Below are 144179 nucleotides of genomic sequence, written 5' to 3'. Positions count from 1 at the left end.
AAATTAAAAATTTGCCTAAACGTTGGGAAGTCATTGTAAATAATGAAGGAAAATATATTATTGATTAATAAATATTTTAAAGATCTTTTTTATTGATTTTAAAACCACCTTTAAAAAACGCTCGAGCTTATGGACTTCATCAATTTTATCATCGAAATAAGGCGATAAAAGTGCACAGCACATTTTACTTCGCGTTCAATATTTCGCACTTAAGTGTACATTTTTAACTCACAAGAAAAATCAACTATTTTCTGAATTTTATTCTCAGCTGATCGCACGCTGCGTATTGTAACACTTCGCTGGTCGTCAACTCATCACCCACACCCAGTGGATATCTTCATCACTATAGAGTACAGCTATGTGGAATGATAAGAAAAAAATGTATGTGTACACATAAAAACATACAAATGTACATAGATAAATAAATTCATAAATCTCACAGCGTCACACGTAAGTTTCACAACTGATCGCAATTTCTTTTTATCATATCATTCGTTACTTTCTTAAGCTGCCACTCTACACTCCTACAACCACATGCTCGTATTTACATGAATACATACATACATACATATGGGTAGAACAAAACCACTTATAGCCGCACATATACACACAAACATAGCTATCCGCGCATCTACAACAGATCGCTTACGACAATAAGTTGAACGAATTAATTTTGAAGGCTCAGCTTACAAAGTGTGTGGCTGGTTGGTTGGCTTAGCTTTGCGGCGGCGGCACAGCATTAGTCTTTGGGGTTGGTATACATACACACACATATATATATATATATATGTATATGTATATATGTAGTGGCATAGTTGCAGGGTGAGGGTAGTTGTGACTGCCTGTCGGGCACTTAAGCAATTGAATTAAAAATAAAATAAAAGCTGTGAAACATTTGTATGCTTACACTACCTATGTATGATATTTAGTATGTATGTATGTATGTATGTAGAAATGCACATAAGTACTTATGTATATGTATATAGTTATTTGGTGATTGATACTGCCGTTTGCGACATTTTTAGTCTGAATTGAAAAGAATCAGTAGCAGTTAAGTTAGTCGTTGAGCGCGGCTTAGTTGTGACGGTGAATTTAATTTGGTGAACTTGTGGCGATCGCGAAGCAAATGAATACCTACTAAATACAAATGTGGATTGCATTTATTGCATTGAAATTAAAAATAAAGAAAGAAAAATTACTATTAAAGGAGAGAGAAGTTCGTGGAAAAATTGAAATAATAAACTGTGAAATAATCAAACGAAAAATGTAGAGTACGAAATTTACAAAATTTTAAAAAATTTCATTACAAGTATTTAATGTGAAAATAAGAATAATTCAATTAACAATTTAAAAAGTGTATACTTAAAGAGCGCAACTGCAAATAATGATGAATGCCAGAAGAAGAAACAATTAAAGGGTGGTTAAGTTTCAAGGGCCGGTGTTGATTTTGAATAAAATACAATTTTTTTAGGAAATTATTATCATTTCTCCTTATTATGATAATACTGGTATAGCTCAATTACGTATGGAACAAAATATCTGCCAAATGGTCACCGCAGCCTCGGCGGCACACCTCCATCCGATGGTCCAAATTTTCAATGACGCTGAGGCATAATTGAGGTTCTATGCCATTAATGTACCGAATTATCTCATTATTTAGCTCTTGAATTAGTGCTGGCTTATCGACGTACACCTTTCCTCTTCAATTGACATCACCGCAACAAAAGATTATTCGGCCATCAAATTTTTCGCGCAAAAGAGCCATTGTTTCGTTAGCTGTGTGACAAGTGGCACCGTCCTGTTGAAACTACATATCGTCCACATTCATATCTTCCAATTCGGGCCATAAAAAGTTCGTTATCATCTCACGATAGCGAACACTATTCACAGTAACTGCCTTGCCGGCCTCATGCATTGGAAAAAATACGGCCCAATGATGCCGCCGGCCCATAAATCGCACCTAACAGTCACTCTTTGTGGGTGCATTGGTTTTTCGGCAATTACTCTTGGATTATCATTCGCCCAAATGCGGCAATTCTGCTTATTGACGAATCCACTGAGGTGAAAATGTTCCTCATCACTGAAGATGATTTTCTTCGAAAATTGGTCATTCACTGTTGCCATTTCCTGCCACCATTCTGACAATTGCTCGATTGTGTATCTTTCTATGGTTCAAATTGAATTAGTGTGAAATTGAAAAATGTCGAATGAAATGCAGAAAAAACTTGAATTTTAGGTGTGGTTTACATTCAAAATAGGCCCTTAAAATTTAACCACCCTTCATAAAATAAAAGTGATAAAAAATTCTTGATAACTCAATAATTAATAAGAAAAGCAAGATTTAACCCCCATTGCAGCAGCTGTGGGGAACTTTCAAAGAAGGCGACGATTGAGTACTTTCTCTGTTGATGTCCGAGCTTGGCAGTCAGACGATTTAGGTCACCGGCTGCTCCTTTCTTCGACAGCCTGGGGCAGTGCGCCAACCCAAATTTCCATCAATCTTCTCCATTACATCAACAGCTCTGGCGGGCTGTAGATATCTGCCTGTTGCAGTTCTCAAAACGGTATCAAAACGGCGCTTTAGTGCTACTTGGGGAGTGCCAGAGTGCTACTTTAACCAATTCACCTGCCTACCTACCTAAATAGTCCTGAAATATTTAGCATAAATGATTATGAGAATTGCTTTTTTTTTTCAAAACATAACTATGAATGGCTAAAAAATTATTCCAAGAGCATAAAATTATTATAAAAAAATTTTAAATGCTTAATGCCGAAACTTTTACAAAGCCATGACATTTTTGACTAGTAACTCATTTATTTCTTAATATAAATATTTTTTCATAAAAATATAGTTCGCTCTATAACAAAGTCCATAACACTCCAAGTTTCAAACACAGCATTTATAACAAAAAAGAAAAAAAAAATTGTATCAGAATTAAAAAAAAAAAAATGTTGGTATGCAGTTTTAAGTCGCTAAAAATTTTCGGTGGTTTCTGATAATGTTTTCCTTTGGCCTCCCGGCGTTGCATATTTTCTCCATACACTGAATGCATTACACTTTTTTTATGCGTAGAAGAGGCGAAACATCATAAGAGTAAAAATTATCCAAAATCTATGAAAATCTTTCAGCGACTTTTGCTGCGTTATTCAGTATCTGTCCAGTGCAAAACTGTCTTTATTCAAACTTCAATTCAAGTGATACCGTAAGGAGTAACAGTTGCACTTTATTATGTTACGTTCCCACGACAGTCCGTTCTACGTAACCGGAGCGACCCGGACTTATGTCCGGCCAAGGACTGTCACTTCAGCAGCATTCCTCGTATATGCATGGTGAATTTGTATGCTGATACAGCAACAACAACAACTTTATTGTGTTACAATTTGGCCAATTTGCAAAAAATACAACGAGTTTCGCAGAAAACTAAAACAAGAATATTCAACTCATGCGTAAAATCCACACTTTTATATGGCATTGAAACGTGGCTGGTGTCGAAAAGCAATAAGAAGCTACTACAAAACTTCACAAATTAATGTCTTGAGACAATGTGTAAAGTTTTTTTGCCCAAACACTTTCCGAAATACGGACTTGTGGCAGATCACCGAGCAAGATCTAATCCAAAAGGTGATAAGTGGTCATAAACACATGTATATACCTATGAAATGAGATTTTTTTTCATTTTCAAACGTTTATTAACAAAAACTGATTACAAATTTAATCTTCAAAATAATAGCCATCGCTAGCGACACATTTTTCCCATCTCTCTCATTTGTGAATGCCGCGCCAAAGAAATTGACCGTCTTTGGCCGCAAAGCAATCATCAGCCATTTTTTGGCTTCTTCGTGAGAATTGAAGCGCTGCTCGGAAAGTGCGTGGCCCATCGTTGCAAACAAATGATAATCGGAAGGCGCCAAGTCTGGTGAGTAAGCCGCATGCATCAGCGGTTCCCAATCGTACGTCTCCACCAATTCCCGGGTCGCTTTTGTTCGATGTGGCGGTGCATTGTCATCAATAGAAATTACTTTGTGACGCTGATCGGCAAATTCTGGGCGTTTTCGGTGTATAGCGCTGTTCAAATCGGCCAATTGTCGTTGGTAGCGTGCACTGTCAACTGGTTCACCTGGTTTTAATAGCTCGTACCAAATCCTACCACGCTGATCCCAGAAAACACACAGCATTGTCTTGCGGCCGAAGCGATTTGGTTTGGCCGTTGTTTTTGGCTTGTGGCCGGGCGGACCATACGATCGTTTACGCTTGGGATTGGAGAAATACACTCATTTTTCATCACCCGTAACGATTCTATGCAAAAAAGGCTTTCTTTTGAACCGGGAGAGCAGCATTTCACAAGTGGTTTTTCGGTTCTCTTGCTGCCTTTCAGTCAGTTCATGCGGCACCCACCTTCCGACCTTTAAAACCATGCCCATGTCTTTCAAACGTTTGGAAATGGGTTTTTTGGGTCACTCCCATCTGCTCTGCCATCATTTCTTGCGTTTAACCGTCATCTTCATCCAACAATGCTTGCGTTTCGGCGTCCTCAAACTTTTTCGGTGGCCGGCCACAGTCCTCGTTCTCCACGCTAAAATCACCCCTTCGGAATTTTTCAAACCACTTGAAGCACTGTGCTCGACTTAGAGCATGTCCACCATAAGCTTCTAGTTATAAGCATTTGATGAGCTTGAGAAGCGTTTTTCTTTAATTGATAACAGAAAATCAACGATGTCCGCAAATCGTAGTTTGAAATTCGAAATTCGACATTTTTAAGAGCGACAAAAATGCATTGTTGTATGAAATGTAACAAACAATGAACTGAATATTGTTGATAGATGACGGACGAAAAAAACAAGACATTTGGGAAGGTTTAAAAATACTCCTAGCGGCATCTATGGACTAATAGCTGAAAGTATCATTTTTACCAAACGTTTTTATGTTAATAATTTAAACAAATAAATAAATAAATAAATGGTAATTGAAAATTCAGACAGTAAATACAACAAATTCTTTTACAACACACATACATACATTCACACACATGAGCGCGTATTTTTAGTGCTATCTTAAATAACGATGCCAGTTCTTTAGTTGCAAAAGCTTACTTACGAGTATGTCCGACGCCTGCATACATACCTACACATGCACACACACATATAATTAAATAGAGTAGAGTATAAGAACGCTTAATCAACGAATAAACAACCGCATACCTTTACCCGGATATTATAATCAACTAAATAAAAAGACTTTTATATAAACGCAAGAAATACTGGCTGTACGAATATATAAATGGAAATATGTATGTACATATAAGTGTACGTTTCTGTATGTTTGTGTATTTAGAAGTAATTGCTAGAATTTTATAATTAAAGCAGCTATTGCATAAGTTTTTTTTTTGTAGTAATATGCACGTGTTTAAGTGCATTTTCCTATGTATGTGGATACATCAAAGTTTTCTTTAGTACCTCAAAAAAGTCTAGGGAGATTTATATTACTAGCAACTGAAAAAAAATTACTCATACGTCCTGTCGGCTTGGCTTCTTTAGAGCGACTCTCAAGTAAAATGAGAAGTGTAAATTAACCAATTGAAGCAACGGTACTAATCTTAAAATGGTGAGAAATCTCTTGTTTACTCATTTGTACTTTTTTTTGTAAAGAATGAAAGCAACTGGTGCTGTGGAAAATATGGCTGAAGTCAATAAAAGTGGGTGTGAGACATATTCGGCTGTTTTTTTTTTTGAGCGTCAAAATGTGGTGGTAGAATTATGAATCAAAAGCTAAATTAAAAAAAAAATTACTAACGAAAAACCTTTATTTCAATAACTTCTGCGAAGAAGACAAGTGCGAATTTTAATGTATTTTTTTTAATTATTTCCTCTCAATGTTGATCGTAAATTTAAAACAAAATAGTAATGAAAAAAATTGTTTTCAATAACTTCTGCAAAAAAACAAGCACGGTTTTTTTTTTAAATTATTTCCTCTAAATGTTGATCGAAAACTAAAAAAAAAATTACTAACTTCTGCGAAGAAAATAAGTGCCGATTTTATTTTTCAAAAATTACTTCCTATAAATTTTGATCGTAAATTAAAAAAAAAAATTCAAATGAAACAAATTATTTTCTATAACTTCCACATAGAAGACAAGTGCGAATTTTATTTTTTTTTAATTATTTCTTCTAAATATTGATCGTCAATTAAAAAAAAAATCATAACGAAGTTTATTGCAAAAATGAAAAAAAAAATTATTTCAATAACTTCCACAAAGAAAATAAGTGCCAGTGTTTTTTAAATTATTTCCTCTAAATGTAGGTTGTAAATTAAAAAAAAAATACTAATGAAAAAAATTTATTTTCATATTTCTGCGAAGAAGACAAGTGCGGATTTTATTTTATTTTTTAAATAATTTCCTTTAAATATTGATCGTAAATTTAAAAAAAATTACTACCGAAAAAAAATGTTTTCAATAACTTCCCCAAAGAAAACAAGTGTCGCTTTTATTTTTTTTTAATTATTTCCTTTCAATTTTGATCGTAAATAAAAAAAAAAATACTAACTAAAAAAGTTTATTTCGATAACTTCTGCGAAGAAAACAAGTGCGGATTTTATTGTGTTTTTTTTTTTTAATTATTTCCTCTCAATTTTGATCGTAAATTTAAAAAAAATTAGTAACAAGAGACTTGTTTTCAATAATTTTAATAACTGCAAAAAAACAAGTACCGTTTTTTTTTAATTATTTCCTCTAAATGTTGATCGAAAACTAAAAAAACTAAATAAAATTAGTAACGAAAAAAGAAGTGCGAATTTTATTTTTGTTTTTAAGTTTTTTTTCCTTGTTCACTCCTCTCGGGAGCAGAGGAGCTCGACAAGACTCAGTCTTGCTGTGGTTTCGTTAATCTATTTCGATTTCCGATAGGGTAGCTGATTAGTCCGCCGCTACAAGTCCGAAATAGTCGGAATGCCCACCTGTCGTTGCTTAGTAACAACGCCTTCTTGCTGCTTGGAGCGCCATCTGTGTTTCACATTTTTCTGGCAGAAGGATCGCACAGATGGTTGCGGACTTCGCTAAGTTTAGTGTGTCTGCGCTATTACCGCGATTGCCCGCTTTCTCTTGCTGGCGTCACTGATGCAATATGTAACTGTGCCGTTTTTCTTTGTTTTTTGCTTGTTTTAGCAACCACAATGCAAGTAATGCGCTCACTTTTTGTGCGAGAATAAGGAGTGGAAGGATAAGGTTGTTGGGGATGAGGAATTATTTTTTTTTTTTTTATAGAAACTAGGAAAGTAGGTCAGTTTAGAAAAGTGCGAGGACCGTGCTTTACGTGGGATTTGAACCTACAACCTCTGGGATGACAGGGTAGTGCACTTACACTAGACTACCCTAAATGATGATCGTAAATTAAAAAAAAGTGCGGATTTTTTTTTTTATTATTTCCTCTACATTTCAATCGTTGCGTCGGATATACTCTCGGAATTTTTCCTCCGCCCTCCGAAACGCGCTGGAGCTGTGCCATTAACCTAGCAATATTATCTTTTACCTTGCAATATTTTCTTTTAATTATTTCTCTAGTGCTGAGATGGGGATGTTGGGTTTGTTTCATAGATTTTACGTTTGACGTATACCGCAGAGAAAAAAGTTCATAGGCGTAAGAGCAGGCGACTTGCCTGGACAGGATACGTCACCAAAAGGGCTTAAGGGGACAGTTACCTGTAAACGGCCATATTTTCTTTGATTTTCAATAAAATGATGTAAAAAAAATTGAAAACTTGTAAATTCACATAGAAAGTATGATACTATCATAAAAAAGATGTGTGCAAAATTCCAGGGAGATCGGTCAATAACCTTTCGAGTTATTGTGTACGCCAATTCGAAAAATATAGTTTTGAGAAAAACGCGTCTAAAGTTTGAATACATGAAAATTCCTCTTCCAGCGCTCGAACGCAAAGAATAGAGTCGTCACGGTTGACGATCTATAATATAAGAAATACTTAAATTTACGTTCCAAACATTTTTTGACATATTTTTAAAGGATTATATTAACATTTTATGAAAAAAAAATTGTTTTTCGAAAATTTACAGATATCTGTCCCCTTAAATATTTTCTCCGCTTAAAGTTTTAAAAGTTTCGGGAGGATAGTTTAGGTAGTGGAACAAGACGTGATCAACCTCTGCTTCCCTCTCCGTGCAAATTGTTATAAGTTATTTTTTTATTGTAAAATGTTAACTGAGCATGGAACATAATTTCATTCAAATAACTTCCGCGGCTCACACTTTTTAATCAGAAACTTTAAACTAAATTTCGAGTATGAATTTTATGAAATTTGACAATAGGCCACCAAATTTCCTGATGAAAAATATTTTTTTTCTTTCGCTAACTGGGTCTTTTCCCGAATTTTTTCCTTCAGCTGGTCTAAAAAGTTACACTAAAAGGCAGAATTTATTATTTTACCACTTTGCGAGTAATCCACAAACAAAACTCCTTCCGCATACCAAAAAACTGAATGCCCAATACTTTAGTCAAAATATTACTTATACTGCTCAATGAGATGCCTAGAGCTTTTACTAAATCTAACTCTTTCAATCACTCGGCGATTTTTCAATATGATTTCCTGTATTTTCGCTACGATTTTTGGGGTTGTTACTGTTTTTGGGCGTACCTGACGTGTTTCGTTTTCAAGGTTACAGCGACCACATTCAAATTCAGCAACTCATCTTTCTACTGTACCACTCGTACTACAATATAACTATAAAAGTATAGGAAAGTGTCAGTTTGGAGTCGGTCAAAAGTCGCGTTGATATTTGACATTTTTTTTTCATACGCATTTCAAAATTATCTTCCATATATGTATGTAAAGCTGAAAATGATCAGCGCCTCAGCGAAAAAATATTATCAAGAATCAGAGAAAATTTTAAGCCAGTGAGCTCTTTATTATCGCAAAACTCAATGAGAAGTTTGAAAGTTTCTTAAAAGTTCTAAAATTGGACATTTGGATGAATTTTTTTGAAATTTGTTACATTTTCTGGGAGTTTATACAAATCTTGTACCTTGAATTATATAGTTTTTGTAAAATAAAATAAAAATTACATACACAGGTGTATGGAAAAGTACAAAGCTGAAATTATTTTTTGAATAATTAGTCTCATCGCTAACTCGAACTACGTTTTTCCTCAAACTAATTTCAACAGGGAACCAAAGGTACTATTAGAAAACGACGAATGGTGGAAGGGACAACTTTCAACGCGCTACACATTCTACAAATACAAAAAGGTTGCGAAATGGGAGAGGCTATTGGAGCCTTAATATTCTGTTCGGAATTAAGCTATGAATAGTCGTACGAATTACCGAGTTACTGAAGTGTATTCCAAACTGAGATCTAGCCATAGAGAACACTTTTTCGAACTCTAAAATAAACTTTTAAATTGACAGCCAAGCAGCCATCAAAGCCAAAACAGGACAATGCCGGAAGAGGATGGATGAGCTAAGAACTGAGAAACAAGTCACCATCCACTGGGTTCTATAACACAAGAGAATTGAAGGCCACGAGAAAGTGGATATATTGGCTTGGCAACTAAGTAATTGCGGATTTCACTCATAGATGGCTTCAGTTGAATTTTTAGGTTTGCAGACGTAGTGGAAATGGAAAGTACATTTTGTTATTTGATAGCTGGCAAATTAAGCTGTCAATCAGTAAAAAAAGTTTTTTGCGTAGTTTTCGTTTGGCGTTCGTTGAAAAATGGCAAATCAAAAGGAACATTTTCGTCATATTTAGCTTTTTTAGTTCCGCAAAGGGAAAACCGCATCGCAAGCTCATAAAAAGTTATTTGCTGTTTATGGTGACGAAGCCTTAAAAGAACGGCAGTGGCAAAATTGGTTTGCCAAATTTCGCTCTGGTGATTTTTCACTCAAAGCTGAAAAACGCTCTGGTCGTCCGGTTGAAGTTGATGACGCCCTAATCAAAGCAATAATCGATTCGGATCGTGTCACAGTACAACACGCAGAGAAGCTTCATCTATCACATACTCGTACATGCATTGAATATCACTTGAAGCAACTTGGCTATGTTCAAAAACTCGATACATGGGTTCCTCACGAACTGAAAGAAACGCATTAACAACTGCGATTTGCTAAAGAAACATAATGAAAATTATCCATTTTTAAAACGACTGATAACTGGCGATAAAAAATGGGTTGTTTACAACAAAATCAAGCGGACAAGATCGAGGAACAGGCCAGGTGAACCAACTCAAACAACACCAAAAGCTGATATTCTTTAAAAGAAGCTTTTGTTATCAGTTTGGTGGGATTACATAGGAATTGTCTACTTTGAACTCTTACCATTCAACCGAACAATCAATTCTGATGTATACATGGAACAACTTACGAAATTAAGCAATGCTGTTGAGGAAAAGCGGCCCGTATTGACAAATCGATAAAGTATTGCATTCCATCATGACAATGCAAGGCCACACACATCTTTGGCCACACGGCAAAAATTATTGGAGATTGGCCTGACCTTGCACCATCTGATCACTTTTTGTTTCGATCTTTACAAAACTCCTTGAAGGGTAAAAATTTCAATAATTATGATGATGTCAAATTGCGCCTGATTCAGTTTTTTGCTAATAAAAACCGGGAGTTTTATGACTTCGTGTGGGAGTTCTATGACTACGTGGGGTTATGATGCTGCCTGATAGATTGTAAAAGGTCATTGATCAAAATGGGCAATACATTGCAGAATAAAGTTATTTAGTTCCATGAAAAAATTGTCTTTGATTTTCTAAAAAAAATCTGCAATTACTTACTTGCAAACCCAATATTAGCCGCTTTGGCGCTATTATTCCTGTGGCTATCATGGCCAGTATGCAACCAGCTCTCTGGATACAACCAATGACTGGACACAAATGCAGCATTGATTCGAGAAGCGAACTCAAGATGGGAAAGAACAACGCAAGCACAACGTCAGGTCTATATTTCATCTCTTCCCAGGAAAGAGTGTAAACTTGCAGTAGGGATACTGACGAGACATCGACTCACTTCATCGTAGACGGCCAAACTGAAGCAAGTGCCGAACGAAACTTGCGCAATATGTAACGAAGTTAACGCGAGAGGAGCTCTGGAACATCTACTCTGCCACTGCACTGCATTTAGCAAAACACGAATAAACTGCTTAGGTTCTGCATCATTTTCAACCTAAGAAAGTATGGGAGTTCAAAAACTTAGCAGTCTATCTAAGTTATCAAAACTATGTGCGAGTATTAAAGACAAAACATCAAGTTCTTAAAGTTCTTAATATGAAGTTCTCTTCATACAAACACTTAATAACACTTAGGATCCATTTCTGGCCCATGTGCGATCTACAGGATTAACCAGGTGCAACCTAACCTAGTCTCAAGCTAGTCTGATGCCGCATTTCGCACTGAAACAGTGACATTATTATTTTTACTTAGGCAGTTGCATTCATTTTGATGTGAGACAAAGGCCTTGATAAGAGTTGTTGATTTTAGGCACAACAAATAAATAGTTTGCCAATCACTAAGCTTTTGGACTCTATAGAAAGTATTAGTTTATTGTATTATTCTATAGCTGTGCACAATTATCTCTTTCGCAAACATCATTTGAGATTTATTTGACTACGGTTGATAGCAGACATCGACTCCTGCTGCGCACTGTCTGAAAGCAAACTATTAAAAATAGGCCCTGTAGCCAAAGCTTGCGACCATTTGTTTACTAGCTAATATTTAGTTGGCACGCAGTTCATTATATTTGTTATATTTTATGAGCTATTGCGAAATCGTGCTAAAAATTCAATACGAAAGCGAAATTTGACAAGTGCCACCAGAGCACTGTTCATGCTTTTATGTCCCATATTTCAAACAACTCATATTTGCGCCAGCTTACCACTGTATAAGAACAATAAATTTGTATAATTTTTCTAGGTGAAGCATTCATATCCACATCAATCATATCCTCACTAAAAACAAAAACAAATTTAGCACGTAAGTGAAAAAGTGAGATGTAAGTTTGTATTAAAAACTACCAAACTTTACGATAGAAATATCGAAGTACAGCTCATCACACGCAGTATTGCAAAGCCGCAAAATACAGAAGGTAGTCCTCGTAGGCCAAGAAGTTATGTATACTTAAGATTATGCTCAAGTATGATACATCTATCTTGCATCTATCCTGTATCTCTATTCTTTCCACTGTAATGTATCCAGGGGTAATGCAAAGGTCTTCCTGACTGCGTGCTTGGGCTTGTCCAACCCTCCACTCTAATCAATCTAATCTAATTTAACTCTAATACTAAAATTTCTTTCGAAAGTAGGTTTAAGGGGTCCCGGTGGTCTATAGCTCGAAAATTTAGGGAATTTTCAGGAATTTTTTTACAATAAAAAAAATTAAAAACGATGTTTCAAATTTTTAGGCTTTCCATCTAACTTCTTTTACATACAAAAACGAACAAAAAAAAATTTTTTAATTTTAATAAATTTAAAAAGTGGCGCTAAAGTTGACCCTCCCGAAAAATTGGACCTGAACGGTGTTGTAGATTTCGGCTCTGTTATTTATCTGAAATACAAAACCCAAAAAATTATTAATCTGTATGACTGTAACTATGTCCCCAACTAAAATAAAAAAATGTAGCGTAGTACACATAACAGTAGTGAAACTTTCAAGGCAGTCAAAGAAAGAGGGAGAGACCCGAGAGAGAATGAGAGAGAATGAGAGAGAGAGAGAGTGAATATATATCTAAATAAATTCACAACATTTGCAGAGAATAAAAATAGACAAAATTTACAAAAAACGGAGAAGGGTCGACCGGTGTAGGTAAACGCCGGACACAAACCGTGGCAACAACGCGCACTGCTCCGAGCGTTTATCACTCGCACAAATGCAGCGATTCCAGGACCGCAGCAACGGCACAAATTACCGCAAGGCAATACCAATAAATCCGACGCTGGAATGGATAGCACTTTAAGTACGCACAAGCACTAGCCAGGAAACGGAAATAAGCGCTAAAACGTACCCACGAAAAAAATTGGGACCAAAAAACGCCCCAAACAGTTGGTACCATGGAAATACAGCGCCAAAAAGTAGGCACCAAATATATATTTTCTACAAGTTTGCACCAACAAGCGCCAAAAAGTAGGCAGTGTTTTTCTCACTAGAAATTAGCAACCACAAGGAAAAACTCAGGAAAAATAGCATAAAGTGTATCTAAGATATATATAAAGTATAGCTCTCTCTCGCCTTTTCCTCTACGTTATATCTTTTTTCTGTCTCGCGGAACGAAAATGCCCAAAACGTTGCATGGCCTTGAAATTTTACTCTCCATTCTCGCTAGCCCATCGACGCCTAAAATGTTTCACTTCAAAAATTGGACAAAAGGGCGCGGTTTTCAATTTGACACTCTAAACATCGCTTCTTTCAGTTTTTTTAATAAAAAAAATTAAATTAAATAATTGAAATATTAATTCTGGTTCTAGTACGGGCGATAGCCATTAATGTTAAAATTTCAGACGTGTTCTTGTTTTGACAACACCCGACCGAAAAAAGTCGTTTCGAGATAAATGAGTTTAAAGTTTGAGGTACAGGAGCGCGCCGTCCGTTCTCTACCTAGTTAATGGGCTGTAGGAATGAAAATTTCACAGTATATTCTTAAGTCCCTATACTTTCGAAGTATCGAAAAAACAAAAAAGCGATTTTCGAAATTTCTAGACCACCGGGTCCCTTTAAAGGGTAATCTTTAAATCTCTGAAGATGGTGCAATAGATCATAAAAGCCACTGCGCTTCATAGCCTTATAATATCTAATAATAATAATATAACTGCACAGCCCTGTGCAAGAGCATGTTGCGGTATCTGTGCTCGTTTTTCCACCGATCTAAAATAGATGGGAGGTATTAACTTGAATGACATTCATCCATGACACTGGAGGGGACGCATGAATACAACTTAGCTTTAAAAATTGGCCCTTTACCTAATTGTACTGGCTGCCACTCCAGCCAACGTATTCACCTTCCTCCTCTTTATTAAAAAAGTATTACATTAAAAATGAAGGCAACCTTTCCCATTGGGTCTGCTCTGCACTTCGAAAATGCTCAATCATTTCTATTGCCCTTTCATAAGAGATAACTCATAAATTATTCACGGATTAAACTTTAGGAATATTTAAATCATGTAAAGCACTAAACGCGGTACAAGTTTAACAAACAACAACAGCATTGTAAAGCCAACTGAACGACAACTAAACGTCAAGATTACACACGCCTACATACCCATTTACGCGCAATTGTTGTAATACGCGCGCCAGCATACAAACATACGCCTTCGCTTCCATATGTGCTAAAGATAATATTTGAAACAAATACGCAAACTTCAGATAGGCAAATGACAATTTGACGGTCTACATATTTGTCGGCTGTTGATCGCACAATCAGCGTCATCTCAAGCACAAATACCTGGTAGTTAGCAGCTACTGCTAGATGGTTCATTACTTTGACGCTCTTGGTTTGCTGTTTGCCTGCATGGATGTTACTGACAGTTTTCCTACGGACACAGCGATCGTTGCGAGCGATATCAGCAACTTCGTTGAGTTTATAAAATAGCAACCGCATCTGTAGTTTATCGCCTATTCACAGTGCAGCCGCCGTGGTGCTTACGACAACGCAGTGGAAAAGTGTGAAAATAGAACGCGCCACGACAGGTCTCTAAAAAATCCTGCGTAACTATTTGCTCAAAAAGTTACTGTGTGCTACTTTAGTGCTAAATGTGTGTGTGTGAGATCGGAAAGTTATTCATTTACTAGTTGTTTTAGTATATTAGTTTAAGAAGACAAGTGAAAATAAGTAATCGATTGCAATCATGGTTGAGATCGATGATCAGCGCACAAATCATGAACATGAACGTGATAAGGATGCGCAGGATAGTCATGAGACCATTGATCGGGATAACGATGTTGAGTCGCGTCTTCTCGACAACGGCAATGTGAAGTCCAGTGAAAAGTCAAATGGTGCGAAAAATAATGAAAAATCACATCATGATCAATCAATGACAGATGAAATCAATCAAATATTAAGGGATATGCCGTTAACGGATGATATGACGTGCGGATTTTGGATATTCAAGGGACGTTTCTTTCAAAGGTGAGTGAAGAAATTAATGAAGAAAACTATGTTTAATTTAAAGTGAAGTTTATGAGTGCAGTGCAGTTTTTCATCCCAAGAGTTTTAAAGCTCATCAGCGGGAGTATTTGACCTAATTATCAAATTTAATCGAATTTTCGTTGGGTTTTTCAATAGAATAACGACCCTGAAGGGGTTAGGGGTAGTCAGAGGAATAAACGATGATTTTCAATAATTTTTTTGTTAGTCAGTGGCTTTATTTTACAAAAATAAAAACGTAGCATTAATAAATCGTGTTTCGACTTGACTTTAGCAAAATTAAAAAAAAAATTAATAATTGTAAAAGTTATCACTGTTTGTGTGGAGCCCATTTCTCCAGAAGTCCCTTGCGGTGATCATCACAAGTCCTTGGAGATTCAGTTAAGAGAAAATGAGACAAGAGAAATTTGTTTTATTAATAGATAATCTTGTGCCTGGCCGAAGCTTTTTGTTTCAAAATTAACAATATGATGGCCTCAGGAAATATTTTTCAGGTTTTCGAAAAAAAAACCGACAATTAATTGTTTAAAAAACATCGAAATTTTGAAAAAAAATCCTTTGATCAGGCACAAGGTTTTTATGTTTTTTAAAAGTAGTATAAATTTTATTGAAATCTACCAAGGGGTTTTTAAGTTACAGTGATCATCAGTTCAAAAAACATATTTTTGGGAAAAATGCATTTAAAGTTTTGCTATCGAGCTCTGGAGTTCCCCAGCGCCCTTTGTTAATCGTTGAATAACTCGAAAAGTATTTGTCGAATTTACTTCAAATTTTCACACAATATTTTTAAGATATTATACTTTGGGAAAATGCAAAATAAGAGTTCCTTTTTTTGAAAATTCTAACTACCCCTAACCCTTGCAGTGAAAATCTGGAAGGGGGTTCAAAATAGACTTCCACAGCTATTGATACCTCATCATTTGATGAAAAACGCTTTCCACGCCTGAAATTTTTTTAGGTCCGGTGAATACGGTGGATGCTCTAACAATTCGAACTTGAATTCATGGGTTCTAGCCATTGTCAAAGTGGTCTTGTGACACGGTGCATTGTCTTGATGAAAAATATTATTTTTTCTTTCGCAAAATAGGTATTTTTTCAAAAATTTTTTCCTTAAGCTGACCTGAAAGGTTACCCTAAAATTCAGAGTTTATTCTTTTACCAATTTGCAAGTAATCCGCAAACAAAATTACTTTCGCATTCCAAAAACTGATGCTAACTGATGATGTTTCGTGGCCGATTTCTGGGCACGAACTCTTTTCGGACCCCAATAGCGAGGTTCACACCACTCTTAAGCCTCCTATTTTAATTTAGGATCATGGTGATAGACCCAGGTCTCACACATAGTAATGAATCGACGCACAAAATTCACATTATCCTTTCGAAAATGCTGTAAATGTTGCCGAGAAAGTCACACTCGAATATGTTTTTGTTCCAATGTTTAATGAATGCGGCACTCTTTTTGCACACAGCTTCCTGAAACCCAATACTTAGTCAAAATATTGCTTACACTGCCCAGTGAGATGCGTAGGGCTTCTATTAAATCCGTCTCTTTCAGTCACTCTATGATTTTCGAGTTCGATATCCGGTGGTTTTCCTACGATTTCTGGTGTTGTTGCTGTTTTTGGAGGTTCTAGACGTGGGTCGTCATCAAGGCTTGTGCGACCCAATTTAAATTCAACAATTCATCTTTCTACTGTACTAATTGATGGCGAAGTGTGCTTATATACTTTCAACGCTCGTTCATTAATTTCCTTTGTTTTTAAGCCTTCCAAAAATGAAAATTCAATCACTGCTGGAATTTGCTTCAAATTTTACCCAAGATAATATTTTTTACTTCGATTGAGCAGTAGTCGCCTTTGTTGGTACAAATTGCATCCCAAAGTAGGCAAGGCTTGTAAAAAATTAGAAAAATCAAAAAATTTTTATTCAAAATAGTGACTGGATTTTTTTATCCTTAAATGGTTTTATCCTATCCTGGTTTTGTTTTACAATTTAATAGATAGATAGGGTATTGGATGTAGCCAATCGGAAAGGCACTGCAACCTAAAATCACTTTTGTATGCCACAATGCCATATCACAATGCACCTACGAAAGGTCTAAGTGTGTCATTGCGACAGCCACTTCATCTTTGAATGCCACTAAGTGGCATCTGGTCTTAGTTGTCCAACAGAACATCAGCTAAAAGGTCCTCGATAGAAGAATTTCTTGCGTTGAGGTGCTTCACTATACAAGAGTTTGAAGTGTTTCAATCTCTGTCAGCCAAGACCAAAATGAAATATAAAATACAAAAGAAATAAATCAAATATGCTTGTGTGTTCCCCATTTTCAAGTCAAACTTAGAAATCTATGTGATTAGACAGACAACCATGCCTGTGGTATTGCAAGCGATTATAAACACATAAGTAAATAGTAATCAAACTGATGTTCAGTCCTCACTAACAACTTAAGGTCCTTTCGACTCAACGGATACCAAACAGCATCTGCCTGTCGTTCGCTAGTATTATAGGGCATCGCTCAGAGTTTTTTCCCAAATGTAATTTTAAATCTGAAAGATGGACAGTTAAGGTCACAAACTTCGTTGAACCCTGTAAAGACGTTGAGGAGGTGGAACCCAGATATACCAGCTTAACAGAACTTTGCTTTTCGCTGCTAGTAGTTGGAAGTTCTCGTACCACCATGTCTAGTTGGAGACCACCTCGATGGTCGCTTCCCTATTAAAAGAAAAATAACTTTATATGAGCCAGTGAAACCTTCACCAATATTTCTGCTAGCGTGGGCTACTTTAAACTATTTGTCAAAGCAGAAATCCAACATCTTTGAAAATAACAGTAACAATATGGAAATGCAATACAATTGAGAAGGAAATATGAGAATTAACTAAGGCTCTAAAATCTGTCTTGTCTGAAATGTGACGCTCGTAATCTCCAATATGTCAGGCACTCTCTGACTCCATAAGTAAATGAATAAATAAATAAAATAAAATAATTAAGGTAAAAAGAAACTTCATTGCCGCATTCCTAACAGCGATACTATAGGTATTTACATTTCTTGCAAAAAAAGGCCTATAGATAGATAGTCGACTTCCAGTGTCGGTAGTTAGACCCATTAAGTGAAGATGCGAACATTGTCGATTATACTAAAGGGTGATTTTTTAAGAGCTATAGGAAAGTTGTTCAAAAAAACACACGTAAAATTCAGAAACATGCAAGAAGTTTTTATTTAAATCGATAGTACAGTCCATATAATTTAATGTTTGAAAATTATTTCATGGAAATGTTGACCGCGACTGCGCTTCAAATGGTCCACCCGCTTACTCTTCACAATGTTTCGGCCGGAATTTCACATGTAAATGCTTTAATGTCTTCCAATACGTTAATTGAAGCAGGCTTGCCTGAATAGACATGAGCTTTAACATAGCCCCACAAAAAATAATCTAAAGGCGTTATATAGTACGATCAGGTGGCCAGTTGACAGGTCCCGAAAGTGAAATAAATTGTTCACCGAACTCGCCTCTCAACAAGTCCATTGTTACGGGTGCTGTGTGGCATGTGGCACCGTCTTGCGGAAACCACATGTCATGCAAGTCAAGCTCTTGCCTTTTGGGCAAAAAAAAGTTGTATATCATTTCACGGTTGGTGAGCGCTACTTTCACAGTTACGTTACGATTCGCAGCATCTTTGAAGAAGTACGGTCCAATGATACCTCCAGCCCATAAACCGCACCAAACTGTGACTTTTTCTGGATACATTGGTAGCTCTTGCAATTCTTCTGGCTGATCTTCACTCCAAAATCGAAAATTCTGCTTATTTACGTACCCATTGATCCAAAAATGAGCTTCGTCGCTGAACACAGTTTTTCGACTTTAAACTTTCTTATTTTTATAATAAAATTCAATGATTTGCAAGCGTTGTTCGTTGTTCGTTTGTAAGACGATTCATGGATAAATTATAGACCAGACTGAAGATGTTTGACATTGAAACAAAACACGAAACGTGCGTCAGCTGTTTAAACCAACTGTATAAAAGGTAATAGCTAAAAAATCACTCTTTATATATATACAAGTGGCACAAAAATTAGTTTCACAAAACTTTTTTGCCTTATATTTTATCGAAAAGATGTAAACTTGCATAATTTGACCCCCTGAACATGAAAATTAAGACCATTTTCAAATACACTGTTACACTTTTCCGAAAATTGCGAAAAACTAACGTCATCATAGGGTAACCCTGGGTAGCTTAGAGCACAGGTTTCTTTTGAAAGAAAAAATAATTTTTGGGAATGCTTTTTCTAAAAAATTTCACAAAAAAACCTATTTTAAAATATTTTTATTGAAATTGTAACCAAGGAAAAAATTTGTCAATGGAAAACATAGAAGGAGATATTATTTGATCGAAAATAAATCCTGGTTTGGTAGGGTAATTGGCAAAACACTTTACGCAAGGTCCTACGTTGCATTTTGTTAGGTCGGGGAATAAGTTCGTAGCGGTTTTACCGAAGACTTTTATTTAAACAAAGAACAATAATTATATTATATGTATAAGTTAATCAATTATACATATATTCGCCGTTGCTGTTCACAACCTCTCCCCCCCTCTCGAAGAAGTCGTTGAGTCTTTGTTATCGAAGATAACGCTCTTCGTTCATATGGTTTGACAGGGAGCGGAAAGATGGTAAACGGTCGGTGCAAGTTCCGGAAAATACGGCGAAGGCTGAAGGACTTCCCATTCGAGCTCTTGGAGGGATGCTTTGACGATTTAACATGGGGTCTGGCGTTTTCGTAAAGGAGTATGGAGTATACCACGTCGATCAGGTATTTTCAGTCGAATAGCCTCATTCACGCGGTGAAGCTGGGCAATGTTGAGCTCCTTGTTGATCGTGGCACTATTTTCAAGCATTTCCTAGTGTACCATGCCCTCCCAGTCCCACCATGATCTTCTTTCGGTAAAGATCCGGCTTGACTCTCGGCTTTGGCGTATCTTGTGAAGCCACCCACTACTTTTTTTGCTTCATATTGATGTATAGGCACCATTTCTCATCTCCCGTGACGATTCGGCTGTTTATGACTGCGTGTTGCTCGATGTCGGGCGAGAAGAAGTAATTTGAAGGCGACTTTCTATGTGTTCTTCGTTGAGCTCGTGAGGCACCAAGGCTCCCAATTTTTCGGTAAATCCCATTGAATGAATGGGATTGAGAATCGTTTTATGATCGCAGTTAATTTTGTTCACTAATTCACGACTGATTCGGCGATTATTTTCATTCAAAAGTGATTTGAGGCGTTCTTGCACGAATCCAGAAGGACTTCCGCTGCGGGACGTGGCATCGACGTGAGAGTGGACATTTTTGAACTTTGCAAACTCTTTTCTTGCTGTAGACTCGCCTATGACACCTTCTCCATACACGTTGCAAATGTCCCGGACTGCTTCAGCAGCTTTTTGACATAGATGAAAAGCAAAGAAGAGCTTTGTCTCCTGGGTATTCCATTTCTTACAATTAACTAGTTTTGTAGAGCAGAAAGAGTTCTACGGAATGAATACTTACTTACCCTTTGCCAAACAGCAAACAAATCGTTGTAAAATAAAAGAAAATATAAAAACGCTATGAACTTATTCTCCAACCCAATATATACAAACAATCTTTTTTCGAGCATACTCAACTGGGATACACCCTTCCTACTCAAGGTTTACTTGTATAATTAATAATTGATAATAATTAATAATAAATGATAGTGTAATTTCTAGGAACTTTACAAAATTTACTGCTCGCATTTTTTTCTATGTTAGTAATGTAAACAAATACATATACACGTGTACATATGTGTGCATGCTTGTCTTTTTGCAGATTCGCGAATCAAACAGCCTATGTCCTACTCTACGGCATGGTAGGTTGTGTGTTCTCAATGACCTACGCCTACTTCAATGGCACGATCACAACTATAGAGAAGCGATTCAAAATACCATCGAAGAATACCGGCATTATATCAGTGGGCAATGATATCAGTCAAATGATGGTCTCAGCGGTATTGAGTTACTATGCGGGTAAAGGACATCGACCGCGTTGGATTGGTTTTGGTAATTTGGCAACACTTGAAGTGTTTTTTTTAATTTTTGATGTTCTAACGAAATATACCAATTCCATAATTTCCAGGTCTATTAACAATTGTGATTTTCTGCTTAATGACGGTATTGCCACATCTTCTGTATGGGCCTGGTGATGATGCATTGGCGTTAACAGCTGAATTTGGCGCACAACCCGATGAAAATGCTACTATGGAGGCAATCGAAAAGCAAGGTTCGAAAACGTTGTGCCGACTAAATGGAGGTGGTGCGGAGTGTGAGGTGGGCGAAGGCAATTTGGCGCCGCAACTGGTGCTATTCGTGGCACAATTTATCTCGGGCATTGGCGGTTCGCTATACTACACGCTGGGCGTTTCGTATATGGATGATAATACGAAAAAGTCTCGAACACCGGCATTGCTAAGTGAGTAACAGCCAAAGTTTTGTATGTTAAACGAAGGAGTTCAAATATAAAATGTTCGATTAGGTGCAACGATTAAAATTTCAAATTTTGTACAAGATTCATGAAAATTTGATAAATTTTCATCAAAACTTCTGTCGACTTTTTAGTCACCAATAAAATTTTTAATTTGACAAGTTTTCATCAAAACTTCTATCGACTTTTTAGTCACCAATAAACTTTTTAATTTGATAAATTTTCATCAAAACTTCTATCGACTTTTTAGTCACCAATAAAATTTTTAATTTGAGAAATTTTCATAAAAATTTTTAGTAACTTTTTAATTCAAGAAATTTTCTTCAAAACGTCTATGGACTTTTTAATCACGAATACACTTTTTAATTTGAGAATTTTTTATAAAAACTTCTATCGATAAAAAGCCCCCAACAAACTTTTTAATTTGAGAAATATTCATAAAAGCTTATATCGACTTTTTAATCATCAATAAACCTCTTAATTTGAGAAGTTTTCAACAACTTTTTAACCACCAATAAACTTTTTAGTTTGAGAAATTTTCATCAAAACTTCAAACTTTGTAATCACAAGCAAATTTTAGTGTAATAAAGTGCAAGTTTGAAGCAGCTAAATATTCTCATAGATTTTAGATAAATTTTCCACTGAATGGCATTATGCAGTTAATAAAAAACAGTGCAGTCGGTATTACATGGAAAAAATGTTCAAGACCGTCAGCAAGACAAAAAGAAAATATTTTCAAAAATAAACGAGAACTTGATGCATTAACAAATTTGAAATTTTTTATTTCTATATAATTTTTTTTAGACTTTCAGCCTCTTAAAACTTGCACTTTCTTAAGGGGTTACATACGTTCAGCAGCGCCAAAAATGCGCTAAAAGAAAAACTATTTTTAGAAGGGATAACAATTGAAATAAATATTAAAAAAATTTATACATTTTTTATTAGTACTTAGACTTTATAAAAACAAATATTTTAATTTTTTTTACAATACAAAAATTAGGTGACCCAAAGTACAGACAGTATGAGTTGACATGCAGATCATGCCGGAAAAGTAGTTTCGAGAAAAACAAGTTTAAAGTTTGAGGTACAGGAGCGCGCGGATTATTCTCAACTTAGTTAATGGGCTCTAGAACCTATAATATTGGGAATTTCCGCATAAAAAGATACTATACTTTCGAAATATCGAAAAAAAACAAATCAATTTTTGGAAAATTCTGGACGTATGTAATCCCTTAAACAAAAACTTACTTACTTAGGTGGCCATAACAACCCGTTACCGAGTTACGGCCGACCTCACTAGCTCTCTCCAGGCGCCTCTGCTCCGCGCGCGCCTTCTCCAATTCTGTACACCAAGCAAGCATAGGGTTACCTCCACCTGGTCTTTCCACCAGAGCAATGGTCTTCCTCTGCGTCGGCTCCCATGGACTTCGGCCTCCAACACCTTCTTTGCTGGAGCTTCTTCATCCATACGCACGACATGCCCTAGTCAACGCAAGCGTTGGATAGCGATGCGTTGAACTACGTCAGTGTCGGCGTAGAGCTCATACAGCTCGTGGTTCATTCTTGAACGGTAGTCTTCGCCAACGCGCACAGGACTGAAGATCCTACGAAGAACTTTTCTCTCGAACACCCCAAGAGCGGCTGCATCGCTTTGTGACACTACCCATGCCTCTGCGCCATAAAGCAACACGGGTATAATGAGCGTCTTGTAAAGTTTCAGTTTGGTTATGCGAGAGAGGGATCGACTACTCAATTGCTTACTTAGCCCAAGTAACACCTATTAGCAAGAGTGATTCTCCGTTTGATCTCCAGGCTGATATCGTTTTTGCTGTTAACGGCGTTGCCAAGATAAATAAATTCTGACACAACTTCGAAGGTATAGTTGTCCGCAATGACGTGCGTTCCTACACGCCGTGTGTTCCGCGTTGTAGACAACATATACTTCGTTTTACCCTCGTTCACCGCCAGACCCACTCGTGATGATTCCTTTTCGATAGCAGAAAACGGAGCGGTGACATCTCGCTTACAGCGGCCGATAATGTCAATGTCATCGGCGTACGCAAGGAGCTGGACACATTTGTAGAAAATAGTGCCATTACGATGAACACCTGCTTTTCGGAGCACCCTTCCATCACGAAGTTGAAGAGGTTGCATGACAATGGATCGCCTTGTCTGAAACCTCGAACGGTATTGAATGGCTCGGAGAGGTTATTTCCTACCTTTACGGAGCTGGTTGTGTTGTTCAACGTCGTTCTGCAAAGCCGTATGAGCTTCGCTGGTATACCGAACTCAGACATGGTGGCGTACAGGCAATCCCTTATCGAGCTATCGAGCGCAGCTTTATAGTCGACAAAGAGATGATGGGTGCCGACTTGCTTTTCATGGGTCTTTTCCAGGATTTGGCGTAATGTGAACATCTGGGCGATGGTGGACTTACCACGTCTGAAGCCGCACTGACAGGGCCCGATCAGTGTGTTGGCAAACGGCTTAAGTCTTCCACATAGGACGCTAGACAGGACCTTGTAAGCGATGGTTAGAAGACTGATGCCCCGGTAGTTGGTGCAGATCGTCGGGTCACCCTTCTTTAGTACAGGACAAAGAACACTGAGATTCCAATCGTCGGGCATGCTTTCTGCTAGCCATATTTTGCAGATGTGCTGATGCATGCTCCCTATCAGCACATCGCCGCCAGTCTTGAACAATTCAGCGGGCAAGCCGTCAGCACCAGCCGCTTTGTTATTCTTGAGCCGCTGAATGGCAACTCTGACTTCAACATGACTAGATGGTGGAACGTCCAAATTATCGTCGATTGGTGGTATCGGGTCATCTTCTACTGGGGCGGAATTAAGTGCGTCATCACCAGCAAGTAAATTGCAGAAGTGTTCCCTCCATATGCCCAGTGTGGACTGTGTATCCATAACCAGATTTCCGTTTTTATCTCTGCAGGCTGATGCTCCGGTCTTGAAACCTTGTGTCAGACGCTTGACTTGTTGATAGAATTTTCGAGCATCATTCCTGCCCCTGTACTCCTCTAGCAGCTCACGCTTCTCCTGTTCTCGTTTCTTGCGTTTGACAGAAACTTAGTGTCATATAAAACTGTTTACCAACATTTTATACTGTTTAAAAGGTTTGAAATTTTTACAAAAATTGTCGAAAGTATTTTGAAACTTTGAATCATATAATATTTTTTGCAGTATGAACTATATTTTTATAAAAAAAAATCTTAAAACTAAAAGCACTAAAGAAAAGCAGTCCCAACTGGTTAAAATATCGCGTATACATCATTTTAATCATTAGTGTGCAGCTGTATGTATATTTTATTTCCATTTATTTTTTATACACCTATGTAGTTAAATATGTATGTATTTAAAAAAAAAAATTATCTTTCAACTACATTCGTATCTTAAATTAAAGATATCAATTTCAGATGCCTCCTTATCACCTTATCTTTAGTTCGAGGATGTAGATTTTTCTACTGCCTGTGTAGCTAAAATTATAGCTGTAAATAAAGAGCACCGTTTTGGTATTAAGTTTTTAGATAAATTCAGTATATTGTGCGATTAGTAGCGGTGCAAGTTTTAGCAAAAAACACAAAAACCGGGGAGTGGCGTACATTTACACATCGCCTTAAAAATCTGCTTCGATAATCTTTATTGCCTTCCTATTTGTTCAAGTAAATTTAGAGCGAAGGTGTTAGATGAAATATTTACTATGAGGTCATAAAACAAAATGTACATAGTTTTCTAAAACGTTGAAAATATCATAATAATAAATATTGCACAAATAAGCGGTAGCCTGTCTGAACTTTTATTGAAGTTATTCAAATGCAACCAATGCAGTGGCACCTTACATGCGAGGTGTGATTGTTAATTGGGGAAACTGTTGATGTAAAGCATTTCAAATCGTTTTTATATATGTATATAGGGACGAGCATAACTGAGTGCATGGTGATTTTTTTTAAGATTTACAATGCTTTAGGAATTACAATTATTATTATATTTTTTAGTTTTTCAACACTGTTGATGCTTCAGTCAAAACCATATAAATCAAGCTTTCAAACTTTATGCAAAATTTATAAAAATTCAACAAATTTTGTTTGAAATAATTTAAATTAATTTATTTAAACTAAGAATTTAAATTATTTTATTTAAACTAAGAATTTAAATTATTTTCAAATTTTTTTTATTTGTTTATTTTACTATGATTACAAGAGCCTTACAGACCAGATACATATATTTACTTAAATTTATTTCGAGCCTTGAAGTACAAAATATTCTTACAGACTAACATTAATCTAAATGCAAATCAATTAATCTTAAAATTAGGGCAAATATAAAATACCTGAGATAAGTTGAAATACTAGTGAGTTGGCGCAGAGAAGAAAATTCGTAAATATTTAACTGGAGAAGGTCTTGATTGCGTAAAATCAAATTTTAAAGCCTCGAAGACTAAGTTTAGTTCAGTACAAGTTCTTGATATGGAGCGTTGACACCGTAACTACTTCTAGAAAAAGCAATTCTAAAGAATTGCGAATGACGAAGAATTCTGGAGGGAAAATTAAAAGCGATATTTTCTAAAAGAGAGGCCAGTTATGAGGTTTATGACAAATCAGCATGCTAAAAATCCCAATATGGAAATTTCAGGTGCAACTGGGCATAGTCTCAGCTTCTTCTTCTTAATTGGCGCGATAACCGCTTACGCGATTTTGGCCGAGCTTCATAAAGCGCGCCAGTCGTTTCTTTCTCGTGCTAACCGGCGCCAATTGGATACACCAAGTGAAGTCAAGTCCTTCTCCACCTGATCTTTCCAACGCAGAGGAGGCCTTCCTCTTCCTCTGCTACCACCAGCTGGTACCGCATCGAATACTTTCAAAGCCAAGCTCAGCTACTTGCTAATAAAAAAATGCGAAACAATCTGAATTTTTTCAAAATTGACAAAAAAAATATATCATTAAAAATTAAAAAAAAAAATTCTGCTATTTCTTAAGGGGTCAGGGGTAGTCAGAGACCCGAAAAAAAGATGAATTTCAATAATTTTTGTTTGCTAGTGAATTGCTTTATTTTACAAAAAAAAACATAGCATTAATACATCATAGTTTGACTTGACTTTAGCAAAATTTCAAAACAAAAATTAATAACACAGACCAACAACCAAAAAACTTTTTCGATAATTTTAACTAAGGTTTTAAGGTTTTTTTATGCTGAAAACGAATATGACCTTGAAAATGCTCCAGCACGTCAGGATTTTTGGCAATTTGAGGTTAAAAAGTCAAAAAATGCAGATTTTGGCCATTTTTGATAATTTTTTTTGGGATAGAAAAATTTTTTTTTCAATTTTCGACGAAAAGGTCGCATAGTACAACTCTTTAGCTTTAAAACCCATTTTTTTAAATTATTGTACGATGTTTTAAAAAGAAGTTATGACATTTTGAAATTAACAGTTTCAGTTACGCCAATAGACGTTATACCCAACGTATACGTAACTGAAACTGTTAATTTCAAAATGTCATAACTTTTTTTCACATGTATTTTGCGCAAAGATCTTGGTCTACATGAACAGATCAACACTAAACACCCCTTAAAAAATATCCGATTCGGCTCCACAAAAGTTATTTTATGAAAACCACATCACTCTTACAAAGCGAAACACATACTACATGCATACATATATACATACATACATCTACATCTATATACAAATACAAATCACTTACATTTACGTAATTCAAATATCCAAACTTTTTCAGGTTTATCCTACTTTTTACGCATGCTGGGTCCAGCATTCGGTTATGCGCTCGCTTCCTTCTGCCTGCGCGTTTATATAGCACCAAATTTGCATCCAGTCATCAATAATCAGGATCCACGCTGGTTGGGTGCTTGGTGGATAGGTTGGTTGGTGATCGGCGGTATGATCTTCTTCTCGGGCATCTTCCTTACGATGTTCCCGAAAGTTTTGCCACGCGCTGCAGCAAGGCGCATGGTCGAAGAGGAGCGCCGTAAGCGTATTTCGTTGAAAGAGCGACAAGAGAATGGCAACAAGGAACCGACAGAGAAAGATCGGTTAGCCGCTGAGATGGAGGAGAAGCCAAAAGAGGAGACCAAAGCTTCATTCAAGGATATGTTGGCAACATTCAAGCGACTCACCACGAATAAAACGTTAATGTGCAATAATTTCTCCTCGGTTTTCTATCTCTTCGGCTATACGCCGTATTGGATATTCACGCCCAAATACATCGAAATACAATACCGACAATCAGCAGCGACTTCTAGGTGAGTGAAATAGGGAGCAAATGTCTTTGTTTATATCAAAAACAAAAAATTGTATATAATCTACACTCATTCTAAAATTCATAAAGTTAGCAATCGAGGTGGGGCAATTAAGTTGCGGGTCAAGGACCGTAAAGAAACAACTCGCGTGCTTTGAGAAACTCATCTAAACTCGCGCAAGTTCCAAAAATAATTTATCGATAAAACTCAAGAAAATTAAGTTACGAGCAAATTATCTTATCGACTAGCACTATCTTCTTCTTCTTCTTAATTGGCGCTATAACCGCTTACGCGATTTTGGCCGAGTTTAACAAAGCGCGCCAGTCGTTTCTTTCTCGTGCTAACCGGCGCCAGTTGGACACACCAAGTCCTTCTCCACCTGATCTTTCCAACGCAGAGGAGGCCGCCCTCTTCCTCTGCTACCACCAACTGGTACCGCATCGAATACTTTCAAAGCCGGAGCGTTTGTATCCATTCGGACGACATGACCCAGCCAACGTAGCCGCTGGATCTTTATTCGCTGCGCTATGTCTATGTCGTCGTAAAGCTCATACAGCTCATCGTTCCATCGTCTGCGATATTCGCTGTTGCCAATGTGCAAAGGTCCAAAAATCTTACGCAGAATCTTTCTCTCGAACTAGCACTATAGTCTCGCACAATGCGTCCCTCCATTGAAATCACCCTTGATCATCTTCCGAAGTTAACCTCTTCAGTATAGCGGCTACAACTTATTTAACCTTCTTAATGACATGAAGAGTTCACTTAAGATGCGACTGCATCTTGGTAAATAAGCTAAAGTGGCAGGAAACAAGATATGGCCGGTGCGTTATCGTGCGGGGAATCCAGCCAACCAAACGAAAAATGCGTACCCGCAACATCTCCGTTACACCAGCATGGAAGTGTCCGGCAGGAACACATTGAAGATGAATAATGACGCGGATATAGAGATAAAAATACCAACTTTACCTTTAGTCGTCGCGGCTGGGACATCCTCGCTTTAGTTGGCCGCTTCCCACCCTTTTCTGCTAACTGCTGACTTCGTTTTCTCCGCTGTAATGGATAAACCAACACTATTCAGCCAATTTGTTACTATTGCAATAACAGTATTTGCCTTGAACTCAATATCGCTCACCATTTTGGCTACGATTACCAGAGCTAAATTATCCGTAAAGCCAAAGATATGTAGAACGAGTGCTAAAGAAACATATTCAAGTGAGGGTTGTCCTGAGAAGTCTACTTAGTAGGAACAACAAGCTTACCAGAGTGAGAAATCATGAATCAGGCTCAGAAGATCTTGTTAGCAAGATTGAAGCCGATTCTTGTTCTCCTCTCAGACTGGAGGATATTTTCTCAGATGTACCAAAGAATCTGAGAAGTTCTCACAGATCTAGCTACCTTTATTTGTCTCTTCTATCCCATTTTTTTCCTTCTGTAACTTCTCTCCTATCCTCTTTGACTATCTGCTTTTGCTTTTACTTTCTAGAGCTTTAAATATGATACAATGGAGTGTTTTAGGAGTTACCAAATCTCGCAGTGATTCTTGGCTCGACTTTTGAAATTTCAATTTGAACCAATAGTACAACGCGTATGGCGAAAAGGAGGCGCGTATTTTTCTCTTCCTTGTTCACTCCTCTCGGGATCATAGTATACGATTCTGTGCTGTTGTTTTTGCACCGTCCCATGAGATGTCGGCATCTGCTAGTTCGCGCAGATGTTTTTTGGTCGACCGCGACCTCTGCTCCCTTGGTGGTTTTCTCAATGTGTGACCTATCCACCGCCACTTGTTGACGAAAGATTGTAGCTTCTGTGTGATGGTGTCAGATGCCAGCATTGTTTCGCTTCGGTACAACACTACGGACTTCACGCATAAGCCGAATATTCGTAGTTTAGTGCGTCTGGAGATTAGCGCACTCCCCCATACTGTATACATTCGCCCGAATGCCGCCCTTGATTTTTTTAGTCTGCAGCTGACATCTTTATCTGCTCCACCATCTGCCGTGTTGATGCGGCCTATTTAGAAGCATTTAAATTTTGCTTATAATCGAACTCTAAGTTTGAATTTTGCCGGTCACGTTTTTATTAGACAGACTGTAAATATTAGAATAAAAATGCACAAAATCAAAAATAAAATACAACCATTCGCCTAGAAAAGACTACAAATTTGTTTAAGAGAAGTCATTGATAATTTCATGTTAGGAAAACAACAATAAAAGTTCATAAACGTTTGCACGACTCCCGAGGTTGACTTGAAATTATTCATATAAAGTTCACTTATCAAAATCTTTTTTGGGTGCCGTTAAATGAATGCTAAAAAAATAGTCTAAAACGTTCCCATAAATGTGCATTGAAGCGCGACACTCCAAAAGCTTTCGAAAAAGGTACGTTTTTGAAGCGTACGAAAAAAAACAACCAGCCGAGCTAAAAAATAAGATCCCTTTCGGAGCTTTGCTTAAGGATGCTCTCTATTTGGTTAGCCGTAAAGGGAAGTACCTTCATTTCGGACTCTTAAAGGCGCTCACTGTGAATGTAAAGGCTCCGAAATTGGACTTAGTAAAGACTCTATTATGATCCCAAATATTTGCTGGGACCTATCGATTATTCTCGGCGCTTAGTTGCCACACTTCTTCCATACTTTTTGATTATTGAAGATAAGGAAGTTTTTTGCTTTCCACTAAACTTAAATAGTTTAAAAATAGTTGCTTAATTTTAGTAGTTTAATTTTAAATGAAATTTCTTAAATCTTTTTCAATAGCATGGTCACCGGTACTGTCGCCTTGGCCTTTTCTGCCGCCGGTGTATTACTCTCAGGCTTTGTGATATCGCGCTATAAGCCACGCGCTCGCTACATGGCTGCTTGGAATGTTATAGTTGGTTTCCTGGCCGTGGGTGGCATCTTGGCATATGCGTTTATCGGTTGTCCGGGCAATGAGCAATCGGTAATTGTCAACATACATGACAGGTAAGTGACATATGTACGAGTACGAAAGTGTCTTCACTACTGGCAACCTTCTTGCATACGAGTATTTATACGTATTGCACTAAATATAACTTTTTATTGTATATCTGGCATATTTTTCCAAACAGTAGTGCCGTAAACAGCACACCCACCTGCAACTCGGATTGCCACTGCGATTATGTGCGCTACTCACCGGTTTGCGGCGAAAACAATATGACTTACATCTCCCCTTGCCATGCAGGCTGCAAGAAGCAACACAAAACTGCAAGTGGGCGCAAGGTAATAAATAACTCAGTTTTTTTTGTATGCTCTTCCATTGCAATGGCGATACAGCGGGTTATATGTGCATAATCTAATCTTAAATCACTTTGCAGATTTACTTTGACTGCTCTTGCATACCTAACAACAGCTTTAATCAGAGTTCGAAACCCCTATTTAAACGTCTCACTGTGATGGATCTGACATCGGAGAATTATGATGGCGATGACGTTAATGCAAGTACCACAATAATGTCAGAGTTGCCAACCACAACATTGGGTACAACTTTACCAACCTCACTGAGCACGGCGTATCCAGATGTGAGTTGAAAATACATTTTTTCTGAGTAAGGGTGGAGAAAATGGTAGACAAGGGTGCCCGCTGGCAGAATTAGGAATTAAAAGCTACATTAAAAAATAATTGCGAATAATAAAAAGTCGCCTCCGGACGCGAGTAGTTTTTACGAGTATACATTTCGTGACAGAAATACACTCGCTGGTTTGCCATTGCCTGCCAAAAGGACGACCGCTATTAAAAAAACTGTATCTAATGCCACTTTATCGCCTCCTTCCAGACGTTGTTAAACTATATTTCTTTACCACTCATAAAAATTGTTTGCGTACTTCGTCTGACATAGCTCTGGAAGCGCTAAGAACTCGGAATGCGCACAGACAATATACTCTATGATCTGAAAGTTCCGGGAATGTTTAAAGAAAACCAAACAGAGTTAAATTTCAGGCAAATTTAATTTATCTCCTTCAAAATATGACCCATCTGAAGCGACACATATGAGCCAACATTTAACCCAATCCTCCATGCACCCCTGGTAGACCGACGAAGGGATGGTCTTCAGCTCCTTCGTCGCATTCTCTTTGATCTCCTCTATTGATTGAAATCTCCTTCCACGAAGTGGTAACTACAACTTTGAAAACAAAAAGGAGTCACACGGGACCATATCAGGTGAATACGGTGCTTGCACGATGGTATTTACTTGGTGTTTGGTCCAAGAACTGTTTGCCCCCCCATTTCCGGCCGTCCAGGCAGACACTAATGATCCGATGGCGCTAAAAAGTGACAGATGTGGGTCTTACAGTCCTACCAGCATAAGAAACAATTAAACATTCCCGGTACTTGCTGATCATAGGTGTAGTGTAAAAATACACCCATAATGTATTAGAAAGCTCACTAAAGACCCCCTTGCACACATTAGGGCAGAGTCAGTTCAGCATCAACATCAATCGGTATCGATCAGTGCTACCACCTTCAGTTTCCTGCTCTTCAAATTACAGTCCCAAACAGTTTAGTTTATAGATGGCTGATGCTGTCATCTCTCCGCAAATATTTATTAGATGCTTTACTGTTGTCACAATCGCGATATCATCTGTGCAACCTATTGTGCTCGTGCCTTCAGACTTTTTGTATACTTACAACTGCATTTAATTATACTTACAGCGACCGGCACTCGAAGTGTATCCAATTAAAAAGGCCATAAATTTACTTTTATTCAAATCAAAAAAAAAAAAAAAAAAAAAAGTCTAAAAATGAAAAAAAATTAAGAATCAATTTACTTTTGCTCGATATGATGACCACCTTTTGCCTAGACTATGGCCTCGAGGTGGTCCAGAAACGCATCGGAAGCTGCCCGAATGTGACTTGCAGGTATTTTGGCCCACTCGCGGTCAATGGCTTTTTTCAGCGCCCCGAGACTGATGAATCGTTTAGTACGGACTCTGCTCTCCAAAATGGCCCAGAGAGAATAATACATCGGCTTCGCGTCCGGTGAATTTGAGAGTCATTTTATGGACGTTATGAAGTTCCGCTCATTGTTTTTTAATCATTCTTGGTTCACTCGAGCTTTGTGAGACCGCGCCGAGTCCTGTTGAAATGTCCATGGTTTGCCACTGAAATGTTTGTCTGCCCACGGCTTCTAAGTAAACTCCAGAATACTTTTCCGAAAATATTTCGCATTTACCTTGACGCCAGGCTCGATGAAAACGATTGGAGAGCGCACATCTGCGCTTACAGCGGCCCAAACGATTACCTTCGCTGCCGGCGGGTGCTGCCTCCTGATTGCCAATCGATGACTCAAATTCTCGTATGAACGTTCGGTCAAATGAACCCTTTCGTTTTGGAAGTTTACGAATTGCTCAATTTGAAAAATTTTCTCTCCAGAAAACACAATGTTCGGACATTGGCCGCTTTCGCTCTCTCAAGTCTGACTTGTTGCTGCTTTGGTGCTTGTAAGGCTTGACTTTGAGTTCATTTTTCAGTATGCGGCGGATGCTACGGTCAGATATTTCCATTTTCAGTTCCTTCGCTATTTGATTGACACTTCGTCGGGGGTCGGGGATTTTGCTCATGTCGCTTCTTCACTTTTTGAACCATTTCACGTGACGTTGCAGTCTTTTGATGACCATCTCCATTACGTATCGCGATGCTACCAGTATCATTTTAACAAGTAATGGTGCGATAAACAAAAACTTTATTTACTTTAAGATGATCGAGCTCACGAACAATTGCTGGTTGTGATTTTCTAGCCAAATATAATGCAATCCCACTATTAGGTTTGAAATCCATTATTGATTTTCTTTTTTCGCGTTTACTCTCGGCAAAATACTTCGGCGTGCTTGTAAGCAATACTCTGGACTGTCATTTAGCCAACTAACAGACAGCTGATGCCCGTGTATCGAACGGTCTGAAGTTGGTTACATTTCGAGTGCCCGACTCTGTATATATGATATTCCTCAGGAGAGACACGAGAACTACTCCTTGTGGCCTTGCTGGCGTCGGAGGTGAAAAAGTATGTGACTGAACAAAGAATAGAAGTTCAATAGTTTATTATTATTTATAAAGATTATAAAGGGCCAAAAAAAGTATCGATGTCCATTCATTCGTTTGAAGCAAAGATTTGATTAAGCCAAATATTAAAACTACCCAAATTTCAAACTAAATCCATTTTAGCTTTTACAAACATTGTCTAAATCTGTTAGAATGAAGATACCCAGGTAGGTAGGTATAGTGGTTGTCAATTGACACACCTGGGCCTGCTATAGGCCCATTGTGATACCACCAGGGCTGCCCCCTCTCCTCACTCTACATTGTTCTCATTGAACCAACCTGTGGCTTTGATATATCTAACAAGGCTTGTTAGTTTTATATTGGCTACTTCTGCCAAGTTATTTGTGGAACTTTTTCCTAAAATATTGAACCTTCTTCTATCCAGAGCCATGCACCCGCATAGCAAGTGTTCTATAGTCTCTTCTTCTTCGATGTCGATACAGCTTCTGCAATAGTCGTTATAGGGTGCTCCCAGTCTGCTGGCATGCTTGCCAATAAGACAGTGCTCTGTTAGGACCCCAAGAAGATTTCTTATGAAAATACCCAAGAAACAATATTTTCAGATATACCTACACACATTTCTAACAAGTTTTATAAATATTAAAAAAAATCTCTTTAATGTTTTACTTTTTTCCTTTTCTCCTTTTCTATAAACCATTAGGCGCTGCTCGGTGGTCAGGCGATAACCGGCGCCTGCCCGGTAAATTGTTTTGCCCAGTTCGTCACTTTCTTGTCGGTGATGTGTTGCCTTAAGTTTGTCGGCGCTACGGGACGCGCCTCGAATTTCTTGGTATCCGTACGTTGCGTACCCGAAAAGGATAAAACGGCTGCAATGGGTTTCGGTATGATGATGATGTCTATGCTAGCATTTATACCAAGTCCAATTTTCTTCGGCTGGGTGCTGGATCGCCTTTGCCTCGTGTGGGGTAAAACGTGCACCAATAAAGGAAATTGTTGGCTTTACGATCCGGAATCACTGAGGTGTGTAAATTAAATATGTAATGGCAAAATTAAATTGGATACAAAATCTCATTTCCTTCCACTTTCAGATATACACTCAATATAACCGCCTCAGTATTTGTCGCTATTGGTGCCTTATTCGATTGGGGTGTCTGGTATTACGTGAAAGATCTAAAAATCTTCGATGAGGAGGTGAAAGAGGTTGAAATGAAAATTGTGCAGCATGAAGAGGAAGTGAGTTCCATTAAGGATTTGGAAGCATAAGAGTTGAAAATCTTAAAAATAAAAAAAAATAGTAAATGACTATAGTTTTTCGTGTGCTTTACCTTAAATATGCGAGGTTGTACTCGTATGCGTGTGTTTTAGTGTGTATGATTTGTGTATTTTAGGGTCTGCACATGCAAGTTTCCAGTAAATTCAAATATGTGTAAATACATACATACATACATATGTACATAAGCTAATGTTTATTGTAAAAATATACAGTTATTGGTTTGCTAAAATAGTTTAATAGTTCATTTGTAAATACAAGCAATTGATTCTACGCTAATTTACCAAAGCCTTAGCCAACCTTTTTACATGCATATGACGGCTCAGTTTATACATACATATGTACATATAAACTTATTATATGTGAACAAATTTGTTGTGCTTTATTATCATTTTTTGATAGAAAACGAAGATCCATAATTTAATATTTGTATATAGCGGATTAAGAACAAAGTATTATTAGCTAAGTTTTGAGTATTCACACATCGACTAATATAAAGTTTAATTATTGTACATACATGCATACAAAAAAAATGTGGAACATTCAGAATAAAGTAAGGTTTCTAAAATGATAAGCACGCATTTTATTTCGTTGAAATAGAAATAGATAAGGAACTATTTGCATTTGGTGGACTTTGGAGGTGTGCCGCCGAGGCCACGGCAGCCATTTGGCCGATATTTTGTTTCATATGTAATTGAGCCATACCAGTATTATCATAATAAAGAGAAATGACAATAATTTCCTCAAAAAAATGTATTTTATTCAAAATCAACACCGGGCCTTGAAACTTAACCACCCTTTATTTAAGATTCCACTTCTGAATTTATTTCACACACTCGGAGTGTACCAGTAAACCAATAACGTGCGTTATTGTTATTTGTGCCTGCTCTCGTGCCTAAATTTGTAAAGGCATGCCTTGAAGCATTGAATAAGAAGTGAGATAGAGTCACAAGCTCTCATTTTTTGGTATGAATAGATGAAGCAAATGAATATACATATCGCACCCTAAATACAAAAGGGTCACAACTTAAAATTTTCCACACTCGAGATTGACTTGTTTACAGTAGCACAGAAAACAAACTATGTGACATATCACGCTGAAATTTGCCATGTAAGCTTATAACAGTCCTACCAAAAAACAAAAAATTTATTTTCGCCATATGTCATCCGCGGACCGTTTTATTGATAACGTCTCGTTCATATTTGAGCAGAAGGGACATTTTGAGTTGTGACCCTTTTGTATTCAGGGTGCGATATGTATAGTATGTCGGCAACGCGAGAAGAGAAGTGCCCTATATTACGTGTGCTGGTAAGGCTTTGCGGCGTAATGAGCTCTAGCCATACTCGCTAACGGCGAATCTTACTCGATTACTTTGTTGTTGCTTTCGCATGCAAATTTTTTGTCAAGTTAATCGGGCTTGGAGATAGCGAGCGGAGAAATGGCGACTAGAAGAGGCCTACTGATGCAGTCGGGAGGGTGAGAAGAAAAGGAAGGGAAAATATCGTGAAGAGTTATAATTGGCGAGAGCGATGTCTTTGTTTGTATACCCAAAAAGGATTGCGACACGAAACGAGTGCCTTGTCGATTTGCATAAGCAAGCACTGAGCAAGCGTACGGTAAACGTACATGCAGATGTACACAAGTATGATAGAAACAAGATTGCGCCCTTCAGAGAGTGCGTGACTTCACATAAGCTGAGTTGTGTAGTGTTGATAACCATTTGCTCTTCGCAATAAATTTAGTGCTCTTTTATACACAAAGTGCTAAAGTTGTTGTTGTTTTTTCCCCATTAGTTTAAACGTCATGGCGGTGGTCATCAAACGACTGCAAAGTCACGTGAAATCGTTCAAAAAGTGAAGAAGCGACTTGAGCGAAATCCCCGACCCCCGACGAAGTGCCAATCAAATGGCGAAAGAACTGAAAGTGGAAACATCTGACCGTAGCATCCGCCGCATACTGAAAAATGATCTCAAAATCAAGCCTTACAAGATCCAAAAGGAGTATAATCTCACACCAAAGCAGCAACATGGCAGACTTGAGGGAGCGAAGGAGTTGCTTCGCTTAACCGAAAGCGGTCAATTTCCGAACATTGTGTTTTCTGGCGAGAAAATTTTTCAAACTGAGCAATTCATAAACTCCCAAAACGATAGAGTTTATTTAATCCACCGTTCATACGAGAATTTGAGTCATCGATTGGCCACCAGGAGGAAGCACCCGCCACAGGTTTGGGCCGCTGTAACCGCAGATGCGCGCTCTCCAATCGTTTTCATCGAGCCTGGCGTCAAGATAAATGCGAAATATTTTCGGAAAAGCATTCTGGAGTTTGCTTTGAAGCCGTGGTTGCACCGTCTCACAAAGCTCGAGTAAACCAAGAATAGCTAAAAACAACGTTCCGAACTTCATAACGTCCATACAATGGCTCTCAAATTCAACGCACGCGAATCCGATGGGTTATTCTCTTTGTGACATTCTGAAGAGCAAGGACCGAACTAAAAGATTCACCATTCTGTAGGCGCTGAAAAAAGCCATTGACCGCGAGTGGGTCAAAATACCTGCAAGTCACATTCGGGCAGCTTGCGATTCCTTTCTGGAACATCTCAGGGCCATAGTCAAAGCAAAAGGGGGGCATATCGAGCAAAAGCTAATTTATTTTTAATTTTGTATTATTTTCACACATTTTTTACATTAAATTGAATAAAAGTAATTTCCCAAACTAAATGTATGGCTTTTTTAATTGGTTACACTTCGAGTGCCGGACCCTGTACTTGTTATTGATTCATACCAGGCTACTGTGGGGCTGTTTTGAGCTGTTTGCAGCGTTTTTCAAGAGCCAAAGCTTAACGATCTCTGTGTGTGTCTGTAACTGTGTGTTTTTGGAGGTTAGCTTGTTGGAACCAACACTTTTTTGGTAGTCTAAGTTATTCGGCGCTCTGCTTCAAATTCCCTTTTAAAATTTTCACATAATTGTCGATTCAATAAATTCTTACTGACCCACACCACTTGCCGCCATGCATCTCCACACCACAACTCCTCCATCATTGTACCAACAAGATTTTGTTTCTCAAGAGTAGTACCTGATTTGCGCCAGACAATTTGACGACTTCTTATTCCAAAAATACAAAATTTACTTTCGTCTCAAGAAATGACTTGTTTCCTAAGCTCTGGAGGCTTGTTTATATAATTATTAGAAAATTCAATGGCTTTCGTCTGTTCACAAGTGAAATGAACGGCTTTCTTCTAGCGACTCCGCCATGGTATTTAGTTCTATGTAAAACTTTTCTAGTAGTTTCCGCACAAATACTTTTTTTAAATGCTTGATTTGCGTTTTCTACAATTTTTGATGATGTAATTCGGGGGCATGTAAACCCTTTGTCCTGTAGACTATGTTGCGCACTTTTCGGACCGATAGTGTTGTTGAACGCCTAGACTCGCACTTAGATGTTGGCTTACGATCCCGGTTTGATTGTAATTGTTTACTAGGCGTTCAACAGAGGAATGTGTTTTCCCAATAGTTTCGCCAATATTTCGGAAGTTATTTCTATCTTTCTACAATTTTATAGTTATTTGTTTTTCTGACACACTAATATCTTTCCCTTCGGTTTTCATCTCTTCAAACTATTATCGCTTTTAAATAAAATAACTAAGTGCGCTAACCGATTAATAATAATAGCAAAGAACGAAAAGTTGCTACTCTATTCTTCGACTTCTTATTCTTCTTCTTGATTGGCGCAATAATCGCTCAAGCAATCTTGGTCGGATTGAACAAAGTTCGTTAGTCGTTTCTTTCTCGTTCTAACAGGCGCCAGTTGGACACACTGCAAGATAAGCCAAGTTCCTCTCCATCACAGAGGAGCACCAGCTTGTACCGCATCGGATACTTTCAGAGCCGGAGCATTTGTACCCATTCGGATGATATAAACTATGTAGTCAGCGAAGCCGCTGCATCTTTATTAACTGCGCTATGTCTACGTCCCATCGTCATCACCAACGTGCAAAGGTCCAAAAATCTTGCGCAGAATTTTTCTCTCAAATACTCCACTCGGATATTGTCATCGTCCAAGCTTCTGCGCCATACTACAGGACAGGCATGATGAGAGACTTATTAAGTGTTAATCTTGTTCGTCGAGAGTGGGCACTTGTTGGCAAGGGAGCTTCTTCACTGAATTTCAAGGTGGACGTTAGTATCGGTTTTAATACTGGTTCCTAAACAAACGAAGTCTCTTACAACTTCAACATCATAAATGCCAAGAGTGTCGAAGGTCCCGATACGCAAGTGCGACTGTTTTTTGACTCCGACTGTTTTTTGATGACAGGACGTACTTCGTTTTGCCCTCATTTACCACCAGACCAATTCTACAATGTTACCAAAATGATATTGCATACGCCCACGTTTTCAGCTGAAAATCGTGAAAGTGTTTTTCTAATTATTAAAAAGTTACTTTACGATTTCCTCTGCTGGATTTACTAAGCATCACAATGATTTTCGCTCTAACCTCTTTTAGCAACTCTTTGCTTTCTTCAGGCAACACGTCGTTCTCCCTTCTCAACTCCTATAGCGCAGTAAGTAGCATATTTTTCTTTCTGCTCTAGCGTGGCATTTCTCGTCGTACCAGTTGTGGGTCACGATTGTTCCTGCGCAGAGGAATATGCGTATTCACTGAGCAGAGAAGGTCTAACATTTTTGTGGAAGAGTCACTTTTTCACCAGAGATAAACTGGTTACACTTGCCCTTGAAGCTCACAGCACTCTCTATGGGCTGAAATAAGGGATTCTTCACACGCGACCTCTCAAACTATTTGAAAAACGAGTCGATTCTCATAAAGGTAAATGAAAAACTTAGTAAAATCAAATATTTAGGATAGAGAGTTTTGATTTTTTTCTAATAAAAGATCTGAAAATTGTATGAATACTTCTTCGAAAAACAAATATTTATTTGAGAAACATTTTTAAAGCAGGAATGTGAACGGAGGTTTGTCATAGTCGAATCTATTAAAGGTGGCGTTGGTAAATCAGCTGATTTGTTTTTTTCTTTCGCCGTGTCCATGTGGCTGTCAGCTCAGAATGAAACAAGGTGAATTAATTATTTGTTTTCTATTTTCCTAATACTTTGCTCCTTCGTACGGAACATTTTTGTTGGTCTATTGCCACCACCTATAACGAATGCGCCTTGGCCAAAGTTTAGTAATTTTCTATGCTTCATGAAATTTGTGAATTTTCAGATTGACCTACAGCTTTCAGGGCAAAAATTCAATGGTGTTCGATAAGTTTGATACAAATGAGAAAATTAAAAAAAATATGAACAACAAAATAAAAAAATAAGAAATAATTAAAAGACATTGTGCTCCTATTCCGAGTGAGCCCAGCATAAGGCAATGCATTTTCAACTGAAAAGCGCAATTAATTTAAGATAATGCACCAGTATAAAATGCAAATAAAGATATCGCAAAATGCAATAAATGATAACTAAATTTCATATGAAAAGGAAGCACTGGGATTTTCAACGGACAGTGGGAACCAGTAGTTGCACATAGACATACTAAACTCACTTGTCCGTTAAGCCTTCAAGAAACTTACAGAAAATGCCAAAATGGTACAACTCGAAGTAGATACTTTGAAGTCAGATGCACAAAATGACAGTGATGTGGAATCAAAATTATTACCAGAAACAAAGTTAGAAGCGTCGTCACTCGAAGAGCAGACGTCGAAAAATTCAAAAAAGGGAGAGGAGAGCGACACCAAAAGGCAGATCGATGCGGTTCTGCGGGATATGCCGTTAACCGAAGATGTGAGCTGTGGTTTTTGGATATTTAAAGGCCTGGGCCTTCAAAGGCAAGTGAAATAAAAAAAATTGATATTGGAAACATAAAAAATGGTTTGTATATATAAACAACAAGGTGGCGCAAAATTAAGCAAACAATTTCTTTTTAATAACTTTTTTACTATATTAAATAAAAAAAAGTGCGTGTAGCGTAGTACACATAACAGAAGTGACACTTTCAAGGCAGACAAAGAAACAGGGAGTCACCCGAGAGAGAATGAGAGAGAGAGAGAGAGAAAGAATATATATCTAAATAAATTTACAACATTTGCAGAGAATACAAATAGACAAAATTTACAAAAAAACGGAGAAGGGTCGACCAGTGTAGGTAAACGCCGGACACAAATCGTGGCAAAAAACGCGCACTACTCCGAGCGTTTATCACTCGCACAAACGCAGCGATTCCAGAACCGCAGCAACGGCACAAATTACCGCAAGGTAATACCAATAAATCCGACGCCGGAATGGATAGCACTTTATAGTACGCACAAGCACTAGCCAGGAAACAGAAATAAGCACCAAAAAGGAGGCACAAAAAAAACGCTAAAAAACTTGGGGCCAAAAAACGCCCCAAACAGTAGGCAAAAAGGAAATGTAACGCTAAAAAGTAGGCACCAAAAATATATTTCCTACAACTTTGCACCATCAAACAAGCGCCAAAAAGTAGGCAGTGTTATTTCTCACTAGAAATTAGCAACCACAATGAAAAACTCAGGAAAAATAGCCTAAAGTGTATCTAAGATATATATAAGGTGTAGCTCTCTCTCTCCTTTTCCTCGAAGTTATATCCTTTTTCTCTCTCGCGGAACGAAAATGCCCAAACCGTTGCATGGCCTTGAAATTTTACTGTCCATTCTCGCTCGTCCATCGACGCCTAAGAAGTTTCACTTCACAAATAAAATGATTCTGAGTAGTGGAAATATTTATTTTGAATATTATTTTGATTATTGCTTGTCGGTTTGTATAATGCAGCTGTCTACTTTACAAATGTCAAATATTACTGACCTACAACGCAATTTGCAAAAATTGTAAATCTTCCGATAGGGTGTTTAATTTTGCGCCACCTTGTATCTACATATACATATAAATTGAGTAACATAGTGATAAGTTTTGACATTTTTTTCACATAAATTTGAATTTTTTTTTATGAAAATATATTTCATTTTATAGCAAAAAATTTAAGTTTCAAACTTTGTGTAAAATATTTAAACATTCATCCAAATTCCATGAAAATTTATCAATTTTCACAGAACACATACTTTTATGCAACAAACGAACGACATTTTTAATATCCTATGATCAAAAAGTACCGGAAATGTTAAATTTAAACGAACCGCGCACGTGGGAACCGGTCAATATTTTTTTCTTATGTTGGTAGGACAGACAGTCAATAAAGAATATTATTTATCCATTTTGAAGCGTTTGAAAGATGCTGTACGTAGCAAACGACCGGAAATGTGCGCAAGCAGTTCTTGGATTTTGCATGATGATAACGCGCCATCGCACTGAGTTCAAATTGTGCTAGATTATCGGACCAAACACCAAGTAAATACCATCGTGCAAGCACCGTATACACCTGATATGTCCTCGTGCGACTTCTTTTTGTTTCCCAAGTTGAAGTTACCACTTCGTGGAATAAGATTTCAGTCGATAGAGGAGATCAAAGAGAAGCGATGAAGGAGCTGAAGGCCATCTCTTCGTCGGCCTACCAGGGGTGTATGGAGGACTGGGTTAAACGTTGGTACATGTGTGTTGCCTCAGACGGGTCATATTTCGAAGAAGATAAAATAAATTTGCCTGAAATTTAACTCTGTTTTGTTTTATCTAAACATTCCCCGTACTTTCTGATCATAGGGTATAAGAAAAAGCGCAACACCATCAGCGAAAAAAATTGTCAAAAATCAACGAGGAATTCGAGCGCTTCAAATTGGTCCTTTATTGGATTACAATTTGACTTGCTTTAAATTTTCGTATCCGCATTCTTTTTGTGAATTCTGATTAAAAAAATGCATACTTTGTGAACATTTTTAGAATGTTTATAAATCTTATGCAAAGTTTTAATTATTGATTTATATGATATTTGTTATAGAATTAACTATATTTTTATAAAAAAATATAATTGAATTAAAAGAAAAATAGTTGAGACTTGTCAATATGTGGCACTTTCGTAGTTTTGTCTGCATCTTTATATGTGTGTGTATGTCTGCTCTTTCCAATTTAAAGATTCGCCAATCAAACCACCTACGTACTGCTCTATGGCCTAGTAGGATGTGTGTTCTCCATGACGTTTGCCTACTTCAATGGCACACTGACGACCATCGAGAAACGCTTTAAGATACCTTCAAAGAATACTGGGGTAATAGTGATTGGCAATAATATTAGTCAAATGCTGGCCTCGGCTGTACTCAGCTACTATGCGGGCAAAGGACATCGACCGCGTTGGATTGGATTTGGTGAGCAAATGCAAATTCAAAACAAAACAAAAAAATACTTGGGAGATTCTACTTCTAATGTATACTATAGTTAACCCTTCTAAAACACGATAGATAGGTTCCTAAAAAATTCCGTGTTGTGTGAAACCCTGTTATATGAGACCCAGATCCAGTAAGGCAGGGGGTTACATTCTAAAAACTTATTAAAAACAATTTTTAATTCTAAATAATTGGAACAACGAAGTAGTGTTAGGTTGTAGGAGCAGTATTTTGACGTTGGGATGATTTAGTTACCCTTTAAATGCACGATGATTTAAAGATCTTTACACTAGAAAAGGTTTTGTCATAAAGTCCCACGATGCATTACTGCACAAAAGAAGCGTTAGACGGTCTTTAGATACCTGAAATCCGGGTACGGTTTTTTTTTCTTTTTCCGATGTATATACCTATGAAGTGAGACTTTCAGCTATTAGTCCATAGATGTCGCTAGGAGTATTTCTAAATCTTCCCAAATGTCTTGTTTTTTTCGTCTGTCATCTGTCAACAATATTCAGTTCATTGTTTGTTACGTTTCATACAACAATGCATTTTTGTGGCTCTTAAAAATGTCGAATTTCGTACCTTCTAACTACGATTTGCGGAAATCGTTGATTTTCTGTTATCAATTGAAGAAAAACGCTTCTCAAGCTCATCAAATGCTTATAGAAGCTTATGGTGGGTATGCTCTAAGTAGAGCACAGTGCTTCAGGTGGTGTGAAAAATTCCGAAGTGGTGATTTTAGCGTGGAGAACGAAGGCCGTGGCCGGCCACCGAAAAAGTTTGAGGACGCCGAAACGCAAGCATTGTTGGATGAAGATGACGGTTAAACGCAAGAAATGATGGCAGAGCAGTTGGGAGTGACCCAAAAAACCCATTTCCAAACGTTTGAAAGACATGAGCATGATTTTAAAGGTCGGAAGATGGGTGCCGCATGAACTGACTGAAAGGCAGCAAGAGAACCGAAAAACCACTTGGGAAATGCTTCGCTCCCGGTTCGAAAGAAAGTCTTTTTTGCATCGAATCGTTACGGATGATGAAAAATGGGTGTATTTCTCCAATCCCAAGCATAAACGATCGTATGGTCCGGCCGGCCACAAGGCAAAAACAACGGCCAAACCAAATAACTTCGACCGCAAGGCAATGCTGTGTGTTTTCTGGGATCAGCGTGGTATGATTTGGTACGAGCTATTAAAACCAGGTGAAACAGTTGACGGTGCACGCTACCAAAACGCACACCGAAAACACCCAGAATATGCCGATCGGCGTCACAAAGTAATTTTTCTTGATGGAAATGCACCGCCACATCGAACAAGAGCGACCCGAGAATTGGTGGAGACGTACGATTGGGAACCGCTGGTGCATACGGCTTATTCACCAGACTTGGCGCCTTCCGATTATCGTTTGTTTACATCGATGGGCCACGCACTTTTCGAGCAGCGCTTCAATGCTCACGAAGAAGCCAAAAAATGCCTCGATGATTGGTTTGCGGCCAAAGGCGATCAATTTCTTTGGCGCGGCATCCACAAATGAGAGAGATGGGAAAAATGTGTCACTAGCGCTGGCTATTATTTTGACGATTAAATTTGTAACCATTTTTTGTTAATAAACGTTTGAAATTGAAAAAAAGTCTCATTTCATAGGTACATTTTTTTCCACCAAAGCCCAGTTTCGTCGGCATTGAAAACCTGATCTGCTGTGTATCCTTGCTTTTCTATAATGTTTTTAAAATTTTCTGGACACGTCCTAGCGGCTTCGTGATCAGCAGATTCTCCTTGGAGTCGTATGCTACGAATAGCAAAAGCCTTTTTTAATTTTTCGAACCAACCTTTACTTGCCACAAAATTTGGATTCACAGAGGATTCTCCTTGTTTTTTAAGATGCTTGTAAATTTTTAGTGCTTTTTGTTTGATGATATTGCCACCTAAAGGATTTTTTTCTTGACAACAATCATCGATCCAAATACCTTTTCCTTTTTCTCAATTATTGACGCCCAGGGGCGAGCTCTCCGTTTTGCGGATGTCCATGACCCTGCAGCAACTGCAACTGTTTGCTTCATTCAAATTAAGGCTTTTTCCAATGCGAGATGCTTTTCTCCCTTCAAAAGACGATCCCAGATTTGTATCTTTACTTCTAAAGAAATTAATTTCCTCTTGAACGTTGTTTTTTATCTTTCCCGGACATGGCTTGGCACAGAAACTTGGTGTTAGAAAGTTATTCTTTAACACACCGGTGCTCGAAGCAGTCTGCCGACCAGCAGCGTGAGACAATTTTTCAGACCACGGAGATTAAAAGAAATAACCTTCCCAGCACTCACTGAGATAGAAATGTGTAAATCTCTGTGGCAACAGTGTATCTTTAGGATGGCAAGCCTCGCCCCGGCTATATATAAGTATAATACTTTACAAAGGTTTTTGCAATTTTCTCATCGTTTTATAGCGAAACCGTGTTATAAGATGCCGTGTTGAAGAAGGGCTACCTGTACTTTATTTACTAAACTTTATACTTCTACTCCGCATTCTCTCTCCCAGGCATCATGACAATTGTCGCCTTCTGCATACTAACCGCAACGCCACACTTTCTTTATGGGCCCGGCGAAGATGCACTCGCCCTAACTACCGATTTTGGTGGCATCGCCGATGAGAATGCAACATTGGAGACTTTGAATCGTCACCGCACAATGACATTGTGCCGTGACCGCAGCAATGAGACCGCTTGCGTGGTAGAGGAGAGTAATTTGGCACCACAGGTGGTGCTCTTCCTCGCAGAAATCGTGTCTGGCATAGGTGGTGCGCTTTACTACACACTCGGCATAGCCTACATGGATGATAATACGAAGAAGTCCAAAACCCCAGCATTATTGAGTGAGTACACAAGAGGTTTCCGCTCGGGTTGTTGGTGTTGTTATCGCATCAATTGCGCCAATTACGAGTGAGTGATGATTTCGCAAGAAATGCGCTACGTGTATTTAATATCAGCTTAAGGTTATATATAATATTTTAAGATTATATGGAACTTTATGGTTGCGCGATAGTGCAAACGGCAATAATACATGAATTGAGAGCACCCGTTGGCCCCTCAACGGTGTGCAGTTTACACTTTTGAAATAATGCATAATTAAAAAAATTATTTATTTTTATCTCATTTCACCACTCACACACTTTAGGTTTCTCCTATTTTATCCACATGCTGGGCCCCGCAATAGGCTACGCCTTGGCCTCATTTTGTTTGCGTATCTACATCGCACCAGAATTGCATCCAGTCATCAACAACAACGATCCACGTTGGTTGGGCGCCTGGTGGCTGGGGTGGCTGTTGCTGGGTTCTGTGCTCTTCATTTGTGGCACACTTTTTGCTATGCTACCGAAAGAGTTGCCACGTGCGAAGGCGCGCAGACTTGTAGAAGAACGTAAACGTAGGGCGGGTAATGCGTTGCAAGCTGATGCGTCTGTTGAGACGGAGGTGCAGGAAACCTCTTTGCGGGACATGTTTGTTACTTTCAAGCGCATCGTGAAGAATAAGACGTTGATGTGCAATAATATTTCTTCGATATTCTATTACTTCGGCTATATGCCCTACTGGATTTTTACACCCAAATACATAGAGATACAATATCGACAATCGGCAGCTACTTCCAGGTGAGCGCACAGGAAATATTTCAATTCTTGCTATAGAGTACAGTAACTGGGTATTGAATTATGATCGATGCTGAAAAATAAAAAAAACTTGAAACGGTTGATGAGAATTAAAGTAATTGTGATTATTGGAATATGTGTGCGCCTGAATATTTTTTTTTTGTGGTGGATGAGGTAGGGTTCAAAATGCCTTCGCGCTTACAGCGACCGTCGTCTACTGCGTCGTGTGGCGTGGCCACTAAAACGATCCCTCCTCTCCTTCTGGAAGACACCCTTCCCTAAACTGCTTTCTATATTACTTCGGGAGGGTCCAGAACAGTATTCAATTCTATCCACCAAGGTCTGGGTCCACCATATTTGTAGCAATACATAGGCTGCTATAGGCTCGTCTTCTTGTGTCTTTATCTGTGCGTATTCGCTTTGTTGCACAGTTTCGAGGTCAATTTTTTTTCCGTAGTACTTTCTCGATGTATTTCTTTACCGTGTTCCAGCTGTCTTCGCGTTCGAGCATTTTGCTGACTATGTTGCTCGGCGCGATGTCACCAATCTGCGCCCTATGAGCATTTCTTTCCCTAGCAGGTCGGGGGAAAGAATACATCCACGGTAAGGCATGCCTGTGTAAGAGGCGACTAAAATCCGGCAGGAGAGGAAGGGCCTCGGCTCGAAAGGCCTCATATACCCCAAGTACCTCCAGCGGCAGGGCTGTAAAGCTCATCAGGATCGAAACCAGTAAGATCCTGATTACGGTAAACTGGAAAATATTCTTAGATTAGGAAGTCTATGGGCTGGTGCAAGTAGTAATCTATCATCTCAGTACAGGAGGGTGACACCTCACCGAAATGGCTGATAGGCTAATGCTAACCGCCCCGTTAAAACTTTGTCAAGCCTGCGAGTACGTTTCTTACGCGTCACAATTAAGTTCGTGGTGCAGGCTTAGTTGAGAAATCCTGAATAGTTCCTGTGCTGGCTCTCAACTCTATTGCCCATGAAGCGTAGAGTCAACCCTCGCATGGCCTCCCTGCTCGCATAGATAACCATGGGGACACTTAGGTAAACTGCACTATCCTTACAGCGGCCTGAAGTCGGGACTCAAAGAATTTACTATGAAAAAAAACCAAGACATCATCACACGAGAACAGTCGCTAGTCGCTAATTATGAATATTTCAGCAACAACAACAACAATATAATACGAGCAGGTTAATACAAGGTTGTCTTTTTAGCGCCGGGAAATTTAAGTATCAAAATTTTTGGCTTCGGTACTTAAAATAACATCCGTGATGTATCGGAAATTTTGTTTATGGTTAAACATTTTCAAAATGGGTCGTTGAGAAATTTTATGTAAAAACGTTCGAAAATCGAATAGCTAGTCGAAGCCATAATGTCCATTGGCCGCCTAGAAGCTAGGGTTAGGTTAGGTTAGATTAAGTTGAAGCGGTTGTCCTGTGGGACACACTCAGGCTGATAGCCCATTGTGATGCCGCGTGGGGAGCTTGTCCCTATCTCTCCTAAAACCAGTGTGTTCTCTTCAAAAACTTTAGACTAACTCTGATTTCTGTAGAACTGAGATCTTCCAACTCATTAAAAAATTGTTTACCCAGAATAGTAAACCTGTGTCTGGATAGAGCAGAACAGTGGCACAGTAGGTGCGAGATTGTCTCCTAGCTTATATGTTTGTCATTTTCTATGTACTCATCCGTCAGCTTAGTGCCGAGTCCCGCAGTCCATCGGCTCTACAGTTGGCCAGGAACCCATGTTACCTTTAGGTGAAATGACTCAGCCATCTCGTTAAGAGATGTGCGGCATTTCATGGCTACCTTGGAGGTTGTCAACTGTTTTGAGAGGGATTTAATCGCCACTTGGCTATCAGTGAAAATGTAGATATCATTTCCGGATATCGCACCACACTGTACCAGTGTCGCGGCTTTTATTATTGCCATCAGTTCTGCTTGAAAGACACTACAGTAGTCGGGGAGCCGAAAACTGAAGGAGATCCCCAGATGTCGAGCTTTAAGAAATCTGTGTATACATGGATGGACTCGCCCTGTCTCACATCGTTCCGTTCGCACTCTTCCCTTGAGGGTAGGAGGATCGTAAAGCTGGGGTTTGACTTCAGACACTTTTTTTGTTGGCCGATCATTACCTGTTACCTGTCACCCTTCAGCAGCGACTCAAAAGATGTAGTCATCGATCATAATTTAGTGACCAGGAACTGTATAACCAAATTACCAAATTTTATATATTTTCTCAGCATGGTGACGGGAACAGTAGCTTTGGCCTTCTCCGCGCTTGGCGTATTAATTTCCGGCTTAGTTATATCCAAATTTAAGCCCAGAGCTCGCTATATGGCGGCTTGGAATGTGCTGGTTGGTCTTCTTACTGTGGTTGGCTGTGTTGCATATGCATTTATCGGCTGCCCAGCTAATGAGCAATCGATGATTGTCAATATACCAGAGAGGTAACGGTTTTGAAATTCCTTAAAGTTTACCATATTTAAAATTTTATTACTTTCAGTGGGCCAGACCTCATTGCTACTTGCAATTCCGCCTGTTATTGTGATTATGTGCAATTTTCACCGGTTTGTGGTGAAAACAATATGACTTATATATCACCGTGTCACGCCGGGTGCAAGGAGGAAGTACTCGAGGCGGGTGGTAAGAAGGTGAGTTATTGGTGTGGCTAAAGAAGTAGAAGCGTATTGTACTGCAGATAACCGGGTAGTATGCACAGACTCTGATTTTTACTTAACACTTTCGAAATTTATATAGCGATAGATTTTGGAGTTATTCGAGGCCTTAAAAGTAAATATCACGAATTTTGGTTATATTTGAGGTTATGTAACATTACTAGATATTCTTTCAAAACGTCGTAATACTCAAAATACCTCAAGGCACTCAAGAAAACAGCACATCTTTGAGCTAAATCTATTTAATTTGCAGCGTTTGGTCAATTCGAAAGAGCAGAATATAAGCCAAAATACGGTAAATTAAACTCATGATACTCCAAGACAAAAAAAAACTTTACATGCACAAGCCAACACTCTTCGCATCATAGTAGAATAATCTGAAAATCAAGAAATCATTCGACACAATCCAACGAGGAGTTGAGCAGCCTCGTCCGCCTCATCGCAGCCCTTTACGAGAACTCCGAACTGGCAGTGCTTCACAACGGCAACATCAGCGGCCCATTCACCACCAACACAGGCGCACGGCGGTCTTAAAGCCTTCTGTAAGCCGCCGAACTTTCTGGTAGAATTTTCGGGCCTTGTTCCTATTGGCCAGCATCTCAAGCTCCAAGCTGAGCAACTGACGTATTTCGGCCCCTCATTTTTTCTGTCTGATTATACGTCTCTCTTTTTTTTTAACTCTCGGTATCGATCCCACATGGCTCGGGTTGTGTCCGATCGCAGCGTGGCTCTATAAGCAGCATCTTTTCTTTCTGAGGCAGCACGAAATTCCTCGTCATACCAGCTGTTTTTTCGGGCTTGCCGGAATCCGACTTCTTCTTCCGTGGCGTACGTAGAGAACGGGAAATGTTGCTCCATTGCTCGTGCATGCCATATTGTTGGGCAGTACTCTCTGAGAGCAGGAGAGAGAGTCGAGTGGTGAATCTTCTGGCTGTCTGTTGTGATTGCTTCTTTGTGTACTTAGATGTACGTGCTGCACCAAGGCGTGTACGCAGTTTGGCTGCAACAAGGTAATGATCCGAGTCGATGTTGGGTCCTCGGATCGTACGTACATCTAATACACTAGAAGCGTGTCTTCCATCTATCACAACATGATCAATCTGGTTTCGTGTTTTCCGATCAGCAGACAACCAGGTAACTTGGTGTATCTTCTTATGCGGGAATCTGGTTCTGCAGCCTACCATGATTCGGGTTCCGGGGAAGTCGATCACCCTCTGCCCGTTACCGGATGTTTCGTTGTGCAGGCTGAATTTTTCGACTGTTGGACCAAAAATTCCCTCCTTTCCCACCCTGGCGTTAAAGTCACCAAACACGATTTTTATGTCGTGACGGGGGCAGCGCTCATAGGAACGTTTCAGGCGCTCATAGAAGGAATCTTTGGTCGCATCGTTCTTCTCTTCCGTCGTGGCGTGGGCACAAATGAGGGATATGTTGAAGAATTGCGCTTTGATGCGGAGTATTGCGGACGCTCGTCCACCAGAGTGAACGACAGTACTTGGCGACGAAGTCCCTCTCCCACAACAAATCCAACACCGAATTTGCGCTTCTTTACATGGCAGCTTCTTGCCTAGCCCCGTCCATCGCATCTCTTGAATGGCAGTGATGTCAGCCTTTACTCGCACGAGGACATCGAACAACCGGATAGAAGCATCTTCCCCATTAAGGGACCGCACATTCCAGGTGCATGCCCTCAAATCGCAGGAAGTTCTCATCCGAGGCTGTTTTCATTGAGGGCAATTTTTAAGTGACATGTCCCCAACCCAGCGCACAACCAGCTATCCTGGGATGCTTCGCCTGCTCATGTTGGCTCGCTCACGAACGAGTGTTTGGAAGCTACCCAGAGGATACTTGGTCTAATCCCGGGAGTTGTGGGCTGCTTGAACCATATGTAGAAGAATCATCCTGGCCACTCCAATCACTTTTTCGAAAAAAAATTCTTCGGCAATCAATTCTAAAGTGCGTACGCTTCTGATCACTCGTCCTGTTAATTTAAATTTGTATGCAAAATATAGGTTTTTCCAATAACAGGTGTTATTTAAATATATAAAAGGCTATCCAGAGATGATTAACGATTTTTTATGTCCGGAATTGGATGGTATTGATCTGCACAACGTTTATTTTCAACAAGACGGCGCTACGTACCCCAGAAGCAACGAACCCATTGATCTTTTACGGGAAAAGTTTCCGGACCATGTTATCTCTCGAAGAGGTGATCACAATTGGCCACCGAGATTTTGTGATTTAACACCTTGTGACTTTTTTCTTTGGGGCCAACAACCCCGAGTCGATTCAAGACAAGATGGAATTCGTGAGGCTATCGAGGACATAGGGCAGCCACTTTGCAATTCGGTTATGGAAAAGTTCATGAAAAGGATATTGTCCTGTAAGCGTGGTCGTGATGGTCATTTGACTATTAACGGCATACCTTCCTCTTTATAATGAAATAAACATCCGATCGATTATATTAAAAAATAGAATTTTTCCTTGAATATCAAAATAACACCTCTTATTTGAAAACCCTTTATATGGAATTTTAGCTTTACAACGATTGCAGTTGCATTCCTAAGCACCAGAAGCTGAGACGCGAAGAGCGGGAATTGTCAGAATTCCTAAATATAACAGAAACTACTTCACACAGCTTGAATGGGACAACGCTTGAAGCAACAACAACAAGCCCCTCCTTCGGGGCCAGTACATTTGCAAGCATTTCGACGCCCATCGCAGCACCCAGCAACTTAGCACAACTATTTACAACACCAGCAACCAAACAATCAATTGTAAGAATCATTTAATTTCACTCACTCATATTTTTCAAATTTTGTTTTTTTGCGCTCCGTATAAAGTCATCAATAGGGGGCCAAGCCACACCTGGCGCCTGTCCAGTTGACTGCTTCACCCAATTTGTTATTTTTTTGTCAGTTATGTGTGGTTTGAAATTCATCGGCGCCACTGGACGTACCTCGAATTTCTTGGTTACGGTGCGTTGTGTGCCGGAGAAGGATAAAACTGTGGCTATGGGTTTTGGAATGATGATGGCCTGTATGCTAACCTTCATACCAAGTCCGATTTTCTTCGGTTGGCTATTGGATCGCATGTGCCTGGTGTGGGGCAAGACATGCACCAATAAGGGCAACTGTTGGCTCTACGACCCATACGCATTGAGGTTAGTTTTTTTGTGTGTTATTAATAATAATAATAATAATTTTGTTTTTGTATAATTTTAGGTACATACTAAATTTCACAGCTGCGGCTTTCATATTCGTTGGCACTGTTTTTGATTGCGGTGTTTGGTACCTGGTAAAGAATCTGAAAATTTTCGATGATGAAATACAGGAAAATGATAAAGAAACTAAGCAAGAAGAAGAGTTGAAAATTTTCGAGCGAAAAGCTTGAATGAAAAAATAGTACACGTACATACATACATACTTACCTACTTACGAGAATGTGTTTAGATTTTTATATATATTTTTTAATATTTAACATAATAAATTTCTATGTTAAAAAGGAGAAATAAATTAATCATACAAGAAATGGGTGTAGATCCTTTTTCTTGAAGAAGTAAATTTATTAATTTTTCGCTAATAGGCAAATTTTTCCCACAGGTAACCACATACTGAGCTACAGTTGCGCCGTGCAAAATTGTAATGAGGTTAAAATGGATCTCATTAGCACCCACTTTTCAGGCGTTAGCAATACCGATCGAGCCAGGTTGACAGTGGGATTCACTAAAACAGACGCAATTACCCACGAAAGGCTGGATTGGGCAATCAATTCATTTGGACTTTCAGCAGTGTTGATAAGAAATTGTCCGGCCTTGCTATATCCCCTGAAAGTTTATGCAACAAATCTTTATCGTTGGAAAGTTTCATTGACGCCTGGAAGCTCTCTACTCTTTTTCTCTCTCTCTCTCTCTCTCTCTATCCCGTTACGCCCTCTTTAAAAGGGACAACGACTAGAACGACTATTTCCATCCCGACTTCTCTCTATCCCGTTACGCCCTCTTTAAAAGGGACAACGACTGGAACGACTATTTCCAAAATTTTGGATTTCGCAGTCAATACAAAACTGAGCTTTGCGATTAAATCTTTAATTTACTCAAATCAGCATGGGTTTGTTGCCAACAAATCTGCAGTATCAAAAGTGGCTATTTTTAGGGAATACTGCATTCATTCATTCGGCTTCACTTTCAGGTCGACTGTATTTACACTGACTTCTCGAAAGCCTTTCACAAAGTTTCTCATCTTCTTCTTTCTTAATTAAAAAAATAGCTTGTTTGGCTTTCGTTCTGCTTTTCTGAAATGGACAAACTCTTATTTGTGCAATAGACTTTGTGTTCTAACAATTGATGGTAGCCCTCGCCACACGAAACCCGTACTCAATTTTATAAAGAGATACAAGGTTATCTTCCCGTCTAGGGAAGAGTAAAGTAGAGAGACATTCAAGTCAAAAGTCCTAATAGAGTGTAACGATGCACTCAACAAACTGGCCACTCATAATCAGGTCTCACTGATTTGGGTACCAGGACATGAGGGACATAAAGGAAACGAGAAGGCAGGCTTTTATTATTGGGCCAACCACATTTTTCAGCTTTAACAAAAATAATATAAAACTGGAAACCAAAAAATGGATCCAAACTAAAATCAGGGACCACTGGAACAGCACAAGCGTCCTTAATCATTCCAAAAAGTTTTTGAACTTCAATGCGAAGAGAGCAAAATCTGCTCTAACCCTAGATAAAAAGGGCCTCAGACTACTGTGTGGAGCACTTACAGGTCACTCTGCCTATAATAAACACAATAGGGTTATCTAGTACAAGATCGTGTAGGTTCTGCTGTGATGACGAGGAGTCCATGAAGCAGTTAATCACCAACTGTGGCGCATTAGGCTACAGGAGACACAGAATCCTGGGCTCATACCTACTAGAGGAGGAAGAGGAGATCTACAATTGCTCCCTCCTAAGAAGCTGGTTCGATTCCTCGGCATACTAAATAATTATAATTAAGTAATTAGGGGCGTACAATAGATCAATTTGGTTGCAGTGCATAAAGGCCTTAGCCTAACCCGTGCAACCATTACCATCTTATAGGTCTCTTATTTTATTTGAATTTAAAAGTGGTGAGGTGACCGTCGAGGTAATTTTCGAGTTGCTAGATTAGGATTAAAACAAGTATGATTAAAATTTTAACTTTTTCCAATGAAAACTGTGTATTTCTATGTCTTAAAGCAAACACTGCTACAGTTAAATTTTTTTTTTGTTTTGCAAAAATCCACAGACTTAGTAATAAACATAAAATATTAAATAATCCAAATCGAATGTTCGTGTTGTCGAATTATTACTGTAATGGTGCACAGTTTGAAGTCCACTGTAAATATAGTCGAGTTGATGCACTTTAAAATTTGCGGTTTGTGTCTTTACTAAAAAAAATAGACGCTGTGTGGGAACAGTCAGTTAGCAATGTTTGCTGCCTAGAAGAGTGCAAGCACGTCTGAGACCAGTATTGAGAGTTTCTATTCTTAAGTTCTTTGTTGTTGCACAGAATGGCAGTAGAAAAGCTGCAATTATTTTTAGAGCTAATGGCATTCTATATTTCGTGACTACTACTGAACTGCATAAAGTGGGTGCAGAGTTCGGGGGTATCAAATAAAATCTTTTTTTTTTACAGCGAAGCGCTTCGGCAAGCAGGAAATATTCAATATTAGATCGAGTGTGGTTTGTTCCAGTTAGAAAATGAATATTTTTTTTCTTTTTTTGTTGCTTTATTTTTAAATAGCAATGCTTAATTTTTTTTTTTTTCATTTAGTTTAAGAATAAATCAAATATTGAAATATGCAATTTCTACAAATAAATCATGCAAATCGAAAGAATTTAATGCAAGGAAACATTTTGTGTAATACAAAAATAAAAATATTTTTAAAACTTTCATTTGCAATTCTTTTCACTTTTTCAACTCATTCCAAAACGGCGAATTTCGTCACAAATTCAGCTAGAATTTTTTGTATACTCTGATTAACTGGTATTGCCGATGTATTGACTGCCATTTGACATTCCGCAGAGCATTAAAAAAAATAGAAGACGAGCTGGTTGAGCTGCAAAGCAAACTGGAAAGTAAAGTCGTTGGTCTAACTGCTTGGATGCGAATAACTGCATTTATTTTTTGAATATTTCTTCTTCACCCTCTTAAGCAAATCAGCAAAACAGGAGTGCAATTGTGCCAATATATATTTTAAATCACGCCTTATAGATTATTTCACTAAGTTAGGTGAGAGCAAACGTCTCACTAATACAGAAAATATTGATAAAAATTCGATCGAATAGCATTTTTTTGTGGAATTTTTCGCGGCAGCTATGGCATCTTTCTGTTTTTGGGTTAAAGTAATTCATTTTTATATTTATTTTTGATTAAAACTTAGGCTGTTTGCTATTTTATTATTTTTTTTTTTTTTTTGGTTTTTCATTGGGAAAAATTTTATTTTTTTTATTTATTTATTTTAATTATTTCATTTATTTTTTTATAAATTTATTTTTACTCTTTTCAAAACTGATAAGTCCATTTTTGATATTATTATTTTTATGAAAAAATAGCTCTGCTATGTGAAAAATTTTTGTTAAAATTTTATGAGGAAAATAACATTTTTGTAGGGTTGTAATTAATTTTTTATTAAAAAAACTTATTTTCTATTAAAAATAACTTTTCTATTAAATATATTTAATTATATTATATTTAATATATATTAGAACAATTTTGTTTCTTTCTAGATAAATTTCTATTAAAAATTCATTTGCTATGAAAAATTAAAAAACAGTTTTTATTTCTAGATCGAGATTTAGATTTAGATATTTCTAGATTAAATACATACATATTAATTCTAGATAGATTTATAAAAAATATTAAAAAGTATTTATATTTTTAGATAGATTTCTATTAAAAATTAAATTTCTATTAAACAAAAAAACATTCTTTATTTTTAGATAGATTTAACAAATATTTTTTAATATAAAGTATTACCTTTTAATAGAAATTAGATGTTTTCCTATAAAAATGTGATTTTTCTCATAAAAAATTTAATAAAGATTTTTCACATTTAATATTTTTTATTAGGTGCGCAACTAAGTCCCCGCTGTTTATCAACAGATGTCGCCAGCAGTGTGTGCTAGTCGATTCTAACATAACCTAAACATCTTAAACCAAGCTTAGACATATGGTAAACAAACTGCTTCGATACACTTTGGTGTCATATATAGGGTTATTCAATAGGTGCGCTTCAACTTTTTTCCGATAGGGACGGCGAACGACGCAATATTTTTTATTTTTCGCTTGTCATTTGTAAACTTCATTAGTATACATTTCATCATGGAACGCTACACACTTGAGCAACGATTGCAAATCGTGCAAATTTTTTATGAAAATAATCGTTCTGTTGCTGCTACTTTAAGAGCATTACGGCCATTTTACGGTCCATTTAACAAGCCGTCCCGTTTTGGGGTTATGTGAAGTCATTGGTCTACAGTAACAAGCCGGCGACGATTTGTAATCTCAGAGCCAATATTGAACGCGAAATTGCTGGAATTTCGGCCGATTTATGCAAAAGAGTGGTCGAAAATTGGGTTCAACGATTGGACTTCGTAAAACGTGCACGCGGTGGTCATGCAAAAGAAATCGAATTTCATACTTAAATGTATTGTATATGTTCAAACTTGATAATAAAAAAAAAACTAGTTAAAAAAGTCAAACCGTTTGTGTTTTATTCAAAAAAGTTCAAAAGTTGAAGCGCTCTTACTGAAAACCCCTATACTTTTGGTTTTGAGAAAATGTCTGGTTTTGTGCCTAATAATCGTCATTTGCGGGAAGTGTTGATTTCCCCTTTCATTCGAAAAAAACGGCGGCTGAAGCGCATGGAGATGCTGCTTTAAGTGGAGAAAATTGTGTCGAAATTGGTTCCGACACTTCAAAGACGGTGATTTTAATGTTGACGGCCGTCCGCGTGAAGGAAGGCCAAAAACCTTCGAAGACGCTGAATTGGAGGCTGGAGGCATTGCTCAATGAGGATCCGTGTCAAACGCAAGAAGAGCTTACTTCAGTATTCGGAGTTACCCGCCAATCCATTTCCAAGCGATTGCATGCTTTGAGAATGATTCAGACACAGGGGACTTGGCTTCCTTATGAGTTAAAACCAAGGGATGTTGAACGTCGTTTTTTCGACTCTTCGCCTGTGAACAACTGCTTCAGCGGCAAAAAAGGAAGGGTTTTCTTCATCGCATCGTAACGGGTGATGAAAAGTGGATTCATTACAGCAATCCAAAGAAAAGAAAGTCATAGGGTCTGCCCGGTCTTGCTTCTACGGCGTCGCCTCGGTCGAACATTCACGCTGCGAAGGTTATGATATGTATTGGGTAAGACCAAGCTGGTGTTATTTATTATGAACTGTTAAAACCAAGCGAAACCATCACTGGGATCGGTATCGACTTCAATTGATGCGATTGAGCAGAGCACTGCGTGAGAAGCGGCTGCAGCGGCGGAGAGACATGAAAATGTGATTCTACAGCATGACAACGCTCGGCCTCACGTTGCCAAACCCGTTAAAACCTACTTGGAAACACTGAAATGGGAAATCCTACCCCACCCGCCCTATTTTCCAGATATTGCGCCGTCCGATTATCACCTGTTCCGATCGATGGCACCTGGTCTAGCTGACCAGCAGTTCCATTCATATGAAGACACCAAAAAATGGCTTGATCCGGATAGCCTCAAAAGATGAACAGTTTTACCGCGACGGTATACAAGATCTACCAGAAAGATGGGAAAAAGTAGTAGCCAGCGATGGGCAATACTTTCAATAATTCACTTGTAACCATTTTTTTTTTTTTCAGAATAAAATCGTATTTTCATTAAAAAACAGCGAGAACTTTGTTGCACACCTAATAATTTTTTTATTAATATAATTTACACAAAGTCTGAAACTTGGGTGTCTGTGGGTCTTTTAAAGGTTATTTCAAAAGCGGCGCCTAGATATTGTTTTAGAATAAAACATGTAAAAATTTAGATTCTTTCAGGTTTCACTAATTTTTTACAAAATACGGCGCTTCACATTTATTTATATGTGAAATATTATATTACATCCTTCAAATATCCACCACACGCACGTCTACAGGCTGTCATACGGTAATTACAAATTTCAGACACTCGTTCACACCTTATCGCAAGGAGTTCAGCAATCCCGATCCGAATGTTGCGTTTAAGCTCTGGAATCGTTGTTGGCTTATTCACATAGGCTTTGCTCTTCAAAAAACACCAGCCAGGTTCGCAATCCTTTTTCTATCCTCTTCAAAAAACATCAGCCAGGTTCGCAATCCTTTTTCTATCCTCGACAGAAGGAGTTTCTTGAATTTTTTTCACCAACCTTTTAATTGTCGAAAAAATAAATAAACAAAAGAAAAGTAGCTAAAAGTGGTCAAAATGTTGCTGGCAAATTAGTTAGTCGGGCACATGGCTCGCTTGCCATTAGCTACCGATTCACAACAAAAAAAATGTTATTGAAAAAATATTTTTCGACCGCAAAAATTACACGATTATAAATCAATTATTTGCCTGTATTTATTTGCATAAAATATTAAAAAGTGACGCCAGTAGATAAAAGCAGAAAGAAAGGTTTTGACAGACGAGCATTTACGAGCAGATGTGTACATTGGGTGCCCTATGATTGGGCTATAAAGGTGTAGCCGGCGCTTTGAAGTGTTTTATTTTATGAGTATAAACAGATACATTTGTATGTATGTATGTACGTGAATACACATTGTAAGAAACATTAGACATCATAATTTGGGAGAGTTCTGCGGAGCTACCCGCCTTTAATGATAACAAAACACATCTACGCAAATAGAGAAATAAAAGTGCGAATAAAGCCTTTTAAACCCAATGCATGCGGCTCTCATAGTCGAGCAGGTTTGTGCTCGTTGATTGTTGCTCGCTGAAAAATGAACTACAGAGTACATCCTGTCAAAAAAGTACCGGGAATTGTTCAATAAAATGCAAAACAATTGTTTAATCATCAAAATTTATTTTTTCGCTTTCAAAATAGGCTCCATTCGAGGCAATACGCATATACCAACGATTTGTCGAGTCATCAAAGCACCTTTTAAACGCGTTTGAAGAGATCTTCTTCAGCTCCTTCAGCCAACTCTCCTTAAGGGCCTCTATATGGTGCTCAAAGCGTCGTCCGCGGAGTGACAATTTAAGTTTCGGGAAAAGGAAAAAAGTCACAGGTGGCTAAATCCGGTGAATACAGTGGTTGTTCGACGATATTTGTCGAGTTTTTGGTCAAAAAATTGTTCGCAATATGAGCCTTGTGAGATGGTGAGTCATCATGTTGCAAGATCCATGAGTTTTCTTTCCCCAAATTGGGCCGTTCCCTACGGACATTCTCTACCTCTCTCTCTCTCAAACGTCGCATAACTTCCAAGTAATATTCTTTATTTACCGTAGAACCATTTGAAACGAATTCCGAGTGCACAACGCCATGATAATCAAAGAAAACAAGTAGCAGGACTTTCACTTTTGATCGACTTTTACGTGGTTTTTTGGGTTTCGGCTCATGTGGATAGCGCCATTCAGCCGCCTGTTGAATGGTTGACTGGTTTGCATGTCAAACTCATATACCCATGTCTCATCACCTGTTATGATGCGCTGGATAAACGTTGGGTCCGAATTCACTTGCTCAAGAATGTATTCAGCCACCTTCTTCCCATGAATTTTTCAAAGAAATTCAACTCTCTTGACACGAGTCGAGTAGCCACGCGTTTCATGCCCAATTTATGGTGTAAAATATTGGGAATAGATTCGTAAGACACGCTAAGGTCATGAGCTACCTCCCTCAAACTTAAATGATGGTTTTCCAGCACCATTTCTTGGACTATGTCGACGTTTTTATCCGTTGGAGACGTTGATGTGCGACCTGATCGGGCATAGGCAAATCTTCCACAACTTCTCGGCCCTCTGCAAATGCCTTATACCGCTCGTAGACCCGTGTTTTTGATAAAGCCCACTCGCCATAGGCTTTCTGCAACATTTTCAACGTTTCGGCACACGAAATCCCGTTCAAAATACAAAATTTAAGACAAATTCTTTGTTTGATATTTTGATCCATAGTGAAAATCGCAGAGCACACCTGCGGTTAACTGATATAAGTAAATGCCAAAAACAGGCTAATTGACAGATCGCGCTCAAACTCTGCGACACTATAGAGGACAGTTGTGCCAACATTCCAGCAAAAAAAAAATGTAGACATATGTGTAATGCGCGCTTTTTAAAGGAACAATTTGGTTTTTGCGATACCATATCGAGTTCATTAGTTATGCGTTTTGAAATAGTCCACCCGCGTGGTGACGGTTTCTATTGCGAATTTAATGAGGCGTTTCTAACCCACTGCTGAGATATCTTCCAATCCATCAAACCATGTGATGACCCCTGATATTTCAAGCGTGTTTTGAATAACGCTGGACATCCGCAAAGGAGATGCTCTACAGTTTTCCTTCGAGCCGTGCTGCCTACATTTTCTGCATACCTCGCTATTCGAGATTCCTATCTTAAAGGCATACGCTTCTACTGGGTTATGTCCCGTCAGCAAGCTCAACATAGTTTTACAATCTCTTCGTGCTAGTGATAGTATAAATCGACTACAACTGCGATTGTCATGTTTACACGAAATCTTTGCATTTCTGCAAATGAACAGACTCTCCCATCTTGTCCTGAATTTCCTGATCATATTTTCGTCTGGTTCGTTGTTCAATATTCGCATGGCCTTTGGTATTTCATTCACAACATCCACAGATAGCGAGACGCCATTTTCCGCAATATCGTCTACTATCTCATCCCATTCAATGTCTTTATGACCTGGAACCCAATAGAAATGTAGCTTACAATTTGGTGCCAACCTTTCTACTGCCTCCCTGCCCTGAAGCACGATCTTGGACGTTATGCTAAATGGTGTAATTGCTTTAGTGGCTGCCTGACTGTCTATAGAAAGGTTAACCGGGAAGTTGTTACCGGTAGTATCACAAGCAGCAGGTTTACAACAGCCTCAGCCTGGAATACATTGCAGTGATCTGGAAGCTTATACGACTTCCTTAGATCTAACTTTGGACAGTATATTCCACTACTCATTTGAGAACCGTCCGTATGAAAGTTAAGTGCATTGAGCTTGGCACTAAAGTCCTTAGCTCATCCTTCATTTTCGATAGTAATTTTTAACGTTTTTTCCTCTTTAAAAACCGAAGCCATATTGGCTATATCGATACGGTGTATTGAGCTATGCCGTAGGCCCTGTATGAGAGTTGTTTAAGGCCTTTAGTCTTCCAGCTGAATCGGTGGAAGGTTTTCTGTAAAAAGATCTATCGGTGGTAAGTCAAAGTGCTTTAAAAATTAGTTCAAGCAAATTCAAAAGTGTATTGATCATCATGCAGAATATTTTGAAAAACAATAAATAGCAAACCTCGTATTTCACACCCTACGTGTATATGACCAGTTAAATATTTTTTAAATGTCGTTTCCTCAGAATTCTTGTATTGAATGTGCATCTGTGTTCACACAAGACTATTTCTTAATTTTTTTAATTTTTTGTTTTTATAAAAATATACTTCATACTACAACGAAACTTCCAGTTCTTTGAGAAAAATTTTAATAAACCGCAAAAAAATTTCATATAAATTGTATACTTTTTGATAAGGGTTTTTTGAACAATGTCGTTTTGTAGCCCACTCAATTTTCATATAATATTGCGCCAGTTTAAACTGACCCAAAATTAACGTTGGTTTTTGATAATTTTTTTTTTGTTGACGATTCTGTGCATTTTTTTCTACATAACAAATGCACGAAAAAATGTGTATATGGTAGAAATGCAAAAGACCCCCACCAAAACAAGCAAAAGCGTGTTAGAGAATTATCGCGATTTTTGAGCCACTTCAAACTTGAACTTTATTCTCGCAAAATTCAGTGGGCTCTAAAACTGCATACTTGAAATTTTGCTAAAAATTCTGACTATAAGATTGCAATTTTGATGAAAATTTAAAGATTTTTTTCTCAATTTTTGTAGAATATTTGAAACTTTGATGCACGAGGTTTTTTTATACAGAATGAACTGTATATGCATGAAAAATTAGCGGATATTTTTTTATTTTTTTAACTTTTTCTATATATTTTTTATATTTTTTTTTAATTTTTTTTTAACTTTTTTTTTAATATTTATTTGTATTTGTTCCATAAAATATTACACCCGTCGTTAGACATTAAGTCGTTTAATTTACAACGAGATGGAATGAGAGTGATATTGAAGGGCAAATTCCCTCAATCTCATTTAGAAGAAATATACACGAGTTAAATATTTTTTAAATATCGTTTCCTCAGAATTCTTGTATTGAATGTGCATCTGTGTTCACACAAGACTATTTCTTAATTTTTTTAATTTTTTTGTTTTTATAAAAATATACTTCATACTATAACGAAACTTATAATAAAATGAACAAAATTTTAAGAAACCGCAAAAAAATTTCATATAAATTGTATACTTTTTGATAAGGGTTTTTTGAACAATGTCGTTTTGTAGCCCACTCAATTTTCATATAATATAGCGCCAGTTTAAACTGACCCAAAATTAGCGTTGGTTTTTGATATTTTTTTTTTTTTGTTGACGATTCTGTGCATTTTTTTCTACATAAAAATGCACGAAAAAATGTGTATATGGAGGAAATGCTAAAGACCCCTACCAAAACAAGCAAAAGCGTGTTAGATAATTATCGCGATTTTTGAGCCACTTCAAACTTGAACTTTATTCTCGCAAAATTCAGTGGGCTCTAAAACTGCATACTTGAAATTTTGCTAAAAATTCTGACTAAAAGATTGCAATTTTTATGAAAATTTAAAGATTTTTTTCTTAATTTTTGTAGAATATTTGAAACTTTGATGCACGAGGTTTTTTTATACAGAATGAACTGTATATGCATGAAAAACTAGCGGACATTTTTTTATTTTTTTAACTTTTTCTATATATTTTTTATATTTTTTTTTTAATTTTTTTTTAACTTTTTTTTTAATTTTTATTTGTAGGAGATGGAATGAGATGGAGAGTGATATTGAAGGGCAAATTCCCTCAATCTCATTTAGAAGAAATATACACAGGATTTAAAACGAGTGATTAACAAGCAATGAATGAGAGCGCAAAGCGGAGGCAAAGCGAATACGACCGATATAGAACACCCAACAGATGCGCCGCTCAAAGAAGGCATTATGAAACAGTTCTCCTGTGGAGGGAGCTGCATTCACGAACAGACGACAAGCACGAACACGTGAGGTAAAGCTTCAAGGCGAACTCATCAAACAGACGACATCACGAGCGCGTGAGGTAAATTTCAAGACGAACCCCAACAGACGACAAGTCGATATTGAGTAACGATATTGTAATTTTCCGATGCCCCATTGGTCAATGGAGACTATCGATAGCGTATAACGCTGTTAAGAGAGGAACCAATACTCACTTAAGAGAGGAGCCTGGATGCTGTTGAGAGAGGAACCTGGACGCAATTAAGAGAGGAACCTGGACGCAAGTACGTGGTCTGTCTAAAATGCCTAAACACGGCTCCACCTTGATAAAATGCTTTTAGCAGTTCTAGGATGGAGTCAATCAGCCGAGAGGGGAGGAATGTTATAGGGTTAGTGGGAGCATGCCTCACATACCACTGGTGTGACGGCACCTGTGATGATGTTTCTGACATTTTCGATTTTAACTTCCTCTGCAAAAAACAAAAAAATACGATTAGTTGGCAATTAACTACATAGATTTTGGAAGATCTGTTGGTGTTTGACGGCTATGCCGACTTTGGGTAGATTTCTCTTCATTTGGGAGCCTTCTCATCACAGAATTTGTGTGCGTCAACAGTCTGCTTATCTTCTGCCTTCTGCTAGCGGCTTGCATTGTCTGGTCAATAGTGTCGATGTCAAGGTCGCGATGAATATCTGCGTTAGATACGTACCAAGGTGCCTCAGCTATGTCCCTAAGTATTTTAAAGTGGACTCGTTGATTAGATTACTCTTTGTAGCAGTGCCCCAAACCGGAATTCCGTATTTCCAGATCGGTGCAATTGCCGTTCGATACATAAGTATTTTATTTTGCTATGATATTTCGGACTGAGGTTCCAGCAGGTACAATTTAGTATGTAAAATATTGTGATTATTGTAATATGCTAAAGTGGCTTCATTATGTGAGCAGAAGTGTATATGAGAACAAGCATACAAATTTATTAATTACTTCAGAAGTGATTGTAATTTTTTTTAATTTGCTAATTTTTGCAAGTTTCCTTTCCGCATTATTACTACTCTTACCAATAAAAAAAAATGTATCAGCCTTTGTGGGTATTTTGTTTATTTAATGGCAAGCTGCGCTATTTTTAATGAATGAGTCAAAAATTATATAGCCATTCTACAGCGTTTGCCGGTAGCTTAGACTACAGGTAAAGTTCGTAATAATAGAGAAATATGAGTGGTGAACCTGACTTCGCTTCAATCGCCTCGCCTACAGGTCCTTCACAGATTTATGTATCTACGAGGCAAAAATCTGCGGAAGAGAGCTGTTGTATTGGGAGCAGTACCTGACCAGGCTGTAACAGTACTTAACCAATGAAAAGATGTACAAAGCCTCAGAAGAGAACTTTCTACACTGATGACGACAGCTGCAACCGAACTAAGTACTACGATTTGGGGACATGCACCTGAAACGTCCGGTCCCTTAATGGGGAAGATGTCTCTGACCGGCTGGTTGATGCCCTCGTGAGAGTAAAAGCTCACATGACAAGACAAGACCTTATGACGTCTACTACAGTGGCCATGCAAAGGAGCACCAATTTGGTGTCGGCTTTGTTGTGGGCGAGGGACTTCGTCGCTAAGTACTGTCGTTCACTCCGGTGGACGAGCGCCTCGCAATACTCCGCATCAAAGCCCGTTTTTTCAACATCTCGCTCATTTGCGCCCACGCCACGACCGAAGAGAAAGACGGTGCGACCAAAGATTCCTTCTGTGAGCGCCTGAAACGTTCCTATGAGCGCTTCCTCCGCCATGACATAAAAATCGTACTTGGCGACTTCAACGCCACGGTGGGCAAGGAGGGAATTTTTGGTCCCACACTCGGAAAATTCAGCCTGCACAACGAAACATCCGGTAACGGACAGAGGCTGATCGCCTTTGCCGCGGCCCGAAACATGGTAGTCTGCAACACCAGATTCCAGCATAAGAAGATCCACCAAGCTACCTGGCTGTCCCTTGATCGAAAAACGCGAAACGAGATCGATCATGCTGTGGTAGATGGAAGACACGCTTTTAGTGTATTAGATGTACGTACGATCCGAGGACCAAACATCGACTCGGATCATTACCTTGTTGCAGCCAAACTGCTCGCACGCCTCGGTGCAGCAAAAAACCTACATATGTACATCTACCTAGGCAAAGAATGTTCAACATTGAAAAGCTGCAATCACAACAGACAGCCAGAAGATTCGCCACTCGACCCTCACTCCTGCTCTCAGAGAGCACTGCCCAACAAACCGGCATGCACGAGCAATGGAGCAACATTTCTCGTTCTCTACGCACCGCCGCCGAACAGTTGATACGACGAGGAATGTCATGCTGCCGCAGAAAAAAAAGATGCTGCCTATAGAGCCACGCTGCTATCGGGCGCAATGCGACCCATGTGGGATCGCTACCGGGAACTAAAAAAGAAACTCGTGAATCCGAAAATTCTACCAGAAAGTTCCGCGGCATACGGAAGGTTTAAGGACCGAGGCGTTTTCCTGTAAGAACCAAGACGGTGATCTGGTGACTGGCATCCAGGGCATACTTAAATTATGGAGAAAGCACTTCTCGAACCTGTTAAACAGTGACAGCTGCGCATGTCACAGATAATGTGAAGATCCCGATACCCCAATCGTCGACGACGGAATTGACGTTCCGCTACCCGACCATGACGAGGTAAGAATAGCGATAATGCGGCTAGAGAACAACAAAGCTGCCGGCTGAGCTATTCAAACATGGGGGCAAGGGGCTGGTAAGGTGCATGCATCAGCTCCTATGCAAAGCATGCCTGCCGATTGGAATTTAAGTGTGCTCTGCCCAATCCATAAGAAGGGTGATCCTGCAATTTGTGCCAATTACCGCGGGATTAGTCTTCTAAATATCGCCCTAAAGGGTCTAGCGAGCGTTTTGTGTGAAAGGCTGAAGCCCACCATTAACCAACCGATTGGGCCTTATCAGTGTGGCTTTAGAACTGGAAAGTCTACCATCGACCAGATATTCACAATACGCCAAATCTTGGAAAATACCCATGAAAGGAAAGTCGATATGGGTCGAAGAAATATCCACTAATAAATAATATAAAATAATAAAAAATAAAATTAGAAATTTCCAAGATAACATAAGGGAAGTGAAAATAAATTCATCAATCAAAAGGCAGCACTGCTTGCAAGTGATAACTTTTGACGCGAATAAAAGCTCAAACCGAATAGCATTTTTTTTTAAATTTCGCTGAATGCCAAGCGCAAACTATGTTGGAACATCTACATACCTATTAGTCGCACTACATTAAGCTGAATTTAAGCAGCGATTTGTTACATCATTTCAGGTTACATCATTTGCGTTACATCAGAAAACTGAATCACAAAAATATCCTCGACCATTTAGACACTGGGTATAAAAACAATTGAACTTCAGCAACTTTAATTGGCAATCGTAAAACACGAATTATTAAAGGAGTAGGGCCGCTCAGATCTGTTTGGCATCGGCAAATATGTACATAGTTACCTACGGTCATATAAATTTATGTAGATGTAATCAGTTCAAGTATTCAAACTGCCACACCTACTCGTTGTGATAAGATTTCAGCGCTGCAGAATGTACAACCTGTAATAATCGAAAGTCAACCCCACATAAAAATTTTTACCAAAAATCAATCAATTCAAACGAAGTGCTACTAATTAGATTTGATTTTTCGTTTATTAGCAAATGAGGAATATGATGGCGATAACGGTTTTTAAAGTTGATAAGTGACTATTATTTAAATTGTGTTTAGGATAATAGAGACATTCTCCTATTCGGCTGAAATAGCTCAGCGAAATAAATAATAAAAGAGATTTTTTTAGAAATCAAAATACATATTTCATTTTTTTTGTTTTTTTTTTTTTGAAATTCTAATGTACATTAGAAAGCAAGCAAATGACAAGGCTTTGAGGACAATTTCATACAAATTCGTTTTATATTTCAAAGTTGGGGCATGTGAATTGCTGCATTACCTTGCTGAAATATCCACTTTTCTCCCCAAAACCTTTCCCTAAATTTGATTAAAATATTATCAAGAAGCGCTGTGAACATTTAGGAGTTCATACGATTTGAAATAAAACAAATAGATGGCTTCCCATCATGTCCAAACTATAAGGGAGACACCGGCAAAATTTCGAGCATAGTAAATAGAGAATTTTTTCTCAAACACTCCACTCGGATATTGTCATCGTCCAAGCTTCTGCGCCATACGTTAGGAAGGGCATGATGAGAGTCTTGTAGAGTGTTAGTTTTGTTCGTCGAGAAAAGACTGTACTACTCAGTTGTATAAAGTAGCACTTGTTGGCAAGAGAGCTTCCCTGTTCGATTTCAAGGCGGACATTGTCATCACTGTTAACGCTGGTTCCTAAATAAACGAAGTCTTTTACAACCTCGAAATCATAGCTGTCGACAGTGACGTGGGTGCCGATACGCGAGTACGCCGACTGTTTGTTTGAAGACAGGAGGTACTTCGTCTTGTCCTCGTTCACCACCAGGCCCATTCGTTTTGCCTCTTTATCCAGTTTGGAGAAGGCTGAGAGAAAAGCGCAGTTGTTAAGGCCGATGATGTCAATATCGTTGGCATACGCCAACAGCTGTATGCTCTTATAAAAAATTGTGCCTGAGCGATTAAGTTCTGCGGCTCGTACGATCTCTTCCAGCATCAGGTTGAAGAAGTTACACGACCGCGAGTCACCCTGTCCGAAACCTCGTTTGGTAGCAAATGCCTCGGAGACGTCCTTCCCCATTCTGATGGTGCTGTTGATATTGAGCAACCTCATTTTGCATAGCCGTATTTGTTTTGCGGGGATACCAAATTCAGACATCGCGGCACACAAGTAACTCCTTTTCGTACTGTCGCATGCAGCTTTGAAATCTACGAAAAGAGGGTGTGTGTCGATTTTTCTTTCATGGGTCTTTTCCTAGATTTAACGTATTGTGAATATTTGGTCGATGGTAGACTTTCCAGGTCTAAAGCCACATTGATAAGGTCCAATCAGTTGGTTGACGGTGGGCTTCAACCTTTCGCACAAAACGCTCGCTAGAACCTTATAGGCGATATTTAGTAGATTAATCCCGCGGTAATTGGCACTGATGCAGTATAACCCTTCTTATGGATTGGGCAGAGCACCCTAAAATTCCAATCGGCAGACATGCTTTCATCCGACCTTATTTTGTACAGGAGCCGCTGCATGCACCTTACCAGCTTAAATTAGAAATACTGGAATTAATAGAATCAAAGGAGCAACTAAGATACAATTAGGCATCACATGGATAGACTTCAATATCGCCAGGAAGGTTATTTATATATAATGCAAATAATAGAGGCCAAGCACAAAACCTTGCGGCAGACCTTTACTTAAGAACATAAGAAAGGACAACTGGACGAAGGATTATTAACGCAGACAGTCTGTGAACGCTCACAAATATGCGACTTGATTAGATTTAAGACTGAAGACGAGAAATCAAAATTTTTGTTCAACTTTAAAGATACTAAGTCATTTTTAGCCACGCCAAATGATTTAAAATTCTTAGGAAGAGTCTTTTCTACAAAATTTAAATCCAGCTTAAGTCTAGAGGGGAGAGTGCAAAGGACTGCTTGTAGAACTTGTCCCAGTGCTGCCCTGAATCTCGTTTTGCCCTTACTTTTCATCGTTTTCACCGTATTTCCATCGCTACTCAAAGTGCCATTAGGTTAATGGATGTTGACTTCTGGAGGCAATCTCGCAAGGGACATGATAGCATTTTTGGGGAGTTATTTCTCTGAACTTCGTGCAGATCTCTCTATTCGCAAACAGGAGTTTGAGGGTAGTGCCAGGCCAATCCTGCCTAGTTGAGGATTCGAATGATGGAAAAATCTGTACCGAGGCTGTTTGTTACCTCTGCCTTCACGGATACCTCCAAGATGGTATCTGGGGTCAGAGCAGGGGTTTTTTCTAAATCAGCCAATTTAGGTGTTTCCTTAAAACTGCCGAATACTGCTAGTGTTTTTGAGGCAGAAGTCTTTGCGATCCTCCTGGCATGCATAATGCTTAGGGAGCGCAGGAGCGAGGGAGATATCAAAATTTTGTTCCAAAATAAGCCAACTCCTGTAAGGTGGAGGCCAAATCTCTTGGGTGCGCAGGTAACATTTCTCTGATCTGGATTCCAGGACAAAGGAACTTAGAGGGAAATGAAATTGCTGATTAGCTTGCCCGGAAGGGGTCGATTGAATTGGCCTGAGAGGTCTCCCATCCGGTCATCGGCATCCATATGTAGCTGTGCTTACCGGTCGCTGGACTATCGGCACTCACACAGAAAAACTGAGTTTGCCATTTAATCCCCATTGCAGAAGCTGTGAGGACTTTTCGGAGAAGGAGACTGTTGAACACTTTCACTGTAAATGCCCGAGTTTGGCAGCCAGACGATCAAGGTCACTTGGTGCTCCTTTCTTCGACAGCATGGGGCGTTGCTTCAACCTTAATTTCATCAACCTTCTACGTTACATCAACAGCTCTGGCTGGGCGCCGCTAAAAGTAAAACTACTGCCTGATGTATGTAAGCTCTCCTTGTAAGTATGTATGCATGTATGTATGTATGTATGTAGGTATTGTTCATCACTTACGAGTCCGTAATCAAAATTGTTGGCACCACTCCGCGAGCGCCACACCGCACCACACCCCGATAGCCAGACAAACAGTAGCTTTCCAGTTCCTACTTAGTGACGATTAGCCAACGATGATCAACAACAGCAGCAAAAACAACAGCAACTGTTGCATGTAAAATGTAAAAATAATAAAGGCGATAAAGACAACAGCAAACAACAACAGCAGCAGCAGCGGCAGCAGCAGCGGCAGCGCCAGCAAAAATAATTTGAAAAAAAACAGCAACAATTTATTACAATAACCTATCTTACTTCTATTTTTTATGCTCTTTTAATTACATATTTTATCAGAGGGCTTCGTATGCGATTAGGGCACAAGAAAAGCAACAACAACAAAAACCAATGCCATTTCCAGTTACATTTTCGCTGCGTTTCTTGTTGTTTTCCCTAGCATTTGAGGCTACCGCCGTTTACAACAGTTCGTGTTGTTGCTACTTTCGGCTCTTACACTCGTTAGCGCTTGCTTGCTGTTGTGTTGTTGTCGCTTAATATTGCTTTTGCTGTTTGCTGCTAGCGGTCGTTGCTGTTTGCTGCTGGCGGTCGTGTCGTCTTGGGCTTTGCAATTTTCGTCGCTGTGTAGTATTTGTTTAGACGTTAAAGTGTACGGAGCGCAATAAGCTTTGCGGATCAACAGGTGGTGTTAGTTCATTAAATCCCCCAGCACCGGCCATATTATTTCAAATTAGTAATTTGTTTGTGCTCGCGCAAAAGATTTTGCCCTACGTGCATTTTTGAAGCCAACATTAAGCTCACAATCGGCGCAAAGGTATAGAAAAAATCCATTTTGCTTAAATTTTTAATTAATTTGTGTGAAGTGTCAAAGGTTTTTAGTAAATATTTAAAGCGTTTTTGGTGCGTGTGCAATTGAGGTGTGTAGCGATTGTGTGAAATTTAAGTGGAAACTGTTTTGCCTTCAAATGATTTTTACATAAAAATGCAAAAAACTTGGGTATGACTTTTAAAACATTTCATAAATTGAAAAAAAAAAAACAAAAAAATACTAAGGAAAACCATTTGGGTGTTCTTTTTCAAATAAACAAAAAGGATATTTGAGTGACTTTTTTAATAAAAAAAATAAAAAAGTGTTAAGAAAAATAGTAATTTTTTTGTGTTCTTTTTCAAATAAATACAACAAATATAATATTTGTGTAACGTTAAAATACAAAAAAAAAAAATACATAGAAAAAATATTAGGTTGGTCTATTTTAAATAAACAAATATAATACTTAGGTAACTTTTTTTAACTAAAAATAAATTTAAAAATATAAGGAATAAATATTTGGGTCTTGTTTTTCAAATAAGCAAATAGAATATTTGGGCATGATTTTTAAAATTAAAAAATACTAAGAGAAAATATTTGGATGTTATTTTTTAAATAAATAAATAAAATATTTGAGTATTATTTTTAAAATATTTCGCCAATTAAAAATATGTGAAGATAATAAAAATATATTAATATAAAAATACTTTTAAATGATTTTTCAAAATATTTTAATGTAAAAAAATGGTAAAAACCCAAAATTTGGGTATCTCTTTTCTAATATAAAATAAATAAAAAAATTCTAAGCGAAAATAATTGGATATTCGTTTTTAAATAAACAAATAGAATATTTGGGTATGATTTTTTTAAAATTTCGTCAATTAATAAAATATAATGATAATAAAAATATTTTAAAATGAAAATACTTTTATATGATTTTTCAAAACATTTCAATGTAAAAAAAATGGTAAAGACCAATGTTTGGGTATCTTTTTTTTAAATAAAAAAAAAATTCTAAGAAAAATTTTGTTTTGTGTTCTTTTTCAAATAAACAAATAAAATATTTGGGTACACTTTTTAAAAAAATTCGTCAATTAATAAAATATAATGATAATAAAAATATTTTAAATGAAATTACTTTTACAAAACAAATATTTGGGTGCGCTTTTTTTCATTAAAAATATAAAAAATTTGGAAGGTTTTTTAATATGATTTTTCAAAAAATGTTATGACGTAAAGAATGGTAAAAAACAAATAATTGGATGCGCTTTTTATAGTAAAAAATATGTTTTTTGAAATGTTTTTTATACGATTTTTACAAACTTTTATCACGTAAAAAATGGTAAAAAACAAATATTTCGGTGCGCTTTTTTCATTAAAAATATAAAATATTTAAAAATACTTTTATATGATTTTTCAAAAAATTTTATCACGTAAAAAAATTGGTAAAACCCCTTTTAGTTTCAATTTTTAATTAAAAAACGCCTTTTTAATTAAAAATATAAAATATTTAGATATGATTTTTGAAACCTTTCATCAAATTAATGCCTGTTTTAACCAAACAATTTTAGAACTTATCAGGCGTTTAAAACTGAAAGTTTTATATTTTCAATACAAATTTGTTAAATTTTAAAAGCCTGATACATTTAATATTCTTTGTTGAAACCAGTCATTAATTTTATAAAATATTTCAAAAATCATATGCAAATATTTTATATTTTTAATAAAAGAAGCGTACCCCAACTTTGGTTTTTTATATTGTAACTTTTTTTTCACTAAAATATTTTGAAGAAAATAAAAAATGTTGCTACGATTTTAATTTTTTTTGTTTTATTTTTTTTATTTTTTTTTTATCTTTTTATTTTAATTTTTTATTTTTCTTTTCTTATTATTATTTTTTTTCTTTTTTAATTTTTTTAATTCTTTTTTTTATTTATTTTTTAATTTTTTAATTTTTTTTTTTTAATTCTGTTTTTTTATTTATTTTTTAATCTTTTTTTTATTTACTTTATAATTTTTTTTTGTATCAAATGTGGGTTTTCAAATGAAAATTTGCTTTCGTTTACTAAAGAAACTATGAGTGAATTTTACCATTCCCTTACACACCAGTGATCACACAGATGGTAGAATACCCTGGCGTTTTGTGAACTTTTGCCTCGCCATTTTAATAAAAGTAAAAAAAAAAATGTAATATAAAAAATATTTTTTCAAATAAAAAGTTAAATATAACAAACATACTTCAAATATTTTATCAAATCAAAAATAACAAAAATAAATATTTTTTAAAATAAAATAACAAATGACAAAATTATTTGGGTTCGATTTCTCACATATTTTTTAAAAAAATATTAAACAAAATATATGGTTTTTCAAAACTTTTGTCAAATAAAATTAAAAAAAAATACTTGGAAAAGAGTTCTGAAATATTTTCTCAAATAAAAAGAAAATAAAAATAAAACTTATTAATGAAATATTTTAACAAATCCAAAAAAAACATAAAATAATAATTATTGTATATGAATACATTTTATCGAATTCACGAAAATATATATTAGAATATTTTATCGAACTCAAAATGACAAAAAATTATTTAGATACAAATTTTCAAATATTTCATCAAACAAAAAAATGTCTCACCGAAGGCCAGTGTGCTAATTAAGTTAGGGTTATATTGTATATATCCTCTATAAATAATAATAACAATAAAAAAAATCTTTGGTCATGATTTCCCGCAAATTTCGTGAAGTTAAAAAGTAAAAAACCTTGCGTCTAATTTCTGCTGTTGTATTTCCTAATTTTACTAATATATATATGTTTGCTTATATGTATGTATGGATTAGTCTACTTGCGTATGTACGTCTAAATAACAGTTAATCGAACAACAGTTTCTAATTGCACTACAAGTTTTCATTTTCAACGCGAAGTGACTTCTTCATTTTTTCTTATTTCAAAGCGAGTATTCTTTGGAATTTCCAAATATGAGCTGTTTGTGTACTTCGTTGCGTTGTGCTAAATTGGCAATGCATGGCATATTTCTCTTATTAAATGTATATATGTATGTATGTGCTTATGTTTGTGACACATATCGGTAACTGATTAGCCGGAGTGAATTAAATTTATGCTGCAAAAGGTTTCTTGAGTATTTTATAGGCATTAATCTTGTTTGAAGCTGATAAAAAACCAGTGCTTTGCAATGCAGTGATATTTTATTTTATTTTTGTGAGTTGCTTTAAGTTTTTTTTAAGAATTAAGCGAAAAAAGTTCACTTCAATAAAATCTGTGTATAATTTCGCGCGCGTATTTGGAAATATATGGAAAAAGAAACAATTTAATAAGTGACTAAATTTTTTAAATAGCACCAATTAATACCCAAATATTTCATAGTAGGGGGAAAATAAATAAATAATTTTAAAATTTTTTTTCATTAGCAAATTTTACAGAAATATTTATAAATTCTTGTTAAAATATTCTGCTTGAATGCATTACAAACAACTAAGATAAGGATTTTAATTAGAAAGCACCATTTATTTGTTAAAGCTGTGGTCTCAAGCTGTAATCGCTTAAGTCAAAAGTCATGCTTTCGAGAAAAAGGACTTTAGTTGGTTGCAGCTTAGCACATGGCTTGAAAAGTTCTGGGCCTAACACATAGATGGCACCAGTTTTGTGGCATTCACCTCTTTTTCAGTTAGTGCTAACCTTAAAAGGACACCTGTTAAAGTTTCATGATATTCTATTCGTGAGTTATTGTGTCAAGAGTGACGCTACTTTTGTTACTTCCAAAACAATGAAACAAAGAGAATTTCGTGTTTTAATTTTGCACTAATTCTTGATGAGAAAAAATACCATTCAAGCGAAGCAATGTTTTGAGATGTGTTATAGGGACAATAAAACGATGGTTTAGTGACTTCAAACGTGGTCGTAGAGACACCAATCTCGGTCTGATGCACAACGCATTGGACGTCCAAATGAGGCGGTAACACCAGAAAACATAAAAAAATCCACAAAATCGTTCTGAATGATCGAAAAGTGAAGCTGCGTGAGTTAGCAGACATCGTAAAGATATTAAAAGAAAGTGTTGGCTTTATGTTGCATGAGCATTTGACTATGAGAAAACTTTGTTCAAAGTGGGTGCCACGATTGCGCACTATTGACCAAAAACAAGAACGCGTTGATGATTCTGAGCAGTGTTTGGCCATGGCACAACTACATGAATTGAACTTGATTTTGACTCCCAGTTACTACTGGCTGTTTACAAACGTAAAGGAGGCGTCCATAAAGTGCGGAAAAACTGTTCTGGTTTTTATGATGAGGCTTCAAGATTATTTGGGTTTAAGAAAGCTAAAAATTTATTAAAAAAAGTTGTTAAATGTGTAAATCCCAGCCGCACTTTTGTTTACAATGCTTCAATAAAGATCGGTAAAATCATAATTGACTACATTTAGTCATTCATATTTCTACTACATTTATTCAAATCATATTTTGCTACATTCTTTTAACTTGAATCCTGTCAGAAGCAGCACTCCAACAACAGTCGTTCCTATCAATCAGCATTGCTCGGGTGTTACCCGCTATGTTAAGACAGTGCAGTAGTAAGTGCCTATTGAAAGTTTTCCAAGATACCTACATCCTTTTTAATAAAGTGTTTCAATTTCTTGCTGACCTGTCGGGCTTGGTACACAAAATGTGCTCCTCATTCTCAAAACAAAGTGGGCAATCTGTCGCACTACACAGACAGAAAGGATGCTTGATATAGTAAATATTACAATCATTCTATTGGCAACTATGTACACCTATGTACAGAGGGTTATGAAAGTGAAGCAAAATGCATCCCACGCTTTTAACTCTAATTTGAATTACTCTATTTGTATCTTAATTTTTGTTATAATTCTGTTCTGAGGTAGTTGACTATGACTGATCGTTCGATTTGCTATTACTTCATTATAGGTCTCTTTGTCATTAAAATTTATTTTGTACTTTTTAGTTCGATTAGCAAAAAACGTGTTTTTTAGTTTTTTTTTAAACTATTTTTTATTATGAATGAAAATTATTATTATCATTGCAGTCAGTGAATAAATGATTTGATATATTCGTGTTATATTTCATTTCTTTCTTATCGACTGTGAGTCTAAAACTATGCAGTTATCGGCCGTGATAAAAAAATAATCGGGATGAAGAACTTATTTCGTGGAGGGAGCTTGAGAAACTGATTTAAATAAAGATTTTTCATTTTACAACCAAATTCACCTTACTTTTTGCCCACAGGTAAAAAAAGAAAATATTAATCCTGGCAATCCTACTAAGGGTAATGGAAAACTTTTATCAAATTATTGCATTGTCATCGGTCCTTGATAGGTGTGTAAAATTCCAAGTCGATCCGATTTTTAGAAGCCAGTGAAAATTAAGCTCAAAGATTCCGTTACATACATACATACAACCCAAGCTAATAAAAGTGTGTTAAAAAAGTATTGTCCCTAACCCTTTTCCATCACCGCTCGAAAAGCGCGATGTACTCAGAATATATTGCGTCCATCATACCTTGTGGCGGCCGCCGTAGCCGAATGGGTTGGTGCGTGACTACCATTCGGAATTCACAGAGAGAACGTTGGTTCGAATCTCGGTAAAAACACCAAAATTAAGAAAAACATTTTTCTAATAGCGGTCGCCCCTCGACAAACGTCCGAGTGTATTTCTGCCACGAAAAAGCTCCGCATAAAAATATCTGCCGTTCGGAGTCGGCTTGAAACTGTAGGTCCCTCCATTTGTGGAACAACATCAAGACGCACACCACAAATAGGAGTAGGAGCTCGGCCAAACACCCAGAAAGGGTGTATGCGTCAATTATATATATATATATCATACCTTGTGACGGCAAGACTTTTACTGTTCTAATAAATAAAAAAAAATGTTGCAGAACTCCCAAATTATTTACAATATTTTCCTCAAAATTTAATAAAAATATAGTTCTTTATAATAAGAGAGAGTTGTTGTTCGCCGATTATTCCGCCGAATTATGCAATCTACTCGCAGTCATCAACCTTAAGAGCCCATAGCTCACATCCATACGTTAAAATTGGTCGGATAAGGGCCTTGTACATAGTTAGCTACAACAAGCTACAAGCTTTAGGCAAGGGCCGGGAGGTTTGAACAAGTTAAGGTGGGCATTAAAATGTTTTGTTGGCCACGATGATGCAATGCCTGACTGCAGAAGTTTCATCACCGCTACATGCGAACAGAACTCCCAAATACTTAAAATGCTGCACTGCTTCAAGAGAATGAGAACCCACCCGCCTCGACTTCAGCAAATATTTGGTTTTGCTCTCGTTTACAAACATACCAATACCGTTCGCAACCGAATGATAGTAGTCACGCACAAACCCATTCGGCAGCCGACCCAAAACTATGTATAGGTAAATATTAAAAGAGTCATCCGTATGTCCAAGTAGAATTTATTGATGAATATACCGTTAAAATTTCAAGCCAATTGGTTAAGATTTGTTCTAGTTCTTAGTTTCGAGGAAAACTCCAGTACAGTTGTAGGTACAGTACGCATCCGAAAGAAAGAAGAGCTGCGCCAAAAGTAAAACTAGAAATATTTAACAATTTTTCCCACCATAATCCTTTGAGTATTAAAGCTTTAACTTATTCGGTTATATTCGTTTTATTTTTTATTTTTACAGTGACAATAGCAGACCGATAGCATTAATGCAGGTCAATAACAGAGAATGTTAATGCAACGAGAAGGCGCAATTGTTATTGTTAAAATGGACATGGTCGTCCATTAACATTCTCTGCAAATAGCTTTGGCTGCCTGAGACCCTTTATCGTTTCCTAGTAACACTCAGTTTTATAAGATAAGTCAAATAATCTATAAACTATTAATATAATCCTTATATGACTACGATATTCTTAAAAAAAAACCAAAAAACAAAAAAAACATGCGCAAAAGATTGGCCGCTTCTTTACTAGTTTTTTCTGTTGTGAAATCGGAAACAAGAATTTCTCTTTTATTATTTTATTTATTATCTCATGCCAATACAACATTTAAACTTTACGACTCCGCACAATAAAATTCTGTATTTGTATGCTTTTTTTTAAGCGATAATTCTTAACATATTTGCAATGCTTTAGCGGTTATGACGTCTAATCTACGTCTGCCGTTGTACAAATTGGATTTTTATTGGCAAACTGGCGCTGTTTAAATATACGCGTACAAATGTAGGTACATACAAATCTGGAGCAGCTTATCTGCGAATTTCGCGTGATTATTACGCCTTTTATCGAAGAGAAAAATTTAGGTGTGGAGGCAAGAAAAAGGGATTGGATTTGTTGATAATTTTACAGTAACATTGTTGGTTTTGTTTTTATTAATAATTGTAGGGTAATGCTCTACAGTTTTAGTTACGGAATTTTTTTTAGTTTTACTAAATTTGGGCTCTCACAATCCGGTGGTCGTTCTTAAACAGCGGCGTGTGTAAGAAAAGCCTCGAAATAATAAAGGCAACCAACTATCGAAGACGCACACCACAAATAGGAGGAGGAGCTCGGCCAAACACCTAAAAAGGGTGTACGCGCCAATTATATATATAAAGGGTGGTTAAGCTTCAAGGAGCGGTGTTGATTTTGAATAAAATACATTTTTTTTAGGAAATTATTATCATTTTTCTTTATTATTATAATATTGGTATGGCTCAATTATGTATGGAACAAAATATTGACCAAATGGCCGCCGCGGCCTCGGCGGCACACCTCCATCCGATGGCCCAAATTTTCGATGACGCTGAGGCATAATTGAGGTTCTATGCCGTTAATGTGCCGAACTATCTCATCCTTTAGCTCTTGAATTGTTGCTGGCTTATCGACGTACACCTTTTCTTTTAAATAACGCCAAAGAAAGAAGTCCAACGGTGTCCTTGACGTTTAGGTGTGGTTCACATTCAACATCGGCCCTTGAAATTCAACCGCCCTTTATATATAACTATCGATTTTTCAAGGAGAGAACGACGTGCATATCCACTTTATCTTAAATTATATTACTATATATTTTTTTTTATAAATTTTTTTATATACAATTTTTTTTTATTGTACATACATTTTTTTTATTAAAATTTGTTTTTAATTAATTAATTTTTTTTTTAAATATATTTTATTTTTTAATTAAATTTTTTTAATCTATTGTCTTTGGCACTTTCCATTGCTTTCGCTCACTCTTCGTCTTCCTTTTGTTTGTTTATTTGAGGCGATGCTGCCAAAGCGAATTCGAAAGGCGTGAGTCTTGTATCTGTAGAAGCTGATATCAGTAGAACAGCTGACTAATTCGCCTTGGGCATTAATGTCAAAAATGTGTGCTTTGTTTACATATTTCGTTGTTTACATTGTTTTATTCAAAGTAGAAACAAACAAAAAGAAGTGAAGTATTATTTTGGGCAAAGACTTAATATAAGTAAAAAAAAGGTCAAAAGTCCTTTATACGCGAAAAGAATGGAAGGCAGAATGGGTAATTTTTTTTAAGTTGCTGTAAGCAGTGCTTGTTGTTGAAAGCGAAGCGCCGGGTGTTAAATTGTGAAAGCACAAATGAACATAAAGCTTCCAAATGCAGTTTGCTTGCGTTTTATGCGCAAAACGCCGTGGCTAGAAAGGGTTTGGTTGTTTCCATTGTTTTTGCCTACTCTTCTTCTTCACACACAAGTAAATCCCCTTTCTTGTGCTTATTTATTCATGGGCTCTTACGTCACGGCAAATTGGGAAGACTCAATCTGTTTCTCTATCATTCTTGTTTAGGCACAAGTTCAAAACATTTTTATGTTCCTAATTTGTTACCGTACACTCTACATCTCTATTCTCTATTCATGCATGGATTTATATTTAAATTTAGATTTATTATGAAAACATCATTGCTTGGACACGTTTATCCATTGCTTGTTATTGTTGTTAGGGGCCACCAGGTGTAAAAGTGTTAATGAGAACTCAATGAGAACAAATAAGTCTCACAGGCACTTACTAATTTGCCCGTAAGTGTGCAAGTTCATAGCAACGAATTCCAGTCGAATGTAGCGGCTTTTAAGTCGAATTTTTTTGTGTGTATATGTTTGTGTGTATTTCATGTGGTCTCGTTCCTTGGACTATTTTTAATGGTAAATTTAATAAATGCAAGCGATAACTTCGATAGCTTTGATGTCTTTATATGTATTTATTTCTGAAAATGCAGTGAACTCAGAGAGACCGCTAAGTCATATGGAATTTTTCTTTTGCCGTCAAAAGTCATAAATGTTATAAATGTTGCTGTTGCCGTTTTATAGCCTCAAAGGACAAACATTGTGGTGAAAGCAGAGGATGACCTCACGGTTTGCCACATTAAAAAAATTTATGAATTTATTTGTGAAAGAGTACAAAATGAATTTTAATAACAGTCCAATTGGGGATTTAGTGCCATTGCATGTGAATGTGAATGGTGCAGCTAATATTTTACAGTTACAACTACAATGTATGAGTATCCACTCGCTTCAAAAGTAATTGGTTCGTGGGTGTTTTAAAGATTGAACACACGGAAACATATAAGGTGTGTTTCATAATCTAAGACACCAATAATTTTTCAAAGTATTTTAATTTTTAGATTTCAGAAATAAAAATTCTACACATCGATTAAAGTAACAAAAGTATTTCCAGGCGTTTCAAAATGATAGGACACCGTTTAATTAAAATGATCGCTTAACAAAAGTCAACTTTTTTCGAATTTTTTTTCTGTCTAGAATATTTTAGTATTCTATGGAAGCACCATTTGCCTTAGCGACACAAAATAACCCTTTTTTCAGCGATTCTGTTAACTTTTTAAGTAAATTTGCATCTAAAGAAGCCCATTCTGCCTTATTCGGACGGCATGACCCAGCCAACGTAGCCGTTGGATCTTTATTCGCTACGCTATGCCTACGTCGTCGTAAAGCGCATGCAGCTCATCGTGCCATCGCCTCCGTTATTCGCCATTACCAACGTGCAAAGATCCAAAAATCTTACGCAGAATCTTTCTCTTAAACACTCCAAGCGTCGCTTCATCGGATGTTGTCATCGTCCAAGCTTCTAAGCCATACGTTAGAGTGTTAGTTTTGTTCGTCGAGAGAGGACTTTACTGCTCAGTTGCCTACTTAGTCCAAAGTAGCACTTGTTGGCAAGAGAGAATACGTAGAATACGTTGGATTTCCAGGCTAACATTGTTATCGGTGTTAATGCTGATTCCTAATTATACGAAGTCTTTCGGTGGTAGTGCTAATTCCTAAATATACGAAGTCTTGGTGTTGTCAAATTGGCGATTGTTGGCGTAAACTCTTCTGCCTATATATACCCCAAATGTTTTTATTGGATTTACATCCGGATAACACGCCGGCCAGTCCATAGTTTCTATAGAACAATCGGTCAAATACTGCCTTGTTTCCCTGCTTACGTGGATTCGGGCGTTGTCTTGCTGAAAAACGAATTGCATTTCCCGATTATCCTGAATAAAAGCAAGAAGACTATTTTCCAAAACGTTTTTTTAGTCGCCGCTATTCATTCGCAATGATGTCAACTGCATATCAAGGGTTGCTTTCGATGTAAATGCACACCAAACCATAACAGAACCTCCACCGTAGTTGCACTTGAAAAATAAGAGGGGGCTCTTGCGCAAATCTCGCGACCCGCTTCTTTTAACCTAAATGCACTCATAGTTGCCATCTTCTTGCTACACAGATCTATCGGAATAAATTGTGTCAGTGTATTAAGAGCCTTCCTAGGACATGATTTCATTGCACTAACCTTGTGTGGTACTCGTAAAAATGGCACAAGCTCTGTTTTTCTCGCGTTTAAACTTAGGCCACAGCCTGTTGGCCAAGAGTTAAGTTCGTTTAGTGCCCTTTAAACGATCCCACTGATCGTATTAGGACACAATCAGCAGCACAGCATCAGCGTACGCCACAAATTTTAGTACTTGGATTAAAGTTTATTATTTTTTCCTGTGGTCGCGTTTCTGCTATACGAACTACGCGACCGGCCCAACGAAGTCGTTACATATTAATGAACTTGACAACGTCTTCGCCGTTGCATAGGTCAATTAGTTCGTTGGTTTCGGTACTCGCCGTTGTCATCTCGTATATGCAATTAAACATTTTTATCAAAATAATGCTTACGCAGATCTGAAGTCTTTCTTCTTGCGTGAGCGTTATGGACCACATCTCAGCATCGTTTGTAAGCACTGGCCTTAGCATTGTTTGATTTATGATAAGCTTACATTTTCTTGAGAGAGATTTCGATTTGAGCGCAGTGAGCCAATTTTACCGTTCTCATATTCCATTTCGTCAGACTTAAATCTATTAAACTTACCAACAAATCGAGTATTTTTCCAGCTCTAGCAAAGCTCGGATATTTTTTACTCATCCTGTAAGCTCGTCATACTTGCGATGTTATGAGAGAAGGAAATCTGGAGAGAAAGTTTTCGTTGCGAGATGCATACATCCATCAATATTTGCTATAAAATAGCTAACATGAACAGATATTTAATTCGAAGAATATTCTTTCTAGATCCCACCATGTCTCCGACTTTTAAAGAGTAGCGATAGCGTCTGAGTCCCTACAGATTTAAATGAGGATTTTACAGGTGGTTCTATGGGTTTGAAATTCATTTTATTTTTCAAAATGTTTCCCTTAGATCGCTACACTTCATCCAATGTTTCTCTTTTCATGCTTTTCAAATAATATGATTTCTCGAGGTCCTCAAAATACTTTTTTATTTTATTGATGATCTTTTGATACGATCCATCTCTCTATTCATAAGTAGAATAGGAAAATAGTCCCTTATAGCAACTTAATTTAATTTTTGTGCATCGGTTTGCTGTCCAGGCGGAAAAGCACATTTCCATTCAAATCTGAATCGAATTGACCAATCGATAATCGCTTCCCCCTTTTCGTCTATGTGAATGGCACCAAATTAACCAAAAAAAAATTTGTATGACCTTTTTGACTCACATACCCACTTTCACCTACTACGGTTGTGATTCACCACAAGCAGTCTACTAATAAACAATTCTTTGATGTCTTGTTAAGTGCACGATTTTAAAACTATTTTGAAATGCTTTTGAATGTCGATTAGGTTGGTTATAAATTGTGAGTAAACACGGCGCCTAACTTAGGGATAGCTTTTTCATACCCAAAAATGCATGCAAAACTAAAATCACCGTAAGTCAGTAGCGGAGGCTCCCAATTCACGCACCTTCACTAGCTGACCTTGCAATATTATATCAGTTGGGTGACCAGAAATAAAAATATTGAGTAGTTGAGAATAGAATAAAATCTGTGTTGGCAAAGAAAAAAGGCGTTGTCGATTCCCGACTTCTCTTTAAGTCTAAGTCTTTCACATTTTAGTTGCTTAGTTAAAGAACACCTAAGGACCCAATTGCCACTAGAGCCCAAAATCGTAACAAGGTTCTCAAATCACTTTCCGGCAGCACTTGGGGCAATGACAAAGAATTGTTGCTATCGACATTTAAGGCAATTGGCAATTGGTTCTAAACTATGCTGCGCCTGTCTGGTCTCCTGGAACGAGTGACACGGAGTAGGATAAAGCTTGCCAAAACACTGATATTCGGACCGCGATGGGTTGCCTCCTGATGTCCTCTCTTCAACACCTTCACAACGAGACACAGATGATCTTTGTAAAGCAGCACTATAAACTGCTCAGCAAACAGTTTCTGCTTGGGTGCTACCGCAGGTTTCACCCTTGTGCCAGAGCCGCCTCCCAGGCACATCATCAGACACCTCCTCAATTACGCCGACGAGATCCAGGACAAAGCGAACAGACATCTACTGAAACAGACAGTGTTTAGACAGACAATAAACGACATTCATCGGGAGACCATCACCTCCTTCTTAAGCTCCCGACCACCCAATGACGTAATCCTAGTCCAACCACCATCTACAGCAGATGAAAAGCTCCAGCTTCACCGTGAGACCCGCGTAACCTTGGCACAATTACGTTCTGGATAGTGTGGCAGGTTAAACACCTACTTATCCTGAATTGACCCGTACATACCAAACTCATGACAGTAAGCACCTTTTCATATGCATCACTAAGCCCACTCATCTAACACCCTTCTCCCTCTGGAGCCAACCTGTCGAAACAGCATGTTTCCTGGGCCTTAGGTTAGGTTGCTATGGTTGCCCAGGGAATGAGCACACTTGGACGAAGAAAGATTCGTCCTTTGTGATACCATTATGAAGGAGGTGAGGTATAAGAGAAAGGCCGATGGGATGCAGGGAGAGGGCGGGGAGAGGTGGTGCTGGGATGGTTAGGAGCGTGCGGATTATGAACGATGACTATGTGTGCGTCAACCGCTTTGTGCTGCTGATGAAATTCATCAGATTTTTAATGTCAGCGCCAGCTATATCAGTAGGCGTGGCAAAGAAGTAAAAGCCAAAATGCCTGGATCTCAGCCCCGCCAGAGCAGGGAGCTAAGGAGAAGGTGCTGAGATGATTCCACTCCAACCTCCATACATCCAGCGCAAAACGAACTCCAGGTGATTCCAAGTCTCACAGCATGCATTCCTCGCGCATTGTGTCCTGTGAGAGAACCCACGAGATTAGAGAGCTGATATTTTGTCAGCCTCAGAAGCTCGCCCGAGCGCCTCCGGGCCACACGAGGCCAGAAGGATTTCGCGACCTTACACGTTTGTGCAATGCCCACCTTTCCAGGAGCAGACCGCAGGTAGTCAGGGGGATCCCAATTCTCTCCCTTTGCGAGGAAATCACCTCACATGTCCCTTGTCTGGCCAGCTCATCCGCCTAACAGTTTCCCGCAATGTCGCTGTGACCAGGAACCCAGATGAGGCTGATCTCAAAGAATTCGGACGCAGTCGAAAGTGAGGTCAGGCATTCCTTGACCAGTTCCGAATGCACCGTCATAGACCCGAGGGCCCTTATTGCCGCTTGGCTGTCGGAGTACATATTTATTTTCTTGACTGTTAGTACGCATGTGCGCAGCCAATCAGCTGCCTCCTTGATTGCGGCTACCTCTGCCTGAAACACACTGGGTCTACTTTTACACGTGTTAGACGAAGACGACCGGTGATATACACTACACTGACAGGGCTTAGTATTTCTGCTACAACAACAATAAGAACAACCCAAAATCGTGAGGATTATCTGCACTTAACTGTTCTATTCTAAAATTTAGTGAACGATCAGCGCCTGCATTTTCGCCAACTTGTTTCATTTTATTGATAAAAAACACTTGCAAAATTTCACTACAAACTGCACTCAGGCTATTTGCAAAAATGCATTTACTTAGCAGCTTTTATGCCCCATTTTTGAGCTGAACAAAATTGTATTTTTTTCTTTTTTTAATAGAAATATTTTTTTAATAGTAGTCAAGGCACGTTCGCTGCGCTATTTATTGTATGAATGCACATAATTTGCATATAAGGAAAATCACCTTTCGCTATGAGATTCTATGTAGAAACTTAGAGGCATTTCAATGTGCATTGAACATTTATGTGATCAATTAAACGAATATGTAATTTATAGCTACGCAAATGCCAGACTGAAAAGTAATCATTTTGATGACATTTAATGGCTTGTCAAAAACAATGAAGTGAACTCATTTTTTTGTGTACACGAAAAGAAGTCATCAAAAATCAATCGAGTCGTTTTGAATGCTTTAGTGATCACTCAAGCGGCAATCAATTTCAATAGAAGAGTAATATTTGGTAATTAAATTTCCAAATTTTGAAATTCAAAAAAAAACAAAAACCAAAAAGAGAAGAAAATTATCGAGCGACGAATTTCAATTAAATATACAGGAATATATTGCAGTTTTTTAAGTATTTGTACATAGATAAATCATCAGATTAGATGCGCAGATTGCCAAAATTTAGAGATGAGGATATCTCAACTGAAAAGTCAGGGGATACCTCATCAGCTCAAACCTAATTAGGCATAAAAAAGTCTGCAAATAAGTTAGCTACTGGTGGTGTGGTGGGAAATATAAAATCGAATAATCAACCGACACCGTAGTGTCAATTGGCCGCCGCCTAGAAGCTTACAATTTGACAATTTGTGGGACGCGCTTAAGATTAAATGTTAGGCCAGCTATACAAAGAAAATTCGAGAAATGAAACATGAAATCAAAGTTGCGGTTGTCTCTCGATAGAGGTCCACTAAAAGCTCAATCTAGTCTGAATAAACGCTAGCAAGTGATTGATGTTTGATGCATTTTGAAGGTCAGACCACCACTTCAAAGTGCAGTAACATCCGAAAATTATTCTTTGCCATACTTTTTATACAAACCAGAAGTTAATGTCGTATCTGTTGGATTATGAAAGAAAAACCAATCTGACTTGCTTTAGTCATTAACACATGAATTTGTTACGAATTTTTCTTCAGAGTACAGTCGGGATAACATTATCGCATATGCCTTAGCTTTATTATAGAAACTACCTAACTAATATTTTTACCAAATCGGGTATATTAAAATGAGTACAAGCTTTTTGAAATCAATACTTAATAATACATTTTACATAAACAAGTAGTTCGAGATCTCTTATGTAAACTTTGTTGATCAGGACCTGTTTGCCAACCGATTTTGATGATTCTTGCATATTTGGAAAGGCAGACGGTTCTGCAATTACGTGCCGAAATTTCACGCCAATCAGAGCAAAGATGAACGAGTTAGTGCACTTTTACTGAAAGATAATTTCTCAAAGTTGCAGGCCGATCAGAGCAGAATTGGGGGAGTTACAGACATTTTTCCGAGAAGGTTTTGTTTGTTGTTTGCTGACCGATTTTCATGATTTTTGCATATTTGGAAAGGCTGATGCTTCTGCAATTGCGTGCCGAAATTTCACGCCAATCAGAGCAAAGATGAGCGAGTTAGAGCACTTTTACTGAAAGATAATTTCTCAAAGTTGCAGGCCAAGCAAAGCAGAATTGAGGGAGCTACAGACATGATTCTCTCTCTACATTTCATTCCAGCAACCAACTCACTTGCTTTCTTGATTATTTTGGTGATGTGAGTTACTAAGTGTGATAAATGTTTTCGAAAATTTTATATTTGGTTGCTTAGCGAAATAATTGAGCCTACGCGTCTGCACTTGTCCAAAAAGGAAAATGTGTTTATGGGTCAGTAAAGTGAGCAACAAATTTTCTTCGTTCCTTTTTCATAGCTCTCATATTGCCAAAGTATGTGGGAAGGTATGTGAGCTGTAAATTTGTATGCACGTCTAAGCACAAAGCCATTCTAATTCATAGCTATTCTTAATTTCTGCTTATCTAATAACAAAATATCATCGAATAGATATCAAGAAGAAAAATTGCATGTAATCGCAAGTAGTTGTAATAAAAATTGTAAAAATAAAAGTGGGGTATGTAAATATGTAACACACAGCGTGTAAAAGTACGCTTGCGTAGCTATTCTCTTCATTGTTTTTATTGTTCGCCTAATTGAGCTACTGAGTTTCGCTTCAAGTAGCAAATATTTATTTATAAACATTTTGTATGCCTGCGCTTGCAGTAGTCCGATATCGATCGGTTGATCGATTGCTTGTCAAACTGCCAAAGCCTCGAAGCGCGCCACAAATGTCAACTGCGGCTGCGTCTTTTGTCTTTTTTGTTTGTTAATTACTATTTCATAGCTGTTACTGTTATATGCGCATATAGAGGTAGATGTTCATATGTGTGTGCTTATCTATGCATGAAGGAAAGTAGTTTCCGTAACAGATCTTTCATTTGCTGTGCAAATATCACGCGTATCGATGGCATTATTAACGTATGCGCATGCATATGCGAGGGACTAACAAAAGTTCGATAAACTGAATTGAAAAAAAGATGCTTTTTTTTATTTGGTAAATAAAAAGTTCGGTAATTGAATTGAAAAAAAGGATGCATTTTTTTAATTTTTTATTATTCATCTTCTTCATTTTGTATCTTTTCCACATAATAATCATTAATTTCAACGCATTTTTTAATCTATAAATCAACTGCTGAAAAAAGTCCTCAAAATCGCGCTTGTGCAGCTTCTTTAGTGCAGCGTTAACCCCATTTATTATCTCTTCTTCGTATTATCTGCTAAATCACAGCCTGACTGGCGCCTCGACAAAAACTCCAAGCCATGGTTAGCAAACGGGTTACTTTAAGGGGGTATTCTAGCGTAGCGGCATGAATTTCGCTCGGTTTTTGAAGCGCTGTACGGCGGAAACATTTTACTATCAATTTTTTATCATTTGTTTACTGATTATTAATTATTACATTGAAAACTAACCAAAAAATAGAAAATATTAAAATTAGCAAAATTATGCGCAATAAAAATAGGGGGTCCAAAAAAAGGGGGTGTCCTGGCGTGCATGATTCCAACCCTCTTGGTTATTTGAAAAATAAAAACCAAACGGATTCTTAATTACTGTAGATGCCGCTATCGAATGAGCCTTGAACGAGTTAAAAAAAATTGTCTCTGAAGAACAAAAATTTTTTTCTAGAGAAAATTTCGTATTAAAAAAAATAGGAATTGTTGAAAAAATATGCACAAAAAAATTTTCAGAGAAAAAGAAGAGAAATTAGAGAATTTTTTTTATTGAGAAACAATTTTTTTTTCTCTTCTTTTTCTCTGAAATTTTTTTTTGCTTATTTTTCCTCTAAAAAAAATTTTTTTTTCTAGATACATTTTTTTTCTCTTCTTTTTCTCTGAATTTTTTTTTTCAAATTTTTCCTCTAAAAAAAAATTTTCGTTGTTCTAGAGAAATTTTTTTTTCTGAAAAATCTGAACAATTTTCTTTAAAAAAATAAAAAAATAAATAATTGGCGCGTACACTTCTGTTAGGTGTTTGGCCGAGCTCCTCCTCCTATTTGTGGTGTGCGTCTTGATGTTGTTCCACAAATGGAGGGACCTACAGTTTCAAGCCGACTCCGAACGGCAGATATTTTTATGAGGAGCTTTTTTCATGGCAGAAATACACTCAGAGGTTTGCCGTTGCCTGCCGAGGGGCGACCGCTATTAGAAAAATGTTTTTATTAATTTTGCTTTCACCGAGATTCGAACCAACGACCTCTCTGTGAATTCCGAACGGTAATCACGCACCAACCCATTCGGCTACGGCGGCCGCCAATTTCCGAACAATTTTCTTTGCATATACATATATGCAATATATCCAAAATCCAATTTTTTTTATATTAATACTAAATGAAAACTTTTAGTTTCGAGCTAGATTCATTCGATGAAGGAATGTATAAAGAACATCCTCCCCTAATTTGAGGCAAATCGGTCCATTAGAACTCGAGATAGCCTTACCGCCAGCTCGAAAAAAGTAGTTTTGAGAAAAACGCGTTCAAAGTCTTCAGAAGCCGTCGGATCAGAACCGATGCCATGCCACCAAAAAGGCTATATGCAAAAAAAATGTCGATTTTTTTCAAAATTCTACACTAGATGAAGGGGGTATTCGCACTAGCGAGCTTGGCAGGCTGAGAGAGACTGCAGATGGGCAAAACTATATTAATATTACCCGCATGTCCGACCCGATGCTGCTGGAGTGACAGTCCTTGGCCGGATATAAATCCTGGTCGTTTCGGTAACGCAGATGATGGGTGATGACGGGTCACTTTTTATCGGCGAATCACATGGAAAAGGTAGGCATCTCAGACAGTGTACTCTGCCCAGCATGTAGAGAAAAGTTTGAGACGGCGGACCATTTACTGTGCGTCTGCCCGGCCCTCGCTCGAATCAGGTTAGAGGTCTTTGCCACTGAGGTGTTAAGAAGCGACCTCATGGCTCCTTGGAAGTATAAGATCTACTCAGATTTCTTCGGTGTTCGGGTAGATTTAAGGAAACTTAAAAAGGGAACCCGTGTGCAGTACAATGGATTTAATTGTGTCTGAGTGCTGTAATTGCTAGTTTGCCCCGACAAAAAAAACTCTTCTCATTGCTACCAAAGACTTTTCCGCCCAAATTTTTTTTCATTTTTAGGAATACCATCGACTTACCGAACTTTTGTTAGTCCCCGCGTATGTAGATATGGTATGGTATGTTTGTGTGTATGCAGATGCATGGCAGCTATGAAATTGATTAACCTATTCGACTGTAGATCGTAAAAAAGTTATTTATGAGAGCGAAAAAAATTGAGCAGGTATTCCGAACAAACTGACATTCAATCTGAATCTAATTACAGTGAACATTTCTGCATGTATGTACCCGTACATTCCGTCAAAAAAGTACCAGAAACGGTGAATAAAACACGAAATATTTATTATAAATACGCAACACTAAAAATTTAGACCCCTTTTTGAGTTTTAGTATCGCCAGATTTCAATGAAACATTAACCGATTTGAAGGAAATAACTTCGTTTAGTGCAGGAATGAAATATAGGGGGCGTGGCATTTAAGATATAGATCAAAATGTTAAAACCAATATTTTGCTAAAACCAATTAAGCTGTGGAACTGAAACTTGGCCAAAATGCACAAAGTGTATATACTATAGTTACGGTGAAAAGTAGTAGGTATTGGAAAAGGGCGCGTCACACCTGCCATATAAACTGAACTTTCCAAATCGCTTTTCTTCGGAACCACAAAAGCTAAGATAATAAAACTTGATACAGTTACAGAAATTCCCACTACCTGTCTTATGGTGAAAAGTGGGAGATATTGGAAAAACGGGATGTAGCAGCTCCCATACAAACTGAAACCTTCATATAGCCTATCTCTGAAACCACTTTAACTAAACTATTGAAATTTTATGCAGTTTCATAAATTATGAATGCCGTTGTTTAAGGGGGGATTCTACTGTAAAAATCAAATTTTCATGGATTTTGTTTTCATACTTGTATTAATTTAATTAGTAAAAAAAAGTTTAGGGTTACATAAACACAGGTCTTGAGTGTACAAAAAAAATTTTTAAATTTATTTTCATTTCAAAATGGCAGCTGTACAGCCGCTCCCCCGAAACGCCTTTTGAAATCTGCCCACACTGTCGCGCATTTAAAAAAAATCTGAAATCAAAAAACCCAAATTTTTTTTATTATATATCATTATTTTTAGTTGTTAAGCCTATTACTTGCAAAAAAAAAATTTTTTTGTAAAATTTTTGAAGTTTTTTAAAAAATCGACATTTTTTTGTTGTCATTTTGTTATTAAAAAAGGGGTTATAAATAATAAATTTTTCCCCACCATAGCTTTAAAAACTAGTAAATATTGTTTAAAATATACTATCAAAGTTTGAGCTTGATATGTTAATTTTTCACGGAGCTGTGATGTGGGCAATTTTGAAAACGTGGTTTCGAGAAAAACACGCATATGACCGTAAACCTCTCGAGCGCTCAGTTTATACCTGCTTTGCTAAAACTTTTATAACTTGAAAACTATTCAAGATTTCTTTTTAAGATTTTCATGGAACATTCTGGAGTTGTTTCTGAGTATGTTTCAACAAAAAGTAAAAAATCGATTTTTTTTAAGTTTTACAGTAGAGTCCCCCCTTAACAAAGCGCGCCAGTCGTTTCTTTCTCGTGCTAACTGGCGCAAAATTGGACACACCAAGTGAAGCCAAGTCCTTCTCCACCTGATCTTTCCAACGAAGAGGAGGCCTTGCTCTTCCTCTACTACCACCAGCTGGTATTGCATCGAACACTTCAGAGTCGGAGCGTTTGTATCCATTCGGACGATATGACCCAGCCAACGATGCTGCTGGATCTTTATTCGCTGCACTGAGTCTATGTCGTCGTAAAGCTCATACAGCTCATTGTTCCATCGCCTGCGATATTCGCCGTTGCCAACTTGCAAACGTCCAAAAATCTTACGCAGAATCTTTCTCTCAAACACTCCATTTCATCGGATGTTGTCATCGCCCAGACTTCTGCGCCAGACGTTAGGACGGGCATGATGAGAGTCTTGTAGAGTGTTAGTTTTGTTCGTCGAGAGAGGAGTTTACTACTCAGTTGCCTATTTAGTCCAAAGTTTTTTCCACTTATTGACAAGAGAGTTTGGAGAAGACAGAACTAACAGCGCGGTTGTTAAGGCCGATGATGTCAATATCATCGGCATACGCCAGCAATTGTACGCTCTTATAAAAAATTGTGCTTGAGCGATTAAGTTCTGCGGCTCGTACGATGCTCTCCAACCTCAGGTCAAGTCAAGAAGTCACACGATAGCGAGTCACCCTGTCTGAAACATCGTTTGGTATCAAACGGTGCGGAAAGTTTTTCCCAATTCTGACAGCGCTACGAGTACAGAGACATTCCGGCATATATAGTAGGCAACTTCTTTTCGTACTGTCGAATGCAACTTTAAAATCGACAAAAGGATGGACTGTGTCGATTCTTCTTTCATGGATCATATCCAAGACTCGGCGTATTGTGAATTTCTGGTCGATTGTGAATTTTCCAGGTCTAAAGCCACACTGATAGAGTCCAATCCTTATAAGAGACTTTATAAGCGATATTTAAAAGATTACTACCTACTATACTTTCCGCGAAATTTCAGAGCCGGCACTCTTAAATAGCAATTTTTAGTAACCACCCACTTCCCTTTACCGATGTTAACTCCAGTAAAGGCGGTTAATAGTCGAACAGAGCCAGCCTCTACTGCTTTTGAATGCAGTGAATTATGCATAACCGCTTGTTTTTGATAAAGTCGATTCACCACAAGTCTTTCTATGGTATAATACGTCAAACTATACAAAATGGTACGCAAATTATTTGACGAGCATTTCAGGCCTATTGCGAAATTCACAAAAAACAAAACATTTGAAGTGAACTAATGAAATTGCGCACTCTTAAGAGAACATTTGTGGCCAAAAACAATCTAGACAATCCCTGTAAACGCCTTTCTTAAATCATCAAAGTATCCGAATACTTTTTTAACAGAATGTTCATATGCATAGATGTACTAATGTTCGTTTTTTTTGTAGCGCCTTGGAAGCAGTACTTTTCCCCCTTGCTCACATTTGCCTGTATCACAAAAAATCATTGGCAACTTCACTCGTGCACTGCGATCGCGTGTTTATAATTTTTAAACAAATTGCGTCTACCTTTTCATGCATATTTTAGCCACATTCGGCGATTTTTGTTCTCTTATTTGACTTGCTGTTGTATCAACAGTTTGAAAAGTCGTTGCGCTTGAGCGATGATTTTGAAAAACAATTGAAAAAATATGCATATCCATTTACATATTCATTTTGATGGGCAACGCTCTAGAAATTATTACAGTAGGCACAATTTCAATCCCCACCAGATCAGTGCCAAAGTAAAGATCAGTACTCGTGCATTTGGTGCAGGTAAATGCGATAATGGCCGCTTGAAATGAATATTTTGTTGGCAGTTAAACAAAATACCGGCCCCTACATACGTATGTATGTATGTGGGATAGATATTTACGTACATATATAACAGGTTGTTAGCGGTTTCAAGGTCAGTGTTGATAATTGTTAATCAGTTAAATCTCCATATATATGGAGACGGGTATGTAGTAGTACACATACAAGTATTTCTAACATAACAGCCAAACGAGTGATAGGCCCAAAAAAAAAATTAAATTGGGGATTTTGGACACAACACAACAAAAAATATTTATTATGGGTATGCTGACAGGTCATAATCTATTGGCTGCCCAAGCGTACAAGATAGGGATTGCTTACACGGACAAATGCAGGAAAAGCAGAGAGGATGATGAGGAAACTTTAGAACACCTTCTCTGCGTTTTTCCGGCATTATTAAAAACGCGTTTAAAATGCCTGGGAGCCCCATTGTTTGAGGGTCTGGAGGACGTCTCAAAAGCGGATCTCCCGGCTCTGCTTAGAATTGCCAAAAGCGCTGACATCCTACAATTGTGAAGTAGATTCATAGAGGTCGGTCTCCATCTGGTATTACTAGGGACCAAAAGGTCTATGCGTGGTTTAATGCCAACCAGGCTAACCTAACCTCTTTTCAATTCAGAACTTTTTATTTTATTTTTTTATATTGTTTTAAATATATGGATATTTTTATATGTGCATGTATGACTTAAGTACATATTTATGTATGTTTGATTATTTCTACAACCGCCGACCAGTTGTCTTTGAAGTTAATTTCCATACAGATGCCAATTAACAGCGTAAAATGAACGCAGCATTGACTCTCTGTGCTACTTCATGAACTTCACACTACTAATGGTTGCGCTTTTGACACACTCTCGTTCAGCAAGTATTTTTCGTTTAATTGCCGTTTTATGGCATAAATATATAGTATAATTTCTCAATTATAACTACAGCCAAGTGCTTTTTGTTTTTCTTATTATATATATAAGTACATACGCTCAAATATACAACACCAGAGGTGAAACAGTAATTCATCCAAAGCAAATATGCAATACTGCATCCGCTGGAGCTAATTAATCACGATGTAGTAATGCCAATTATAACAACCATTACGCGCACATTGACAGAATTTCTCAATGAAATTGTGAAACAATGCAAATTCATACTGACAAGTGCATGCACTCATCGATTTTCGCTTCTCTTATTAAATTGTCTATCCACTACAGATTGCAGGTATGCCCTTAGGTATTTGTGTGGTCTTTCCAACTGGTTTTATTATATTTTTTATGGTGTGAAATTGTTATTTAATTGAAAGCAATTTGGTAATGGATATGAATCAGACGCTAAGGTATCATAAAGTGCCGAGCAGTTACTTGGAAATGCCTTGCCGGCATTTTATTTCACTTTTCCGTAATTCAGAATTGTGCTATGAGTGACTCGGTTACTTGAGCGTGGAAAATTAATGCTGACTAATATTTTATTGGAGGCTAAAGAAAATTATGGCATATAATAAAGTGTTGCAAGAGATTCTAGTAAGAAAGTTAGCTTACTTGGTTTTCACACCACCTTTCTGCAATGGCTTACGGGGGGCAGCTCCATCAGATCATTAGCAGCTCTTCCAATCATTTTTGTGAAAAACTGAAAGCATTCTTTATCTTAAAAAAATTAGATATTAATATCCATGCTTAAATGCAAATATAAAATTTTGTTTTAAACAAAACAAAAACACTATGGTGGCGCTACAGCTGCACAAACGTGGCTCCTTTAATTTGCGCCGTGTAATCAACTGAAATCAGCCAGAAAAAATGTTTCATTAAAATAAGAGTTATTTCGCTTTGCATCTACCTATTTTTAACAGAGAAAAAACAATGAAAATTTTCAGTGAAAAAGAAAATTACACTTTTTGTTTTATAAAAAAATGTATCAAAACAAAACAACAATGAAAATTTTCAGTGAAAAAGAAAATTACACTTTTTGTTTTATAAAAAAATGTATCAAAACAATATTTTTAGTGTTAATTAATATGAATTTTGAGGTAAATGCAAAGGCCAATATGTTAAAAAAAAAAATCTCTGTAAAATTTTAAGTTGATATCTTTATTAATTTTTGAGAAAGTCGAGAAAAACGTCGAAATTTCCGTTCTTACTCATCTTTCATTCGACGCTCATTACTTCACTGACTTTATAGGGACTTTTTAGACTTTCTGTTTTAAGCTTAAAACATTGAAAAGATATTCTTTAGATTGTAAATGAATTTTTAAAGCAAAAAAAAAAAATGGAAAATTTGACAGTGCTGGAGGAGCTGCCCCCCTTAAGTCATATTTGACGGATAGACTGTGCGTGATAAAAATTGATGGAGTACTTCGAACCACTTTGTTGCTACTTCGGGTGTCCGCCAAGGGAGCTTGCGGCCACGTCCTGTTGTCGTTTTGTCATTTTATCAATGACATAGGCAAATGTTTTTCCTTTTCGAATTTCTAGCACTTCGCGGATGAGTTAAAAATTGTCGCATATGTGGATGCTCAGAAACTTCAACTCGACTTGAAAACGCATGAAGTCGCATCTGTTTTTGAATATTGAATATTGTACCACAAAGTGTAACACAGTTTAAGGATAGTTGTAGTTTTCGATACAAAACTTTTTCCTTCAGTCATCATATTAATTTGATTTCTTCAAATCGTACTCGGTTCTGGACTTCATTCGTCGCACTGCATCGACATTTTCTCAGAAGCTCGCCCGAGCGCCTCCGGTCCACACGAGGCCAGAAGGATTTCGCGACCTTACACGTTTGTGTACTTGCCCAGCGCTCGCTGAGTTGGCGCAATGCCCACCTTTCCAGGAGCAGACCGCAGGTAGTCAGGGGGATCCCAATTCTCTCTCTTTGCGAGGAAATCACCTCACATGTCCCTTGTCTGGCCAGCTCATCCGCCTAACAGTTTTCCGCAATGTCGCTGTGACCAGGAACCCAGATGAGGCTGATCTCAAAGAATTCGGACGCAGTCGAAAGTGAGGTCAGGCATTCCTTGACCACTTCCGAATGCACCGTCATAGACCCGAGGGCCCTTATTGCCGCTTGGCTGTCGGAGTACATATTTATTTTCTTGACTGTTAGTACGCATGTGCGCAGCCAATCAGCTGCCTCCTTGATTGCGGCTACCTCTGCCTGAAACACACTGGGTCTACTTTTACACGTGTTAGACGAAGACGACCGGTGATATACACTACACTGACAGGGCTTAGTATTTCTGCTACAACAACAATAAGAACAACCCAAAATCGTGACGATTATCTGCACTTAACTGTTCTATTCTAAAATTTAGTGAACGATCAGCGCCTGCATTTTCCCCAAATTGTTTCATTTTAGTGATAAAAAACACATGCAAAATTTCACTACAAACTGCACTTAGGCTATTTGCAAAAATGCATTTACTTAGCAGCTTTTATGCCCCATTTTTGAGCTGAACAAAATTGTATTTTTTTCTTTTTTTAATAGAAATATTTTTTTAATAGTAGTCAAGGCACGTTCGCTGCGCTATTTATTGTATGAATGCACATAATTTGCATATAAGGAAAATCACCTTTCGCTATGAGATTCTATGTAGAAACTTAGAGGCATTTCAATGTGCACTGAACATTTATGTGATCAATTAAACGTATATGTAATTTATAGCTACGCAAATGCCAGACTGAAAAGTAATCATTTTGATGACATTTAATGGCTTGTCAAAAACAATGAAGTGAACTGATTTTTTTGTGTACACGAAAAGAAGTCATCAAAAATCAATCGAGTCGTTTTGAATGTTTTAGTGATCACTCAAGCGGCAATCAATTTCAATAGAAGAGTAATATTTGGTAATTAAATTTCCAAATTTTGAAATTCAAAACAAAAAAAACCCAAAAAGAGAAGAAAATTATCGAGCGACGATTTTCAATTAAATATACAGGAATATATTGCAGTTTTTTAAGTATTTGTACATAGATAAATCATCAGATTAGATGCGCAGATTGCCAAAATTTAGAGATGAGGATATCTCAACTGAAAAGTCAGGGGATACCTCATCAGCTCAAACCTAATTAGGCATAAAAAAAGTCTGCAAATAAGTTAACTACTGGTGGTGTGGTGGGAAATATAAAATCGAATAATCAACCGACACCGTAATGTCAATTGGCCGCCGCCTAGAAGCTTACAATTTGACAATTTGTGGGACGCGCTTAAGATTAAATGTTAGGCCAGCTATACAAAGAAAATTCGAGAAATGAAACATGAAATCAAAGTTGCGGTTGTCTCTCGATAGAGGTCCACTAAAAGCTGAATCTAGTCTGAATAAACGCTAGCAAGTGATTGATGTTTGATGCATTTTGAAGGTCAGACCACCACTTCAAAGTGCAGTAACATCCGAAAATTATTCTTTGCCATACTTTTTATACAAACCAGAAGTTAATGTCGTATCTGTTGGATTATGAAAGAAAAACCAATCTGACTTGCTTTAGTCATTAACACATGAATTTGTTACGAATTTTTCTTCAGAGTACAGTCGGGATAACATTATCGCATATGCCTTAGCTTTATTATAGAAACTACCTAACTAATATTTTTACCAAATCGGGTATATTAAAATGAGTACAAGCTTTTTGAAATCAATACTTAATAATACATTTTACATAAACAAGTAGTTCGAGATCTCTTATGTAAACTTTGTTGATCAGGACCTGTTTGCCAACCGATTTTGATGATTCTTGCATATTTGGAAAGGCAGACGGTTCTGCAATTACGTGCCGAAATTTCACGCCAATCAGAGCAAAGATGAACGAGTTAGTGCACTTTTACTGAAAGATAATTTCTCAAAGTTGCAGGCCGATCAGAGCAGAATTGGGGGAGTTACAGACATTTTTCCGAGAAGGTTTTGTTTGTTGTTTGCTGACCGATTTTCATGATTTTTGCATATTTGGAAAGGCTGATGCTTCTGCAATTGCGTGCCGAAATTTCACGCCAATCAGAGCAAAGATGAGCGAGTTAGAGCACTTTTACTGAAAGATAATTTCTCAAAGTTGCAGGCCAAGCAAAGCAGAATTGAGGGAGCTACAGACATGATTCTCTCTCTACATTTCATTCCAGCAACCAACTCACTTGCTTTCTTGATTATTTTGGTGATGTGAGTTACTAAGTGTGATAAATGTTTTCGAAAATTTTATATTTGGTTGCTTAGCGAAATAATTGAGCCTACGCGTCTGCACTTGTCCAAAAAGGAAAATGTGTTTATGGGTCAGTAAAGTGAGCAACAAATTTTCTTCGTTCCTTTTTCATAGCTCTCATATTGCCAAAGTATGTGGGAAGGTATGTGAGCTGTAAATTTGTATGCACGTCTAAGCACAAAGCCATTCTAATTCATAGCTATTCTTAATTTCTGCTTATCTAATAACAAAATATCATCGAATAGATATCAAGAAGAAAAATTGCATGTAATCGCAAGTAGTTGTAATAAAAATTGTAAAAATAAAAGTGGGGTATGTAAATATGTAACACACAGCGTGTAAAAGTACGCTTGCGTAGCTATTCTCTTCATTGTTTTTATTGTTCGCCTAATTGAGCTACTGAGTTTCGCTTCAAGTAGCAAATATTTATTTATAAACATTTTGTATGCCTGCGCTTGCAGTAGTCCGATATCGATCGGTTGATCGATTGCTTGTCAAACTGCCAAAGCCTCGAAGCGCGCCACAAATGTCAACTGCGGCTGCGTCTTTTGTCTTTTTTGTTTGTTAATTACTATTTCATAGCTGTTACTGTTATATGCGCATATAGAGGTAGATGTTCATATGTGTGTGCTTATCTATGCATGAAGGAAAGTAGTTTCCGTAACAGATCTTTCATTTGCTGTGCAAATATCACGCGTATCGATGGCATTATTAACGTATGCGCATGCATATGCGAGGGACTAACAAAAGTTCGATAAACTGAATTGAAAAAAAGATGCTTTTTTTTATTTGGTAAATAAAAAGTTCGGTAATTGAATTGAAAAAAAGGATGCATTTTTTTAATTTTTTATTATTCATCTTCTTCATTTTGTATCTTTTCCACATAATAATCATTAATTTCAACGCATTTTTTAATCTATAAATCAACTGCTGAAAAAAGTCCTCAAAATCGCGCTTGTGCAGCTTCTTTAGTGCAGCGTTAACCCCATTTATTATCTCTTCTTCGTATTATCTGCTAAATCACAGCCTGACTGGCGCCTCGACAAAAACTCCAAGCCATGGTTAGCAAACGGGTTACTTTAAGGGGGTATTCTAGCGTAGCGGCATGAATTTCGCTCGGTTTTTGAAGCGCTGTACGGCGGAAACATTTTACTATCAATTTTTTATCATTTGTTTACTGATTATTAATTATTACATTGAAAACTAACCAAAAAATAGAAAATATTAAAATTAGCAAAATTATGCGCAATAAAAATAGGGGGTCCAAAAAAAGGGGGTGTCCTGGCGTGCATGATTCCAACCCTCTTGGTTATTTGAAAAATAAAAACCAAACGGATTCTTAATTACTGTAGATGCCGCTATCGAATGAGCCTTGAACGAGTTAAAAAAAATTGTCTCTGAAGAACAAAAATTTTTTTCTAGAGAAAATTTCGTATTAAAAAAAATAGGAATTGTTGAAAAAATATGCACAAAAAAATTTTCAGAGAAAAAGAAGAGAAATTAGAGAATTTTTTTTATTGAGAAACAATTTTTTTTTCTCTTCTTTTTCTCTGAAATTTTTTTTTGCTTATTTTTCCTCTAAAAAAAATTTTTTTTTCTAGATACATTTTTTTTCTCTTCTTTTTCTCTGAATTTTTTTTTTCAAATTTTTCCTCTAAAAAAAAATTTTCGTTGTTCTAGAGAAATTTTTTTTTCTGAAAAATCTGAACAATTTTCTTTAAAAAAATAAAAAAATAAATAATTGGCGCGTACACTTCTGTTAGGTGTTTGGCCGAGCTCCTCCTCCTATTTGTGGTGTGCGTCTTGATGTTGTTCCACAAATGGAGGGACCTACAGTTTCAAGCCGACTCCGAACGGCAGATATTTTTATGAGGAGCTTTTTTCATGGCAGAAATACACTCAGAGGTTTGCCGTTGCCTGCCGAGGGGCGACCGCTATTAGAAAAATGTTTTTATTAATTTTGCTTTCACCGAGATTCGAACCAACGACCTCTCTGTGAATTCCGAACGGTAATCACGCACCAACCCATTCGGCTACGGCGGCCGCCAATTTCCGAACAATTTTCTTTGCATATACATATATGCAATATATCCAAAATCCAATTTTTTTTATATTAATACTAAATGAAAACTTTTAGTTTCGAGCTAGATTCATTCGATGAAGGAATGTATAAAGAACATCCTCCCCTAATTTGAGGCAAATCGGTCCATTAGAACTCGAGATAGCCTTACCGCCAGCTCGAAAAAAGTAGTTTTGAGAAAAACGCGTTCAAAGTCTTCAGAAGCCGTCGGATCAGAACCGATGCCATGCCACCAAAAAGGCTATATGCAAAAAAAATGTCGATTTTTTTCAAAATTCTACACTAGATGAAGGGGGTATTCGCACTAGCGAGCTTGGCAGGCTGAGAGAGACTGCAGATGGGCAAAACTATATTAATATTACCCGCATGTCCGACCCGATGCTGCTGGAGTGACAGTCCTTGGCCGGATATAAATCCTGGTCGTTTCGGTAACGCAGATGATGGGTGATGACGGGTCACTTTTTATCGGCGAATCACATGGAAAAGGTAGGCATCTCAGACAGTGTACTCTGCCCAGCATGTAGAGAAAAGTTTGAGACGGCGGACCATTTACTGTGCGTCTGCCCGGCCCTCGCTCGAATCAGGTTAGAGGTCTTTGCCACTGAGGTGTTAAGAAGCGACCTCATGGCTCCTTGGAAGTATAAGATCTACTCAGATTTCTTCGGTGTTCGGGTAGATTTAAGGAAACTTAAAAAGGGAACCCGTGTGCAGTACAATGGATTTAATTGTGTCTGAGTGCTGTAATTGCTAGTTTGCCCCGACAAAAAAAACTCTTCTCATTGCTACCAAAGACTTTTCCGCCCAAATTTTTTTTCATTTTTAGGAATACCATCGACTTACCGAACTTTTGTTAGTCCCCGCGTATGTAGATATGGTATGGTATGTTTGTGTGTATGCAGATGCATGGCAGCTATGAAATTGATTAACCTATTCGACTGTAGATCGTAAAAAAGTTATTTATGAGAGCGAAAAAAATTGAGCAGGTATTCCGAACAAACTGACATTCAATCTGAATCTAATTACAGTGAACATTTCTGCATGTATGTACCCGTACATTCCGTCAAAAAAGTACCAGAAACGGTGAATAAAACACGAAATATTTATTATAAATACGCAACACTAAAAATTTAGACCCCTTTTTGAGTTTTAGTATCGCCAGATTTCAATGAAACATTAACCGATTTGAAGGAAATAACTTCGTTTAGTGCAGGAATGAAATATAGGGGGCGTGGCATTTAAGATATAGATCAAAATGTTAAAACCAATATTTTGCTAAAACCAATTAAGCTGTGGAACTGAAACTTGGCCAAAATGCACAAAGTGTATATACTATAGTTACGGTGAAAAGTAGTAGGTATTGGAAAAGGGCGCGTCACACCTGCCATATAAACTGAACTTTCCAAATCGCTTTTCTTCGGAACCACAAAAGCTAAGATAATAAAACTTGATACAGTTACAGAAATTCCCACTACCTGTCTTATGGTGAAAAGTGGGAGATATTGGAAAAACGGGATGTAGCAGCTCCCATACAAACTGAAACCTTCATATAGCCTATCTCTGAAACCACTTTAACTAAACTATTGAAATTTTATGCAGTTTCATAAATTATGAATGCCGTTGTTTAAGGGGGGATTCTACTGTAAAAATCAAATTTTCATGGATTTTGTTTTCATACTTGTATTAATTTAATTAGTAAAAAAAAGTTTAGGGTTACATAAACACAGGTCTTGAGTGTACAAAAAAAATTTTTAAATTTATTTTCATTTCAAAATGGCAGCTGTACAGCCGCTCCCCCGAAACGCCTTTTGAAATCTGCCCACACTGTCGCGCATTTAAAAAAAATCTGAAATCAAAAAACCCAAATTTTTTTTATTATATATCATTATTTTTAGTTGTTAAGCCTATTACTTGCAAAAAAAAAATTTTTTTGTAAAATTTTTGAAGTTTTTTAAAAAATCGACATTTTTTTGTTGTCATTTTGTTATTAAAAAAGGGGTTATAAATAATAAATTTTTCCCCACCATAGCTTTAAAAACTAGTAAATATTGTTTAAAATATACTATCAAAGTTTGAGCTTGATATGTTAATTTTTCACGGAGCTGTGATGTGGGCAATTTTGAAAACGTGGTTTCGAGAAAAACACGCATATGACCGTAAACCTCTCGAGCGCTCAGTTTATACCTGCTTTGCTAAAACTTTTATAACTTGAAAACTATTCAAGATTTCTTTTTAAGATTTTCATGGAACATTCTGGAGTTGTTTCTGAGTATGTTTCAACAAAAAGTAAAAAATCGATTTTTTTTAAGTTTTACAGTAGAGTCCCCCCTTAACAAAGCGCGCCAGTCGTTTCTTTCTCGTGCTAACTGGCGCAAAATTGGACACACCAAGTGAAGCCAAGTCCTTCTCCACCTGATCTTTCCAACGAAGAGGAGGCCTTGCTCTTCCTCTACTACCACCAGCTGGTATTGCATCGAACACTTCAGAGTCGGAGCGTTTGTATCCATTCGGACGATATGACCCAGCCAACGATGCTGCTGGATCTTTATTCGCTGCACTGAGTCTATGTCGTCGTAAAGCTCATACAGCTCATTGTTCCATCGCCTGCGATATTCGCCGTTGCCAACTTGCAAACGTCCAAAAATCTTACGCAGAATCTTTCTCTCAAACACTCCATTTCATCGGATGTTGTCATCGCCCAGACTTCTGCGCCAGACGTTAGGACGGGCATGATGAGAGTCTTGTAGAGTGTTAGTTTTGTTCGTCGAGAGAGGAGTTTACTACTCAGTTGCCTATTTAGTCCAAAGTTTTTTCCACTTATTGACAAGAGAGTTTGGAGAAGACAGAACTAACAGCGCGGTTGTTAAGGCCGATGATGTCAATATCATCGGCATACGCCAGCAATTGTACGCTCTTATAAAAAATTGTGCTTGAGCGATTAAGTTCTGCGGCTCGTACGATGCTCTCCAACCTCAGGTCAAGTCAAGAAGTCACACGATAGCGAGTCACCCTGTCTGAAACATCGTTTGGTATCAAACGGTGCGGAAAGTTTTTCCCAATTCTGACAGCGCTACGAGTACAGAGACATTCCGGCATATATAGTAGGCAACTTCTTTTCGTACTGTCGAATGCAACTTTAAAATCGACAAAAGGATGGACTGTGTCGATTCTTCTTTCATGGATCATATCCAAGACTCGGCGTATTGTGAATTTCTGGTCGATTGTGAATTTTCCAGGTCTAAAGCCACACTGATAGAGTCCAATCCTTATAAGAGACTTTATAAGCGATATTTAAAAGATTACTACCTACTATACTTTCCGCGAAATTTCAGAGCCGGCACTCTTAAATAGCAATTTTTAGTAACCACCCACTTCCCTTTACCGATGTTAACTCCAGTAAAGGCGGTTAATAGTCGAACAGAGCCAGCCTCTACTGCTTTTGAATGCAGTGAATTATGCATAACCGCTTGTTTTTGATAAAGTCGATTCACCACAAGTCTTTCTATGGTATAATACGTCAAACTATACAAAATGGTACGCAAATTATTTGACGAGCATTTCAGGCCTATTGCGAAATTCACAAAAAACAAAACATTTGAAGTGAACTAATGAAATTGCGCACTCTTAAGAGAACATTTGTGGCCAAAAACAATCTAGACAATCCCTGTAAACGCCTTTCTTAAATCATCAAAGTATCCGAATACTTTTTTAACAGAATGTTCATATGCATAGATGTACTAATGTTCGTTTTTTTTGTAGCGCCTTGGAAGCAGTACTTTTCCCCCTTGCTCACATTTGCCTGTATCACAAAAAATCATTGGCAACTTCACTCGTGCACTGCGATCGCGTGTTTATAATTTTTAAACAAATTGCGTCTACCTTTTCATGCATATTTTAGCCACATTCGGCGATTTTTGTTCTCTTATTTGACTTGCTGTTGTATCAACAGTTTGAAAAGTCGTTGCGCTTGAGCGATGATTTTGAAAAACAATTGAAAAAATATGCATATCCATTTACATATTCATTTTGATGGGCAACGCTCTAGAAATTATTACAGTAGGCACAATTTCAATCCCCACCAGATCAGTGCCAAAGTAAAGATCAGTACTCGTGCATTTGGTGCAGGTAAATGCGATAATGGCCGCTTGAAATGAATATTTTGTTGGCAGTTAAACAAAATACCGGCCCCTACATACGTATGTATGTATGTGGGATAGATATTTACGTACATATATAACAGGTTGTTAGCGGTTTCAAGGTCAGTGTTGATAATTGTTAATCAGTTAAATCTCCATATATATGGAGACGGGTATGTAGTAGTACACATACAAGTATTTCTAACATAACAGCCAAACGAGTGATAGGCCCAAAAAAAAAATTAAATTGGGGATTTTGGACACAACACAACAAAAAATATTTATTATGGGTATGCTGACAGGTCATAATCTATTGGCTGCCCAAGCGTACAAGATAGGGATTGCTTACACGGACAAATGCAGGAAAAGCAGAGAGGATGATGAGGAAACTTTAGAACACCTTCTCTGCGTTTTTCCGGCATTATTAAAAACGCGTTTAAAATGCCTGGGAGCCCCATTGTTTGAGGGTCTGGAGGACGTCTCAAAAGCGGATCTCCCGGCTCTGCTTAGAATTGCCAAAAGCGCTGACATCCTACAATTGTGAAGTAGATTCATAGAGGTCGGTCTCCATCTGGTATTACTAGGGACCAAAAGGTCTATGCGTGGTTTAATGCCAACCAGGCTAACCTAACCTCTTTTCAATTCAGAACTTTTTATTTTATTTTTTTATATTGTTTTAAATATATGGATATTTTTATATGTGCATGTATGACTTAAGTACATATTTATGTATGTTTGATTATTTCTACAACCGCCGACCAGTTGTCTTTGAAGTTAATTTCCATACAGATGCCAATTAACAGCGTAAAATGAACGCAGCATTGACTCTCTGTGCTACTTCATGAACTTCACACTACTAATGGTTGCGCTTTTGACACACTCTCGTTCAGCAAGTATTTTTCGTTTAATTGCCGTTTTATGGCATAAATATATAGTATAATTTCTCAATTATAACTACAGCCAAGTGCTTTTTGTTTTTCTTATTATATATATAAGTACATACGCTCAAATATACAACACCAGAGGTGAAACAGTAATTCATCCAAAGCAAATATGCAATACTGCATCCGCTGGAGCTAATTAATCACGATGTAGTAATGCCAATTATAACAACCATTACGCGCACATTGACAGAATTTCTCAATGAAATTGTGAAACAATGCAAATTCATACTGACAAGTGCATGCACTCATCGATTTTCGCTTCTCTTATTAAATTGTCTATCCACTACAGATTGCAGGTATGCCCTTAGGTATTTGTGTGGTCTTTCCAACTGGTTTTATTATATTTTTTATGGTGTGAAATTGTTATTTAATTGAAAGCAATTTGGTAATGGATATGAATCAGACGCTAAGGTATCATAAAGTGCCGAGCAGTTACTTGGAAATGCCTTGCCGGCATTTTATTTCACTTTTCCGTAATTCAGAATTGTGCTATGAGTGACTCGGTTACTTGAGCGTGGAAAATTAATGCTGACTAATATTTTATTGGAGGCTAAAGAAAATTATGGCATATAATAAAGTGTTGCAAGAGATTCTAGTAAGAAAGTTAGCTTACTTGGTTTTCACACCACCTTTCTGCAATGGCTTAAGGGGGGCAGCTCCATCAGATCATTAGCAGCTCTTCCAATCATTTTTGTGAAAAACTGAAAGCATTCTTTATCTTAAAAAAATTAGATATTAATATCCATGCTTAAATGCAAATATAAAATTTTGTTTTAAACAAAACAAAAACACTATGGTGGCGCTACAGCTGCACAAACGTGGCTCCTTTAATTTGCGCCGTGTAATCAACTGAAATCAGCCAGAAAAAATGTTTCATTAAAATAAGAGTTATTTCGCTTTGCATCTACCTATTTTTAACAGAGAAAAAACAATGAAAATTTTCAGTGAAAAAGAAAATTACACTTTTTGTTTTATAAAAAAATGTATCAAAACAAAACAACAATGAAAATTTTCAGTGAAAAAGAAAATTACACTTTTTGTTTTATAAAAAAATGTATCAAAACAATATTTTTAGTGTTAATTAATATGAATTTTGAGGTAAATGCAAAGGCCAATATGTTAAAAAAAAAAATCTCTGTAAAATTTTAAGTTGATATCTTTATTAATTTTTGAGAAAGTCGAGAAAAACGTCGAAATTTCCGTTCTTACTCATCTTTCATTCGACGCTCATTACTTCACTGACTTTATAGGGACTTTTTAGACTTTCTGTTTTAAGCTTAAAACATTGAAAAGATATTCTTTAGATTGTAAATGAATTTTTAAAGCAAAAAAAAAAAATGGAAAATTTGACAGTGCTGGAGGAGCTGCCCCCCTTAAGTCATATTTGACGGATAGACTGTGCGTGATAAAAATTGATGGAGTACTTCGAACCACTTTGTTGCTACTTCGGGTGTCCGCCAAGGGAGCTTGCGGCCACGTCCTGTTGTCGTTTTGTCATTTTATCAATGACATAGGCAAATGTTTTTCCTTTTCGAATTTCTAGCACTTCGCGGATGAGTTAAAAATTGTCGCATATGTGGATGCTCAGAAACTTCAACTCGACTTGAAAACGCATGAAGTCGCATCTGTTTTTGAATATTGAATATTGTACCACAAAGTGTAACACAGTTTAAGGATAGTTGTAGTTTTCGATACAAAACTTTTTCCTTCAGTCATCATATTAATTTGATTTCTTCAAATCGTACTCGGTTCTGGACTTCATTCGTCGCACTGCATCGACATTTTCTGACCGGATACCTACAAGCCACTGTTTACGGCTCTTGCTCGTTTCACTTAGAGTTCGCAGTTATCATTTGGAGACCTTATGACTAACTTGCGATAAATAGAATATATAGAGTGTATTTCTTCAGCAGGCCCTACGATTTGAGTCGCCTGTTCCATCCTATAGTTCTCGGCTAAAGTTAATTAATTTGGAATCTCTAGAAAAGAGAAAAGCAGTTCTTTCATTTTTGTTTATTTCCAGTGTTATTAGTGGCATCGCCGACTGTCCAGTTCTACTTGAGCGGATAAACTTTAATGTACCACGAAGAAGGCTTCGCAATGTGAGCCCTTTTTATGGGAAAAACTTTAAGACTAAATTTGCGAGTAATGCACCCATTGTTCGGGCACTTGGAGAGTATTATTATTATTATTATTATTGATTGGCTGCTTGTGCACTGCGACCTGAAGAGATCTATTGTGCAGCCATGTAGCCTACGCGAACAGTTTTAGGCTATTAATAAATCCTAAAACTGCTGTAGACTTGATTTCTACCAGCAGGTTTGGATTTATAGCCCCATTTCCCAAGTAATTTAGTCTGCGTCGTGCCATTGCTGGGCAGTCGCATAGAACGTGTTCTGCTGTATCTTGTGCCCCTTTGTAGAGTCTGCAAGAATCGTTTTCTATCGCACCTATCCTTTTCATGTGATAACTAAGTTTATAGTGTCCTGTTAGTAGTGTCCTTTCTGCTTAGGTTAAGAATTGCGTCTGCCTTTATCCGTTCTGGATCTATGAGTCTTTTCGATTGCTGCATGCCCGATTCGGCTCTCCAGTAATCGATTAGGTCTCGTTGCTCCTGCTCACGTAGAAAGGCACTTTTGAAGTTGTTATTTAGCCCGCAGAAAGGTTTAGGACCTATGAAGGGATTGTTTGCTCTTTTTTCGCTAAAGTGTCCGCAATTTCATTCACTTCGTGCCCCTCATTTACCGGAACCCACATCTAGGTAACAAAGCTTCTTCATGCTAGAGTGTTGAGAATTTTAAAACATTCCCAGACCAACCTTTATTGGAATGGGACACTGTCCAGCTGTTTTAGAGCTGCTTGACTGTCAGAGAGAATGTTAATATTGGCATCACGCGTGCATCTTCGTAGACATTCTCTGGCACACAGCTCTAAGGCGTGGACCTATGCCTGGAAATTGGAAGTGTTTTTTCCCATTGCAATTGCTTTTTTGAAATGTGGTCCGACAATTCCAGCCTTAACACTACCGTCTTTCATTTCGCCCCCATCAGTAAACCACACCTGAGCGCCCTGTTTTAGGAATATTTCATTGTTTCTCTACGCTGAGCGGTCACTAATGACCACTTTGAGTTTCTTGGAGAATTATAGTTTCCTTTCCATCTGGTCCTGGACTGTCAAGCACGGAGAGTTCAGGATTGAACCCAGAATTCTAACATTTCCTGTAAGATTGCCTTGTTTGAGATGGAATAGATTAGGAAGCCTTAGGGCTGCACTGATTGCCACTCTTTGGCTACAAGGTGGAGGGGAATAAGTCCAGTGACCATTCCGAAAGCCGCTGTGGGACATGTTCGTATTGCTCCCATAACGCTCAGACAGGCTATTCTGTATACCTAGTCATAGACTATAATTCCGTATCTAATTTCAGCCTGCTTAATTTCGGTTTATCTAAACTAATTTTGTAAAAATAAGTTAACTAAGGACCAAAAATTGCTCGGAATTCAAAATTCGAAAAACCTCATTAAAGGGGCGAGAAAAGACGAGAACTTCCTTTACAACATTGCAACTGGTGATGAAAGGTGGGGTTTCCAACATGAACCTGAAACTCGGTGTCAAAGTGCCGAATAGAAAGCCCCAGACGAGCCACCACCTTAAAAATCGCCTTTGGAGAAGTCAAAAATCAAGTCGATGCTGATTTGTTTTTACGATTCCAAGGAAATTGTCCACAAGGAGTTCATGCCAACGGGCCAAACCGTCAATGCAATTTCTATCTTGGCGTTTTGAAGCGTTTGTTGCATCACATTCGTCGAATTCGCCCTGAATACCGCGAAGGAGGAAGCTGGCGCTTATTACATGATAATTCACCATCTCATCGATCCACTCTTGCGACTGATTTTTTGACTACAAATCACATTTTAACCACCAATCACTCTCCGTATTCGCCTAATATGGCTCCCTCTGACTTTTACTTATTCGGAAAATTGCATTTGGCCATGAAAGGGAAACGTTTAACGTCCGTAGAAGGCATCCAAGGCTTGTACCGACATCTTGAAGGACATTCCGGTCGATGACCTGACACTCTTTCGAAAAGCTTTTAGATCGCACAAAACAGTGTATCGGGGCCAGATTGAACTATTTTGAATAAATAAACTCGAGATTATAGTCCGGGAGCCAGGGGTCATTTTGACCTCATCATTTCATGCCGACTGATTTTAATACTGAAGGCAGATGCCATCCAATGGATGACAAAACCAACCGTCACCTGGCCCAGTAGCGGTGGGTACGTGCGTGGGATACTGCGAAACGTGACGAAAAAAAATGTCTACCAACTCATTTAATACCGGCTGAAATTTTGTTTGTGTATTGTTGACATTTAGTAGAAAAAAAAATAGTGGAATAAAAAGAAATAGATTATCAGAACAAAGCTCTTGTCGTTTCTTTTTTAGCTCAGTCTTGTTTATTTTGGACGTGAAGAAGTTTTTATGTATGTAAAAGTGTACTTCAGTCATTTACTTACATTATAAATCAAGTGTGATTCAATAAATAGCATTTAAAAAAAAATATTGTTTGAAAAAAACAACTCATTTTCCATTTCAACTCAAACCAACAACTTACTGTGTTATAGGTCATTGTCATCACACGACGCCGCCACGATCGTAGCTCACGGGCAGTGCGTTTATTTGTGTCTGTAGAACTTTGTTTACAAACAACTCTTTGCTATTCTAATTCGTTTTTCTATTAAATGTCTCCCCTGGTTAAGATATTCCAACCCAGCTTTTCATTTTTGTTTACAGAACTCGCTATTTCCCTATTTATATTGATTACGTCACGCAATGTTAAACTTTACATCATCTGCTCAATTTTGGTGGCTCGCCACGAAATTCTAACATTGGATTTTCGGCTCTGCCTTTTAAGTATATAAAATAAAACTACATACATACATATTTGTTATAGACTTTTTCATCTGTTTGTTGAAAATTGCTTCACTCTGGGCCTCGCGTTGACAAGATTGCGTCAGTATTCAGATATGTCAAAATAAGCGCCATTTAAGGCACTACCTCCTTATCTCAATTGCTTAATTAAGGCAGTGTCAGCATTCGCATTTAGAACACAAAACTATTTATTTATTTTTTGTTTTTGTTTTTTTGTTAATTCCACACATTTTTATGCATAACAACAAACATAGGTACATACACAGGTAATTATCTAATAAGAGCTTGGCGAATGAAAGGCCATAGACACAGTTTAGTTGTGGTGTGGCATCATCTAGAGACCGCTAAGTCTTATTCAAATAGTCGTATTGACTTGGAAAATTATTTTTGTTTATTTCTGTCTAATCCAAAGCTTTAGTTGGTTAATGGCCGAGAATGAGCTGAGCTTTTTTCCACAGAATTACATCTTAAGGATTAGTGGCTCGGTTTGATAGCTGGTAATCAGGTAGCAGCGATTCCATGCCAAGTGCCCAAAGTATTTTGGACATTGTCGTCAGTTTTTCTGAAAATTGGTTTATTTGTAGGCTTGAGTATAAGTAAGAAGTAAACTGAAAGAATTTAGGAAAATAATTAAAAAATTTAAAATTTAATGTGTTAATTAATCAATGTTAATGTGAAGTATTTCTTTTTAACATTTTTATTTTTTTGTTTTTGTTTTGAAGAATAGGATAAAATAAAAAAAATTAAAAAAAATGTTGAATAAAAAAATTATACTTTCTCGGAAAATTGGTTTATTTAATTAATTAATTTAAGAAGCAAATTGAAAAAAAAGTATTGTATTAAAAATTGTCTTAGATTAAACTAATGTTGAAAATTTCAGTACAGAGTTTTTAGTCGAAAATTATTCGGTTCCTTTAAACTGTAATAATTTTTTTATTATTAATTATTATTTAAATTTTATTTTATTTTAATTTTTTTTATTATTATTATTTTAATTTTTTTTTTAATTTTTCGAATTTTCAAAATAGAAAAAAAAACGTTTTGTTTTTTAATTTTGGACAAATAAAATTATATTTTTCTGCTAACAGGTTTAGTTGTAATCAGGCTTAATAAGAAGTAAATTGAAAACATTGCAATTTTTTTTTAATTTGAACTTTGAAATTTTTTAGATTTATCCAAAATTTTGGTACAGAATTTTTAAACTGGAATATCTTATATATTTTTTTAAATTCTTTTTTCTGAATTTTTTAAGATAGAATTAAACTTTATCAAAAAGTGGAACGAAGAAAAAAATTACACTTTTTCTAAAAAATTGGTTTATTTAATAATAAGAAATAAAGTGAAAAAAGCATTTAAATTTGTTTTAATTTTTAAATTAATCCAATATTAAAAATTTTAGTATAGAATTTTTTAAGTAAAATATATTCCGTCCATTTAAACAGTAATCATTTTCTTTTATTTGCTTGTTATTTTAATTTTTTTTAAGAATGCGATAAAATATGCTTGTCTAAAAAATTTTTGAGCAACTAAAATTATATTTTTCTGAAAATTTATTTAGTTGTAGTCAGGCTTAGCAATAAATTGAAAAAATGTTGAAATAATTTTAAATTTTTTTCAAAATTTGAACTTTAAAATTTTTTGAAAAAATTTTGAAAAGTTTTGAAAATTTTCAGGTAAATCCACTTTGAAAATTTTGGTACAGAGTAGCTTTTTCATAGCAGAAATACACTGGAAAGTTTGCCATTGCCTGCCGAGGGGCGACTGCTATTAGAAAGCACTTTTTCATCATTTTGCTGTTTCATGCACATGAATTCGAGCCTACGCACTTCCGACTAATAGGCACGCACCAAACCATTCCGCTACGGGGGCTACGTTAACGGATAGGCTAATGAAAATTGATATGATAATTTGAATCGGAATACAACAAACAAAATTTTGACTTTATTTTAAGCGAGTTGAGATTTTACATACATACATAAATTTACTACAGATTTCGACATATTTCAGGCCATTTAAATATTAGTTTTTTTATATTGGCTTTGTTTTTTTAATTAGTGTACACCTATTAAAAATGAATCATGTCATTTTTATAGTCATTTCAATTTTAATTGGTGTTAACTAGTTTTCTTTGTTATTTTTGTATTATGCCGCAGTTCAAGTATGAGCAACAGCCGCTTTTAGCGCACGCGTACGAGCTCCACTAAATAGGAAATGGCAAATTTTGATGGGTGTGTCAGGGGTATTCAAAAAAACAGCAGTCACTTTCATTTCCTTGTAGGAAAAATAGTAAATTATTAAATATTATATAAATAAATTCATAATTAATAATTATTAAATTAGTGTTTACTTGGAAAATAAGGAAACTGTAAGTACAAACTTGCAAAAAACTCTGTGTCAAAAAAAAAATCTGGAAAAAAAGTTGAGAGAACATGGGAGCCAATTCCCAGTGAATTTGCTAGCATCATTTTTGAGATTAGTGCGCATTTTTTTGTTTGCACGCAATTCTATTCCTTCTATGTATTATATTTTTACTATCTTCAATATACACATTAACCTAACCTAACTTTCCATTGCTGCTCACAAAATTCTGTGTTTTCTGTATTGATATACTTTCATCTCACTTCTCTCTCGTATCTCTTCTAAAATAGTTGTTACGCTAAAATTACTTACGAAACTCTACTTCGAATTGTATATTCCTCTATTCCCTCCTTAGTGGAAAAAATCTTAAATAAATTTTGCTGAAATGTGATTCACGTAATTCAAAAGTTTTCACATATGCCGCTTTGTGAATCAAACTTAAAAGCCTTTAATCATTTCTTGAAAAAAGAGGCTAAACCCTCTAGGGACGCGAAATTGCATTTAACTTCTTTGAACTTTCAGACTGAGCTACAAAACCAATATGACCTCTGAACTTCTTATAGAAACGGTGATCAAAGACGGAGGCTGCAGGACTTAAAGTGACAGCACATTGTTGGAATAGGTCATTCAAAGTCCGTTCTTAGTGGGAGGGTATAATATTAAAATGTTTAAACTTATAAAATCACCGAAAAAAATAGCATACAGGAAACAGACTGTGAAGCCATCTCCACAAGGTCAGTCCATTCTTGTCAAAAAAAAAAAAGAAAATAGGTCATACTCGCTAGCAGCTAATCTGGCTCGACAACTTTGTTGTTTCTTTTACATGTAAATTTTTCATCAAGTTAGCCGAGCAAAGAAGTGGCGAATAGAAAACGCCTAATATCTCTGTCAGAGGAAATGCACATGCGCTCAACTCACTAACATACTCATACCAGCTTAGATGTCTTCTTAGTGAAGACCGGATGATGAATTTCAGGTAGTAAAATTTAAATCACGCTCTAGATACGAGAATATGATGGACAGGAGCAGGTTTAGTTGTGTTATGTAGTAATCATCCCGAATTTGGTGATCGAAGTGGAGAAGAACCTTTATCGCATGAAGCCGACGCCGATGAGTCAGACACCTTAGGAGATAAGCAAAAGATAGAGCTTTGAATTTTACGTAAATAAAAAAAAATATTGTATATAAATTTATTGGGTTAAATTTTAAAATTATATAAAAAAAATCATAAATTTTATTAATTAACCAGGATTATGATAGCCTATTATTTAAAATGTCAGGCATTCAATGGGAAATCTGCGAGTATATTTCTGCCATGAAAAAGCTCCTCACAAAAAAACCATTTGACGTTTGGAGTCGCCTTAAAACTATAGGTCCCTCATCAAGACTCTCGCAACAAATAGTAGGAGGAGCCCGGCCAAACACCCAACAGAAGTGTACGCACCAATAATTTATTTATTTTTATTACTTAAAATGTAATATTTAACACTAATGAGTAACTAGTAATTAATAATAATAATGCCATATACGATTAAATACTTGGAAAACATATTTTTTCATATGTTTGTCGGTCATATAATAAGTATACAACGTTATATACGATACAAAAGATTCTTCGTAAATTATGTATTTAAGCTTCTAGGGTATGCAAAATTCCGTGAATCTGCTTACTAATTTTTAAAACTGTACCAAGCCTGTCTGATTCATACAATCTTTAGTCATACCTCAGCGACGCCGTAGCATGGTGTAATAGGAATCTACTTCAGCTAAATATAATATTAAGAAATCTCTCATGTGTCATTTTCTAGATCCAAGCATTTAATCTCTACCTCATATTTTATAAAGAGCTGGCGTCTAATTGCACTTAATGAAATAATTGGTTTAGGATAATCGTTGATTCCAATTTTCAGTTTCTTAGTCATTTGAATTTTGTCATCGCCTAATCGTTGCTTCCGATTTTACGGATCCATACACTTTAAAGTCACTATTTACTTCACTCGTACGTTCTAATCTGGAGTATGCCATCTTTATTTGGAGGCCATATCATCAGTGTCACATCAGTAGACTCGAACGTATTCAAAATAAATTTCTTCGCTTTGCACTCAAATCTTTGAACTTCACTGATCCTACTCCTTCATACTATGCAAGGTGTGCAATACTAAATTTAAAATCATTACAAAGTAGAAAAAGTTTACTATCACTCTGCTTTGTTTCCGATATTATAAATGGGACAGTTGACTCGCCTTTACACTTAGAGCGAATGGAGTGTCTCATTCTTCGACCATACGGTATTAATTGCAGCCTTCAGCGAAGTAATAATGTTATGAGGATGCTTACTAGTTTCACGCTCCACTGCATATGTAGTAATCCCCATATGTAGTAATCCAGTGGATTAAGGTCTGTCGAGTTAGACGGCCATAGGTTCCGGGTTAGGTGGTCATGGAAATTTTCAACCCTTCAATGTTGTGTCGCCATCGCTTTGTGTAAAAAAGAATAGTATTATGAATAGAATAGGATTTATGAGCTGTCACCGCGTACACTATCAATACAGGGTCTCACGACGGAGATCTTCATGTACAAATCGACGTATAAGACCTTCGGAAACATCAAGCTTCCTCCCTCGCAAGGGCCCTCATTGATTTTGAAGGATCCTCGTCAATGAGCGCTGAATAATTTCTGCTGATCGGGCAGTATCTGAACGTTTCACGTGTTTTTTTTTTACTTTTGCAACAGATTCTGCTTGGCGGGCCGATGTTTCCAATCCAAGGCGCGCCTTATGAGCCAATGACTTAAGAAAAGTAGAGATGTCGCACTTAAGAAAATTAGAGCTGCCTAAATCGTTGTTATTTGCACATTTAACCACGATAACTGCATACCTCTTCATTTCTTGAGTTAAGTTGTAGTCCTTCATATTTATCTGAAGAACCGCAAAAGGAAAAGTAATAGAATTTAGGAAATTATAAATAAAAATTATAAAAATGATAAAAGTGCTAAAAAGAACCAAATATACAGTCTGTCTCAGATAAAAGGAACCGCGTTTATTCATGAAGTATAAAAGATATATATTTGAAATTTTTTTACATGAAAGTATGTAGAAATCTACGAGTCGCAATTACTCAATAAGCCATGTAGTCTCCATCGTTGTCGAGTATGGCTTGGCATCTTCTCGGCATGCTTTGAACCAGCTTTTCTGCGTAGCTCGTCGACAAACAGGACTAGATTTTCCGAACTTGACGCACGAGTTGCTTTAAATCATAGACTGGCCTTCCGGCATAGTTCCCTCCACATTGTCAATGGGGTTGGCGTCTGGGGATTGGGAAGGCCAGCCCAATACCGTGACGCCATTTGCTTGTTTTGTTGTTTCTCGATGAGTTTTTCTGAGTGCAGTGGTTTTGACGATGTGGGACCGTAGGATCTGTTCGCCTCCTTCAGTCGACGGTCGATGGTGTTGATACTTACATCTATTCCTTTTTTAGCAAGAATTGTGCGTGCTTGGCCTAGTCGTTGAAAAGTTAGACGATCATTTTATCCTGCTTTTTTATCATCAACATTTTTGTTCACCTTATGCCGCTGATTCCACATCACATCAAACTTCTTTGATTTAATTTTAATTAATTTTGTAACCGCGGCGTAAGATAATTTCGGCCCTTTCGAATGAGAGCATAAAAATACCGCCTCAGAACGCTTCGCGGACTTCTCACTCATTTTTGTTTGGTTGTGTTTACGGGAAAGTTTCGAACGACACTAACCTGATTTTTCAGCAATGCCCTAGAGCCTTTGTTAAAACCTGGGGTCTGAAACCTGCTGTGGTCCTATGGATATACACAGCACTTATCAGACCAATCATCACTTACGCTTATGTGGTCTGGTGGCGAGGGAGCATGGTTAAGCCCACAATCCGGGAACTGTACAGTCTGCAAAGAAGTGTATATTTATGCATTATGGGTGCCATGAGTACAACCTCTGCTGATGCCCTAAATGCTATGCTTGATTTGCTCCCCTTGGACCTTAAGATACAACAGAAAGCAATAAAAGCAATGTGTAGACTCCATAAATATGGTTTCTGGCACAGAACTTCGGGACACAGAGAAATCTTTAAGTTACTATCTGAGCAGTTTTTGGCACCTAAAGATGACCTGATACATGGTTTCAATTGGAAGGAAATTTGATGTCACGCAATGGAGCAATCCAGAATGCTTTCTTTTTCAGTACCGATGGGTCCAAGAATGAAATAGGAAATGGAGCCGGATGGTACTTAAACGTTAGTAATAAGTATCACTATGCTATGGGGGAAATGGCAATTGTTTTCCAAATAGAAGTTTTGCCATCCTGAAAGTAGCCGAATGGATAATCGAGAAGAGATGGAGCGGGAAACAGATTGGAGTTTTCAGTGATAGTCAGGCTGCTCTGAAGGCCCTGGAGAACGCGAAGCAAACCTCAAAGACTGTTCAAGAATGTAAGAAGAAGCTTAATTTTGTCGGAAGACAGGACATATTTGCACTTATATGAGTTCCAGGACACCCCGGTGTTCAAGGAAACGAAATTGCCGACGAATTGGCGAACCGTGGATCAGCGGTGCCCCCACAAGGGCCAGAGCCAATAATCGGAATCAATTCCGCAGGAATCATGAATTGGATCAGCGATTATGTAGGCAATCTACATAAAGAGCGATGGTCCAGTCAAGAACACTGCAGAGCTACAAAGTGTTTTGCGACAAGTCCGAACAGAAAACTGTCTAACTTCCTACTAAAATTTAGAAGGAAAGACGTTCGGTTGATGGTCGGTATCATCACAGGGCACAACCCATAGGGTAAGCATATGCCCACTATAGGAATCATCGAGGACCCAGGCATGACAGGCACTCTTGGAGGAGGCGGATAGTAATGTTCGTTCTTTAAAACTGGAGGATATTCACAAATTCACCAAAGAATCTGGAAAGTTCTCACAGGACTAATTACCTCTGTCTCTATTCTTTCCTATCTCTTTCTCTGATACTTTTCTCCTTCCCTCCTTGACTATCTACCCCCTTTCCAGAGTTTTAAATACAATGGGCTTTTTAGCCTGAGTGTTTTAGGAGCCACCAACTCTCCTGGTGCTCCTTGGCTCGACCTTTTCAAATTTCAATTTTTCACCTGAATTAGCACTGGCGTGGCAGCCCTTGAGTGGGACTATTACGAAGCAAAAAGCAGAACGAAATATATCTTGAAGTTACAAGAAAAAAACCGGTTATTTTCTTTTGGCACATATTGTATGTCACTTTAAAAATCTCTCCAAAACTTTCAGCATTGAATAAATCGCAAAACTAGTAAATTTTTTCAAAACTTCTCCAATTTGCTCTTATTTAGTCGAGCCTACAAATCAATCAGCTTTTAGAAAAGTTGAAAACCATGTCCAAAATACTTGGATCTCTTGGCATGGAATCGCTTTCTTATATGGAATCTCGCTCTTTCATGTTAATTCCATTTCCTACAGGGTTATCGCATGAATTAGGCGAAGGAGAAACAAAACATTTCTATGTTAGTATTTAGTTTCATTTTCATTTTTACAAACAAACAGGTCAACATAACAAAACTTTACAATGTTGAATGGACGAAATGAATTAAGATTTCGAGAATGAGGTAAGCCCCAGCTGGTGATGTTATAAAAGTATTTTTGTTTTATGTTCACTCCATTATTTATTGCGGCTGCTTAGATTTGACTTCATCATAATTACGTAGTCAGCCGCCAAAGTGCTGTTGTTGTTGTTGATGCTAGCAAACAAACACAATGCAGACAGATAAAAATGAGAAAAAATTAAAAATGAAAAAATGAAAAAAAAAATATTAAAAAAAATGAGAAAAAAATATAAAACAAATTAGAAAAAATTCAAAAATATAATATCACAAACAATTTTGTCAATAACAAAATTAAATTAAATATTACATTCGTATGTAAAATAAAAACAAAAATTATACTCGTACACACACAAATACATACATATAATATAAATGTATGTAAATAAATAAAATCAAATGCTCAAAAATTGTGTTTACTTATAAAAATAGCCTAACATCTGAGACGGGAAAAACTTGTTTGCTTATTACACACTTTACTTGGGGCGCCCATGAAATGATCTTGAGATGATTTCATTTTTTTCTTTTCTAATTTATTCGCTTTTGTTTTGGCGTGGCATAGTAATGACAACAATTTTTTTTATTTAAGCAACCGTGTGGAAATGGAAAAATTGCTCATGGTTGGCTTATTTAAATTAAACTTCATGACATAATTCGTTGTGTTGTGGCTTGTAAAAAAGTGTCGGTGAGATCATTAATTCATGTCTTTTGTAATGCAGTTCTCTTAGTGTTTGTGAGGAAATGTGCATACATATATACATACATATACATATGTACAAGTATGTAAGTGTAAAAGTTGAAATGGGTCACTTGCAGCATTGAGCTAAAATTTGAATGTTTCAGAAAATGTAGACAAACTTTCGTGAATTAATATTTTGTGTGCACTTTGGTAGCTTTTGGCGCTTTTTGGGATTTTTTTCTATTCTTCATACTTTTCCTCCTATAATTAGTGATATTTTAGCACTAAACAATTAATAGGTCTATGGATAAGTTCGTGCGGTTTTACAACAGATGGCGTAACTTGATTATTATTCCATCGATCCACATTTCCAAACATTCATTGGAGAGCTACTGTCGTAAGGCACAAACGTCAGTATAAGTTTTTTATTTGAAGCGTAAACAACAATATTTTTACCACACTTGAAAATGTCGAATTTCGTGCCAAATAATGTGTTTTTGCGGGGAATTCTTCTTCATTATTTTATATGAAGAAAAAAGCAGCCGAAAGTCATCGTATCTTGGTGGAAGTTTATGGTGAGCATGCTCTAGCTGAGCGAACGTGCCAGAAGTGGTTTGCACGCTTTAAAAGTGGTGATTTTGGCCGCGCCGCCAAAGTTCATGGATACCGAATTGGAGGAATTGCTCGATCAAGATCCGGCTCAAACGCAAGAAGAGGTTGCAAAAACTTTGGGAGTTGATCAATCAACCATTTCCAAACGTTTAAAAGCCATGGAAATGATCCGAAATTCAAATTTCGAAAAAAACCGCACGAACTTATTCATAGACGGTATTACTTTTTCAAATCGAAATACTTCAATGTTCACGACTTACATATGAATACTGGAAATTGATCTTGGTTCTAAAAAAAAAAATTGTCCATAGGTGACCACGATTTCCGTTCCAGCGGGGGCGCTCGTATAACTTCTAATGCTAACAAAGCCACAGCTATCGAATTTGGTAGATATCCTCAACGGACACTGTCCGTTAGGTGGCCATGCGGTGAGACTTGTCATTGCGTCAATCCTCACTGGACACTATTCGTTAGATGTGCATGAGGTGAGACTTGGCATTGCAGAAATTGTCTCGAGGACGAGGTGGAATTATCTCAGCTACCCTGCTCTGGTCGGGCCAAGGTTTAAACATCTGGGCTCTCACTTTTTCGCTACACCAGCAGATCTGGTAAAATTCATCAGCAGCTTGAAGCGGTTAACACAAACATAAATCGCTAGTCGTTAGTCGTCATCCTCAAAACCTCTAATCCAGTACTTGGATTCTGTCTGGTTCCCCTGCTCTCCCCCTGTATGGTATCACAACAGACAAACTTTGATTTGTCCAAGTGGACCCCTCGCAATGGCAGCCATCTAACCTAACCTAGCCTGACCTCGATTCCGATTGATTGACTGATCTGAAATCAAAAAATTAAAAAAAAAGAAAAGCAATTTAATCCATGAGTCTGTGTCTATCACTGAAACCATAATTAACGACGGTCGCTGTAGATTAGATTAGGTAGTAATGGTTGCCCATAGAGTAGGCCCACTTGGACGAAAGCAGTTTGGTTCATCCTTTGTGATACCATTGCAAGAGGGGAAAAATATGTGAAGGAAAAAGGACGATAGGACGAAAGGGAAAGGAATGGGGAGAATTGAGTGTTTGTGGACTATGACGGTGACTAGTTTGCGGTTGTGTTAACCTCTTTATGCTGCCGATGAAGTTCGTCAGATTTTTGTTATCAAGACCCACTATATCAGCAGGCGCAGAAAAGAAGTGAGAACCAAGTTGATTGAATCTTAGTCCTGCGAGAGCTGAGCATCTAAGGAGCAGGTGCTGAGATGATTCCACCTCATTCTCCATACAGCTGACGCAAAAAGGACTGGACGTAATTCCGAGTCTCACGGCATATATATCCCGCGGATAGTGCCCCGTGAGGATGCCCACGTAATTTGAGAGATGAGATTTTGTCATCCTCCGAATATCCCTCGAACGCCTCCTATCCAAACGTGGCCAGCAGAAGGACTCCGCGACCTTACACGTTCGTGTACTTGCCCAGCGCTCGCTGAATTGATGCAAAGCCCATCTTTCCAGGAGGAGAGCGCAGGTTGTCAAGGGGATCCCGGATTTCTCCTTTCGCGGGCACACTACCTCATAGGTCCCTTGTCTGGCCAGCTCGTCGGCTTCGCAGTTTCCAGCAATGCCACTGTGACCAGGTAACCAAATTATCTTTATATCGAAGAATTCTGATGCGATCGAGAGAGAAACCAGGCTTTCCCTGACCAGTTTCGAATGCACCATAATAGAGTCTAGCGCCGTAATTGCCGCTTGGCGCTAACGGAGTAAATATGTATTTACCTTCTTAACAGTTATTCCGCAAGTAAGTAGCCAGTCAGCTGCTTCTTTAATTGTGTGTGCTCTGCTGCAGTGATCCGGTAACCTGAATTTGAGTTTGATGGGGGATCTTTGCAGAATACTCCTCCTCAACCCTACCGTCCTCAACCCTATCGTCCAACCTCGAGCCATCCGTGAAAAGGTTAACCAGGTCCTGTCCCCAAGTGTTGCCCCAGGTCCACTCCTCCCTTGATGAAATATGGGTGGAGAAAGTTCCGCTCGGTACACTGATCCGTCGGCGAGGGGATGAATGCAAAGTTTCTGAGAATGCTTGAGTGGCCATATGTGAGATTGAGCTAATAGCCCAAGCCCCTCAGTCTAATTGCGGTACGTGCAGCGGCAATTCTGCCAGCGATGTCTATAGGTACCACATTTAACATTACATTAAGCGCTAGAGTAGAAGTAGTTTGAAGCACCCCATTGATTCCAATGAGTGCCGACCTTTGAACTCTCTCTAACTTTTTAACTGAAGTCGTCCTCTCCTGTGAGTTCCACCAGACAACGATCGCTGTAAGAGCGAAAGCATTTCGAGTCCTTGATAGATAGATATGTAGATATATGAGGTATGCACTTCCACCTGATGGTCTTTTATCCCCTCTACTCATCACAGTACCTCATCCAAGCCCACTTCCCTTATTAAATTCAGGATGGAGCTGGGTTGGATTGAGCGTATGTGCCTTTTTTCTGACCGTAATTGACCAAGATGAGGGTTATGAATTTCACCACACAAAAAAAATATAATAATTAAAATAATGGTCTATCGATAAGTTCGTGCGGTTTTACAACAGATGGCGTAACTTGATTATTATTCCATCGATCCACATTTCCAAACATTCATTGGAGAGCTACTGTCGTAAGGCACAAACGTCAGTATAAGTTTTTTATTTGAAGCGTAAACAACAATATTTTTACCACACTTGAAAATGTCGAATTTCGTGCCAAATAATGTGTTTTTGCGGGGAATTCTTCTTCATTATTTTATATGAAGAAAAAAGCAGCCGAAAGTCATCGTATCTTGGTGGAAGTTTATGGTGAGCATGCTCTAGCTGAGCGAACGTGCCAGAAGTGGTTTGCACGCTTTAAAAGTGGTGATTTTGGCCGCGCCGCCAAAGTTCATGGATACCGAATTGGAGGAATTGCTCGATCAAGATCCGGCTCAAACGCAAGAAGAGGTTGCAAAAACTTTGGGAGTTGATCAATCAACCATTTCCAAACGTTTAAAAGCCATGGAAATGATCCGAAAGGTAGGCCATTGGGTGCCGTATGAATTGAAGCCAAGAGACGTTGAACGCCGTTTTATGGCATGCGAACAACTGCTTCAACGGCACAAAAGAAAGGGTTTTTTGCATCGAATTGTGACTGGCGATGAAAAGTGGGTCCATTACGACAATCCAAAACGTCGGGCAACGTATGGATACCCTGGCCATGCTTCAACATCGACGTCGGGTCAGAATATTCATGGCCTGAAGGTTATGCTGTGTATCTGGTGGGACCAGCTATGTGTTGTGTATTATGAGCTACTGAAACCGAATGAAACGATTACGGGGGATGTCTACCGACGACAATTGATGCGTTTGAGCCGAGCACTGCGAGAAAAATGGCCGCAATACGCCGATAGACACGACAAAGTTATTTTGCAACATGACAATGCTCGGCCACATGTTGCACAAGTGGTCAAAACATACTTAGAAACGCTCAAATGGGATGTCCTACCCCACCCGCCGTATAGTCCAGACCTTGCGCCATCCGATTACTATCTTTTCCGATCGATGCAACATGGCCTGGCTGACCAGCACTTCCGTAATTACGATGAAGTCAAAAAATGGATCGATTCGTGGATTGCGGCAAAACCGACCGAATTTTTCACAAAGGGAATCCGTGAATTGCCAGAAAGATGGGAAAAAGTAGTAGCAAGCGATGGACAATACTTTGAATATTAAATTTGTAACCATTTTACGTCAATAAAGTTTCAAATTTCGAAAAAAAACCGCACGAACTTAACCATAGTCCTATATAATTTTTTGACGCAGAAGCTTGGAATTCCGTACAACCCCTATTGCAGAAGCTGTGGGGATCCTGCAGAGAAAGAGACTGTTGAGCACTTTCTCTGCAAATGTCCGGCTCTGGCGGCTAGGCCCTTGAGATTCCTTAGCACGCCCTTTGGGGATGACTTGAAGAAATTCTCCAGCCTAGATCCCTTTTCTCTCCTCCACTACATCAATAGCACTGGATGAGTGTAGACGGTTTTTCTCTTTCCAAAAATTTTTCTTTACACAGGTAATAGTCCACATTATGGTATCAAAACGGCACGTAAGTGCTACTTGTACTGTACCTGGGGTACTCTTGCCATCTAACCTACCTACGTACCTAGTCAGCCACACTACAAAAAATAGAAACAAAACGGACCTCGAAGTTCAGGTAATCTTAACGCTTTTTCCTTATCGTACGATTGGGAACCGCTGGTGCATGCGGCTTATTCACCAGATTCGGCGCCTTCCCATTATCATTTGTTTGCATCGATGGGCCACGCACTTTCCGAGCAGCGCTTCAATTCTCACGAAGAAGCCAAAAAATGGCTCGATGGTTGGTTTACGGCCAAAGACGGCCAATTTTTTTGGCGCGGCATCCACAAATTGCCTGAGAGATCGGAAAAATGTGTCGCTAGCGATGGCTATTATTTTGAAGACTAAATTTGTAACAATTTTTTGTTAATAAACGTTTGAAATTGAAAAAAAAGTCTCATTTCATAGGTATACACCTGGTATTGCCTTCGGGATTTGGCAATTTTGGTATCGTAAATTTATCACGCGCCCATCTCTAATGAGCACATAGGTTCATATGTATACATATATAACTGTATATTTTAGTGTGAAGCATTTATTTACAATAAGAAATTAATATTTTTATGAGCTTACCGTGAAAACTAAAACTATTTTTTAAGTGCGACGAATGCAGGTAAATTTATAGGCGTTATTTATTTACGGTGCTAAAATGCAGCTACTGAAATGGCCAGTGAAATTTGCTACTGCAATGGAATACACTTTTCTTTTTTCTTGTCGAATGACTAAATTCATGCAAGAAGACGAAAAATGTGCGAATATTTTTGAATGCTTAAATGCGAGTATCAAACGGCAAGTGGATGCATAAATTTGTGTATGCGTTGAAGCATATGTATGAAGGCAAGTGTATACTACTGTATGCAGACAACCCACTTACCGTGCACAAAACCATAGACGACTGAGCGGGTGACAAAAATGACACGCCTGCCAATTGACGGCTGTATTTTTGCATAAAAAATCGCTCGCTTGGCGATTAACAATTTAGATACCTCGAGCCGTGCTAAACGGTTGATTGTGCGCTATGGCTACTTATATGCTTATAAGCATGCTTTTAAGTCAGTGTAGCTGCTCGTTTAAGCGGCGGCGTCGAATAGTCTCGGCTTGGCAATTAACATGACAATAAAAGTTGTGCACATAAATTTGGTGATAGACCATAACAGACTGTAGACAGTGTGTCTTAAAATTATACATAAACGAACAAGCAAATATACATACACACATGGAAATGTTGATACGACAGCCGTTAAAGTTGATTTATTTGTTTGCCATTTTTAGTAGCACAATTTGAGCTATGTAAACGATTCATTAAATCGCTGTATTGAAAATAATTATAAGCCTTAACGCTTCAATTACAAATTTATGTATGCATTTTTATTATGTATTTATTGCTTTACATATAATTTCTTTTTTTTTTTTGTTTTCTTTTTTTGATTTCAGTCAATTAAAAAAGCACTGCCGGAAGTTACTTACAAAATAGTAATTCGCGTCCAAAAATTGAAGCACAGAGAAAAGCAGGAAAATGCCGCAAAAATTTGAATACTCACTGGGCGTGCACGAGCTGAAGTCGAAAGAACATCGCCTTTGGCAGGCACTCGTCGCGGAATTTCTAGGTACTCACTCAGCCACTCAGCCATGTCGCTTATTTGCTTAATTTATTAAACTCAAATGCGTACTTTAATTATACACTAATGATGACATAAAATTTTAATAAATAAATAATATATTTTTAGGCAACTTCCTATTGAATTTCTTTGCATGCGGCGCATGTACACAGCCAGAGGATGGCACATTTAAGGCGTTGGCTTTTGGTTTGGCGGTATTCATAGCGATCACGGTAAGCATTGTTCAATAATGACGACAATCGGTCGGCAATTTGTTTATAATATTGTAAATTAAGGAGCGTATATTATGTGCGTATGTATATGAATGTATGAAAAGCAGGTGCGCACACAAGGCGGGATTTCGGTAGAAGCAACTCCAAAGTAGTAGGATTCGACAGTAGAGTTCTCCCCGCTCATTTCACACGTAACAGCCGCTAGGTAGTAGGAATCGGCAGCAGAATTCTGCCCGCTCATTTCACACGTATTCACACACTCGTCCAATCAGTCGTTGTTCAGATGGCAACGAAATAATCTCAGCTAAAGTTGCGTTGATTTGTTCGTATATCATCAACAAAATCTCAGTTTTTCCGTAGACGAACCATTGTCAGCAAATCAGCTGATTCTTTCTAAATCGCTGAGAGCCAGTTAACGGTCTGATGTTGGTTGCACCTCTGCATTCTGTACATATAAGGTTTGATTGAAAAGTAATGAGTCTTCCCGCGCGGAGCGTCTGCCAAGCGATCAACCGAATCGGCTGGTGGGTGAAAATGATCGTTGGACCTTCCCCTTTCATTAGAAACCGGTCCCAGTTCGCTGGCAACAGCGGTGCAGTCAACATCGCGCGGCGCGTGGAAGCTGTGTTAAAAGTGTGTTAGGATTTTGCAGTGGCGAAAATGCAGCGATAGCTGGAGCAACGTTACTCGATCAAATTTTGCGTAAATTTAAACAGTTTGTACCTCCAGGAAGCACTGTCAACGCGGCATTTTACAAAGAAGTGCTCCTTCGGCTGAGAAACCACGTCGCCCGGGTTCGGCCCGGCCTCGTCAACAATTGGATCCCTCATCACGGCAATGAGCCGGCGCACACCGCCTTCCTCTGCACCTCTGCATTGGCCAAGACGGGGGTTTCGGTGCTTCCCCACCCTCCCTACAGCCCTGACCTGTCCCCTCCGGACTTCTTGTTCCCGCGCCTGAAAAGAAAGCTGAAGGGGAGGCGTTTCGACTCCATCGAGGCGATCCAAAAAACTGTGACAGCCGAATTGAACGCGACTCCGGCGGATGAGTTTAAAAAGCGTTTCCTGCAGTGGAAGGACCGCTACCAGCGGTGTATTGACGCTCAAGGATCCTATTTTGAAGAATATTAGTTGTATAAGCCAAAAGGTTTAATAAAACTGCTTAAAAAAAATACGGCTCATTACTTTTCAATCAAACCCTGTAGTGTTTCCGCTACCTACAATCCCATTTATTTTCTTCTTTTTTTTTTGTGGAGGAGGGGAAGCATCAAAAGCCTATGGCCGAAGCCATGGTGTGGGACCTTAACTCGGCTAAATTCCCTCTCATGTCCTACGGTATGTCCTCCTACAACTTCACCATTAAGTAGTACGTCAGAATATTATTACTAAATCGCCTGTTATTTTCATTCTGTTCTATACATTGTGTTAAGGAGCTCTTTCTAGGGACCTACGTGCTTTTTCCGCGCATTGAAGGTTCTTCATGATATTTGCGTCCACTTTCTTCGTTTTCGCACATATGTGGGATAAGATTTGTCTCACTTATTTTTTCACCAAACGCTCTCTCAAGCACATTTTGGTCTTTAATGAACCGCGGGCATTGGGAGAAGATATACCTCGCCGTTTCTTGTTCTTCGGGGCACTGCAAGTAGAACGGGTCGTTCTCAAGATGGAACCCCTGTGTAGGTATGCTTTGAAGCAACCGTGTCCAGTAAGCAACTATGTGATACAAAAATCAATTTCTCCATGTTTTTGCTCACTACCTACCTTTCTCGGATTATTCCCACCGTGTCTGCCGTTCTTTAATTGTTCGCAGCCTTTCTTCTTTTTTAGCCACGCTCGACAGTTTCTGCCCAATGGTGTTATGTAACCTATACATCTCAACCGCGAGAAGGTCAATAGGAACCATTCCCGTTATCACATGGATTGCGTCATCCTACTCCCTCTGTGTAAAGACCTCTTCACGAGGCGGATTAGCTCATAGGCTGTTAATCATTGTTGGCATCTACGAAGCTCTGCGCATCTTAGGTCATTACAATCCCTCACAAAGCAGTCGACAACCTCCAAGATAGCGACGAAATGTCGCACATCATTAACGACATGGCTAAGTCATTTCACCTAAAAGTATCATGGATTCCTGGCCATTATGAAATCGAGGGTAACTGCAGAGCCGATGAACTAGTGAGCTTCGCCACGATGAGTACACAGACCATGGGTAACCCTCAATAGAGGCGGTTGAGTCAGTGCACTATTCCAAGTAGGTAGGCGCGGGTACACCCCAAACGGATCAGGGGTTACAATTTGTCCGAGCTTTTTATGCCCAATTCATCAAACCAGGTCGGTGCGACGAACAAAAGAACCGACTTATATTTGATTTTTTTGTATTTGGAAATAGCTTCCTTAATAGTTTGGTTATGCTCAAATTTTGCCACAATTGAGGGATGTGACCAACCTTTGCAACGGAGAGGTGGCACATCGCCCACGACATGATGGATGATGTCGATATCATCGGCAAACGCCAACAACTGTATGCTCTTATCAAAAATTGTGCCTGAGTGATTAAGTTATGGGGTTCGCACTATCTTTTCCAGCATCGGGTTAAAGAAGTCACATGACAACGAGTCACCCTGTCTGAAACCTCGTTTGGTATTAAACGGCTCGGGGAGGTCCTTCCCAATTCTGACGGCGCTGCTGGTATTGAGCAACGTCAATTTTTCATAGGCGTGGTATCAAAGTTTTGCGGGGATACCAAATTCAGACATTGAGTCATATAGGCAACTTCTTTCCGTACTATCGACTGCAGCTTTAAAATCGATAAAAGGGTCGTGTGTATCGATTCTTTTTTCACGGATCTTTTCCAAGACTTGTCGTATTGTGAACACTTAGTCGATGGTGGACTTTCCAGGTCTAAAGCCACACTGATAAAGTCCAATCAGTTGGTTGACGGTGGGCTTCAACCTTTCGCACCGCTCGCTAGACCCTTTAGGGCGATATTAAGAAGACTAATCCCGCGGTAATTGGCACAAATTGCAGGATCGCTCTTCTTATGGATTGGGCAGAGCACACTTAAATTCCAATCGGCAGGCATGCTTTCATCCGACCATAGTTTGCATAGAAGCTGATGCATGCACCTTATCAGCTCCTCGCCGCCATGTTTGAATAGCTCAGCCGGCAGTCCGTAGGCGCCCGCGGCTTTGGAAAGATCAGGTGGAGAAGGACTTGGCTTCACTTGGTGTTCCAATTGGCGCCGGTTAGCATGAGAAAGAAACGACTGGCGCGCTTCGTTAAACTTGGCCAAAATCACATAAGCGATTATCGCCCCAATTAAGTAGAAGAACTAAGTAGCTTAAACCACTTGGATCTTTTTAACAAGGTAACTAGTCCCTCCAGTGGGACATTTTGCAAATTTCCCAGGTCTTCAAGGAAATAATCGCCCAGATATTTTGAAGGGATTCTTTGAAGTGCTGGCCATTCACAGAGGAAGTGTGATTCCGACTCAATTTCTTCTTCACCCCGATGGTGGCTTGGTGTGATATATTATTTTGTATTGAAACTAAAGATCTAACGAAATTAGTGCTAATCGTCGTAAACTTGGAAAAAAAAATTGTTAAATTTCACAATATTGAGAAAATGTATTTTTAGCATTTTTTTCATATTAACTTCGTATTAATTAAACAAAACTTTTCCTTTGCATATTTTAGATCCTCGAAATTAACTTTTTTTTAGAATTTCATGTACATAGAATCCGGATATGCTGGGAAAACTGTAGGAACCGGAATTGTTCTGTACAAACTAACACGCCAAACACCGAACGAAAACCCGCTGAAATTTGTTTCTAGCTGCGCGTCTGTCAAAGACTCATGCTGATTTTATTAGTTTCGACATTTTTTATTTTTTAACTTAATTTTTTATTTTATTTTTATTTTTAAAAGCTTACATGATAATAAAATTATAAGTAAACTCAAGCAAACGCAGCGCCAGAGCAGAGGCTTTCGACTGGTTTTTTAATTTACTTTCTTTTTTTTATTTTTTTTTTTGTTCTACGAATAGCCATAAAAATTTTACAAAAATAAAAACGCAATCGCCGTATAATTTTGGCTTAATAGAATTTTTTGATGCCATTCACTGACATATCCTTAAATGGCTTACGAGCTACAAGTATGCCCATAAGCAGGCGTACTCGTACATCTATGGTTGGCGGCTATTTGTGTGTGTACATACATTCATTTTTGATACGAGTTGATAAATAAGTACACTCCATTGAATGCTTGTTTTCCTTGTTCCAAATTCTGTTTACGAATACAAAGTAGAATATATAATTCATTTAAATTTTAACTGCCATATAACGAGCAGCGATACGCCTTTCTGTGTACTTGCTATGTAATGTATGTATGTTTACTTACGATGTATGTAGCACATCTGACTAAATACGTGTATGCCCAAAGGCGTATAAAACTGCTTGCCAGCCATTAAGTACACAAAATGCATACGACTTTTAAGATGAGGCTACTCTGTTAGCGAAGGCTTAGACATAATTTTACATAGCTAAGGCCAATCTAGCATTCCAGCTTCACGTGTTTCTGGTGAGCTTGAACTCCAATTAACTTAGAAAACATAGGCGAGCTATTTCCCTTCAATAATGTCTGACTAGAAATCCAAGAAGAATCTTTCTTGTGAAATGAGGTTCTCGACGAATCTCAAGCAATCAAAAGTTTCTCGTCATGGCCTAAATTAGCTTTGAAATTAGGTTTGTACATATAGAGAGTTTGACATACCGATCAAGGATGCTAGATTACCAGGTTGGTTGGTTGGTTGGTTAGAGTTCTGATTTATCCAGAATCCAACGTGCGCTTCCGCACCATGTTATTGCCACATCCTCGTTACCAACTTCTTTACCTGTTATTTTTAGCATAACTATATCCAGTATGTGCGGTTTAAGAACCTTATTCGTCGTCAACAGCCTGTCCAAGCTAGCAAGTTGTTTGAGACTCTCGAACAATGGTTTGCCCAGGGTTGACATTCTCTCCTTTCATAAGGTAGAGAATTCACAGAGGAAATGGAAGATTGTTTCCTTTTTCTCCGGTTGATTACAACTATGACAATAGGTGTTGTGAGGGATGCCCATTTTGGCGGCTTGTTCTCGCACAGACCAAAAGCCTGTTATGACTGCCGTTAGTCTACAGGCGTCCCGTCGTGTCCTGTTTATCAATGTCGACGATTGCTTGAAGTTGTAGATGGGCCATAACGTCCTGCTGAAAGTATTTTAGGGAAATTGCATTCTTGACTGCACCTAATGATGTGAATACCGGTACTGCAAGAACGCTACTCATGGCAGATCCCCCTCTTGCCAGTTCATCGGCTTTTTCGTTACCTTCTATGTTCCGGTGTCCCGGGACTTAAATTAAGGTAACTTCATGGCTTTCACTCAAGGTGGTGAGGCTATTCCTACTTTGCTCCACCACTTTAGAAGTTGTTATAGTCGCGTCCAGCGCCTGGATTGCGGCTTGGCTATCCGAAAGAATATCGATATTGCCCTTAAAAGAGAAATCTGCGATTAATAACCTACAGGCTTCCCCAATGGCTAGTACTTCCGCTTGGAAGACGCTGCTGGTATTAGGGAGACGCACAGATTTTTCAATTCCAAGTCTATGAGAATATATACCAGCTCCAACACCACAGTCCATTTTACTGCCATCTGTATAGACTGTGGTATCGAAGTTGTTTAGAGAGAATCCCTTGTTCCATTCTTTTTTACATGGAAAGAGTGTGGCAAAATTCCTATTGAACGTTGCCATCGGGACGATGTAGTCAGTCCTCACCGAGGTGTACTGGGTTTGTCGCAATAATAGACTAGCGTGATCATACGTTTTTTCTTTCCATCGACTCGCTTCATTTAACCTAAATGCACTCATGATTGCCGTCTTCTTTATATGTAGGTCTATTGGAATAACGTGTATCAGTGCATTGAGAGCCTCTCTAGGATATGATCTGATTGCACCGACCGTTATTGCACAGGCTGATCTTTGTATTCTGGCGAGTAATTTGGAATTGTACTCTCTCCCTAGAGCTTTCCACCAAACTACGGAGCCATACGTTAAAATTGGTCGTATAACCGCCTTATACAGCCATAATGTATGCTTAGGTAGAAGACCCCATCTTCTTCCAAGCATACGTTTACAGGCATATAAAGCAATTTCTGCTTTCCTTACCCGTTCTTTGACGTTTAACTTCCAGCTAAGTTTGGAGTCTAGAATTACCCCTAAGTACTTTGCACTGGGTGAAAGTGAGAGGGTTTGTCCGTTAATGCTTAGTAGAGTAAAAATTGGTACCTTATATCTGGTGGTAAAAAGCATAAGTTCTGTTTTTTGCGGGTTTAAACTTAGGTCACATCCTGTGGCCCAAGAGTTAAGCTCGCCTAAAGCCCTTTGGATGATCCCACTGATCGTATTGGGACACAGTCCTGACATCATTAGCACCACATGATCAGCGTACGCCACCCCTTTTACCCCATCTCTATTAAGTTTTATTAAGATTTTGCTGATCACACATAGCCAAAGAAGTGGAGATAATACTCCCCCCTGTGGAATCTATCAAAAGTTTTTAACAGGAAAGACGAAAGTCTTATTGGCCTGAAGTCCTTCGCTGATTCATGTCCCCTCCTACCTACTTTTGATATGAAGACGACCTTGACTAGTTTCCAACTGTCCAGGTTTGAACATTCAAAGCAAAATTGTGAGAGTATCTCCGGCTGTCATATCACCGGGGATACGGCGACAGAATTTTGGCCTTAGAGCTGTAAGCCAGAGAACGTCTACGGAGAGGCACGCGCGATGCCAGTATAAATATTCTCTCTGACAGTCAAGCAGCTCTAAAATCGCTGGATAACTTCATTTTTTAATCAAGGTTGGTCTGGGAATATTTTGAAATCCTAGCATCAAGAAACCCAGGAATGACACGACACAGACTAAATTACCTGGGAAATGGGGCTATAGATCCAAACCTCCTGTTAGAAATTAAGCCTACAGCAGTTTTAGGAATTATTAACAGCCTAAAACTGTTCGAATAGGCTACAAGGCTGCACAATAGATCTCTTCAGGTCGCAGTGCACAAACAGCCAATCAATAATAATAATAATAAAATACATATAAAAAAAAAAGATTCTGTGCGTTGGAAATCTGTATTTTGAACTTTATTCTATTTTATTGAACTCCATTGTTTTCCTGTTTGTGTACTACATCTGTCCAGTTCGCAAGTGTAAAAGTTATACGCCTTCCGATGGGGTGATAAGTTTTGCTTCATTTTGTATTAGTGGGTGGTGTGGGTTTATCGCTTTAATAATTATTTTATTGCCTAATAAATTTTGGTTCATTTCGCTAATATGTGCCAAACACCTACACTGTCTATTTCAGGCGAAATAAATAATAATTTCTAGAAATTCTACATGAAGTGGTTATTTACATAGGTAAAACCATACGAAGGTTGAAAGCCACAACGGAGAAAAATAGTATAATTTATAGTGTATGTGCATGGATGTAATAAATAAAATATGTAAAAAACTTCATGTAATAATAAATCAAATTAAAAAAATAGCCGATGTAAGAAAATAGGTAGTCTGCACACGTGATAAATTTAGAATTATTGGATTTTAAATTGAAACAAACCAACGAAAGCTCACATTGATTGGACAATTTTCATTATTTTTTTGTAGAACCATTCTTGACTCTTATTTTTTAGAGATAATCCCTTTCAAATGTTGGCCACACATGCGTCGTAATTCGGTCATCCGTAAACATCAATTTTGAAAGACTCGCTGGAGGACTTCGGTTGGTCGGTCGGTATCTCGTGAAGATCGTTAGTAATGTTGGCTTCCAATGCCTCAATCGAAGCTGGTGTATCCAAAAAGCATTTAAGCTTTACATATACTCAAGTCAAAAGATGTGATATCACTCGACCTTGGTGGTCAATCCACTGGTTCGAGACGAGAGATAAATTTCTCACCGACACGACGACGCAGTAAATCCATTGTTTCACGGGCTGTATTGCAAGTAGCGCCGTCTTGTTGGATTGTTGGAACCAAATGTTGTGCAGATCAGGGGCTTCAATTTCCGGTATCAAAAATTTATTTATTATGGCGCGATAGCGTTCCCCATGCACTGTTACATGGGAGCCCGCTTCCTCTTTGAAGAAATATTCGCCGACGATTGTTGTTGACGACGGTTGTTTTCAATGACTTCGGGTTGCTCTTCTTCCCCAAATACGGCAATTTTGCTTATTGACGTAGCCATTAAGCCAAAAATGGGCCTCATCGTTGAACACCATAAGTTGGCCTGAGCGCGCGACGAACACTTTTCACAGAGCGTCGATTTTCGTAATACATACGATTTGTAAACGTTGTTGAGGCGTAAGTCTTTCCATGATGAAAAATGAATGAATATTGAAAAAAATTATGTATTTAGTTTGACAGTAGTCACGCGTGATCTGTCACAAAACCCTATTAGAAAAAGTATCTGCAATCTGATATACAACGGGAAGTGCAAAATAAACAAGTCTGAGCGAAAATGGAAATGTCAAGAGCTTTGTTTAGATAACTTCGAGTTTATTTATGCAAAATAGTCCCCTCTGGCCTCAATACACTGTTTTGCGCGATCTAAAAGCTTTTCGAAAGATTGATTCAGGTCAATCCTTTCAGGATGTCGGTACAAGTCTTTGGAGCCTCTACGACGCAAAACCTTTCACTTTCAAGGCCAAATACAACTTTTCGAACAGGTAGAAGTCACAGGGAGCCATATCAGGTGAATACGGTGAGTGATTGGTGGTTAAAATGTGATTTCTAGTCAAAAAATCAGCCTCAAGAGTGGATCGATGAGATGGTGCATTATCATGCAATAAGCGCCAGTTCCCTCCTTCGCGGTATTCAATGCGAATTCGTCAAGTGCGATGCAACAAACGCTTCAAAACGCCTAGATAGAAAATGGCAGTCACGGTTTGGTCCGTTGGCACGAACTCCTTGTGGACAATTACTTTAAATTGTAAAAGCAAATGAGCATCGACTTGATTTTTGACTTCTCCAAACTCGATCTTTTGGGTGGTGGCTCGTCTGGGGCCTTCCATTCGGCAATTTCAACGATGATTTCGGTTTATTTTTGATAAATTTAAGAACGATTTCGTAAAGTTTTCGGTGTCTAGTGATTTTGAGCGGCCCGTATGTTCGTTACCATGTATGTCCTCACAACCATCTCTGAAACGTGTAACCCACTCATGAACTCTGGCACAAGATCGACAATCATCGCCATATACTTTTTTCATCAATTAAAATGTTTCGGTAAACGTTTTACTGATTTTAAAACAAAATTTGATATTAGCTCTAAGTGCGAAACTCATTATTGTACCGATGACACAAACTTACTGAGACTTTGGACGCAAAAACTACGCCGAATGTCACCAAGCTTTCACTGGAAGTCAGCTGTGGAGGATGCCCCGCGCGATGGTCGTCCTGAAGTCTTTAAATCCGACGTCTTGCTCGAAATCGTGGAAGCTGAGTCAAATTTTATAGTCGATATGATAGCTCAGGCGTTAAATTCATCGCATGGAACAGTTCACAGGCACCTGATTCAGTTGGGAAAGGTTTCAAAGCTGGGAAAATGGGTACCGCATAGACTTTCGGTCTCCAACCTTCAGCAGAGAGTGAATTGTAATGTGTGTTCTCAGCTCCTGCAACGGCTTGAAAATGAAAGTTTTTTGAACCGTATCGTTACTGGTGATGAAAAATGGGTCCTTTACAATAATCCTGTTCGCAAACGCCAATGGTTAGATAAAGATGAAACACCAGAACCGACCCCTAGAGATGGCCTTCACCCCAAGAAGGGAAACCTGTCTATTTGGTGGGATATGGCCGGTATTGTTTATGAAGAACTTCTGGAACCAAACCAGACGATAACTGCTGATTATTATTCCCATCAGCTATCAAACCTGAATGAGGCACTTAACAAAAATCGACTGTCTTTAGTGAATAGACGCAAAGTTTTGTTTCACCACGACAGCGCAAGACCTCATGCCGCAAGGCAAGCATTAGGCAAGCTGAACGACCTCGGATGGGAGCTAATGCCGCATCCAACATACTCTCCGGATACTGCACCTTGTGATTATCACCTTTTCCTTGGACTTCAATCCACGAACTACTCCTCAAAAGGAGCTACAAAAAGGGATGTCGAAGCGTATTTTGACTCCAAGGACAAACAATTTTTTACGCAGGGAATTAAAAATTTGCCTAAACGTTGCGAAGACATTGCAAATAATGAAGGAATATATATTTTTGATTAACAAATACTTTAAACAACTTTTTTATTAATTTTGAAACCACCTTTAAAAACACACGAACTTATGGACTCAACTGATAATTCCGTTTGCTGCTCAGTTAATGGCGGCACTGCTATTGTGAGGAACTCAACTGTAATTAATGTTCGACTTTGCTTTAGCGCCACTGTAAGTAAGCAAGCAAACATTTGTTTGTTTGAAACACTTATTTAGATAGCCGAAAATTTGCTTTCTCAAATGGTTTTTACTATAAAAGTGGCGCCGTGAAAATTATTCAAAATAATAAAAACCGCGAAACTCAGTGGCGGCATCATTTGAAAATGTCATTGGACAGAGATGAAAGCAAGTGCACTGGCAGTGCGAAATAAGCTAACATTGAACATCAAATGCATGTAAATATGTACATATGTATGTATTTATATACGTGTATGTTTGTGCATTACAGTGCAACAAATGTATTTTTATTTATTTGCTACTTGAAAGTGAAAACGTGTCGAATTGTGAAAATGTTTGTGTGTATGTCATGTAATAACTTAATTTTACTTGTCTTTGGCAAATACAAATATACACGCACATATTTGTACAGATTACACTTAAATTTTCTACTGCATATATAAAACTGCTATAAATATTTACTAATTTACAAAAATTCTCTACATTTTCAAACATTTTAGGTTATCGGCAACATTAGCGGTGGTCACGTAAATCCCGCCGTCACAATTGGCTTATTGGTGGCGGGACGTGTGTCTGTTCTGCGTGCCGTATTTTACATAATATTCCAATGTTTGGGTTCCATTGCCGGCACAGCCGCCATTCGTGTGAGTATAAAATGATCTTAATTTTTTTTTCTAAGTAAATAATTTTTAATAATTTTTTTTTTTTTAATTGAATTTTCCTAACTTTCAGACACTCATCGATGAGCTTTACTACAATGGCTTAGGTCACACACATCTTGCGCCCAACATTACCGAACTGCAGGGTCTCGGTATAGAATTCTTTTTAGGTCTAGTCTTGGTGCTAACTGTTTTTGGCGCTTGTGATGCAAATAAACCAGGTGAGATTTAAGGAATTTCATATATTTATATATATACACATATATATATAATTGACGCGTACACTCTTTTTGGGTGTTTGGCCGAGATCCTACTCCTATTTGTGGTGTGCGTCTTGATGTTATTCCACAAATAGAGGGGCCTACAGTTTTAAGCCAAGTCCGAATGGCGGATATTTTTTATGAGAAGCTTTTTCATAGCAGAGATACTCTCGGTGGTTTGCCATTGCCTGCCGAGGGGCGACCGCTTTTAGAAAAATGTTTTTCTTAATTTTGGTGTTTCACCGAGATTTGAACCAATTATCATTACCACTTTCAAATATACATACATATGAACTATACTTATTACTTAGCTGGCAAGCACAACCGGTGATCGGCCTTGGCCGCTTGGCAAAATGTTGCGCCAATCGCCTCTGCATTGTACGCATTGACGCCAGTCAGAAACACCAATGGCGGTCAGATCATCGTCGACTTGGTCTTTCCAACGTAAATGAGGACGTCCTTTTTTGTGAGTTCCACCAGTATATTTCGAAAAGAGCACCTTCATTGCTGGGGCGTTGTTGTCCAATTTGAATACGTTTCACTACGTCGATGTCGGCGTACAGCTCGTACTGCACGTGGTTCCATCTTATGCGGTACGCATCATTCACATAAATTGGACTAAAGATCTTGCGAAGAATTTTTCTCTCGAAAGCTACTAAAAACCGCCCATCGGTGTTCGTCAATGTCCACGACTCAGCGCCATACAGTAAGACCGGGAGGATGAGTGATTGCGAGAGCGTTTTTTTATTTCGTATTTCTGCTTTTCAATTGCCTACCGAGCCCAAAGTTGCACCCGTTGGCAAGACTTATTCTTCACTGGATCTCTCAGCTGACGTTGTTGTTGGTATTAATGTTGGATCCTAAGTAGGCAAAGTCATATTGGTGCAATACAGAATAAAAAAACAAATAAAAATGTTAAAATTTTTCAGCATAATTGCGACTATGCGACTTAAAATCTCGTTTTCGTACAGTGAATACGGAATTTTTTGAAATTAAGTTGGGCATTTTTGAATTAGAAAGGAAAATTTCTGACTTTGTAATGAAAATTTCTGAAATTGTAAATAAGAAAGCAAAATTTCTAAATTAAAAATGGAAATTTCTGAATTTGTAATGAAAATTTCTGAATTAAAAATGAAAATTTTTGAATTAGAAATCAAAATTTCTTAATTTCTAATGAAAATTTCTGAATTTGTGATGAAAATTTCTGAATTTGTAAGTGAAATTTCTGGATTAAAAAGGAAAATTTCTGAATTTCTAATGGAAATTTCTGAATTAGAAATGAAAAATTCTGAATTTCTAATGGAAATTTCTGAATTAGAAATGAAAATTTTTGAATTAGAAATGAATATTTCTGAATTTGTAATGGAAATTGGAATAGAAATGGAAATTTCTGAATTTGTAATGAAAATTTCTGAATTTGTAATGAAAATTTCTGAATTAAAAATGAAGATTTTTGAATCAGAAATCAAAATTTCTGAATTTCTAATGAAAATTTCTGAATTTGTAATGAAAATTTCTGAATTAGAAATGGAAATTTCTGAATTAAAAATCAAAATTTCTGAATTTGTAACAGAAATTTCTGAAATTGTAATGGAAATTTCTGAGTTAAAAATTAAAATTTCTGAATTTCTAATGAAAATTTCTGAATTAGAAATGAAAATTTTTGAATTATAAATGAAAATTTCTGAATTTTTAATGGAAATTTCTGAATTGGAAATGCAAATTTTTGAATTTGTAATGGAATTTTTTTAATTAAAAATGAAAATTTCTGAATTAAAAATCAACATTTCTGAATTTGTAATAGAAATTTCTGAATTAATATAGAAATGAAAATTTCTGAATTAAAAATCAAAATTTCTAAATTAGAAATGAAAATTTTTGTCTTTGTAATGGAATTTTTTGAATTAAAAATGAAAATTTCTAAATTAGAAATGATAATTTTTGTATTAGAAATCAAAATTTCTGAATTTCTAATGAAAATTTCTGAATTAGAAATGAAAATTTTTGTCTCTGTAATGGAATTTTTTGAATTAAAAATAAAAATTTCTGAATAAGAAATGAAAATTTTTGAATTATAAATGAAAATTTCAGAATTTGTAATGGAAATTTTTGAATTAGAAATCAAAATTTCTGAATTTCTAATGAAAATTTCTGAATTTGTAATGAAAATTTCTGAATTAGAAATGAAAATTTCTGAATTAGAAATGAAAATTTTTGAATTATAAATGAAAATTTCTGAATTTGTAAATTAGAAATGAAAATTTCTGAATTTGCAATGAAAATTTCTAAATTTGTAATGAAAATTTCTGTGAATTGGATATGAGAATTTTTTTATTTGTAATGGAATTTTTTTAATTAAAATTTCTAAATTAGAAAGGAAAATTTCTGAATTTTAGAAATGAAATGAAAATTTTTGAATTAGAAATGAAAATTTTTGAATTAGAAATGAAAATGTCTGAATTTGTAAATTAGAAATGAAAATTTCTGAATTTGCAATGAAAATTTCTAAATTTGTAATGAAAATTTCTGAATTAGAAATGAAAATTTTTGTCTCTGTAATGGAATTTTTTGAATTAAAAATAAAAATTTCTGAATACGAAATGAAAATTTTTGAATTATAAATGAAAATTTCAGAATTTGTAATGAAAATTTTTGAATTAGAAATCAAAATTTCTGAGTTTCTAATGAAAATTTTTGAATTTGTAATGAAAATTTCTGAATTTAAATAGTAACTATTTTACATTGAATTTCAACTTTATGAGGTGGTAATTCTGAATACTTTTAGATGCAAATTCTGAATATGAATTGCAACTCTCTGAACTCAAACTGAAAAAGGTGTAGTTTTTTAACTATTCTTACCAAATCTATGCAGCATTTCGCTTAACTTCATCCCTTACGAGTATAAAGCGCGCTAACCAATTCTCGGTTTACTTTTTATAAAATTTTATTTCTATGAAATTTCAATAACTTTCTCACTTACATTTTCCAGACTCCCGTTTCACCGCGCCACTCGCTATTGGCCTGTCAGTCACACTGGGTCACTTGGGCACCATTCGTTACACTGGCGCCAGCATGAATCCGGCACGCACACTGGGCACTGCTTTTGCTGTCGACAATTGGGATGCACACTGGGTATTCTGGGCTGGTCCCATTTTGGGTGGCATCGCGGCTGCGCTCATCTACACACAAGTGCTGGAGAAGCCGCTCGTGCACACCTCCGTTAAGGTGATTGAGGTGTCCGAGAAATATCGGACACACGCCGATGAGCGTGAGGTGAGCTCTGTTAAAGCCTGGAAAAACTCAGATTTCTACTAAACAGAAAAAACCAAAAACAAAACGAAAAACAAATCAAAAACTAAAAAAAAGAAAACAAAAAACAAAAAACAAAAAAAAAACAGAAATCAAAAAACAAAAACAAAAAACTTAAAACTTAAAACGAAAACAAATGCAAAGCGAATGAATTCCGAGTGTTTGATTGCGCAAATCGAAAGTGTAAAGTTGAGTAGAGGAAATTTTGTAATACCTAACTCGAATTTAGTGCAGTTGCACAGTGCATATTGGATGTTGATATGTATGTGTGCGTGTTGTAATGCAACAAATTTGAAATGGCGATCTGAGCAATCGAGCGCTGGAATTCTGTAAAAATTAAAAAAAATTAAAAATGCCAAAAAAACAAAAAAATGCAAAAAAAGCCAAATTTCTATATATGAAAACGCACTCGCTGATGCTCTTGCACCCGCACCAAAACTCAATGCTATACATACTCATACAACATACTTAAATACAATTACAACAATAACAAAAAAGATCGTTTAATACCACCTTAAATACATACACATTTGTAAATATGTACACGCACACATACACACCCACACACCACCTGCTTATTGCCTGCTTATCCCATTTGCTTAATTCTCTAATCTTATTTATTTATATCATAGATTTTTGTCTATTAAAACGTGTCTCACCTTTCTTAAAATACAGATGAGAAAACTGGATAGCGCACGTGATTACGCTTAAATACAAATACAAAACAAATTTAAAGTTTAATAAAGTAAAAAAAAAACTAAAAAAAAAAAATTAATTGGATCTGAACTGCGTCCCAGTACTCGTGTTTATAGTTTATGTGTGTTCACAAAAAACAAAAAAAAAATATTACAAAGAAAAAACCACTAAATTAAGGAAAAATGGAAAACTGCGCTTGTTGCAACATTGCACGCCAGCTATAGCAACAAATCAATACTCGTATCAACGAAAAATGGCTGCCTGCAAGTAAAGCAACGAAACGTTGCTGCGATCACCAAAGTTAACAACACCAACAACAACAACAACAAGTAGCAAAGAGGAGTCCATCGGAAGAATGTGAAATGCATTCACAAATCCACGTTGTATTTGTATCTATCGTTTAACTTTTGTATTGTCTTCTTCTTCTTCTTCTTCCTAACTGTACTCAGACATTCATGTAATTATTTATGGAAAACGAAAAATGTGTACCTTTTTTACAATTTCTACATTAAATCTTTGTAATTTTATTTCATCTTCTATTCTTATACATATTTACATACATACATACATAGAACTGCTATCACTTTGTGTATTTTTGTGTATTTTATATATGTCACAACTTAATTATGGTATTCATCACAGACATATGTACGCGTACTTTTACAATAATCTTAAAGTGCGATTATATCGATTTATGTACCTACGATCATTCAATAAATAACAAAAAAAACAAAAATTAAAAAAAAAAAATAAAAATAACACTTACTTATAATATTTACAGCGAAATGCGATGATATACTAATTAAGACGAACAAAAAAATAAAAAATAAAAAAAATAGTACCTAAGTTTACGTGAAAATACTTTCAATAAAAATCATCGAACTAAGAAAAATTTTTTTTAAGGGGTTAAGTGTAGGCTGAGTCAATTGTCACTTCTCTAAATAGGCTGGGGGTAGAAAGACCTATCTACCTCTGGATCTCGTCCCTGCTTGGTGGTAGGGAAATAAATGCTGTGGCAGGATTGGCCAGAATCGCTAGATTCGAACATAGAGGTACACCGCAGGGCGGCGTCCTCTCGCCACTCCTTTGGCTAGTAACTATGGATGAAGTTTTAACTCGCTTAAACAGGGGTGGGTTTAAGGTGGTAGCATACACCGATGACTTGGTCTTGATGGTCTCAGAACCCTTCACATCAGTAATGGCTGAAATTTTGGAAGGTGCACACTCAGTAGGTGGGCTGCCCGTTGCGGTCTCAGAGTCATCTCAGACAAAACGAAGTTGATGCTATTAACCAGGAAGAACAAGCCTCCACCTTTTAAGCTTCCAAGAGTAAATCACCAGTGCCTTACACTCTCATGGGAAGTCAGGTATCTTGGTATAATACTTTACCCCAAGCTCCACCGGAAGCCGCACACAGAAAATCGAGTTAAGAGGACCAATATAGCCTTCTACGCCTGTAAATCTATGTTCGGCAAGAAATGGGGTCTCAAGACACGTCTCGTACTTTGGATGTGCAACTTAGTGATTCTGCCAATTTTGACATACGGTTGCCTGGTTTGGTGGTTAGCACTTCAGAAGGGCTACAACATCACTAAACTAGCGAGAATGCAGAGAACTGCATGTGTGGGCATCACTGGTACTTGTAGAAGATGTCACACTGCTGCGCTCAACGTTATTCTGCACTTACTTCCTGTGGATCTGTATGTTAAACCCATTGCTGCTCAGAGCGCTATTAGGGAGAAGAAGCTTGGCCTCTGGAGAAGCTGTAGGAAATAGTAGAATCTTGCAGCAGATCTCCCCTTCGTTTTTTGTACTTCGCACTGATCTCTCCATCCGCAAACTGGGTTTTGAGGGTTGTGCTAGGGCTATCTTTCCGAGCAGTCAAGATTGGAAAGAGTGGAGAGTCGGTACGGACGGATCAAAGATGGAATCTGAAGTGGGAGCGGGAGTTTTCTCTAAATCAGCTAATATTTCCGTCTCCTTTAAACTGCCGGAAATGGGTAGCGTTTTTCGAGCAGAGGTCTTCTGCAAGCACGCAAAATGCTTAGGGATCGCTGTTGGGAGAGAGACATTTATATTTTTTCCGACAGTCAAGCGGCGGTCAAGGCCCTGTCCTCGCCGTACTACAGCTCTTTTCTGGTAAACTCCTGTAAGGAGGAACTCAAACGTCTCGAACGTACTGGAAGCAGTTCCCTTATCTGGGTTCCTGGGCTAGTGGTCCACATTATGGTATCAAAACGGCACGTAAGTGCTACTTGTAGTGTATCTGGGGTACTCTTGCCATCTAACCTACCTACCTTCCTAGGGGTAGTCAGAATTTTTCAAAAATTAGATTTTTCCGCATTTTCTTAAAGTATAATATTTTAAAAATATTGTGTGAAAATTTGAAGGTAATCCCACAAATACTTTTCGAGTTATTG

At 37.6% G+C, this 144179-nt stretch overlaps 3 protein-coding genes across 5 annotated transcripts; all 3 read left to right on the top strand.

Annotated features, from left to right (window-relative positions):
• Nucleotides 1–14813: 14813 nt before the first annotated feature.
• Nucleotides 14814–35748, top strand: LOC129245548 (solute carrier organic anion transporter family member 1A3-like). 2 transcript variants are annotated; one of them, XM_054883759.1, is made up of 9 exons: nucleotides 14814–15130; nucleotides 20988–21217; nucleotides 21294–21626; nucleotides 27385–27907; nucleotides 30657–30863; nucleotides 30992–31139; nucleotides 31235–31438; nucleotides 34618–34937; nucleotides 35006–35748. In XM_054883759.1, the coding sequence occupies exons 1-9, from the start codon at nucleotides 14850–14852 to the stop codon at nucleotides 35178–35180; spliced, it is 2421 nt and encodes an 806-aa protein (XP_054739734.1). In that variant the 5' UTR covers nucleotides 14814–14849; the 3' UTR covers nucleotides 35181–35748. The 2 variants fall into 2 exon arrangements, with proteins under 2 accessions (XP_054739734.1, XP_054739733.1); XM_054883758.1 differs by having other exon boundaries at nucleotides 30989–31139.
• A 4983-nt stretch (nucleotides 35749–40731) lies between these two features.
• LOC129244958 (solute carrier organic anion transporter family member 74D-like) lies at nucleotides 40732–53197 on the top strand. The gene is made up of 9 exons (XM_054882887.1): nucleotides 40732–41017; nucleotides 43230–43459; nucleotides 46006–46338; nucleotides 46641–47112; nucleotides 49359–49565; nucleotides 49622–49769; nucleotides 52331–52570; nucleotides 52637–52956; nucleotides 53018–53197. The coding sequence occupies exons 1-9, from the start codon at nucleotides 40776–40778 to the stop codon at nucleotides 53184–53186; spliced, it is 2361 nt and encodes a 786-aa protein (XP_054738862.1). The 5' UTR covers nucleotides 40732–40775; the 3' UTR covers nucleotides 53187–53197.
• An 18158-nt stretch (nucleotides 53198–71355) lies between these two features.
• LOC129244918 (aquaporin AQPAn.G) lies at nucleotides 71356–141834 on the top strand. Of its 2 annotated transcripts, XM_054882828.1 has the most exons (7): nucleotides 71356–71550; nucleotides 125955–126127; nucleotides 126248–126351; nucleotides 137336–137479; nucleotides 137568–137715; nucleotides 140744–141027; nucleotides 141739–141834. In XM_054882828.1, exons 2-7 carry the CDS (start codon nucleotides 126037–126039, stop codon nucleotides 141772–141774), a joined length of 807 nt encoding a protein of 268 aa, XP_054738803.1. In that variant the 5' UTR covers nucleotides 71356–71550; nucleotides 125955–126036; the 3' UTR covers nucleotides 141775–141834. The 2 variants fall into 2 exon arrangements, with proteins under 2 accessions (XP_054738803.1, XP_054738802.1); XM_054882827.1 differs by having other exon boundaries at nucleotides 140744–141834.
• Nucleotides 141835–144179: the final 2345 nt, after the last annotated feature.

The sequence above is a fragment of the Anastrepha obliqua genome, chromosome 4, assembly GCF_027943255.1.
Source record: "Anastrepha obliqua isolate idAnaObli1 chromosome 4, idAnaObli1_1.0, whole genome shotgun sequence".
Classification (NCBI taxonomy): Eukaryota; Metazoa; Arthropoda; class Insecta; order Diptera; family Tephritidae; genus Anastrepha; species Anastrepha obliqua.
The sequence above is the reverse complement of the archived record's forward strand: the minus strand, read 5'-3'. Positions and strand labels throughout refer to the sequence as shown.

What these genes read in the sequence shown, in the direction of transcription:
- LOC129245548 (XM_054883758.1), top strand. Translation starts at nt 14,850, where the DNA reads ATGGTTGAGATCGATGATCAGCGCACAAATCATGAACATGAACGTGAT. An exon ending in TCGAACACCGGCATTGCTAA is followed by an intron (nt 21,627 to 27,384) that starts GTGAGTAACAGC and finishes AAACTTTTTCAG; the next exon opens with GTTTATCCTACTTTTTACGC. An exon ending in ATTGTCAACATACATGACAG is followed by an intron (nt 30,864 to 30,988) that starts GTAAGTGACATA and finishes TTTTCCAAACAG; the next exon opens with TAGTGCCGTAAACAGCACAC.
- LOC129244958 (XM_054882887.1), top strand. Translation starts at nt 40,776, where the DNA reads ATGGTACAACTCGAAGTAGATACTTTGAAGTCAGATGCACAAAATGAC. An exon ending in ACCGCGTTGGATTGGATTTG is followed by an intron (nt 43,460 to 46,005) that starts GTGAGCAAATGC and finishes TCTCTCTCCCAG; the next exon opens with GCATCATGACAATTGTCGCC. An exon ending in ATTGTCAATATACCAGAGAG is followed by an intron (nt 49,566 to 49,621) that starts GTAACGGTTTTG and finishes TATTACTTTCAG; the next exon opens with TGGGCCAGACCTCATTGCTA.
- LOC129244918 (XM_054882827.1), top strand. Translation starts at nt 126,037, where the DNA reads ATGCCGCAAAAATTTGAATACTCACTGGGCGTGCACGAGCTGAAGTCG. An exon ending in CGGTATTCATAGCGATCACG is followed by an intron (nt 126,352 to 137,335) that starts GTAAGCATTGTT and finishes CAAACATTTTAG; the next exon opens with GTTATCGGCAACATTAGCGG. An exon ending in TTGTGATGCAAATAAACCAG is followed by an intron (nt 137,716 to 140,743) that starts GTGAGATTTAAG and finishes TACATTTTCCAG; the next exon opens with ACTCCCGTTTCACCGCGCCA.